Below are 122,937 nucleotides of genomic sequence, written 5' to 3'. Positions count from 1 at the left end.
CTGGTCCAGGCCCTCTCGATGCTCAGAATACAGATCCTTCCTCTATCTGCTTCCATCTACAATCATATTAAGACCTCAGTTTGTGTGGAGGGGCAAGAGACTCCCAAGAATTCAGCTAGGGGCCCTCAGTTCACAGGCAGAAACAAGACCAGCTCAGAAGGAAGAAGAGACATTGCTGTGGGGTCTTTAAAGAGACACAGGAACTAGGAAAGGGGAGAGCTGCCATGGATCAGAGTTTGGGGTATTTTACAGACTAAACATTAGAATCACTGATATGAGGCTCTTTTGCACATTTGCATGCCCAGTAACTAAGGCAGGTCTCACTTTCATGTCCCAGGCTTAGTGCTCAGCACTGTTGGATGTCAGCCTGACAGTCACAGCCCAGAGTTATTGGCTGTCAGGTGTCAAGGCTGAGGTTCAGCAGTAGACAGACCTCAGCTTCGATGACGGTGGAGACGATAATGCAAAGATGGAGTGCCCACTCCAGAAAAGCTCCAGATCCACGCCCCCATAGTTCAGAACGTGTTAACTTGTTGCCTCACTTGCTCAGGCAGTAGACTTCCCACAGGTTCCAAAAGGTGGGTGCTCAGATTAGGGTGTGTCCTCTAGAGGGTATGAGTTGTTAAAGTGAAGGGGACAGAAAGGCCATCCTGGCAATCCACCGGCTATGCACACTTCTGTCGCCATACGGTGCATGTCAGCAGAAAGAGTGGAGTGTAGTCCCTGCCTGATATTTTCCGAATGGCCAGTTGACAAACCATACCACGTTAAGGAGAGTAATCCAGTTTCCACAGATGTATGGTGCCACTTCTGTGACATGCTAGTCCCCACATAAATGGTCACCTATCTCTGGAGTTTTAGCTCTTTCCTGATCTACTTTCACATCAGCCCAGTACTCACCATGTACCTGAAGTTCTGGTCAATGTGGGCCCCTATGTGAACCCAGCAAATAAAAGGTTATAAATAAGCAATGCCATAACTGAATTATAAGAATGTGGAAAACTATGTGACGTCAGAAGGAAAAACTCAGACCCATATTCATTGTTATTGTCATTAAATAGAAAAGTAATATCAGATGCAGATGTCTGCAAAAAAAAAGCATCTGAGTAGACATGTAGTCTGGCCTTACTATACACTGGAAACTGAGACTTAGGATACATTGTATTTATATAATTTTTGTTTGGTATCTTTTTTGTTAGTATTTATATTTTTAACTTTTGCTTTTTATCTAAAGCTTCCTTTTTTCTTTTTACAATGAATACAGATAACATGAGAGCAAAGAAAAAAGTTACCTTTTAAAGTAGGTTATTTTGAAAGGTTATTTTTTACAACTATTTTAATTGAGGTCCCTTCTAAGTAAGGAGTAGATTGGACCAGGATTACACTCCCAGTGGTCTGAACCAAATAAAGACTCAGAAATAAGACATGAAGCAAAAGATTTCAAGACACTGGACATCAGGCATTGTGTAGACATGGGAAGCAGATTCTAACTGTATGATAAATAGCATTATAGTATGTGTAGGAAAGTGTGTAACAGAAACAGCACAAAGGCCAGAAGGGAAGAAATAGAAAACAGTTATAAGATCCTCAGTGTTGTCACGTGAAGGTAAACCATGATTAATAAAAGATATGCATCATAGATTATAATAAACAAAAATAAAACTAAACCCCAAAGTAAGTAAAATGCAATCACAGGAAAAAAGAAAACAAAATATAAGATAACAAAGAGTGGATGGAACAAATAGTAAACAAAAAAATACTTCTTTAAACTCTACTTTTCTTAATCACATTAAATATAAGTGGTTTAAACACTACAAAAAAAAGAGTGCCAGATTGGAGGTGGAGACATCTAAGACCCAATTATCTGCTTCTTAGAAAAAAGAGAAAATAAACAAACAAAAAACACATGTTAAACTAAAATTAAAGTCAAGGAGGAAAACCACATTGTGTTGGTCCTAGTCAAAGAAAGAGAGAGTGGCTAAAGTAATGTCAAAGTTGGGAAGAATTCAAGAGAGCACAGCAAGGCTGAAGGGTTGTGGTACACCTATACAATGGAATACTACTGACCTGTGAACAGGACTAAGGCTGTAGGACAAAAAGTTAAAAGTAACCATGTATAATCACATATCTATAAGAGTTCTAGAAGATAAAAACTGGTTACCACTGCCGGAGTGAACCAGTTTTGCTGTGCTGAGCTGGGTCATGAACAGGGAGGGAACTCCAAGGGGACACAAGGACCTATGGGTGATGAAAACATCTCTTATCTTGTTTATGGTGGTGTTTTCTCCAGTGGAGACACATGTCAGAACACCGAATTGATGCTTTATATGGTTGATTGTATGTCAATTGCCCCTCAGTAAAGCTGTTAAATAAGAATAGGTGAGAGAGGAACTTTATACTAGTTCTTACACTAAAAATATGACCTCCACAGTCCAATGCTATGCAACTCCCAGTGGCCCTTGCCAGAATGAATGTCTTCTCATTCCTGTCCTCGTGCAAGGTCTGAGTCTTTACATCTTTCCTCCTGAGCTATGTGTGCAGGACGAAAAGAATCCATTAGGAAAGAGAAGAGTGGGCTCTGGTAGAAAAAAAAAGCATAACGTCAGCAAAGCTGCAGATGGTCGTTAGTAAAATCTCATCTGGGAGGTAGATGCTGCTCGCTGCTCTCTGAGAACCTTTCCCCCAGAACTCCTATTTTCATCACATGGCTGAGCTGAAAAGTCTGGTCAGACTCAGTGAAAGAACTGGAAATCAGGCAACAGGGGTATCCAGACTTGTTCTACGCTCCCTAAAAACTTTCTTCCCATTTTGAGTTTTGTATGCAAATCAGCAAGTGCTGATCCACCTCCTGGGGCATCTCCCAGATTGCCAACTCCTGCTTCACTCGGATTGGAGAGCATTTTACAGCAGGGGAAATAAACAAATATTACCTTCCACCAAATCACAAGGCACCTTTTTATTTAGGGTGTACACCCCTACCTACTTCCTAGAGAAATTTCAAGCAAGTTATAAAATCATTCTCAACATAGAACAAGATAACTAAAAATAGAAAAGAAACTTAGCACCCAGTCTCTTCTGGGATGCCTGGGAGGTTACAGAAGACAAATACTGCAGTGGGCTCTGAGATGACGTGTGGCCACCTCACTGGGTGACCTTGCACTTCTGTGAGGCTCTGCTTCCGCGTGCACAGCCTGGGACAGTGCTGCCTCCACACATTGCTATCTCCTGAATAATCAGCACAGCAATTCCAGTCAGCGCAGGGCAGGTATGGCAACTGAGCAATCTGCCTTCAGGATCGTAACTTGCAGCAGCTGGGGAAGCTGGTGACTTAACCCTAGAGAATGAGATCCTTAACGAATTGCCTCTTCCCTTAAGAAGAGCAAACTGCACATGTGGGAGCCTAGCCAGTTTGGATGTTCACCTTCCTAGATATGGACGGAGGGGGGAGGACCTAGGACTTAACACAGGGCAGGGAACCCGGACTGCTCTGTGGACTGGAGAGGGAGGGGGAGAGGAGTGGGGGGAGGGGGAGAAGGGTGGGAGGAGGGAGAGAAGGGTGGGAGGAGGGGGAGAAGGGTGGGAGGAGGGGAAGGGAAATGGGAGGCTGGGAGGAGGTGGAAACTTGTTTTTTGTTTATGCTTTTTTTTCTTCTTTTTGCAATAAAAAAAAGAAAAATCTATTTTCAATAAAAGATAAAATAGAAAAAAAAAAAAAAAAGAAGAGCAAACTGCCTCTGGAAAAACCTGCATCCACTGGCTGTTTGGGGAACAGGAGCAAGATCTTCTGCTGGGATGCCCAGCCATGCTGAAAGGAGCTGACACCAGGGATCCTCTCTGACTCTAAGGTGTGAATCCCTAAAGCTCCCACCAAACCTCTGCTCACTTCCAATGATAAGGTCTCTTTTTACAGGCAGAACGTGACCAGTGGCAACTGTGTTGCTAATATAAGACAATTATGTGTGAAAGGCCAAGTTCAACTTGCATGATCTCTAGATGTGTCCGTGCAGGACCCATGGGGGAAAAAGAGCATAAAATCTGGCTTGTGACTGCAATTGTTCCTGTCTCAAAGAAATGGTATGGTCAGTAAGGTAGCATATTCCTATAATTCCAGTACCTAGGAGTCTGGAAGGAGAATTTCCACAAGTTTGAGGTTAACCTGGTATATGCAGTGAGTCTGAGGCCAACTAGGGCTACATAGCAAGATTGTGTCTGAAAAAGAGCCAAAGTCCAGGAGCTGGGAGATAGCTTATTCAGTAAATACCTTGCCTTGGAAGGCATGAGAACTTCAGCACAGATCCTCAGCACCCACATGAAAACTGGCTGTACTGGCATGAGTCTGTAATCCCTGTACTCAGGAGTTCAGGTATAGACAGGCTTGGAGCTCACCGACCAACCATTCTAACCAATCAGTGATTTCCAGGTTCGATGAGAGCCCTTGTCTCAAAAACAAAAATACAGAGCCCTACATGGAGATACCCAATATAACCACATAACTTCTGGTTTCCAAACATATTCACACACACACACACACACACGCACACACGCATGCACACACGCATGCACACATACATGCACACACACACACACACATACACGCCATGCATGCACACAAATAAATAACCAAAAATCAAGAACAAAAACTCAAAATAACAACAAAATTCCTCATAATGTAGTGGTGAAAACAGCTTCAGGAACTCTAGTAAGAAAGTCTCAGGCCAAAGGAAGCCAGTCACCTGCTGGACTCTGCTGGGTCTGGGCCACTGGGGAAATACTGTGATGGGCAGTCTTCTCTCTGCAGGGTTTCTGAGCCACCAGAAAATGAGGGTCCCAACCTCTTGAACTCCTTCAGGCCTGGCTGATAGGACTAGTGTGGGAATGAGCACAAGACTGAACTTCACACCAGTGTGAGCATAGTTTTTGGCCCTGGCACATTCTGCAGTGGAACCATGGGCAAATCTGAGTGTGCTGACCTACCCCTGGGCTGAGGCTTGAACCACAGGAGGACGGGAACCACAAAGGAGCCACGGGTTGTGACTTTGCCTGAGTACTAAGTCTAGAAACTTGCCAGTGCTAGAAAAATCTCCAACATTAGAGTAATGTTGAAAAGTGGTACAAGTCCTTAAATAGTAACAGAAGAGGAGCAGGTAAGCCTCCACCTCGGCAAGGCACCTAGAAGTACATCTTCTCTGAGCCCTGACAGAGAAGTCAGGCAGAATCTTGGATGCAGGAGATGGCACAGCCCAGGAAGCTACCATGGCGCCTGCCACTACATCCATGGGGGTGAGTGGGGCCACAGAGACTGAAGTTCTGAGAAGGCCTGGTCCCTTGTATTCTGCTGTTTCTTCAGGCCCTTAGCAAAGGGGAGGTGGGTCTGAGGAGGCAGCAGACTCTCATCCCTAACCTGCTTCATCCTTCCCAAGGGTGATTTTTTTTCAGTTGTGGTTTCTGACTTCTAATCATTATTTCTAATAAAAATTAAACAGGGGGGGGGAACAAAATGAGCACTATGATCCCAAGACAAATAAAATGATTAGTAGGGCAGATGCCCTGAGCTCACAGCTGGTGGCCCTGAAGAGGTGACTGCCTGCCCCCTGCTGGCTGTGATATAGAGAGGCCTTTGGAAGGAGAGCCTTGGTTACCCACTGATTAAGCTTTGTTGTCTTTAATGAGGCAAATCTCTACCCCAGAGCCAGCACTTCCAGACTCCACCATACACAATAGACCCAACCTTGCCCAAACTCCAGGCCTGAACAGACACCACCCCTATCTATGCAAGTATCAATCAGGCAAATACTTGACAAAGATTTTCTCCCATGATTTTTGTTTTGTTTTGTTTTGTTTTTTTTTTTTACTATACAGAGACTTTTTAGTGTAGATAAAATTCCATTTTCAATTCTTGTTTAATTCCATGGCTCTATATAAATATCTTAAAACATTTCCTTATGTTTTCCTCTAGTAGTTTCTTTCTTTTCTTTTTTACTTTCTTTTGCTTCCTTCTCCTTCATCTTCTCCTTCTTCTCCTCCTTCTTCCTTCTTCCCTTCTCCTTCTCCTCCTTCTCCTTTTTCTCCTCCTCTTTCTCCTCCTCCTTCTCCTTCTCCTCCTTCTCCTTCTTCTCCTCCTCTTCCTTCTTCTCCTTCTTCTTCTCCTTCTTCCAGACATATCCTCTGTCCTGAGTTTCAGATCTTACACTTAGGTAATTTAATTTTTCTATTCATGTATTTATTTGTTATTGGACAAGATAAGAGATAGTGTTCAGATTCCAATCTTCTACAGGTGGGTTCCCAGCTCCCCAGCATCGCTTGCTGACAATCCTGTTTTACCAGTGTATATTTTGGTTGCCCTTGTTGAGATTCAGTTGGCTATACCTTTGTGGGTTTATTCCTCTGTTCTGTTCCATTCATCTACATGTCTATTTTCATGCTATTCCATACTGTTTTGTTACTCTTTCTTTGTTATGTAGCTTGAGATCAGGTACTGTGATGTCTCCAGCACTGCTATTCCTACTCGGGATTGATTGTTTTGGCTATTCTGAATCTGAGTATCTTTAAAAATTTTTAAATCACTTTTCTAGTTTTATGAAGAATTTCATCGGTGCTTTGACGGAGGAGTATGTTGAACATGCAGATTTCTTTGTAGTGTGTACATTTTAGCAATAACATTGCTTCTAATACACTAAACACAGAAGGCATTCCCACTCTTTTGTTTCTTTGTTTTCCATTGCAGAGATCCTTCGCATTCTTGGTTAAATTTATTCTTGGTTTTAGTTTACTTATTTTTATGTATAGTAAATGTTATTGATGTTATGATTTCTTTCTCAGGAAGTTTGTTATTGGCATATAAAAACGATACTGCTGAGGGTGTGGAGAATGAACTCACACACAATGCTGCCTGGAATGTAAACAGCACAGTCACCAGAGGACATTGAAACTAGAGCTTTCTATGATTCTACTGCCTGACTATATATTCAAGGGAAATTAAATCATCATGCTAGAGAGAGACCTGCATATCCAAGGGAAATTAAATCACCATGCTAGAGAGAGACCTGCATATCCAAGGGAAATTAAATCACCATGCTAGAGAGAGACCTGCATACCTGCGTTTGTTGTTGTGCTATTCTCCAGAGCCAAGATACAGCGTTAGCCTAGGTAGGTGTCCATCAGTAGAAAAATGGATAAATTAAATGTGATATATATATATATATATATATATATATATATATACACACACACACACACACACACACACACACACAATGTAATATTATTAAGCCATAAAGAAAGACAAAATATTGACATTTTCAGCAAAATACATGAAGCTGCAAGACATGTTAACAGGAGAGAGCCAGACACTTGTGTACCTATTCTTGCTTAGGTGGAGCCTAAAATGTTAATCTGGATGTAGGAGTGTTTATTAGAGATTGGAGCGAAGGAGGGAGGATGAAGGGAGGCTGGGTTTGATCAATGCACACTGTGCACATGTGTGGAAATATCACACAGAATGCCACTAATGTGTATACTTTTCTTCCTGTTTGTTTGTTTGTCTGTTTGTTTGTTTTTCAAGACAGGATTTCTCTGCGTAACAATCCTGGCTCTCCTGGAACTCACTTGGTAAACCAGGTTGGCCTCAAACTCACTGAGATCTGCCTCTGCCTTCCAAGTGCTGGAATTAAAGGCATGTGCCACCACCACCTGGCATATATATTTAGTACATGTGCATGAAAACCAAATAACTTAAGGGGACTGTGTAAGCAGGAGGAGTTGATTCATATTCTCAGGCTTCTGGGGACCTCAAATAAAGGTAGGTGAGCAAGAGCCCTCAGAGGAGTCCCCATTTTGAAACCCAGTTCTTCCTGCCTAGCTGGGGGTTGGGGAGCAGACCTGAGACCACCAGTGAAATGTTGGCTTCTGCAGTATCTCTGATATTCCAGGTTATCCCCAAATGTTGATGTTCAGTTGGCTTAAAGGGAGTGATGAGAAAGAGAAAATTAGTTTGGTCCCATATAAAATTAGTATGGTTCCTCCTGCTTAAGGGCAGAGTTCGCTCCCTGAGGAACCAGAGCCCAGGAGAACAAATGCTAAAAGGTAGGAAGGGTGGAAGCCCGGAGTGCACACATCCCTGGTGGTGTGTGTGCCCTTCCCTCACTTCCCTTGGGGAGGCTATTGCACAGCCTATGCAAGGCATCCCACAGCACGCTTGTAGTCTGGGCTGATAGGGAGTCAGCACTTCCTGAATCCTCCATCACTGTCACCTCCTGTATTGCATGGTTCTGTGCCGAGCGGAGTTCTTTATACGCACATGAGCCCCCTGAGCACACTTGAGTCTTCTGTTAGCAATATTATAGGCCAGGAGACCCAGCTCTGTGATCCTCTGTGGCCTTGCACTTCCTCCAAAATAGTACAAAGTGCTAGGATGTCCTGGGTTCCTGAAACAGCTAGGGAGAAGCAAGGCCCTCCGAGGGCATCATTCCACATACTTTAAAATGACCCACTAGCTTATCATTAATGGAACGGACATATGCATACTTGTTAAAACAACAGCTTAGTAAGAACCATGTGGGCTTCAGGGGAGGCAAGTTAGTGGAAAAGACCCACTGAACCGTGCAAAGACGCAGAGGAAAATTTTCATACAGATTAATTTCACGTGTTAATACATTTCTCAAGGAAAAAACTAAAACAAAGGCTACTGACCAGGAGAAGTTGAGCACAGCTCAGAAAGCTGACCAAAGATTCATATGTAGTGAGAAATTCTTTAAAGACTTTCTATGATCTCCTGCTACTCTTGAGCCAGTGCTGTATGGCTCTTCTCAAACTTCACCCTTCTGTGTAAATTTCAACCTATATGGCTAATTTATATTCATAAGCACCAACGGGGTTAAGATTGGAACTGCATTCAATTAATACATATTTTTAAATTATCTCCAAAGAAGCTACAAGGAATTTACAGGTCACTTTCAAGGAAATTGTGTAATCTGGTTACTTTTTTTGTGAATTTGACCCAAGTAGAGTTATTTGGGAAGAGGGACTCTTGATTGAGAAAATGCCCCCCCCCCATAAGTTTGACAGAATCAACTGAAGTGGAAGAACCCAGCCTCCATGGGTGATGCTGCCTAGGAAGATGGTCCTTGACGGTAAAGAAATCAAACAGAAAACCATGAGAAGAAAGTCAGTGCACCGCATTGCTCCACAGTTTCTACTTCAGTTTCTGCTTTCAGCTTCCTTGCAGTGATTTTCCTGGATGACTCTTCTCTTTCTGAGTTACTTTGATCATAGTAAACAGGGACTGCAAAAGGGCTGTGAGCTCCCAAAGTCCAGTCGAAGTGTGGAAGGAGTGAGAAGACAATCAAAGCGGTCAAGATCATGATGGGGACACCCACTGAAACAGTTTACCTGAGCTAATGGGAGTCTACCAACTCTGGTCTAACAGCAAGGGAATCAGCAAAGAACCAAAATAAGCCCTCTGACTGTGGGGGACAGTTTTATGGCCGGGGAAGACCGTGGATCCACTGGCAGTGACACCCGGATTTATCCCTACTGCTTGTTCTGACCTTTTGGAACCCATTCTCTTTGGAAGGATTCTCTACTCAGCCTAGTTATAGTGGGGAGGGCCTTGGTCCTGCCTCAAAGCAATGTGCTAGACTTTGTTGACTCCCCATGGAAATCCTTACCCTCTCTGAGGAGTGGATGGGGGTAGGATGGGGGAAAAGTGGAGGGAGCAGGAGGAGAGGGAGTGGAACTAGATTTGGCATGTAAAATGAGAAAAAAATAAGTTTTTTTTAAAAAATTAAAAAATGGTTGTGAGCATTTGACATACAGAGACCCTGGGAAAGGCATAAGACCTGACACAGGAAGCCTGAGAAGATCATGAGACATTGGTACACGGAAACCATAGGAGGGTTGTGAGAACTTGGCACAGGGGAGGAGTGTGAGGTGGTGCCTGTGGCCCTGGGAAGTGGAGAGAGCCTGCTCCAGTCATGGGAATGACTTTTCTGTTGAGCTATGGCCTCAGTCAGGCTTCAGAGGTCAGGCTTCCACTCCACACGCCATTTCTTCACGTACTCTTTACTCTGTGCTGATGGACCCTCATGGCCAAGTGGGGCTGTACTGGCCCTTTAATCCGCTGCCAACAAGATGTGACCAGCACTGACTGGCAAGAAGAGTTCCAGCTCAGTGAATGCTCCTCAAAAAGGCCAGATTCTTACCCCAATACCCTGTTTTCTTCATCTTAATGTGATCATTTCCAAGTAGTGGTCAGCTCTCATTTAATTGGATTTAACAGCGCAGATTAGATTCTACCTTCGAGATGAGTTATCAGTTCTGTGTAGTTTTACCCAGTCAATGTACCGATTAAACCTCAATCTTACTTCATAGACAGCATCAGATCTAAGGAAGATACTGAGCACTCAGATGGGACAGCTGACCACGTAAAAGGGACATGTCACTCTCTGTGCAGCTTGTACACAGATCAGCAGCCAGGCACAGGGCCCCTCCCGTTGCTGTACAACATCTGTATGTACTCAGGGGCTACTCGACCCAATGTATTCAGAACACATTTCACTTCACTGTCCCCTCAAAATCCCACAGGCTTCAAAGTGCAGCCTCCTTTATTCCTGACCAGCTGAGAGACTGGGTAGACTGAGAGCCCAGAGGGTCTCTGGGTTTCTTGAGATGATCACTGAGTGACTAGGGCCAATAGATGTATACCAGGGCTTTGGAGACCCATTCTTGTATGGAAAGAGTAAAGTTACTAGATTATTGATAAAGCCTGGTAAGTAGAACATGAAATAGAAAAATCTCTGTTAATGAACATAGAACAAAAACCTTAAGCTGATGCAGCTGCTTACCTAGGACAGAGGAAAGAGCCACCAAGGTCCATGCAGTGGTGAGGAAGGGAGCCCGCACAGGGAGCCACTGTAGACTGATCACTGAGTACCCACTGCTGTTCCAAGGATGGAGATGCTCTGGACCCAGGCCTGGGCCAGAGAGAGGCTGGGAGTAAGCACTACCCACCAACCAGGCCAGCAGAACAAGGGTACACGTCCACATGTCGGGGGGGATGCTCCTAAGGCTGAGTTTTTAGCTGAGCTTCTCAACAGGCAATCCTGATCTGGAAGGGCACATAACCAGCTTCTCTATAGCTATCACAGGCACAGCTGGCTTCCCCTCCTCTGCCCAGACCCTCCCCTTTACTGACCACAGGCCCAGCCTTGTTCTAGGCAGCCCATGTCTCCTGCCATCTCAAGACATCTCCCTACAAAGCAGCAGGCCACTTCCTCCAGGCAGGAGTTCAAAGCCTTTGCCCACTTCCCTGTCCTGGGAGACAAAAGGCCACCTGTCTACAGAGATTAGTTACTGCTGTCACATAAAATAACAGCGGATAAAGAAGCAGGGTTTAATTGGCTCTTTATCGAGGGTTTTGGCCCCTGATAGGAGCACCACATGAGACAAGAGAAACTTCAGATAACACCCAATTCAGGCTAACACCACTGTCCAGCCTACGGGCGTTATAGCAAGAGCACTCCTTAGGTTTCTGAGAAATTCCCAGGGCATTTGCTCTTTCCAGGCTCCTTCACTCCTCATCCTGTTTGGGACCCTCAAGTCAACTGGTTCTTGGTGCCACTGACTCTTCAAGATGAGGTAACCTTACAGCAGTGTAAGATCTCTGCCCACGTGGTTCCTAGACGTGTGCTCTGCATAGGCAAGTCAAAGGATGCCAGGAGAGGGGGCAGAAAGAGCACATGACCTGTCGTGTGACCCATGAGAAATAGAAGTGTGGTCATCCCCAGAGCCTGATGGAGTGGGACCTGTGCTGAGGACAGCGGTATCTTATTGGCAGAGAAGTCCAATTTGCAAGAGAAACAGTGATGTTAAAGTGACTCATACTGGAGTTGGAGAAACTCATGTTACAACCAAAATGAGTCAGGGTAGGTGGAAACAAATTCTAGATGTAAATAACCATGTGTTGCCTGAGTATGCACATGAATGTGTTCCCCGCTTCTGACCTGGGATGGGCAGATACAGCAAGCCACATCCGGTACTCATATTGTATTTTCTAAGATCCCTCTCTACTAGGAGCATACTGGGCTGGACTTGGTTGCACATGCCTTTAATTCCAGCTCTTGGGAGGCAGAGGCAGGCAGATCTCTGAGATCCCTGAAATGGGGGAGGGCATTTCAGGGTGAGGTAGAAACCTAATGCAATGGAAACCCCCGGGAATCCATGAGGGTGACCCTACTGAAAACTAGTAATGGTAGCTATGAAACCTGAAGTAGTCATCTCATAGAACCAGATCAATCTCCAGCATACCTGTCATCAGAGAGACTTCATCTAGCAACTGATGAATAGGTGCAGGGGTCCATAGCAAATCCTGCAGAAGAGGGAAACACAAGAAAACAGCCCACGGAATCAACTAACCAGGGCCTATAAGGGCTCACAGAAACTGAACCGACAATCAGATTATATCCTGTATGGGTCTGACCTATATTCTCTGTATATGTTATGGTAATGTATCTTAGAGTTCCTGTAGTACTACTCACAGTGGGAGCAGGAACTGTCTATAATTCTTTTGCCTGCTTTTGGGACCCTTTTCCTTCTACTGAGTCCAGCCTTCATATGAGGGGATGTGTCTAGTTTTATCATAACTTGACCTGTCATGTTTGGTGATATCCCTGGGAGGCCTGCCCTTTTCTGAAGAGAAAGGAGGAGGAGTGGATCTTGGGGAAAAGGGATGAGGGATGGGGGTACTGAGAGGAGAAGAGGGAGGGAAAACTGCAGTTGGGATGTAATATATGAGAGAAAAATAAAAAGAAAGAAAATAGTAAAAAGTCTATCTAAATACACATGCCAGCATAATGCCCCTTGGTTTATTGCTCACTGTCATTCTTGGGAGTGCCTCCTTTTGTTCTATAACAAGTTGCCTTTCTTTGGCCAGGCCGTGGTGGTGCACACCTTTAATCCCAACATTCAGGAGGCAGAGGCAGGTAGATCTCTGTGAGTTTGAAGCCAACCTGGTCTACAAGATAGTTCTAGGACAGGCTCCAAAACTACAAAGAAATCCTGTCTGGAAAAAACAAAGATAGATAGATGATAGGTAAATAGGTAGATGATAGATAGATAGATAGATAGATAGATAGATAGATAGATAAATCGCCTTTCTTCTACACCACACTCTGAGTCTTGTCTGAATTCATTCAGCAGAGAACTCAAGGACCAGAGAGTCAATAGGAAGCCAGAGCGAGATCCTATCCCCAAGTCCATCAAATGTCATAGGTAGCTTTCTAGAGTATCATGGGATCAAGAAGGGATAGCCAGCTCCCCTCAGTGCTGTGGTGAAGCACAGGCATGTCTTTATTCTTGACACCCAGCTCTCGCACAGTAGTATGTCACAGCTTCTTCTTGTGTCCTACAGTTCAGGTCTCCACCACCTGGTGAGAAGGTAAATTCTGTATTATCTGGGAGGTCATTTCAGAAACCCCAGGCTTAGCAGGTTTTTGCTATCTAGACTCCCAGGTGAGTGAGTGATCCTCAGCTTCACTTAAGATCTTGATCAACTTCCTTGCTTCACTGGATTGAACTTTAAGTAGCACAATTAGATGCTGTTAACCCTGGAGACCTAAAACTCCTGAACTATAACTCACATGAAAGGGAATATGTCAATCATCCACAGAACTCAAACTACCAACTCCTCTCACCTCAGTCATCCAATATTGCAAAGAAACAAATCTGTGGGAGCTTGGCAGCTTAAAACAGGCACAAGCCTTTAAAAAGTTTTATAAAGAATCTGAGAGGGACAAGAAGGGCTGGTTCTGTGATAGTTTTTATGTGGTTGTGTCAGCTCTGGGTAGGGTGGTGGACCACTGAAAGTTGTATCTTTTCCAGGTCATGGTCATAAGGCTCACAGAGACAATGAAAACTCTCCTAAGGTCACCAGTGCTGGCAATCCGAGAAAGCATTCGGGATAGCACCACAGCCTTCCGCGGCTGTATCTCAGATGACACCCCACCAGATCTGATATCGTAAATGGTTCCAAAGTCTAGCCCTGATGTGATGACAGATGACCACATACCTATGTGGTTCCTGTAAACAGAACAGTGTTAGGTGGATTTGCTTTGCTCTGAGTAAATACCGATTAGATGTCTAATGTGTTTCTAGACCTTGAAAATGGCAGTCATTCCTCATTCATGACTTCATCTTCCACAGCCTAACCCAAAGTCAAGTGTGGCATAAAAATAGTAAAAGAAATTTTTCAGAAATAATTTTTAAATTGCACTCTTCTCTAAGGGTTACTTGAATACATAGCTATGCCATGACAGTTAATCATCTGCCAACTGAGACAACGACTCTTTAATTAATAGGCATCAGTGTTTGCAGCAAGAACAAGCTGTACAAAGGCTTGATTCTTTTCCAAGGATGGAAGCACAGAGTTGGACAGCCTACAACTCATGTGGTTACTCAGGGCAGCTTCCAGTGATCAATGAGGATTATCTCAGCAGCTTGCTTCACTGTCTCATCACATGGGTTTCGCAACCTGCTGCAGTACCCCAGGAGTAAGCATAGGTCAGTACCACACAGGGAGGTCCTCAGGTCACTCATGTAAGGTATGTTACAATATATGGTCACAATTACTCATCTATTGCTGTTAATCTTTCCCTGTGTCTGATATATACATTAAGCCTCGACACAAACACAGAGGAAAGAACCTTGTATGAAACATGATATGTTAGTACTAGCTGAAGCCCTAGGCACCCACTAAGACTCTTGGACATATCCCCAGGGAACACATGGCATGTCCCCCTCTGCTTGTCCATTGCTTTGAAGTCAGTTTTGTCTAACATTCACACATCTGTCTGGAGTTTCTATTTTATTGGAGTTTGTCTAGTGTGTCTTTCCCATTATCTTTAACAGCCCAAATCATTATATTTAAAATGATCTACTTGTAGGCACCATGTAGGTGAGTCTTTAGAATATACATGTTTGGAAGCAATGTTTCAATATTGAACCTACATTACATGTAAATTTTAGGGACATTAAAACTAACAAAAATTTAATAAATTCTACATCAATCAAATACATGCCATAAACACTGGAGTAACAAAAGAGATGTTAGAGCAGCCAAAGGGCCCAGGTCATGAGAGGCACCACAGACCAGTTTACCAGGATGACACCATAGAATGTGGTTATGGATAACAAGAAGGCTATAAAGTGTCATCTGGACCGAAGGGAAACAGTTATGTTAGTATTAGAGGCCTTAGGTTCTTCCAGGATCATTTCAGCCCTACATCCAGAAATACCCATAAGCAGTGCCTTCAAACAGGCTAAATTAACTTCTCACAGTTCTAGAGCCCAGAAGCTTAAAGTCAAGACAATGCAGAGCTGGAGACCATGAGGCCTCCTTTACATTCTAGATGCTATCCATACCTCGTGGCCTCTGCTTTGTTCTCATGGCTTAGTGCCCACTGGTCCTCCTGTGAAGATCCTTGTCTGAGCAGGTCAGGGTCCACCCTCTAACACTCCTGTAACACCCACTGCCTCTTCAGAGTCCACCTCTAAATATAGCAGCACTGGCACTCAGACTTAGGTGTGGCGTTGCTGGTCCTTCCCATTTGCCTCGATAATCTCACACAGATCAGAAGGATATATCAAGTGTGAGCAGTATTGAGTACAACAAGACATACTTGGTTTTATGGATCTCTCCACTGGAGACCAATTCATGTTTACCAGGGCCTTTTTGCCTTGATAGAATCTGCCTTTAGTCACACTGCATACCCTGACATAGAAGGAAACTGGAAATTAGTAACTCCTTGGATAAACCCCCAAATATGCAGAAATTGAATATTATTCTAAATAGTCAGGTTCAAAGAAGAATAAAGTCATTTTCTGGGATGAACATAAAAATATAACATATCCAAATTAAACAGTGCTTAAAGGGAAATTCACAAGACTAATTGGTTCTATTAGCAATATTTAACTAGTGAATAAATTTAGAGTTAAAATGTTTATATTGGAAACAGAAGAAAGCTGGAAAGAACAGTCTAAGTTTCCATCTTAAATTACTTTTAGGAAAAAAATGAAGCTCACAACAAGTAAAAGGAAAGAAATAATAAACATAAGTGAAATCAATGGAATTGAAACCAAAGACAATAAAGAAAATCAAGGAAATGAAAAGCTGTTTTGTTTATGTAGTCCTGGCTGTCTGGAACTCACTTTGTAGACCAAGCCAGACTCAAACTCAGAGATCCACCTGCATCTGCCTCCTGAGCGTTGGAATCAAAGGCATGCTCCACCATTGCCTAGATGAAAATATTTTGTTTTGGGTAGATAAATAAAATTGAATAAGCCTTTAACCTATTGACCAGAGAAAGGAAGTTGGGGCAGAGAAAGAATGAGGAGTGGGGATAGAGGAAGAATGGAAAGAGAAAGAAAAGATTCCATTTTCAACCCTACCTAACACTCAACAAACTGAGAAATGGAAGGATTTTCTTTAACCTGGTGAAGCAAATCAATTGGAAAACTTACAGCCAATGCTGCCCTTCACTGTGGTAGAAACTAAGCTCTTTCCCCTGGAGCCAAGGTCACAAGGAGGTCTACTGTTATCACACATTGCAAACACCAGAAATAATCCCAGTTAGTGTCACAAAACAAGAGGTGCCAAGGCTCACGGGCTGCAAAGGAGGAAATGAAACCATTTGTCTGCTGAAGGCATCGCTGTTTACGTGTATAATTCCAAAGAATTAGCAATAAGACAAGCCCTGCTAAAACTAGTTAGGCAAGGTCCCAAAGCCCAGTATTGACACACAGAAACCCATCTCTATTTTATTCAAAGGCAGGGAGCACATAGGGATCACAACCCAGCGTTCATGGAAGAATTAAAATATGTTCACCAAAGAACATGAAAAGATACTCAGCATTGTTAGCCACAAAGGAAAAACCTCTGAAGCAACAATGCAATGCCACTGTGTGCCCAGAAGAGCGCTCAAAAGAAAGGAAAGAAAGGGAACGGTGTACAGGAGACAGTGATGGCTCACCCCAAAGAGAAACCAGCTCATGACTCTATGGTTCACGTGAAGAACTAGAAAATGAGGTTCTTACTCAAGTGCAGTTAATATATGGCCTTTGAAAAACACTTGATCACAAGTTTTGATTAGTAGTCTGTTCTACTTCCTTGAAGTTCCACTTTGAATCTTTAATTTTTCTTCAAATCCCTAGGAGTTTCTATTCAATGGTATTAAACTAGTCATTTAAGGCATTAAATGATGAATAATGTGATATTCGTCTTGAAAAACAAAATAAAACTAAGTAAGTGACATAGCTGTCATTTGATTTAATAAGTGCAGGTTGGCACAGAAGTAGAGAAAGACCAAATACAGTGAGTGATTAGATAAAGAAATGGGTCTAATAGAGACCAGCCGAAAAATAGTCCCAAGAAGAAACACGAGATAAAAAGAGTGGAGTCTGAATCCTCACTTGGCAATGGTCAGTGACGGTAGCATCTACTACAAGTAAGATAGGTACATATCCCCATCCCCAGTCTGTGTGGCAAGGGCCACCACGTTGCCTGAGTTCTTCTTTGCTGGGTGGCTTTCCCAAGTCCGGGGCACCCTCCTGGTCAGCCTATATAACCCTACCTCATTCAGCTTCATTCTGACCTGAGCTTTTTGAGGTCTGTGATCCCTTCCTGCCATTTGCTCTTCTTCAAGGGCTTTGCACACTTCACATCCTAGAATACAACCTAGAGCCTGGAGGCTTGCAACAAGACAATTGAGAGCAAAGGGATGAAGCCCTTCTTTAGGAGTAAGCCAGCAAAGTTATTGGGCTTTGACCCAGTACATCCGCCTTCCCAGAGCACAGGAAGCCAAGAAAGATAGCAGTCAGGGAACAAGGCCAAGGGTCAGAGGTTGAGGCTGCATCAGGACCCTGAAACTGGGTGGAGAAATTGGCAAGGGTGAGCCCTCCCATGATGGAGCTCCCCAGCACTCACCTCCGCCACTCACACAATGGTCCCCTGCTAGGTGGATCTTCCAGCCCATCCTGCATTGCATGCCTTTCCTTTTTCCTTGTGGCTTCATGTCACACTGTGCATCCCACCTTGGGATTCTAAGACATCAGTCATGTCGGCAGATCAAGAGCCAGTTGCTAAACACACCCTTGAAGTTGCTGGGAATTCAGGTGTGTACCTGCTGGTGGACCAGGTGTGGGTGACTTAGGACTTCAAAGGTCTTGGGCAGGAAAGAGGTTGTGAGTTCAAATAGGTGAGTCAGGCCCATTGTTTCATATATCTGAAAAATCAATTGAGTCCAAAGTAAAACATGTATTTAACCAGCAAAAGTGTATGGCTAATTGGTTTTTAAAGGATGTGCTTCCTGATCCTTGATACGAAAAGGGACCTGAGATTAAAAAATAAAACAAAATAAAACAAGACAAAAAAATCTGTGAGGACTGAGTTCTGGAAATCTGAGGCCAAATGAATACAGTGAAATAGCAGAGTCCACAGAAGACAGCTCAGTCTTTCCTTTAGGAGATAGTACTACAGGAGTGAGAAATAGCACAAGAAAACCTGCAAGCGTGGACCAACAGAAACAGCAGGCTGATAAGGGTCTAGGCCCTTCCAGAGATCCCTGTGTCTAAGAGATGAAAGCTTGGCCTTCTCTGCACGAGTGTGGGATCAGAGCCAGGAAGGTCCCTGGTTCTTTTGTAAGATGGGCTCTTAACTTAGATAGCACTTACAACGCTCCTGTCCCAAACAGCTGAAGTTTCAGGCTGTTGTGCCTCAGATGATCTCAGGGAAAAGGTTCTCAACCTGAAGAATATCTGGTAGGTTTGGTGCCTCTTATGAATTGTCTGGATCCTTATCAACCTTAGATGCTCCTGTGGGGAGGGGCAGAGGCAGGTGCCACTGTGTGCTACTGCAGAAGCCAGCTGGGCACGAAGTATGATATGAGCCCTGCTTGGGTATACCTTCTGAACGTGAGAGAGGACTAGGACTTTGGAACCATCTTTTGTCTCTCCACATGCAGGATCAGGGATGATATGTCCTGGAAATGTGGGTGAGAACTCTGCACAGCGGCAATGAGACCCAACCAGGCCTCTTTGGCGTTTCTAAAAAGACAGTGAACAACTTTATCTATTAGGGCCTCACCAAGATGTCTTCTATATTCTATTGTCTTGGTACATTTTTGGATTTGGTATGTATATAAGTGGTCATAATCAAATGGAGTTGTTTGTATCAAAATTAACCAAAGTACACTGAAAGCCTCCAGAGGTTGTGAAGAAGGGGAATCTCATGCTCTTGTGCCTTAATAGCAAGAGCTATGAATTAAGACTCTGCCAGAGCCAGAGCCAGGCAGAAACTACCTCAGCCTCACATGGGAACTTCTGCCAGTACTGCCTGCCCACTTTGGGGTTATTGACATCCTGGTTTCTGGTCATGAGAGCCAAACAGGGTCAGAACAATTTATGCAGGCTTTTTACTTTACCTTTGAAAGTCTTCTTTTGTCTCATGCCCTGAATATGCCTCAGATACATGGCTCACATGGTCTCACTGTGGTGCTCAATCCCAAACACAGGAGTCTTTAGACACTCTGTGACTGAGGTTGACAAATGTGTGAAGGGTTGTTTCTGTGGCTGCTTTACTAGAGACTTGCTCCTTTGAAACAACACAGACTTCTTTTCTCACAATCTTAGGGGCCACAAGTCCCACACAGAGGTCTGTAAAAAACTGGGCTCCCCCTGCAGCACCAGGGAGGGTCTTTCCTGTTTTGTCAAACTCCTATGACCCCACTAGGGCTACCCCACCTCAGTCTCTGCTTCAGCCTCCACTGGCTCATCTTGGTAGTGGCTTTTGACTTCTACAAGGACTACACCTGGGCCAGCCTAATAATAACCCAGAGCAAATCCCAAGATTCCTGGGCAGCTTTTCTTCTGTCTTACAAGGTGACATTTGCCATGTGAGCAATTTCATGGCCTCTCAGGCAGTTCATGCTGTTGTGAGATGCTATGGGCTTCAACAACATATGCTCCTTCCTCAGGCTTGGAATGCAGGATCAGGCCTAGTCAGGTCTGCTATTGGGGACCTGTCTCCCTGCCTCCTTTCTGTACAAAGAATATGGAAAGAGCTTGCTGATGCCTGGAAGTCAACTAGATGAACAAAGTTCTACTCAGTAGACCCCGGGTTTGACGAAGAGACTTTCAGTGTGTTCTAGGCAGGGGAACACTGTGAAACTTCTGCACCCAGCCTATCATTCCAACTACAGGGTGAGAGCCTATGGAAGCCTCTCTGTGAAGGGTCCTAGTGAGAGGCAGGAGGAGCATCCCAGGGTCCAGGCAGGGAAACCTCAGAAGCGAAGGCTCCAGGAGTGGTAGAGAGAAGGTGAACGGAAGTGGGAGTGGACGCGAATGGCCGGGTCACTAGCAGCTGCTACCACAGGCCATACTGCGCCCAATGGGGCTGTCTGGGGGAGGGCCCAGAGCAGAGCTAGGTTGCACAGAGCCGGTGGGGTGGGTTAGCGTGGGTGAAACCGCTCAGACACAGCTTTAGACACAGCTCATGCTCCGCCCCCTTTCTGGCTGGGCCCGCCCCTTGCAGCGTTGGGCCTGGCCGGCCACTTCACCGTACTGCGCAGGCGCAGCGCGCGAGCGTCGGGTTTGAAGCTATGGCGCCAGGACAGCGGTTGGTCTTGTGCGAGGAGACCGTCCGGGAGCGCAGCGGCCTGGGTCCCCACCGGGACCTGGGTGCGTGTGGGGACGACTCCTGGGGCTCAGGGTGTCCCCCAGGAGGGCTGCCTGGTCTGCTAAGTCGGCCTCAGTGCGCATGCCGCTTCGCCGAGAACGGTCTCGGCCGGGTGGTGGGGGGCGGGTTGTGGGAGAGGGCGAGGCTGTCCCTGAGAGCCTGGGGACCGGGCCTGTGTGTATATGTGTGATTGATAGTGTGTATATCTGTGATAGTGTGTACATGTGTGAGTGATAGTGTGTATGTGTGTGATGGTGTGTATATGTATATGTGTGATTGTGTATATGTGTGATGGTGTGTATATGTGTGGTGTGTACATGTGTGATTGATAGTGTGTATATGTGTGATGGTGTGTATATATGTGATAATGTGTATATGTGTAATGATGTGTATATGTGTGATGGTGTGTATATGTGTGATTGATAGTGTGTATATGTATATGTGTGATGGTGTGTACATGTGTGATTGATAGTGTGTATATGTGTGATAGTGTGTATATTGTGATAGTGTGTATATGTGTGATGGTGTGTACGTGTGTGATTGATAGTGTGTAGAATTACAGGCAGTTGCTACCGCGACTGGCTCTAATTCTCATTGATTTCAATATGGTTTTAAAATATCCCTTTGGATATCTTCTTAGACCTTTGAATTACTTAAGAATTACTCTCTTTTTTATACGTACTTTAGGAATTTGTTTTAAGAATATCTCGTGTTTGCAGGTTTTCTCGTTTTCAATTGTTGATTGTAGTGTGATTCTAATATGGTCAGAAAACCTACTGCATATGATTTTAGTTTTCTTAAATCTGCAGAGTGTGTAATGACCCAGCGTTGTTTCTGTGTGAGAGTGTTCCCAGTTCCCTTGGAAAGTGTGTTGTTGACTGGAATGCTAGTGAATGTCAGGTTGATCTTCTTGGCTGATAGTATTCCGTTCAGTTGGGGGATTTTCTGTCTAGTGATCTTGTTACTTACTGAGAGGGTATAGTAGTTGGTTTTCTCATTTCCTGTATGAAATACCTGACAAGAAGCAACTTTAGAGAGAAAAGGTTTATTTTGACTCTCAGTTGGAGGAGAGAAAAGTCCAGGCAAGAAAGGCATAGTGACTAAGGTGTAAGGTGGCTGTTCACATTGCATTTGCAGTTAGGAAGCAGACAGTGATTACGGTCAGCCTACTTTCTCCATTTTTTATTATTTATTTATTCGTTCCTTGGTTCTTTTGGAGACAAAGTCTCTCTATGTAGCCCTAAGAAGTGGTGGTGCACACCTGTGATCCTTGGGAGTCTAAGGCAAGAAGACCTAGCATTCAGGGCCATGCTTGGCTGCCTAGATTTGTCTCCAAAACAAACAAAAAATCAAGAATATTAATGAAGACTCTATTCAAGGCTGGTGAGATGGGCACAGGCCCTGTTGTAGTGAGGGAAGAAGATTCTGTTCCTGGTATGATACGGGCATGTGAATGTTTTAGCTGACAGATAGGAGTCCATAGATAAAACATTGCTAAGAGGAAAGGAGGGAGGAGAACCTTGCTGGCACTGGGGGATAATGAAGGATAAGTGGTAGTATGAGGGGTCAAGGTGAGGGCAGGGAGGAAGTGCACTGGTGTGCCTAGGGTAGACTGTAAGCCTAATTACACTTTGGTCAAGCTGAGTGTCAGTGTCTGCTGTTTCTAAAAGCTTCTAAAATAATCCCCCCAATTGAATTTCTATTATACTATTTTCAATTTTAAAAAGAATTAAAATCTTACAATTTTCTATTCTTAGCTGAGCTTCGATCTTTATCTATTCCTGGAACATACCAAGAGAAGATTACTCACCTGGGGAACTCTCTGATGCGTTTGACATCTCTAAAATCCTTGGATCTCTCACGTAACTCCTTAGTTAGTCTTGAGGTGCGTTTTAGGCTTGTTAAAATTTATCACTATCAGTATCAGAGGAGCATATTTTAATGGTTAAAAAATGCAACATGTTTTGAAGCTGCACAAAGAATGCTTATAAACTGCACATTTAGAATATAACATTAAGTGTTATATTGTCACTGCTGTTCATCTAAAGCTGTATCTCACCCATCCCATCATATCTTTAACCTACTTCAAATACCAAAGTAATGAACTTTGTAAAGAAGGTGAATTATCTTTAAATTGAATGAAACAAGATCCTAAGGACTAAAGTGTGCATGCCCATCCTTCTTCATCCTTTCATCTGCTGTGTTTCCTCTTCCTGTACTTCATCTACTCATGGCCTGGCAGTGTGTATCTTGACCCAGTCATGATGACAAAATAATGAGTTCCCCAAAGTTTGTATAAATACTACTTAGGTCTCAATTCAGGGAGGAGGGCCTTGCCTTGAAAGGAACATACGATATCACTGCCTGGGAAAATATTACTTAGTAGGGACCATTCTTTTTTTTTTTTTTTAATTTTAAATTTATTTATTTATTAAGGATTTCTGCCTCGTCCCCACAACTGCTTCCCATTTCCCTCCCCCTCCCCCGATCAATTCCCCCTCCCTCATCTGCTCGAAGAGCAATCAGGGTTCCCTGACCTGTGGGAAGCCCAAGGACTGCCCACCTCTATCCAGGTCTCGTAAGGTGAGCATCCAAACTGCCTAGGCTCCCACAAAGCCAGTACGTGCAGTAGGATCAAAAACCCACTGCAATTGTTCTTGAATTCTCAGTATTCCTCATTGTCCGCTATGTTCAGCTAGTCCGGATTTATCCCATGCTTTTTCAGACCTAGGCCAGCTGGCCTTGGTGAGATCCCAATAGAACATCCCCATTGTCTTAGTGTGTGGGTGCACCCCTCGTGGTCCTGAGTTCCTTGCTCGTGCTCCGTCTCCTTCTGCTCCTGATTTGGACCTTGAGATTTCTGTCCGGTGCTCCCGTGTGGGTCTCTGTCTCTGTCTCCTTTCATCGCCTGATGAAGGTTAATATTCCTGAGGATGCCTATGTGTTTGTCTTTGGATTCACCTTCTTATTTAGCTTCTCTAGGAACATGAATTATAAGCTCAATGTCCTTTATTTATGGCTAGAAACCAAATATGAGTGAGTACATCCCATGTTCCTCTTTTTGAGTAGGGACCATTCTTGACTTAGGTACAGGCTCCAGCTTTGGCTAAAACCAAGGGTTGACTCCTCTCTCAAATCCCAAACTTTAGCCTCCTGATCTGAGTGTGTGCAGAGTAAATGAAATTGTGTAAGTTATATAGCTTGATTCATACTGGCCCTCGAGAGAGTTGCTGTGCTTATTACTGTTGAGACTCACAAACCTGTATTTAGACACCCGTGTAGTTGCTGCCCTATATGGAACATAGAACTTCACAAATGAGAACATGTTGCATTGTTAGTTTTTTTCTGGTAATGTATATGTTCACTATAAGTATGTTTAAATTGATTGGCTCCTACCAATATCTTATTTTTCATGATGCACTACTTGAGGTATTTTCTCATTAACAGGGCATTCAGCATCTGGTCTTCTTGGAGAGTCTCAATCTCTACTACAACTGTATTTCTTCATTAGCAGAAGTATTTAGGCTCCACTCCCTAACAGAGCTCCAGGATGTGGACTTCCGGCTTAACCCTGTTGTGAAAAATGAGTCTGACTATCGCCTGTTTGTTGTGCACATGCTCCCTAAGCTCCGACAGCTGGGTAGGTGGAGGAGCCACTGTGCTCACACCCTCATATAGTGGAGTCATTTTTGTGCTCCTGTTGGAAGATGAAGCTGTTTTTTTGCATTGGTTGTCTAAATCCCTTTCGGCTCTGAAGTATCCTTCATCTTCACTGGGTTGGTCTTTCTAGCCAGCCAGCCCAGGCTAATCACCAAGTTCCAGGCCTACTAAGAGACCTTACCTCAAACACAAGATGGCTAGCATTTGAGAAAAGACACCCACAGCAGGTTACATATGACCCCCACATGCACACATACATGCACATGCACTAACAAACACACATACTTATACAGCACATATACACACACATAACACTACCAACAACAACAACAGCAAAATGCCAAGTTTACGGTCATTCTTTAGTTAATACCTTTAAGTTCCCAGGGTAGTTTCTTGTAGGACAAGGAGCTTGTAAACATTTCCTGACCTTTCTATTGTTATTGGGATCAGACCTCTTGTCATAGTGATCATTGGAAACCTTCCCCTTCTGAGCCCAGAGGTCATTAAAGTAATAGAACCCCTGAAGGTCTATTAGAAATATTAGAAAAATAGAGCACTTTTCCTTCATAGCAAATGCCTGCAAGCAAAGATGCCATTCAAAGTCTTTTGGAAAAAGTGCAGATGCCAATTTTTGGGTCGGTGGGTAAAATGAGTGAAGATACTTGCTGCCAAGTTGATGGCCTGATTTAATTCTGTTCTTTGCAATGGTATATGTACACCCACACTCATACACATAAATATATTCATAAATTAGACATAATTTTAAAAAAATGGATGCTGTTTTTCAGTTAACAAGAGCAAAAAGAGACTGATGTGACTTGAGTGTCTACCTGACCCTTGTATGTAGACAGGCAGGCGTTGGCCAGATCTGAATCAGCCTCGCTTTTATACCCAGTACATAAATGTAGGAGAGACATGGTCTGTCAGTCAGTCTTCCCATAGAGAGTCTTCATGCCAGCCTTGCACAATCATTCCTCAGCCCTGGGAGATGGACACTGTCTAAGACCTGTTCTGTGGGATTATTAGTAAGTCAAGAGCTTTCATGAGTGAGCATCAGATTGAACTCATCCATACAGTCTGAGCTGTCGTGTCTTAGCACCAAGGACTAGAACGTTTTGATTATGAACGGATCTTTCATGTGTAAATGGAATTCTGATACCTTAAACTCCCTTTCTCTGCATCTTGAAGATTTTTCTAGAGATAGCAGAAGAATTTAGCAGCATGAAAGAACATGTTCCTTTTGTTTCATCCTTCTGTAACAGTAAATTAGTGGGGATGAATTAGTCCTTGCAAAACAGTTCTTTCTCTGGTCAGCTGTAGTTTGGTTATTGCCAGAAGTCACCTTTTTAGTAACTCAGTTGGAACTATTTTCTTCAATCCTCTAAAGGTAATTTGAGGACCTGACATAATAGTCCTGAGTAAACAAGCTAGCCTCTAGCCCAACAGGTTTCATTTCCCAAGAGCTCAGCTCCTAGGGCAGAATGGGCCAGTAGCAGTGGTGGGCAGAACTGTCTCGTTTGTGGCTGGTAGTCTGTTGCCCCTGAAGTGGTGACCATGTGTCTCTAGCCTCAGTACAGCTGTTGGTCAAAGGCTAGAGGGTGCTGAGTGCCTGCATCTTCTGTGTCTTGTCCCACAGAGCCCAGCTGCAGCACATTGTGAGCGCTGACAGAACTGTTTCAACCCCATGAAAGCACAGGTGTGTACTCCTGGGGGCATGAACACTGTTAGACCACAAGTGCCGAGCAGTTGGACTAGGTGCCCAGAGCACATTGTTTAGTTAAAACATACTTGGGATATCTATGTTTAATTTGACTATAGTTGGGAGGATAAGTGCTTATGTTCTATTCTTTATTTGACTGTTTAAGTAACTTATAAACAGTTGAGGTTGCCTTTGTTTTTAAAAGCAGTACAGCTATGAGTAATCTTGAGATTCTTCAGTTTTTAATCACTGCCTTCCCCTTGCCAAAAAAGTTTAGATTCAGAATCATAAAGAGTTTGTACGGAGAAGGAATGTAAGAGGTTCATACACAGCAAAGGGATGTTAGTGATATTAGAATCACTGGGAAAACCCTGTCCAAAGGCCCTGAATCAACGGGTGCTAGAGGGGGAACTTTGATTCTATACAGGGCCTGGAGAGGGGCTTGGTCCTTGGTACCTATTGTAGGTAGGAATTTGGAAGGCTCTGGAAGTTTTGCATTTGCGTTCTGGTAGAGGAGTCCAGAATTTACTGTCTCTGACTGGAAAATAGCTCAGTGTAGACATGTTCCGCTAGAGAAGACACGTGTAACTTTACAACATTGTGGATTTTCCTCACTCTTTACTATTTTCTATAATTTTGTGCCAAAGTAAATACCATTTAGGAGCTGGCATGGGAACTTATCCACATGTGCAACTAGAATGCTACTATAAAATGGGAGAGTTCCAGGAGTAACTGAGGTCCTCCTCATCCTCAGGTACTCTTGGTCAAAGCCTTCTGAGGCCTCAGATCTCTAGTGGGAACATTTGGGATTCTCAGTCCTCGTCAGTGTGTTGTAGACTCATCTGTGCAGACCTTTTCGCTTATGTGATAAGAAACATCCAGTGTCTGGCATGTACATATTTAATAAACATTTAAAAAGCATCTTAAATGTATGTGCACTTCATATGTGTCCTACATTTGCAGCAGGCATTAGCCTGTTCCAGTAGCAGCTCATGGACAGTGAGCTTTGAGGGCATAGGCTAGCCTCTTGGCATTGTACTTGGCATTGTTGGGAAGCCTAGTATAGCCACCAGAGCTCATAATTCAAGGTTGATACATGCCATTTGCTGATGAGAGCTTATGGTTGAGTCAGCCCTGGCACCAAAGTCTTCCTGTATTGTGAGCTCCAGGGTAGGGGAACTGGGCATAACAACTCTCATGAAAAACATGGCAATCACCTGCCCTTGCTGTTTTCTATAGTTCTTATAAATTTTGTCTTTAGATGACCGTCCTGTGAGAGAGAGTGAGCGAAAGGCTTCTCAGCTTCATTTTGCTTCAGAGAATTCACTGGACTCAAAGCAGAGCTTCTCGGCTGCTGTAACAGCTGGAAGGTATGCACTGATGTAGTTCTGCTCAGAGATGGACTTCAAACTTGCCTGTTGACAGAACATTCAGCCATCAGGCATGTGTGTCTGTGCGCCAACTGCCCTGGGGATGGAGTAGATGGTGGTGCAGGGTCTGTCTCTCTGTTCAGATGTTTTTTCAATACTACCAACCCATTTGAAACAGGAGAGCTGCTGTGCAGACGGCCATACCACAGAGCCTTGCATTTCTGATCTCTTGGTGTCTCTGGTGTCAGCTTTTTCCTTTATTTTGCTGTTCACATTATGGCACTAATGGAGAACATTAGCATATCTTGACCCCGTTCTGTATTTTTCTTTTTGTTTTTGAATTTTGTTTTTTTTTCATATATGTATATTGTCTTAGTTAAGGTTCTGTTGTTGATGAAAGGGTTTATTTCAGTTTGCACTTAGAGTTCATTTACCAAAAGAAATCAAGACAAGAACTTAAACAGGGCAGGAACCTAGAGGCAGGAGCTGATGCAGAGGCTATAGAGGAGTGCTGCTTACTGGCTCGCTCCTTAGCCTGTTTTCTTATAGAACCAGGACCATCAGCCCAGGCATGGTACCACCACAATGGGCTGGACCCTCCCCCACCAATCTCTAATAAAGAAAATGCTCTACAAGCATCAAATGTTATGATTTGCATTTCCGTGATGGCTAAGGATGATAAACAATTCTGTTTCTCAGCCATTTGAAATTCTTCTGTTATGAATTCTCTGTTTAGATCTGTACTCCATTTCTTAATTGGATTATTTTGGGGGGGGTGTCTAGTTTCTTGAGTTCTTTATATATTTTGGAGATCTGTCAGATGTGGGGTTGGTGACGATCTTTCCTTTTCTGTAGGCTGCTATTTTGTCTTATTGGCTGTGTCCTTTGCCTTACAGAAGCTTTTCAGTTTTATGAGGTCCCATTTATTGTCGATCTCAGTGTCTATGCTACTGGTGTTCTATTCAGGAAGTTTTTTCCTGTGCCAATGTGTTCAAGGCTACTTCCCACTTTGCCTTCTGTCAGGTTCAGCATAACTGGATTTACAATGGGGTCTTTGATCCACTTGGACTTGAGTTTTGTGCAGGGTGATAGATATGGGTCTATTTGCATTCTTCTACATGCCAACATCCAGTTATGCCAGCACCAGTTGTTGAAGATGCTTTCTTTTTTCCCTTGTATGATTTTGGCTTTGTCAAAAATCAGATGTCCATAGATGTATGCATTTATGTCGGGGTCTTCAGTTTAATTTCATTGATGCACCTGTCTGTTTTTATGCCATTACCATGCTGTTTTTATGATTTTACCTCCTTAGTAGATCTGGAAATTGGGGATAGTGATACCTCCAGAAGTTCCTTTATTGTACAGGATTGTTTAGCTAACCTGGGATTTTGATTTTCCATATGAAGTTGAGTGTTCTTTCAAGGTCTGTAAAGAATTGTGTTGGAAATTTAATGGGAATTGCATTGAATCTATAGATTGCTTTCGATAAAATGATCATTTTTACTATGTTAATCCTACTGATCCATGAGCATGGAGATCTTTTGATATCTTCTCAAATTTCTTTCTTCAAAGACTTAAAGTTATTTTTTTGTTCTCCTTTTTTTTTTTATAGTTTTTTATTGAGCTCTACATTTTTTTTTTTTTTTGCTTTTTTCGAGACAGGGTTTCTCTGTGGTTTTGGAGCCTGTCCTGGAACTAGCTCTTGTAGACCAGGCTGGTCTCGAACTCACAGAGATCCGCCTGCCTCTGCCTCCCCAGTGCTGGGATTAAAGGCGTGCGCCACCACCGCTCTACATTTTTCTCTGCTTTCCTCCCTGCTTCTCCCCTCCCCTTCTACCATCTCCCATGGTTCCCATGCTCCCAATTTACTCAGGAGATCTTGTTCTTTTCTAACATGTGGATTAGATCCATGTATGTCTCTCTTAGGGTCCTCATTGTTGTCTAGTTCTCTGGGATTGTGAATTGTAGGCTGATTTTGCTTTATGTCTAACAGCTACTTACTGCTTTCTGAGTTTTCTGTCCTGCCCAGTTCCCGCAATCGTTAAGTCCCAAAGAAATCACACAGCGGTCTACATTAATCATAAACTGATTGGCCCATTAGCTCAGGCTTCTTATTAACTCTTATAACTTACATTAGCCCATCATTCTTATCTGTGTTAGCCACATGGCTTAGTACCCGTTTCAGTGGCGTAGTCAGACCTTGCTTCTTCTGTGTCTAGACAAGACTGCAGAGGGAGCTTCTCTCTTCCCAGAATTCTCCTGTTCTCATTGACCCGCCTCTACTTCCTGTCTGCTTATTCTGCCTATACTTCCTGCCTACTACTGGCCAATCAGTGCTTATTTAAAAAATAATTGACAGAATATAGACAATTGTCCCACACCAACTTATGAATAAGTACATATGATATTTGTCTTTCTGGGTCTGGGTTACCTCACTCAATATGATGTTTTCTAGATCCATTCATTTGCCTGCAAATTTCAAGGTGTCATTTTTTTTCTGTTTTTTTTTTTTTTTTGTGCCTAGAATTCCTTTCCAAGATCTCTCAGGTTTTATGTGGATTAAGCTGGCCCACATTAGCATGCCATTCTGTAGTCTGAGGCTGCTCATTCATTTCCCTGCCACCCATACCCAAAATAATCACACATAAACTGTATTATTACAACACTGCTTGATTTACTAGCTCACGCTTCTTATTGACTAGCTTTTATATGTTAAATTAACCCATTTCTACTAATCTGTGTATTGCCACGTGATTGTGGCCTACTGGTAAGGTTCCTTTTCGTGTCTGTCTCCTGCTGTGGTTACATGGCTTCTCCCTGATTCCGCCTACCCTCTCCTCTTCTATCTGCTTGGAATTCCCGCCTTGCCCTATTCTGTGCTGCAGTATGCCCAAAGTAGCTTCGTTATTAAATAATTGTATTCACAGCATGCAGAAGGGAATCCCATATCACCTGCAACTCATGACTTTGTCACGCATGGTCAGTTGTGCTAGGTAATGATGGAGGAAGGTCATTGGCTAATAAAGGAACTGCCTTGGCCCATTTTATTGGTTGGAAGATAGGTGGGAGGAGTAGGCAGAACAGGACGCTGGGAGGAAGAGGAAGTGAGCTCACTCTCGACAGCTCTGCTCTCTGGAGCAGATGCCTGAGAGAGACGCCATACTCCCAGCTCCCAGGCAGACACACGCCATGAAGCTCTGACCCAGGATGGACTAGGCTAGAATCTTCCCGGTAAGACCAGTTCTCACAGATTATTAGAGATGGGTTGATCGGGATGTGAGAATTAGCCTGTAAGTGCTAGAGCTAAAGGGCCAAGCAGTGTTTAAAAGAATACAGTGTCCGTGTAATTATTTTGGGTAAAGCTAGCCGTGGGGGCGGCCGAGTGCCGGGGATGCAGCCCCGCAGCTCTTACTACTACAAGGTAAGACCTTCTTCCAGGTCACTTTGTAACGAGAGCCATCCTAGCACTGAACTCTTCACAAGAGAGGTGTGAGGGTCCCCTGTGGACTGTAGTATACATGGGCCTGCTGGCACTGAAGACTTTTCTTTTCCTTTGCAGACCACACCACTCCAGAACCAGATGTGCTGATACTTCAGCTAAGAAATGCTTAGTTATGGATGCTGATGATGAGGCTGTCCTGAACCTCATTGCTGAGTGCGAGTGGGACCTGAGCAATCCTCCTGGGAGCACGAGCTCCAGCCAGAAGGAACACGAGGCTGACCTCCATTATGCCCAAGGTGCGCTGCACAGCACAGTGAATCTCCATGGTTTAGGGAGGCTTTGGCTTCAGCGTGGACTTTTGATGCTTATAGTATTGACTTTGAATACTAGTATTTGGTTTATGGAATTAGAAAATGGAAAGTTAATGGATCTAATTTGAATCTAGTCATAATTACGGTTGTTTGAGTATCAATCTCTCTCCGAGCATAGAAAAAATACCTGATATAAACAAGAAAGCTAGATGTCCACAGCACCTGAGGAGGAGCAGTCAATCACTTGGCTCTTACGATATGCCAGTGCTCAGGAACCTGATAGGCCAGTGTACCTACCAGAATCTCAGAACTTCTCACACTGTGAGCTTAATGCACACCAGAGACTTGCTTATAAGCTTTAATGTCTTCTACTCCATGATAGGTTTCCTAGAGCCATTCATGCTGGGGCCAGCAGCTCCTGAGCCATATCTTCCCAATACTGCTGTCCTCAGTCCTCTTAATCCTAGTTCTCCTCATAGGCGTGTGTTTGTTTATAATTTTACCTTGCCTTTTCCCGAAGGGTTTTGATGCAGTGTTGGCCATTTGTGTGCTTTCTCTTTAGTACTTTATAGCCTTCCTGCCCTGTTGTTTAATGGGCTTATTTCTCTTTTCGGTGTTGAATCATACAAATTATGTGTGGATTTTAGTTCTGAGACCTTTCTCTCAATCCATTTATTGATTGCCTTTTCACTTTCATAACAGTGATTCAAAGAACCAATAAGTCCAAGCAGCCCCTTTTTCTATACTAGAATGTGCTGTGTCTTTATGATGCTTTTCCACCTCGTGCTATAGAAAGACAGTCCATATTGAAACAGTACTGAGTGCTGTAAAAGTGCTGCATTACTGGCCACGACCTCGCCCTGTAGTTGTTTTTTTTTTCTTTGTCTTGTTTTGTTTTTAACTCTTTTTCTTTGCTCTTTTGGGGCCCTCTACCCAGCTCCCAAGTAATCACAAGGAGACTTATTCTTTCTTATTATGCCCAGTCTTAGCTTGGCTTGTTGCTAGTCAGTTTTTCTTAACTTAAATTATCCCAGCTACCTTTTGCCTCGGGGCTTTTTACCTTTTTCTATTTCTATCTATCTTTTCTTTTCCTCCATAGCTCTACATGTAGTGGGGTGGCTGGCCCCTGGTGCCCTCTCTTCTCTCTCACATGTTCTCCTTGTATTTATTCTTTCTGCCTGCTAGCCCTGCCTATTCTTTCTCCTGCCTAGCTATTGGCTGTTCACCAAAAATCTGGTGTTTTAGGCAGGCAAAGTAACACAGCTTCATAGAATTAAACAAATGCAACATTAAGAAATGCAACACATATTTTCATCATTAAACAAATATTCCACAGCATAAATGAATGTAACACATCATCAACTAATACTTCACATCTCTCACTTCTAGTTACTCTGAGCATCTATTGAAAGAGTCATCATGTAATAACTCTGGACATTTGTTGAGGCAATTGACTTGCATCTACTTCTGTAGCACAAGTAATAAAAACCAGGAAACAAAAACTGGGGTTCAACCTGAAGATCAGAAAAGCAAAACAGCCTAGTTCTTACCTCTGCCTCAGTCTGAAATGGCAATCCTTCCTTCAGGAATCTCAGAATGAGACTGTGTGTGGGAGCTGTCTCCTCCTATCTTATATTCCTCTCTAGTGCTGGGATTAAAGGCGTGCACCACTACCACCTGGTTTCTATGGCAATCAGTGTGACTACTGGGATTAAAAGTGTGTGTTATCACTGTCTGGTTTGTAAGGCTGACCAGTGGAGCTGTTTTACTGATTTTCAGGCGGGCTTTATTTACTAAAATTCAAATGAAATATCACTACATATTTTCTGATCTGTAAAACTGTCTTCCATACACTGCCACCCCATCTTGGTTACTTGGGATTGAGGCTTGTCACCCTTGACCACTACTGTTTTCCTGTCTGTAGAACTACCTGGAATTCACTGCAGTGCTGACTGCTCTATTAGCATATACTGTCTTCTTTGTCTTATTTAATTGATTTAAGAAAAGTATATTTTATAAATTTCATATTTTCTCACAAACTTAAAATATAATTTTTAATGAAGTAAAACTTAAAATGTTTTTAATAAAATAGAGCCTGGACATCTGTTGAGTCCTTTGTCCATCCAGCACCAGTGTGGGGACTCAGTGAGGAGAGGCCACGAGAAGAAGAAAGGCAACCCCAGAGGGTGCTGTTCGGGCCATTTATCTCAGGACCATCTCTGTGGGGAGCTCGCCCCACAGCACGGAGTGCCAGAGGCCTGCCATGTGAACATGCAGCAAGCCCGCTTCACTGCGCACCCAGGTGATCAGTTACACAGTGTTTGATACAACTCTGACATTTTTTCTGATATCTTTATACATATACTTCATATTCTATATGAAGTTCTGAAATATCATTGAAAAGGATTTGGCACATTGGAATTTATTTTAGACTGCAAGTTTGTAAATTTCTTGGTATTTTCCTACTGTGCCTCTCACATTTCTTCCTATTCCTATCTAGCCCCATAGGCGTACATTTTTTTTCTAAATACACAGGCCAAGCTCATTACAGTAGCTACATTTTTAATACGAAAGATGAGGAAAATTAAATAAGTTAATTGAGAGTACCATGAGCATCTATAGTTTAAGTGTGAAAACTTCCCACATAAGTGAACTTGTTATCTTGAGGCCTCTCTTGTTTTCATCACGTTTGAAGTACAATAGTCAGGGATGTGGCTGTCTAGAATTCTGGGCTGTGGCTAAGCCAGGGTCATACCCCTGTTCAATAACTTCCCTACTTTCATTGTTCTTCCTGAGAGAAGAGCATGTCTACCCCTCCACGAGGATATTAGTGAGCAAGTACAGAGGATGTCCCATTTCAATTGGCCATTTCAGCCCATTTAATTTCTTGGAAATGCACATACGTGATATTGTATCGAGAACTTTGTTGACACATCTGTGCTGTTGAGCTGATGCTGAGCAAATGCTCACAGAAGTCTGGTACTTAACAAGGAGGGATTCTGTCTACTTCATCCAGGCACTCCTCAAAATCCATGTTTTATCACAGTTGCTCCCTGTGTGTCTTCCTCCTTCACCTCGTACTCCTTCCTCTTGTGTGTCTTTTTGTGTATGTGTGTGCATAGATACTCATGTGTTTGTTGCATATGCCTGTGTTTGATTGACACACATTCACATTTATAAGTATGTATTTTTTAATTATAATATCAGCCTTTACATCCCAAAGAATTCAGTTTAATGAGGATTCTGCTCACTCTCTCTGTATTATAGACTCTGTGGATGTTGAGGACTGTGGTTCATCTTCTCAGAAGTCAAGTTTGTCATCACAAAATATATTAAATCCTTTGCCTGTTCCTGAGAAGTACAGAAAGCGAAGGATGCCTGGTGGGAGATTCCAGGTGCCTTCAGACCGGGAGTGTCTGAGCTGCTTAGAGAGGCCTGATGGGCCCTCCGGCCTCGAGGACAGTCTGAGCATACAGGATGGCTTGGAGAGCCACAGTCAGGTGACCATGTCTCATCCTGAGGCTTTGGAGGCTGAAGAGCAGATGTCTCATGGCACAAGTGACCCCAGAGTGGTGAGCAGCTGGAGTAGAGGGGTCAGCAGCTAGAGACGTGCCTCATTCCCGCCAAGTGTGTTCCAGCGCTTGGTACTTGATCCTCATGCTGCGTTGTTGTAGTGCTCTGGTTCTGAGGGGCAAGCACAGCCACAGCCTGATTTCCCCATATTTAATTTGTCTCAGAACCTGGAGTCAGGCTTTATGGCAGGCTGAATCATCAGTGACTGTCATGAAGGGAGAATCCTGGAAATACATGTTATGGTTTCTCAAAGATTCATTCCTGCTGAGGGGATTAAGACCTCCCATACCCTCAAGGACCTACAGGCTTCAGGAACTGCTTCATTTGGCTTAGAGGCTACAGGGGATTCAGGGTGGTTGATTCTCTGATTGGTCCTAAGCTGCACCTGAGGTAAAGCAAGGGCAGCTTGTACCAGACCTTTTCTACTGGGTCACCACCCAGTTCCCAGATCATGACATAGAAACTTCTCATTAGTCATAAGGCTCAGCTCGTTTCTGGCTAGCTCTTTTTAACCTAAAGTAACTTGTTTCTCCTTATCCACCTTTGGCCTTGGGACTTTTTACTTTTCTCTCCTTCTCTCTGTCTTGCGTTCACTACTTGTATCTGACTGGCCGCTGCCTGGCTTCTTCCCTGGTTGTGTCCCTCGCTCTGCTCTGCTCTTCTCTTCTCTTCTCTTCTCTTCTCTTCTCTTCTCTTCTCTTCTCTTCTCTCCTTTTCAAGCATAGATTTCTCCTCCTATTTATTCTCTGCCTGCCAGCCTCACCTGTTCTTTCTCTGCCTCGCTATTTTTTGTTTAGTTCTTTATTAGACCAATAAGGTCCTTTAGGCAGGCAAGGTAAAATAGATACAACACATCTTTACATAATTAAACACACTTCCTTACATCGTTAAACAAAGAAGATAAAGGCTGGGTGGTGCACACCTTTAATCCCAGCACTCGTTAGGCAGAGACAGGTGGATCTCTCTGAGTTTGAGCCTGGTCTACAGAGTGAATTCCAGGACAGCCAGGACTGTTACACAGAGAAACTCTTTGAAAAACCAAACAAAAAACTTAAATAAATGCAGCATAAACAAATGTAACACACCTTTGCACAGTTAAAGTAATAATCCAAGTATAAACAAATACAGCACATCTTTGCCCAGTTAAAATGATATTCCGCAACAGAAGCTGGCTATTTGGAGCCACAGTTAAGGTCACTCCTGGGATTTCTGAACCATGTTAGAGACAATGGCTAGTTGACTACAAAGTGTTAGTTCTGGGGGATGCTTTCGTATGTGATGTGACCATGATGATTTGGAAAGAAGGAAACAGGAGAGGGGAGTGCTGTGCTGTTACAGCCTCGTGAGGGGCCAGCGTCACAAACGGGTGTCTCTTCTCAGCTCAAGGTTCTGCCCCTGGACACACTTCTTCCACAAAGGAGACAAGCGTTTTATAATCAGTCATGTTGCACTAGAGACCTAGTTTTCACAGTGAGCTGCCAGCTTAAAGCCGGTCTTGTGATTGTCTTCATCATAGCTGTCTCCTAAACTCTGCTCGGCTGTGGTGCCTGAGCAGAGGCCTGCTCTGGAAGTGGCACTCCTGGAGGCGCTCCTCGATCTAATAGACAGGTGTGCAAGCGGCAGTGGATCCCTGCATGGCAATGAGGCGTTCCTTGGTGAGTCCTGGCAGCATCTACTAAGCTGTCTGCTGTCTTCTGATTTTCTATGTGCATCTGGTTGAGGACAGGGCCCTGGATTCACAAAACTTCAGGTATGTGATAGGAACCCAACAAGACTGTCTTCCCTAGTGGAGATTAGGTAGGTCTGTTTCCTTCTGCAGACTGGAGATTCAGCATGAGAGTGTGCTGGGGTTCCTCATGCAGTGTTGTGCTCCAGGCCTAGGCGATGATTGCCTCCTCCAGAAGCCTGGGCTACAAGGAGTGTCCTTTTGGATTCAGGCTCATCAGCACTGAGATGCCTAAGCTACTGCCTGCCATGGCTCCTGTCTTAGTCAGGGTTACTATTCTGTGATAGAACACATAACCATAACCAAAGCAACTTGAGGAGGAAAAGGTTTATTTGGCTGACTCTTCCACATCACAGTTTATCCTTAAAGGAAGTCAGGACAGGAACTCAGAGTAGGAACCTGGAGGCAGGAGCTGATGTAGAGGCCATGAAGGGTGCTGCTTACTGCCCTGCCCCTCTTGGCTTGTTTCTTCCAGAACCAGCACCACCCTCCCAGGGGTGCCCCTACATGGGCTGGACCCTCCACCATTAATCACTCATTAAGGAAATGACCTACAGGCTTGCCTACAGCCCCATCTTATCAAGCATTTTCTTAATTGAGGCTCCCACAGATGACTTTAGCTTGTGTCGTGTTGACTTAAGGTAGCCAACAGTTCCTGACCTCCCCTTGAGGTTGTGACCTTTTTACTTATTCCTGGATCAGAAACCCTGGGAACAACTGTACATTTATCCTTTAACCAGGGCCAGTGTCTTGCTGCAGCAGAAGTGATCCATGGTAGCTGTGATGCTCACAATGCCCTTGCCTCCTTGGAGCTTTCAGGCCAAGCTACATCTTCCTGATGTGGCCTCCTAGTATATGTGTCCTTCTCTCAAAGGTTGCCTTTTTTGTAATTAAAAGCCATGTTCATTCTTAGCTGGGCAGTGGTGGCAAACACCTTTAATCCCAGCACTCAGGAGGCAGAAACAGGCGGATCTCTGAGTTCGAGGCCAGCCCAGTCTACAAGAGCTAGTTCCAGGACAGGTTCAAAACTACAGAGAAACCCTGTCTCGAAAAAAAAAAAAAATGAAAAAATGTTCATTTCTCATAGAGAGGCAATCAAGGTACCAGTGTCTGGGTTTTTTGTTGTTGTTATTTTTTTTTTCCTGTCCTCTGCTTTCAGATCACATAGCTATGTAGTGAGGATTTTTTTTTATATTCCATTTTTTAGCTATGATATGGTAACTCTACTTCCTTTGACTTCTAGCTCAGGCCAGGCATGTTTTGGCATCTCTTCAAGAGTTCACAGTGGCTCGGGACAGTTCAGCACTTGAAAAGGAAGGAATTAGTTACCTGTCTCTTGAAAATAAGTCCCTGCAAAGCCGCCTTGCTGAGCAGCAGCAACAGTATACTGCCGTAGTGAACAAGGTGACGGCAGAGCTCAACAATTCGAAGAGGGAGCTGGTGAGCTGTGTTCCCTACTGTTTTCATTTGTTCACGGGTCGGACCTCAGGACAAGGACCTCAGGACAAGGGCAGCGCTGACTCTTGTGCTCACAGCTACTGTTGGGCTCTCTTGTTGGAAATACTATGTTAAGAAATGTTACTTTGTTTAACTCTATGAAGCTGTGATACTTTGCCTGTCTAGAACACCTGGTGGTCTAATAAAGATCTGAATAGCAAGGCAGGAGAAAGGATAGGCAGGACTGGCAGGCAGAGAGAAGATATAGAAGGAGAAGTAGCCAGAGAAGGAGGAGAACATCAGGGGGTCAGACATCCAGCTACACAGCAGTCCGTGAAGAGTAAGATTTACAGAAGAGAACAGGAAAAGCCCAGAGGCAAAAGGTAGAATAATGTAAGTTAAGAAAAGCTGGCATGAAACAAACCAAGCTAAGGCCAGGCATTCATAACTAAGAATAAGTCTCCATGTGATTTATTTGGGAGCTGGGTAGTGGCCCCGCAAAAAGAGCCAAAAGATAAAAAGCATCATAATACTACATACACTCCCCCTTGCTGCTCCAGGACCAAGCAGTTTCCCCTATTAGCAGTTCTTTTCTCCAGGGCTTCCCCTGACTGTTTCACACCCAGATTCCAGAAAACAGTGAACTTATGATGATATTGTTGCTGATTGTCAAACTTCTGCCTGGCACTGTCTTCTCAGAGAGTCTGCATGGAAGAGATGGGAGAAGAAGAAACGAACCAGACTCATTTTGTCACTGGCATAGGCTACATAAGGTTCCGATTAGCTAGGTCATCTGTGGTCTTTGCTCTGTTCTGCACCAACCAGACAACATTTGAAGGTTGTGTCTGAGTCTAGGGGACTCTCTAACAGCAGGTGGTACCCAGAAAGAACTATACAAACTTGGATGTCACCTCTAATTTGATTCTTATGGGATTGTATCATTTGTACAGTATTGGGGTGCCCTCATTTCTTTTAAGTTTATGCTGATAGTTACATCAAAGGCAGAAGGGTCAGACCACAGAGCCACCTGTGAGTGCACCCACCAGAGCAAGTATTAATTGTCTGCTTAGCTTTGTGGCTTTGTAGTTTATAATAACCTCAAAATGAGCCTTGAACCAACATGCTGTGGCCAGCCTCTGCAATAGAATGAGATTAAGTAAGCACAAATCAGTTGCCAAGGCTCAAAACTCTCATCTGAAAGCCTGGCCCGCCAGGATGTTCTTCCAGGCTCCCTCACAGAAACTCTTGATGCCATGTGGGCCTCTGTATGGGCTGCAGGAGTTTTTATGATACCAAGAAGGGGTTGCCAGTCTGTCCCCACTGCCAGTGTGTTTTGGTCCATCCCTGGCAAGGTGAGCACCTAGGAACTGTGTGCACTCTAAGCCAGTGGGTTCCTGTAGCAACTGCCTGGCTTGCCTCCTGTACTGGTCACTTTATCTGTAAAATAGATGGATGTACCGCAGTATTTCTGGGGGAAAGTTTAAAGTTGCCTTTAAATATCTTCATTTTGGGAAGATCTGCATAAGAGATGACACTTGAAACCTCAATTTAGAGAAAATGAAAGAACAATGAACTGACACAGATGGTCTCTGGTATTGGAAACACTGTGGATCTCCTGCATGTGCACACAACTCTGGCGTCTGGAGAGAGCCCTAGCCCAGTGAGCCTTGACTGCTGTGCTGTGCTGAGTATTGTCTCTGTGGGATTGTTGGCCCCATGGGACACAGCATAGTCTTACAAGAAAACCATAAAGTAGTACCTGCTGGATCTGGAACAGCGGCACCCAGAAGTCAGTATTGCCCTGCTGCAGTATGGAAGTAATGCACAGAAGTACCTGTGCTAAAGGGCAACCTGAAGTGTCAGGACAGGAACAGGTCTGAGTTAGTGAGCTGAGGCACTGGGAAAGAGCATGTGAGGGACCAACAAGAGAGGTAGGAGCTGGCACAACCCACTGCTGAGAGCTAGTGCCAGAAAGAAGAGCCTGTGTGGGTCCTCATTGTGAGGTGCTTTGAAAGAAGATTTAAAGCTGCAGCTGAGAGAAATGGTTTTGGGTCTGGCAATCAGCCTTTATTAGGGGGCATCATGCCTAGTGGGTATAGACGTGCAGAGAGGGTAGGGTTGAAACACACAGAATAAGCTCACCCATTTCCTGTGAACTGTACTTGGTTCTTGATGTATTGCTAGTTTTCACTCCTCTTCTCCAACCCCTAAGCTGCAGGCAGGTGAGTACAGATGTGTGGGAGCCCTGACTTCACAGGCAGCTAGCATGACTCCTGTCAAGAAGCCTGGTAACTTGTACCACCTTTGCAACAGCTGCAATTATGACGCTGATGGTAGTCTTGGTCTCTGTCTTATGTTCCATTCTTAACAGCCCAGTTTGTGTTCAGCATTTTCCCTGCCTACGAAGATAGTAAGGAGCCCAGGCCTCAGTTCCTACTTGTGATAGGGGATTACTGATAGAATTCCACACATTTGTAGACTGAGAAGCCATATCATAATGGAGTTCCCATAGGAAGGATGCTAATAATATTGACTAGTATAGAGGCCCTGGGGATCCCTGTGACAATGGGATCCTCATGGAAAGAGAGGGCCCAGTCATTGCTCTTCTGAATTCCTCTGGTGTATGCCCCATTCCCTTCTCTCCTTTCCTTGTGTCCTTTTGCTTCCAGTGGGTAATTAGGGTACTCTACTGGTGGGATAATATGCTGGAGAGTATGATTCTTGCTTTGTATTGTGATTCAGAATTATACTATAGCATATTCTCCCACCAGTAGGATATCCTACTGATTGTCCCGAATTTTATTCCATTCATTAAATATACTGACTAAACTTGACTTGTCTGCATTTGTTTTCTGTACCTCTAGGACACATTGAGACAACATTTAGACAAATCTTTGGAAGAGAATAGTAACTTAAAATCTCTTCTGTTCAACGTGAAAAAAGAAGTAAAAAACTCTGACACTTCAACTGCATTAACTTTGCAGATCACTGGTAAGTACACAGTTTATTTGGTAATACTGCTTGGTAAAATTTGAGTGTTCATGCATGCATAGGGTAGACATTGTTCTAAGTCACTTTATGCCAGGAATTGGAATCAGTAAATACTGACAGAGTAGGTCTGGAGACCCAGCCCAATTGTTAATGGCTGCCTCTAGCAGCTCATCTGGGGCAGAATGTGGAAGTAACTTTTTGGCTGTTTCCACCACCATCTGAATCTTGACTCTTCTTGAAACTTTAAAGAGCCAGGAGGTAACTGCCTCATGCCTGATCCTTTGCACCATAGCCTTTGCCACACGAAGCTCCATGGGTGGGGAGTGCCACCCAGGTCTGACTCTTGAGTCAAGGTCTCCTCAGATCTCTTGCTGCTCATTATCAATGGGGTGTTTGTTGAATAATAATAGTTCTTTATTTTCCTTTTTTTTAAGTTAGAGGGGATTTTTGTTTTGTTTGGGGAAGATATCTTTCCTCAGGTGCCATCTCATTTATTTTTCTCTTTTGAGATTATAATATGTCATTTTTCCATTCCCTTTCCTCCCTCAAGACTCTCCCATATACCACTTTCTTTCAAATTCATGCCCTCCTTTTTCATTCATTGTTGTTACATGCATATATATGTATGTATATATACTCCCAAATATAACCTGTTCAGTCTATAGAATGTTACTTGTATGTATGTTTTTAGGGCTGACCATTTGGTATTAGGTAATTTCTCTGGGAAAGACTATTCTCCTACTCCCAGAATTCCCTAGTTGGCTATAGTTCTTTGTGTAGGGTTTAAAGTTTTGTGGTCTTTCCCCATCCATGTAGGCATGTCTGTTGTTCATCTCATGTTTAAGCAGTCATGTTGACAAGACTTTATGGGTGTAGCTTCTGACATTACCAGGAGACACAGTATCATAGCAAGCCCCTTGATCCTCTGGCTCTTACAGCCTTCCCCAACCCCCTCCCTTCCACAATGTTTCCTGAAACTTAATTGTGGTGAGTTGTTTGTAGATGTATCTATTGGGATTGGGATCTACAATTTTGCATTCTGACTGGCTGTTGTTTTCTATAATGGTCTCCATCTGTTGGAAAGAGATGTTTCCTTGATAAGGAGTGAGGGCTACACTGTGGCTATAAGGACAAATAAGATATAAAGTGTAGTTAGGGATTATGCTGGTTTGGTAAAGTGATGGTTGTTAGTTTTCCTCCAGGATTCATGACTTCACTAGCCCTCAGTAGTTGACTAGGTTTCCAGTACCAGACATGATTTCCGTCTTGTTGAGTGGGTCTTAGATCCATAATGAGAGCTATTGGTTGCTGCCATGGTGTGTATGCCATACTCTGCATACTTAGGGCTAATTGTGCTAGTCGGTTCTGTGAGACAGACCTGTGTTGTTCTAGCCTTGCCCTCAGTTCTAGTGTGATGCTCTTTATTGCTGACCTAACATGAGTTTTCTGACGTTCTGTAATTCTAGCTCAGGCTGCTCTTTATTTCTGGTCTCATTTTCTGTTTGTCTTTACTCATTTTAAATGCTGGGTGGAGGGTGTACCTGTTTTGTGGACCTGACTTTCGAGAACTGTGGTTCCTCACACTCCTGCTGTGGCTGCAGGCTTTTCTGTCACTCATTTTACATGACACTTGTCCTCTGTGATTTCAAGGAGATAGCACCTTTTTTGTCTGTATGGATCAGAAATACTACTACCTTCTTTTTTTTTGGCTAGTCAGCTTGTTTATTAAACCAATCACCGTGACATATATTCACACAGTGTAAAGATATATTCCACAGCATTTATCATTTTTTTCAAAATATAGGAAGGCTTTAACTTTAATATATAGTAAAATTATATACAACAAAATAGTTATCAAGTAAGAATTACAATTACAACATCTAGTCCATTTGTATTTTGCAAAATTAGTTGTTATTGTAGCATGCATTGTTTATAGCTGGGTATGACTGTTGACACATTCTCTCCTCTAACATCTTGCATAGCTCCTTCTGGCAGTGAGGGCACTAAGCAATGCTTTTATTGAGCACAGACTTTGTCCCAACAGAGCCAGATACTTCTGACTGTAGTGGACTCAGTACAACCCCACATAGTGCCAGGCCTGTAGGGCAGCCCTCAGGCTGCCTCCTGAGGCACCCACAGAGCTCTTCTGGTTTTTTATTCATTTTATTGAGCTCTACATTCTTCTCTGCTCCCCTCCCTGTCTATCCTCTCCCTTTCCATCCTCTCCCATGGTCCCCATGCTCCCAATTTACTCAGGAGATCTTGCCTTTTTCTACTTCCTACGTAGATTAGATCTACGTATGTCTCTCTTAGGGTCCTCATTGTTGTCTAGGTTCTGTGGGATTGTGATTTGTGGGCTGGCTTTCTTTGCTTTATGTTTAAAAACCACTTATGGGTGAGTACATGTGATAACTGTCTTCCTGGGTCTAGGTTACCTTACTCAATATGATGTGTTCTAGCTCCATCCATTTGCCTGCAAATTTCAAAATGTGTTGTACTCCATTGTGTAAATGTACCACATTTTCCTTATCCATTCTTTGGTCGAGTGGCATTTAGGTTGTTTCCAGGTTCATAGCAGCATTGTTTGTCATAGCTCTCCTCTGATGAACTGGGTTAACAGGGGTTCATGATTGCTTGAACTGCTTTCTTGAAAGCATGAGTAGGCTGGCATCCCAAGTGTGCAGCAGTTGTGCTTCCTAGTTTGAACTTACAGATAGGGCTTAAGATCACCCATTTTTTTGTATTGTAAAACAAGAAGCCCGAAGGTTCAGGCAGAAAGACTGTAAGTGTTAGAGAAAGTAGATCTCTGTAGTAAATGAGTATTTGCTATACATGACAGAGCAATTGTGCTCATGAACTCACAGAATCCACATTTACGTGCATGAGATTTGCAGAAGATCAAACCAGCTAAAAACCAGCATGGATGAGAAAGGGGCTCATGGATTCACACCCTTATCTAAGGAGTAAGAATTACATTTATAATATCCAGTCCATTTGCATTGGAAAATTCAGTGAAAATACTCCAAATACTTCATTATCTCCTCTATCATGGTGTGTTCAAAGTTGGGTACCTAATTTACTTTCTATCATAACTTATATTATCAGCCAAACATTATCTTTTTAGACCTCAAAACATTTTCTTAAGTAAATAATTTAAACTTTTATGTTTCTCAACCTTATAAACTTTACATCCCTTATGTAAATTTCTTTTCTGAATTTGGTAACAAAGAAAACTATAACTATTTTCACCTTCAATTCCATCAGAGACTTGAGAAGGATATAATATTACCTGAGTAAACAAGAAGTACAGAGCAAGTAACTTCCAAAACTATAGAAATGACAGAAGCAGCTGACTGCCTGGATAGTCACCCAAAATTTCTCCACAATGTTGGGACATCTCTCTTTTTTCTCCAGGCCTAGAACATGTGACAGACATTTCTGTAAAGCAGGAATTTTTAAGGATTGATACACCTTGTCTGGGCGAAGTTCAGCAGTCTTTTTTTTTTTCTTTGTGTCCTGCTTATCCAGTTTGTTGAGGCAAGGGCAGCTTCTTGTCTAAATGGCTGACTTTGCCACAATAAAAAATGAACTCCCATGGATGTTCTTTGATGCTCATCATCTTTTGATGAAGTAGATTTGTGCTCAGAAGCAGATGTGTCTCACTCTATCCAGGTCTCGTAAGGTGAGCATCCAAACTGCCTAGGCTCCCACAAAGCCAGTGCGTGCAGTAGGATCAAAAACCCACTGCCATTGTTCTTGAATTCTCAGTATTCCTCATTGTCCGCTATGTTCAGCTAGTCCGGATTTATCCCATGCTTTTTCAGACCTAGGCCAGCTGGCCTTGGTGAGATCGCAATAGAACATCCCCATTGTCTTAGTGTGTGGGTGCACCCCTCGTGGTCCTGAGTTCCTTGCTCGTGCTCCCTCTCCTTCTGCTCCTGATTTGGACCTTGAGATTTCTGTCCGGTGCTCCCATGTGGGTCTCTGTCTCTGTCTCCTTTCATCGCCTGATGAAGGTTAATATTCATGAGGATGCCTATGTGTTGGTCTTTGGATTCACCTTCTTATTTAGCTTCTCTAGGAACATGAATTATAAGCTCAATGTCCTTTATTTATGGCTAGAAACCAAATATGAGTGAGTACATCCCATGTTCCTCTTTTTGGGTCTGGCTTACCTCACTCAGGATAGTGTTTTCTATTTCCATCCATTTGTATGCAAAATTCAAGAAGTCCTTGTTTTTTACTGCTGAGTAATACTCTAATATGTATATATTCCATACTTTCTTCATCCATTCTTCCGTTGAAGGGCATCTAGGTTGTTTCCAGGTTCTGGCTATTACAAACAATGCTGCCATGAACATAGTTGAGCATATACTTTTGTTGTATGATAGGGCCTCTCTTGGGTATATTCCCAAGAGTGGTATTGCTGGATCCAGGGGTAGGTTGATCCCGAATTTCCTGAGAAACCGAAACACTGCTTTCCAGAGTGGTTACACAAGTTTGCATTCCCACCAGCAATGGGTGAGTGTACCCCTTTCTCCACAACCTCTCCAGCAAAGGCTATCATTGGTGTTTTTGATTTTAGCCATTCTGACAGGTGTAAGATGGTATCTTAAAGTTGTCTTGATTTGCATTTCCCTGATCGCTAAGGAAGTTGAGCATGACCTTAAGTGTCTTTTGGCCATTTGAAGTTCTTCTGTTGAGAATTCTCTGTTCAACTCAGTGCCCCATTTTATAATTGGGTTGATTAGCCTTTTGCGATCTAGTTTCTTGAGTTCTTTATATATTTTGGAGATCAAACCTTTGTCAGTTGCAGGGTTGGTGAAGATCTTCTCCCAGTCAGTGGGTTGCCTTTTTGTCTTAGTGACAGTGTCCTTTGCTTTACAGAAGCTTCTCAGCCTCAGGAAGTCCCATTAATTCAATGATGCCCTTAGTGTCTGTGCTGCTGGGGTTATACGTAGGAAGTGGTCTCCTGTGCCCATGTGTTGTAGAGTACTTCCCACTTTCTCTTCTATCAGGTTCAGTGTGTTCGGACTGATATTGAGGTCTTTAATCCATTTGGACTTGAGTTTTGTGCATGGTGATAGATATGGATCTATTTTCATTCTTCTACAGATTGACATCCAGTTTTGCCAGCACAATTTGTTGAAGATGCTCTCTTTTTTCCATTGTATACTTTTAGCTCCTTTATCGAAAATGAGGTGTTCATAGGTTTGTGGGTTAATGTCAGGGTCTTCTATTCAATTCCATTGGTCGACTTCTCTGTTTTTATGCCAATACCAAGCTGTTTTCAATACTGTAGCTCTGTAATAGAGTTTGAAGTCAGGGATGGTAATGCCTCCAGACAATCCTTTATTGTATAAGATTGTTTTGGCTATCCTGGGTTTTTTGTTTTTCCATATAAAGTTGATTATTGTCTTCTCCAGATCTGTGAAGAATTTTGATGGGATTTTGATGGGGATTGCATTGAATCTATAGATTGCTTTTGGTAGAATTGCCATTTTTACTATGTTGATCCTCCCAATCCAAGAGCAAGGGAGGTCTTTCCATTTTCTGGTGTCTTCTTCAATTTCTTTCTTCAAAGACTTATAGTTCTTGTCAAATAGATCTTTCACTTCCTTGGTCAGGGTTACCCCAAGATATTTTATGCTATTTGTGGCTATCGTGAAAGGTGATGCTTCTCTGATTTCCCTCTCTGCTTCCTTATCCTTAGTGTATAGGAAGGCAACTGATTTTTTGGAGTTGATCTTGTATCCTGCCACATTACTAAAGGTGTTTATCAGCTGTAGGAGTTCTTTGGTAGAATTTTTGGGGTCGCTTATGTACACTATCATATCATCTGCAAATAACGAAAGCTTAACTTCTTCCTTTCCAATACGAATCCCCTTGATCTCCTTATGTTGTCTTATTGCTATTGCTAGAATTTCAAGCACTATATTGAAGAGGTATGGAGAGAGTGGATATCCTTGTCGTGTTCCTGATTTTAGTGGGATGGCTTTGAGTTTTTCTCCGTTTAATTTAATGTTAGCTGTTGGCTTGCTGTAAATAGCTTTTATTATATTTAGGTAGGACCCTTGTATCCCTATTCTCTCCAAGACCTTTATCATAAAGGGGTGTTGAATTTTGTCGAATGCTTTTTCAGCATCTAATGAAATGATCATATGGTTTTTTTCTTTCAGTTTATTTATATGGTGGATTACATTGATAGATTTTCGTATGTTGAACCAGCCCTGCATCTCTGGGATGAAGCCTACTTGATCATAATGGATAATTTTTCTTATGTGTTCTTGGATTCGGTTTGCCAGTATTTTATTGAAAATTTTTGCGTCGATGTTCATGAGTGAGATAGACCTGTAATTCTCTTTCTTGGTTGGGTCTTTTTGTGGTTTTGGTATCAGGGTAACTGTAGCTTCATAAAAGGAATTTGGCAATGACTCTTCTGTTTCTATATTGTGAAATACATTAAGGAGTATAGGTATTAGTTCTTCTTGGAAGTTCTGGTAGAATTCTGCATTGAAACCATCTGGTCCTGGGCTTTTTTTCGAAGGGAGATTTTTGATAACCATTTCTAATTCTTCGCGAGTAACCGGTCTATTTAGATCATTCACCTGGTCTTGGTTTAGCTTTGGTATAGGGTACTTATTTAAAAAAATGTCCATTTCTTTTGTATTTTCCAGTTTTGTGGCATACAGGCTTTTGTAGTAAGATCTAATGATTCTCTGAATTTCCTCTGTGTCTGTGGTTATGTCCCCCTTTTCATTTCTGATCTTATTTATTTGCGTGTTCTCTCTCTGTCGTTTAATTAGTTTGGATAGGGGTTTGTCGATCTTGTTGATTTTCTCCAAGAACCAGCTTTTTGTTTCATTGAATCTTTGGACTGTTTTCTGTTTTTCTATTTTGTTGATTTCAGCCCTCAGTTTTATTATTTCCAGTCTTCTACTTCTCCTGGGCACGTCTGCTTCTTTTTTTTCTAGAGCTTTCAGGTGTGTTTTTAAGTCCCCAATGTATGCATTCTCCGTTTTCTTTAAGTGGGCACTTAGTGCTATGAACTTTCCTCTTAGCACTGCTTTCATTGTGTCCCATAGGTTTGAGTACGTTGTCCCTTTATTTTCATTAAATTCAAGGAAGACTTTAATTTCTTTCTTGATTTCTTCCTTGACCCAGGTGTGGTTCAGTAGTTGACTGTTCAGTTTCCATGAGTTTGTCGGTTTTTTGAGGGCAGCGTGGTTGTTGCCTTCTAACTTTAATCCGTGATGATCTGATAAGACACAGGTGGACACTGATATTTTTTTGTATCTGTGGAGGTTTCCTTTGTTTCCGAGTATGTGGTCAATTTTTGAGAAGGTTCCATGAGCTGCAGAGAAGAAGGTATATTCTTTCCTATTTGGGTGGAATGTTCTATAAATGTCTGTTAAGTCCATTTGCTTCATTACCTCCAATAATTCTCTTAATTCTCTATTAGGTTTCTGTCTGATTGACCTGTCCCTTGGAGAGAGAGGTGTGTTGAAGTCTCCTACTACTAGTGTGTGTGGTTTGATGTCTGCCTTGAGTTCTAGTAATATTTCTTTTACATAAGTAGGTGCTTTTATATTTGGGGCGTATATATTCAGGATTGAGATGTCCTCCTGATGAATTGTTCCTGTTATGAGTATAAAGTGACCATCTCGGTCTCTTCTGATTGATTTTAGTTTGAAGTCAGTTTTGTTAGAAATTAGTATGGCCACACCTGCTTTTTTCTTAGGACCATTTGCTTGAAACACCTTTTCCCAACCCTTTACTCTGAGTAGGTGCCTGTCTTTGTGGTTGAGATGTGTTTCTTGCAAACAGCAGAATGTTGGATCCTGTTTTCGTATCCAATCTTTTAGCCTGTGCCTTTTTATAGGTGAATTGAGCTCATTAATATTAAGTGATATTAATGACCAGTGGTTGTTTACTCCGGTTATTCTTATTGCTTTTGGTAGTAGAGATTGTGTGTCTCCCTTCTTTGAGATGTGCTGGTGAAGGGTCATTAGATGCCTGGGTTATTGTAGGCAGTGTTGGCAGTGTTGGATTCCTTGGGTTGCGATTTTCCTTCTATTACTTTCTGTAGGTCTGGATTTGTGGCTACGTATTGTTTAAATTTGTTCTTATCCTGGAATGTCTTGTTTTCTCCATTGATAATGAACGATAGCTTGGCTGGGTATAGTAGTTTGGGTTTGCATCCATGGTCTCTTAGCTTCTGCAGAACCTCTATCCAGGACCTTCTGGCTTTCATAGTTTCCATAGAGAAGTCAGGTGTAAGTCTGATGGGTTTACCTTTATAAGTTACTTGCCCTTTTTCTTTTGCAGCTCTTAATATTCTTTCTTTAACCTGTATATTTTGTGTTTTGATTATTATATGGCGAGGAGATGTTTTTCTTTGATCCAGTCTGTTTGGTGTTCTGTATGCTTCTTGAATATTTAAATGAATATCTTTCTTTAAGTTGGGAAAGTTTTCTTCCATAATTTTGTTGAAAATATTTTCTGGGCCTTTGAGCTGTGACTCTTCTCCTTCTTCTATTCCTATTATTCTTAGGTTTGGTTTTTTTATTGTGTCCCATAGTTCCTGAATGTTTTGTGTTGAGAATTTGTTGGCTTTGCTGTTTTCTTTGATCTGTTCGTTTATTTTCTCTATGGTGTCCTCAGCATCTGAGATTCTTTCTTCTAGCTCTTGTATTGTATTGATTATGCTTGTTTCTGTAGACTCTGCTCGTTGGCCTAGATTTTCCATATCCAGCTGGTCCTCAGTTTGTATTTTCTTCTTTGCCTTCATTTCAGTTTTCAATTCTTGAACTGTTTCCAATACCTGTTTGATCGTTTTTTCTTGGTTTCCCAGGGTATCATGTACGTATTTACTCATTTCTTCAAACTTTTTGTTATACTTCTCATCCATTTCTATAAGGGCGTTTTTTACATGTTGTTTAAGGGACTCTATTGTCTTCATAAAGTCGATTTTTTCCACTCCTTCTGTGTTAGGTTGTTCAAATACTTCTGTTGTAAGATCATTGGGTTCTGGTGTTTTCATGTTGTTTTTCAGATTATTGGGTGAATTCTTGCCTTGGCGCCTGCCCATCTCCTCCTATTGATCCTATCCAATGGGTCCTTTAAAAACCGGATCAGGTTTCCCTGCTGGCCAAGGGCTCCGCTTACAAAATGCCCTCACTCTCTTTCGTGGTTCCTGCTGCAGGCCAAGAACCCTCTCACCCCTCCGAAGGATCTTCAGGACAGGACCAGGCTCCCCTTGTGCCAGTGACCTGGCCAACCAAAGGCCTACCTCTTTGATTCAATTGTAGTAGGGCGATCTGCTCTCCTTATTGCACACCTGTCCCCGCCGCTTGGGTCTGCCGCTGCGCCGGTCCCCGAAAGCCTCTTCCCGTATGCGTTGTTGCTCCGTGGCGTCTGGCCGCCGCCGCTCCGCCACGTCTCTACTACTACCTTCTTTTGGGAACTTTTTGGTGTCCCCCCCCCTTCCTTCTCTCTGCTGTCATGGTTTGCTCAGCCTTTTCCAATAGCAGTTAATGGCAATTACCCCCACAGACATAGACATCATACACTACCATACCTCTGGGACTTGGCCTGGTCCTTTGGATTACAGACTTGAGACTCCTGTGGGGTTTGTGTTTTCATCTAGTGTCTCTTAAAGTTTGGTTAATGTGGGACTCCTGGCAGGTCCTAAAACTAGGCTGCCCCCTGCTGTCTTCCCTTTCACCCATGTTCTTGGGGAGGCTGTTATCTTGTCACAAATCATCACAGATGTTTAGACACTGCTGGTTCCTGAGAACTGTATGCCAGTGCCATTGTCGTCATTTGCCATACTTTTCTTTCTGGCTTTCTTGATGTTACTGATACTGTATAGTTTCATAGCCTTGTATCTTCATATCGATTTATCTATATCCTTTGTTCAGATGTAGGGAGTCAATAAATGAGGTATCTCTTTTCCCCTTGGCTTGGAAACTCAGAAATAATAAGAGTCACGTATATTGAAAGAGAACACCTGCTCTGGCACTGGTAGGAAGGAATCAGTGGATACATCAGATGTGTGGCTACCACAGACTTCATAATGCTTCTCCCTAAGCCATAGGTTCCCTTATGGGTGCAGGTTGCTTCCTGAAAAAGGAGACTCTGCAGGCAGATCGAGTGGAGGAGTCTATATCTGTCATCACCATCTGCTTCCACATAGGGATGTGGCTCCTCAGGGTACCAGCTTTAGGGTATCAGGAGTAGGTAGCAGGGGTATTAGTTCCCATTGACAGAGACATATTGTAGAATGCTGTCATCATCCAGAAGCATAGGAAACACGGTGAAAATGCCTTGCTGAGAAAAGGTACTAAGTCATATGGCTAAACATAGATAAGAATTATGGACTAGTTTGAGTTGTAAGAGGTAGTTAGTAATAAGCCTGAACAATAGCTCAAACAGTTTATAATTAATGTGAGTCTCTGTGTATGTCTTTGGGACTGAACTGCGCGTGACCACGTGGGTCAGTAACTTCTGTCTACAACAGATGTTGCCATGATACTCTTCACCCCCATCTTTAAGCCTCTGATATTCTTTTTCCGGCTTTAATTTAAACCAGAATGGTCAAAATGTGTGAATGAACATCACTGCTCAATACCACTTCCTCTCTTCCTCCCTCAGGACTTCAGGCAAGTATGAAGCAGCTCTCAGGGGAAGTTGTGGAGCTGAAGCAGCACTTGGAGCACTATGATAAGATCCAGGAGCTCACACAGATGCTACAAGAGAGCCACAGGTCCATCTCTGAGTGGGGCACAGGGGGAGGCTGAAGCGCGGGTGGTCAGCACTGAGAAATAGCTGGTAGTGTCTCTCAGGAGTTGGTGTTCAGGGCCCACACGCATTGCCATGTTAACTTTGAATATCATTGAGTATCAATGGTCCCTTCTTGGTAAAAATGGAGATGATGTTGACTGCAAGGCGTGTACTCTGAGATACAGACTGCAGTATACAGCCTGAGGTATGGATCCTGAGGTGTGAACACCCTGAGGTTGTATGAACCAGGAAGTATGTAAATGCATGTGAGAGATGGTGCGGTGTAATACAGTGTTCTCCCCTGAATCGTGGATCCTCTGGCACGTCTTTCCCTTTCACTGCAATCCATGGAAATTGTATTTCTACTTCTTGCTGTGTGGGTAGTCAAAGGGGACTACGAATGTTGGGTTGGGCAAAGCGGACCCCCGCTTTATTGAGGAAGTTTCTTCTGGGAAGGAGGCAAGAGCCTAAGTGAGAACAGGTCATGAGAGCAGCCCTATTCCCGGGACCTCCAACTGGGAGGGCTGGCCTGTAGTCACCGTTACCACTCTTTCCTCCTTTGTCCCTTCTAACCCTTCTCATTGTTCCCTTACTAGGTGACCACATTCCTTTATGTGGGTCAAACTAAGTAAGCTCTCCCTTTCAGTCATCACAGGTCTGGGTTACAGTAGTAAGAGGGAAAGGCTCTTGGCAGAAGAGACTGAGCCAAGACTTAGTAGGGAGGAATGGAAGGAAGGAATCTGAGTTACTAATTTAGAGGCAAAAACAATAACAGGCAAAACAATATACTCTTGGAATCCAATGGGCCATCTGTGGTACATCCAGTGACATTGGTGGTTGAACTCTCAACATCCTGGCCCAGATATGGACTGAAGAAGGTGCAGAACTCTGAAGAGAGTGGGGTCAGGCTTTCGTCCACTCGTGCACATGCCGATGTTATTCAGCCGTCATTTCTGTGGTTTAAACAAACAGGACCAGCACCTGCTTTATAGATTATTCAGTGGGGTGACTGTCTTCAAAAGTGGCGGAGATTAGCGTTGCCTTGCTTTATCTAAACTTGTGATGCTATTCTCTGTGGCCACCTGGGGGAACGGAGCAGTACTGAGAAATTGTGAAAAGTGCACTGGCACTTCTGAATCCAGCTCTGCTCTGTGCTGTCGCTGTGTCACGGTTGACCTGTATGACTGGGAACTAGAAATGTGGACGTATTGGGTCTTTCTAGAGTCAGAATATGGCTTTATTAGCTATAAAGTTACTATTGCCTTGTCATAGAAATGTGGTATGTTATTTCAGTTATTCCTAAATTCAGCTCACAGTGACCAGCAGTGCCTTTAGGAAACTTGCTCAAGCCAAGGGGTCGGTTGCACCCCATGTATGGTATGGAAAAGTCATATACAAGGACAGTAGCCAGTAAGAAGTGGAAAATAATGGAGCCATGAACCGTGTTGGCCTTGGCACTGCTGCAGTTAGACAAACCTGCCCAGAACAAGGGTCTGGGATCCTTCCTGCTGTGGATTTCAGTTAGGCTGTGGGAGTTGGGACACGGCAGCAGGCTGAGTACTGGGAGGGACTCAGCAGTTAATCTCCTTTTCTCCTCCAGTTCCCTGGTCAGTACGAATGAACATCTCCTGCAGGAGTTGGGCCGTACCCGGGCACAACACAGAGCTGAGGTAGAGCAGATGCACTGGAGCTTCCAGGAGTTTAAGAAGACCACTGCCCTGTTCCCGCACCATAGTTCCCGCCTCGGTGGCCGCCAGTCTTGCTAGCTGTTCTCTCCTTCATCAGCTACAGCTCCAGAGTTGCACCTGGGCATGCATCTATCTGAATTCCTGGAGAGACTGTAATGACCTTAGGGTCCTCCAGATGTTTTCACGGTCTGAAGTTCAGTTTGCTTAACGTGTCCTAACGTGGTAAAGTCAACCCTGGGGCTTTGCCATATTTGAAACACATCCTGTTGTAAAGTAGTATTTTTTCTTCCTAATTCATGAAAGTATTATATAATTAAAATAAGTTTTCATGTGACAAGCAGTCCTTATTTAAAGAACTAATAATATTGTTACGTTTAAGAAGTAAACATTTTATGTGGCTCTTTATAAATTATAACTGATTTTCTCATTGAATTCGTCAAAACAAGTTACATACAATAAGTAACAGTAAGAAATAAGTTCCAAGTTGTAATAAAAATAGCACTTATAAATATGAAAAACACTTTAAGAATTTGTATAATGTTAACATGTCATAGTTAAAAAAAATCTCCCCACTCCCTACCTCACCCTTTGCTTGCAATAACTCCTGCAAATAAGCAGACTATTCAGCCAAAAGCGAGGGGAATAATTAAATGCACACTGTACAAAATGAAGCCCAGATGACTGGATATGTGAAGAGTGCTCATTAGAAAAGGCAAAGTTGATCCCCCAGGAAGATGCTCCTTCTGGTGTGAAGCCCGTGCAGACAGTGCCGGTGCTGCCGAGTACGGTCACTCTGGGGACTGCTGGGTTGTTTGAAAAGCTATTGTGAATGTGCTGAAGGAAACATGAACATAGTGGAAATAAAGCCTCACTAAGAAAGGATTCTGAATATCTGAAAATTTTTGAGCATCGTTTTGGTGTCCAAATATTAACACTTGGACTAGGAGTGCGTCTCCATGTAGAGTGCCTGCCGGACACACAGGAGGCGCGCACTGAAGGGGGCAAATAAAAACATGAAACACAGGAAGATCTACACTTTTCTCATTAGGAATACTCCTTTTTATTTTCTAATAGTGTTTCCGAGAGAACTTTCTAACTTTATTCTGGTTCTGTGGGTCAGTCTTTTAATTATTAACAAATTTGCGGTACTATTTTTTTCTAATTTTCCCTTTGTGGTCTTCGTAATACTGTAAAATAAATATCTGGTTTGTGTTGGTTTTCAAACACACAGCACCTAGAACCTTTAGACTTTCTCAAGGGTGGTATCATTGTGTGCTAATGAGTTGTCTTCTGGCCAACTCCAAGTGGCTTCAAGATGTGGCTGGCCACTGGAAAGATAGAGGCAATGTGACCCCCAACCCTAAGCTCCCAGAAGTGAAGGGGATGCTGGTTAAATTGATCACCAGTGACCAGAGTTAGTAATGCCTACATAACACAGTTTCCTCAGAAAGTCAAGAGGACTGCGTTCAGAGAACATCTGAGCAGCTGAGCAGCTGGAGGTTCCTGGAGGGTGGTACCCAGAGAGGGAGCTCTACACCTTCCCACACCTCATCCCACCTCTCTCGTCTCTATCCATTGTAGGGACTTTATAATTGTTAATGTGCTTTCTAAGTTCTGAACTCTGCCTAAGCAAATTAGTTGACTCTAAAAAGGGAGTTAAAAGAACCATAGTTTTTAGCCAGTCAGAAACAGGAAATGTGGACTTGTATAGCATGACTAATAAAAACCCAGAGACTGATATTGGGGTTCAAGCCAAAGATCAGAAAAGCAAAGCATCCAAGCCAGTAGAGAGCTCTTGCCTCTATGAAATCTTCAGACTGAAAAGAGAGCAAATTCCTGTCTCATCCTGGCTTATATGCTTCTTTAGTGCTGGGATTAAAGGTGTGCACCACCGCCCGGCCTTTGTGGCTTAGTAGTGTGGTTACTGGGGTTAAAGGTGTGTGCCACCACCGCCTGGCTTGTGGGGCTGACTAGTGTGGCTAGCTTTGCACTCTGATCTTCAGGCAAGCTTTATTTACTAAAACACAAGAAAACTATCACTATAGACTTGTTATGTTCTATTATGTTCTGAAGTTCCAAGGCAGTCATGGCCCTCAACCTGTGAGCTCTGATCCTTCTTCCAGGTGAATGATACCTGACTGGATTTGAATTAGAGGATGACTAGCTAATGTCTGCCTCGGAGTTGTTTGCTTGTTAGAGGGCAGAATTATCTTAAGGTCGCAAAAGTCTTGTTTGTTGACTGCTGGGGGGGGGGGGCATCTTGAGTAATAAATTTTGTTCTTTCTTTTAGGAGTCTGTCTTCCAGAATATTTGATAGTTTGTCTATTTAGAGTTTGTAGGTGTGTATTCCACCTAGAATGAATTTCTGTGGTTGTTATGGAGGTTAGAGTCTACTGCCGTTGCTCTCCAGGGATCTGCACAGTTGCCCTAGCCCCAGGATTCCCTGAAAACACCTGCATTTCCACCTCAGCCTTGCCTGGACTGGTACTTTCTTTAGGACACATCCTTTCATCTAATATTCAATATGTCTGCCTGGTTTTGATCCTTTGCATTTCACAGTTTGCTGAGTACTGACTTCTGAATGAGTGAGCATAAGTAAATTCTGTAACAGTATCTGACACTTAGTCAGCACTGTGCATTTTTTGCTGCAATACAGCGACAGGTAACAGTGACTTACAATCCTTGTCCTTGCTTCATCTGTGCTGTCACTCGTTTTTCTTTAAGGAGAATACACTTATAATCTTTTCATCCCTGACATTTGGTAGGGCTTGCTGGTGAAGTCACTTATGCCTGGACCCTCCTTTGTGTTTATTTTATACCAGTTCGGTATGACTGTTACAAGGTGTGGCAGAGCCTGTTCTCAGCCCAGCCTCTCCTGAGTTGATGTGGGACCATGTTACTAATAGAGGCAACAAAGTGTGAGGAACTGGGGTGTGTCCTGGCAGGATCACACACCGGAAGCGCCAGCTGCTGAGCCACTTCAGTGGTTGTCCTCACAGACCTTAGTCTCTGCCTCACAAGGTCAGAAAGCGTCTCTGCCCAACCCTGCTCTGGCCCAGGTGGATTTTGTGTTCAGAGCAGTGAGTGAGTTTCAAGCCTCGACTTTGAGGCTTTAGGGGGCTTTCAGCTATGTTCTGTAGCTCCTAACCCTAAGTCAGGAGTTATATAGTCAGCTGTCTATTCCTGTTTGAATTTTTGTAAGTCCTGTATATCTTTGAATTAATTTATATTGCCTTGGTTTTCAGCTTATTTTTCGTGTAAAACTGGTAATCTTTTATTTGCGTTTTAATAGCTCCAGTATTAGAAGTTGTGCCAATGTGTAGACATGTTGTGACACCTGAGCTTCTAAATAAGACCTCAGTATCTGGGTAAGAGGATAGCTTCTGGCCTTTGGCTCTGCCTTGCTTTCACACTACAGACATGCTCTTCAAGCCAGCAAACAAGTAGGCCTGGTATTCCCGTCTTCAGTGCGTCACTGATGGTAAACTCTGGAGCTTTCCTTCTGCTGGCTGTCCTTTACGTGTATCTATGTATCTGCTGAACCAGCTTCCCGATGTCACTCATGGCATTATATGTGTTTGGGTTTATTGTTTCATCGGTTTTCCTGTTTCGTATTTCTTTTGTTTTGTTCTATCTGCCATTACATTTTGTGTATTTTTTCTAGTGTGATTTTTTTTTTCTGGCTCCAGGATTGTCATTTGTTTTTTTTGTTTGTTTTGTGGGTTGTTGTTTTTTCTGGGTTTGTTTTTTTGGTTTTTTTTTTTTTTTTTTGATTTGTTGTTTTGAGATATGCTCCTTACTATTTAGGCTTGGCCGGCCTAGTGTTCTGACCTTGAACTCACAGAGATCCTCTTGCCTCCACTTTCTGAGAGCTGGGATTAAAGGTGTGCACCACCACTCCTGGCCACTTTTAGATTGTTATTTTTTCAGCTAATCAAGGAGCTGGTTAGCACTCTGGACACCTCCATAGTACACAAGAGCTTGTTCACCTTTGGGTTTGGGTTTGATTGTTCCCAAATTTCCTAATGAGATATTTTTAGTTTCACAAACTATGTGCATAGCTACTGTTAATCTGAAGCCATCTGCCTGCTTATTCTTTGCTCTACTTTATGTCAGACATTTCCTTGGGAATTTATTTATTTGTCTACTGGTAGCAAATTATCACATTTCTCAAAAACCATTTTTCCCCCTCTTGAGCAGCAACCTCCTTGGAATAGCATTTGAGGTTGACCTGAATTCTACTCATGAGCTTGATGATGTGCCTGCGTTTGGAGTGCTGTATTTTGTGATGCAGTTTATGAATAATCACCTTAAGTCTGGGCCTCACATAAGGGCTGCACCAAAGCCAGACCTGGCCTTGAATCTGGCGGATGGCTGGTCTGTGCCCTTGCAGTCCTACCTAAGCTAGGAAGCAGAAAACCCCTCGAGAGAGAGTAATATGAGGCTCTTTGCTGAGCTTTGACGCAGGAAAGACTCTAGGCACCTCTGTGTTAGTACCCAAGTATGAAGGTCCTGCTGACCAGAGGATGTGGCAGCTAGTATACACAGCATACACTCCGAAGAAACTAGAAATCCACATTTTAACACCTTTATTCATCACTTTACCAACTTGACACAATGTTAATAACAGCAAACACAATGAACAAAATGTTGATAGACACAAGCTGTTTCACTAAAGCAGTATGAGCCAGGCCATGATGATATGTCCAACAGGTGACTAGATGCTTGCACTCTATAGCAGGGACAGGAGGGCCATCCTGACCTGACAGACATTCTGAGCAAGTGTGGTTTAGATGTCAGCATAAGTGTCTTTCTGAGTCAGAACACCCATGACATCAACATTACCCATCACACTGATAAAGTGATACACTCCATATTCCTTAACATTAATAAAATAGTGTAAAAATATATATCACATATATATATATATAAACTTAACTCCCTTTCTTGAAAAAAAAACTTAGTACAAACTAGTAGTAGTAGCATATTATTCCTTTCAAGTTTAAGTTGTACAGGCTTCCTTTGTTGTTTGGCTTGGTTTAGTTTAAGAGGTCTAAAGGAAGAGATAATTTAAGCGTCCCAAGATGGCCACACCCCTGAACCGTGAAGTTCAGAATGGTCAGTAGTATATTGGTGAAGAAGAGCAGTTTGGCTCAGTGTTGGGAGGATATTCTGTCTATTGATGTCTTCACAGTACAGCTAAATTGTCACCCTTGCCATACTTAAAAGGTGTTGGCAGGACTTTCCCATGTGCCCATGCTGTAGCCAGGTAGTATACAAGTCTGCAGAGAGAGAGCGCGAGCCAAGCAGGGAGACAGGCAGTTTTTCCTGAAAGGGGACAGGTGGCAGATACCATAGGTGTCTGTGCTGTGGCATTTGTCTCCATCCTCCCAGCCAGATCTAATGCCAAAGCAGCTACAGAACAGTATGTAGATGCATGGGTACAGTTGCGTGCCAGTAAGACTGTTCATTAAAACAGGCACTGGGGCAGCCCAGGGCAGGCACCGTCCTCTCTGGAAGAGACTGCAGAAAAGTGCAGCCCATTTCATAGCTATCTCCATCCGTCGTAATGTCCCTATGCCCCTGTGTAAGATAGGATACTGAAAGGTGTAAAAATACTCCAGTATAAATATAGATCTCTCGACAATATTTAAACATGTAATTTGAATTTTGATCTTGGTAAAACATTCCCACTAAATAGTTGCTTATCTTATAGTATTAAATAGAAATAAATAGGTATTCTACTAGAGTCAGTGCTCGCAAGCACCCTCCTGCCTGCCTACTTTCCTTCCCTGACACTTAGATACCGTTTGCATTGTTCTTCCTGCAACCTGTATCTTTCTCCTGAGTGTCACCTGCAACAGAACATCTCTGTCACTCCAACCCATGTCCCTGAGTGTTGCTCCTGACAGAACCTCTCCTTATTTTCTTGCTGTCACAGCTTAAGAGAACCTGTCTTTGTCTCCTGGGTGTCAGCTCACAGCAGAGTATGTCTCTGTCTCCTAGGTCATCTCCTGCTTGTCCTCCTCTGAAAGAACCTGTCCCTGTCTCTTGTGTGTCTGTCACCTAATAGCACATGGCTCTGGATCTCAGTTTACATGCTATGCAGTTGTTGGGTTTTTTTTTTTATTCACAGATAGATACTGAATTCTATTTATCCATGATTAGTAAAAGCTAATTGGTATCGCATAAAACATGCAACAGAGACAAACACCCTACCTGTGTGTTCAAATCAGAAACTGAGGAGAATGCACATCTGTTTTGTGCAGAAGAGTTGAAGTCCGATCAGTTTCTATGTCGAGAGGGTACAGAGATGCCACACAGACTCCATAGACACTTTAAACTGACGATATGAAAACACTAAGTCTTCGTGATCTAATTGTTACTGCCCTTTCCTGGCTAGATGACCTCATCTAGAGGGAGGGTGTATTTTCAGAGTTAAACTTAACACTGACTAAAGAAAGGTGCTGTGAGGGAACGGGGTAAGAAGGGACACAATGAAGACCACTTGTCGGGCGTAATTCTACATGGGAGGGCCTAGGACTGTCCTTGGGTTCTGTGTGAGGACAGTGAGAGCCAGCAAGGCAGTGACCCAGTTTTCATTTACAGAGCCCAAGTTGTATTAGAGCAACAGCTCCCATCTCACACTGGTGGAACAACTACCCAGACCCAAATGCATTCTGAAGCCTTTATCTTCTGCTGAGGATTTTACTGGGGTGAGGGGTGGGAGCTGAGATGGTAGTTCTGGCCTTCCGCCCAGAACCTTTACGGGCTTGCCACTCTGCGCTGTTCTGTTCAGTGCTGTGCCCAGCACTTGGGCGACGTGTCCTCCATGAGGCTGGACATTTGCACTGTTTCCTTGGTGCTCCTAGGCAGGCAACCGTGGTCAGTCTGGCATCTCGGCCCTTTGAATAGGAGACTGTGTCCAGGATACACTATGGGGTCAGGAAAACATCTGACCCACTGCATGGTACAGGGACCCTCAAATCTACCCTAGCCTATCCCTCTACCCTGACCCATATGCAGTCACCTCCTGGTGTGTTTGCATGTGTTCTATTTCACTCAGCTATGCTGGTGGGAATTAGGCTGTTCATAGGCAGTAGAAAAGAACAGCCTCGGATCAAGAGACTACCAGCCACGTGGGGACTAGGGGTTCTGGAGAAGGGTATGAGAGGTGCCAGTGTCCTTTTATTTCACCAGACCAGCAAGGCCGGATTACAGAATGGAGGTGCCACTACTTGGTTTTTAATGCCAAGTACTGCAGACTCCCAGAATCTTGGGATGGCATTGACTGCTAGACCATCTCCACCCTCCAGTTGTGGCTGTGTTGAGGGCCTTGTGTTTCTTGCTCAGGCAAGTAGGCAGTCTTCCCTCGTGCTGCAGTGAAGGCTTGCTCTCTAGGCCCCAGAGGAGTGAATGATGTAACTGTGTGCTGTGACCATGAGGAAGGCATCTTTGCTGTCTACTTGTGCTGTGTCAAGCCGTGTAAGACGTCCCATCCTCAACAACCACCTGCGCTGGTAGCCATGTCCTGAGACCACTGCAGGTTCTTTCTAAGAACAAGACCACGTAGTTCAGCAAGTTTCATGCAAGGGTGGGGTTGTGTTAATGCAAAGGAACAGTTGTTGTGGAACTGTAATGATGGTAGCACATGCCATTGGGCCTGCATAAGTGGTGCCCTCACACATGGATGAGCTGAGTCATGTGTTCTCTCCTGTGGCAGAAAAAGAACCCCTGGTAGATGCTGCATGTCTTTCGGGGGAGCTACTTCTGGTGTCCAGTGTCCTGCCTGCATTTGCACTCAAGAGAAAGGTTAGGAAAACTGAACCGAGAGGTGGCTTCATAGAGCTGAAGATACATACTTTTGAACAAGGCACAGCATAACTTGCCTTGGCAAAAGCTTCCATCTCAGCCCAGTAGAACAACTACGCAGGCCTGGTCCTGACCAAATGTCTCAGCATCCTGTGTGTCCCAAGCTGGTAATGGGACAGGACAAGGAGAAAGTCATGGCAGCTTCATGTTCTGGATCTCTCTGGATCACTCTTGAGACCAAGCACATAGTCTTATCCTTTCTCAGAACGGCACTGAAAAAACTTCCAGCTTCATGCTCCAAGTCACTCCCCTGGTCACCAGGTGCTTCCTTGTCTCTTGACCACTCTCAGCACAGACTTGGTTGATGAGCACTTATGTGTGTGTGCGTGTCTGTGTGCACATGTGTACTAATGTGAGCTGTTCCACATACACAATGACACACTTCCCGTGGTCAAGAAATTGGCCTGTTTAGGATTACTCTGTGCACTTGGTTAGTTGCTTAGCTCCTACTGCCCTAGAAGTATCTGGATAAGTCAGTGTGAGTTCTGATGTCTGCTCTGTTCATCCTTATACCTACCAACGCCTCAAACACCCCCTGTTACCTGCAGGTCAAGTGGCCAGTGTGGTATGATCCTGGGAGACAGTTTGGAAATAGCAGTCCACTTCCCAGCTGTGGACAGAGCAGGTATGTTAGGAAAGGACAATGAATCGCTGCCCACACCTGGGGTCTGAGAGAGAAGTGTCAAAGCACCCAACAGGAGGAGGCCTGGGCACTGCCCCCACCATTGCCTAGTGGAGGTGCATTTTGAGTTCTGCCCAGTTGAACATAGGAATGTAATGAAGTGCAATGGGTTTCAGTCCTGTGCCTGGCACCTGCAGTGTCCAGAACTTCGGCCTGCAAGGCTACTTGCTCCCCTGCACCTTCTGGTCATAGGTGCCTGCATGCTTGTAGCCAGGCACATAACCTGACTCATCCACCAGGTCCACGCGGCCAGCTTTGCCCTTGCCCTTTCCCGATTGGTCAAAGCGCTCTTTGTGGGAGCCTGTGAACTTGGTTGTGTCTGTGAGCCGTGACACGGTAGGTGAGGACACAGCTTTCTGAAAGAGAACAGAAGAGGGTGTTAGTACACACCAAGTGAGGGAGCTGGGTGAAAATTGCCACATTTCAGTGGGAGGTGGCATGGGCTGTAGAAGGAGCTGGCAAGGGTGTGACTCTACTGGGCCACATGTCCAGACAAGGGATCACCTCTCCTGCCTCCAGGTTAGCCCCAAACTTATAGGGCTAACAGGTATATGGGGTCATGGTTTCCCCAAAGGCAGATGCAATCATGAGTGCTCGGCCCCACCCGTGCCTTGCTCCCTCACCGTGACACCAGAGATGACTGGCGCTCGTCCCTCAATGAGCCGGTGCACCTCACGCACAGCCTCCTCGCTGCTCTTATCCTTGAACCGCTTCTTGGCCAGCTCCTCCAACGCCTCCTGGAATTGCTCGAAGGTGATGGTCCTGCAGGACTTCCCTCTGTGGGTAACAGACCTTATAAGTCCTCAGGCAGCAGCCCTCTGGGACCAATCCCGCATGTATACCACCCCTGATCCCTACTGGTCACAACCAAAAGTCACCAGCAACTGCCAACAGCCTGGAAAAAATAAGGAAGCATATTCTTTAAAATTGCCAAGTTTCGGGGCTTTTATGTCTGTTTCACCGTGGTCTCTCCTGGGTGGGAGAGCAGAGGGAAAACCAGGAAAAGTGATCCCCTTATCTCTTCCAGAGACCCTAATCAGTCAAGGAGCAGGAGGGAGCCCAGGCCTAAACCTGGGTCAGAAGTGGCCCGTGGGGCCTAAGGCCAAGGGTATCATAGTAGGGCACGCTTAGGAGGGGCCATAAGACCTGTGCTGAGCAGTGTGAGCAGCCTGGTCAGCAGGATGACTCGCCTGGAGCCCTCACCCACCCTGTACACCCGGCCACCAGGGAGCATCTCAGATAGCCTGTCATTTCACAGACTCCTCCATGCAAAGGCTATTCAGGAAGTATTTTAAAAAGTTATTTGTAGTAACTTTAAAGCATTTTCAACTTGGCATTCACCTGCAACTAATCCAAATAAGTGAAGTTTCAATGTTTTGACATAATGTAATCGAGGCACAGATGTGCAGGTCCTGCACGATGCTGTGGAGTTTTAATCAAATGGCCCGAGATAAGCTACCTCCTATGGCCAGGCAGGCCACTGACACTAACTAGAGCTAAGAGCTGGCAAAACCCCAGTGGGGCTTTTATGGCTGACCATCGTATAGGATCCAGAGCAGCCAAGTGAGGTTAAGAAAACAAAAAGCAGAGGCAGAGAGGCACCGCAATCAGGAAGAGGCTTTGGGGGACCAGCGCAGCGGCAGACGCAAGCGGCAGGGACCTGCGCGGACAGGCACGGAGGCAGACACAAGTGGCGGGGATGGGCGTGCAATAACGAGAGCAGATCGCCCTACTACAATTAAATCAAAGAGGTAGGCCTTTTGTTGGCGAGGTCACTGGCAAATGGGGAGCCTGGTCCTGTCCTAAAGACCCTTCAGAGGGGTGAGAGGGTTCTTGGCCTGCGGCAGGATCCAGGAAACAGAGCAAGGGCATTTTGTAAGCGGAGCCCTTGGCCAGCAGGGAAACCTGATCCGGTTTTTAAAAGACCCATTAGATAGGATCAATAGGAGGAGATGGGCAGGCGCCAAGGCAAGAATTCACCCAATAATCTGAAAAACAACATGAAAACACCAGAACCCAATGATCTTACAACAGAAGTATTTGAACAACCTAACACAGAAGAAGTGGGAAAAAAATGACTTTATGAAAGCAATAGAGTCCCTTAAACAACATGTAAAAAACGCCCTTATAGAAATGGATGAGAAATATAACAAAAAGTTTGAAGAAATGAGTAAATACGTACATGATACCCTGGGAAACCAAGAAAAAACGATCAATCAGGTATTGGAAACAGTTCAAGAATTGAAAACTGAAATGAAGGCAAGGAAGAAAATACAAACTGAGGACCAGCTGGATATGGAAAATCTAGGTCAACGAGCAGAGTCTACAGAAACAAGCATAATCAATAGAATACAAGAGATAGAAGAAGGAATCTCAGATTCTGAGGACACCATAGAGAAAATAAACGAACAGATCAAAGAAAACAGCAAAGCCAACAAATTCTCAACACAAAACATTCAGGAACTATGGGACACAATAAAAAGACCAAACCTAAGAATAATAGGAATAGAAGAAGGAGAAGAGTCACAGCTCAAAGGCCCAGAAAATATTTTTAACAAAATTATGGAAGAAAACTTTCCCAACATAAAGAAAGATATTCATTTAAATATTCAAGAAGCATACAGAACACCAAACAGACTGGATCAAAGAAAAACATCTCCTCGCCATATAATAATCAAAACACAAAATATACAGGTTAAGCCGGGCGGTGGTGGCGCACGCCTTTAATCCCAGCACTCGGGAGGCAGAGGCAGGCGGATCTCTGTGAGTTCGAGACCAGCCTGGTCTACAAGAGCTAGTTCCAGGAGAGGCTCCAAAACCACAGAGAAACCCTGTCTCGAAAAACCAAAAAAAAAAAAAATATACAGGTTAAAGAAAGAATATTAAGAGCTACAAAGGAAAAAGGGCAAGTAACTTATAAAGGTAAACCGATCAGACTTACACCTGACTTCTCTATGGAAACCATGAAAGCCAGAAGGTCCTGGATAGATGTACTGCAGAAGCTAAGAGACCATGGATGCAAACCCAAACTACTATACCCAGCCAAGCTATTGTGCACTATCAATGGAGAAAACAAGACATTCCAGGATAAGAACAAATTTAAACAATACATAGCCACAAATCCAGCCCTACAGAAAGTAATAGAAGGAAAATCGCAACCCAAGGAATCCAACTCTACCAACACTGCCTACAATAACTCAGGCATCTAGCGACCCTTCACCAGCACATCTCAAAGAAGGGAGACACACAATCTCTACTACCAAAAACAATAAGAATAACTGGAGTAAACAACCACTGGTCATTAATATCACTTAATGTTCACCTATAAAAAGGCACAGGCTAAGAGAATGGATACGAAAACAGGATCCAACATTCTGCTGTTTGCAAGAAACACATCTCAACCACAAAGACAGGCACCTACTCAGAGTAAAGGGTTGGGAAAAGGTGTTTCAAGCAAGTGGTTCTAAGAAAAAAGCAGGTGTGGCCATACTAATTTCTAACAAAACTGACTTCAAACTAAAATCAATCAGAAGAGACCGAGATGGTCACTTTATACTCATAACAGGAACAATTCATCAGGAGGACATCTCAATCCTGAATATCTACGCCCCTAATATAAAAGCACCCACTTGTGTAAAAGAAATATTACTAGAACTCAAGGCAGACATCAAACCACACACACTAGTAGTAGGAGACTTCAACACACCTCTCTCTCCAAGGGACAGGTCAATCCGACAGAAACCTAATAGAGAATTAAGAGAATTATTGGAGGTAATGAATCAAATGGACTTAACAGACATCTATAGAACATTCCACCCAAATAGGAAAGAATATACCTTCTTCTCTGCAGCTCATGGAACCTTCTCAAAAATTGACCACATACTTGGAAACAAAGGAAACATCCACAGATACAAAAAAAGTCAGTGTCCACCTGTGTCCTATCTGATCACTACGGATTAAAGTTAGAAGGCAACAACAATGCTACCCACAGAAAGCCGACAAACTCATGGAAACTGAACAGTCAACTACTGAACCACACCTGGGTCAAGGAAGAAATTAAGAAAGAAATTAAAGTCTTCCTTGAATTTAATGAAAATAAAGAGACAACATACTCAAACCTATGGGACACAATGAAAGCAGTGCAAAGAGGAAAGTTCATAGCACTAAGTGCCCACTTAAAGAAAACGGAGAATGCATACATTGGGGACTTAACAACATAGCTGAAAGCTCTAGAAAAAAAAGAAGCAGACGCGCCCAGGAGAAGTAGAAGACTGGAAATAATAAAACTGAGGGCTGAAATCAACAAAATAGAAACACAGAAAACAGTCCAAAGAATCAATGAAACAAAAAGCTGGTTCTTGGAGAAAATCAAAAAGATCGATAAACCCTATCCAAACTAATTAAATGACAGAGAGAGAACACGCAAATAAATAAGATCAGAAATGAAAAGGGGGACATAACCACAGACACAGAGGAAATTCAGAGAGTCATTAGATCTTACTACAAAAGCCTGTATGCCACAAAACTGGAAAATACAAAAGAAATGGACATTTTTTTAAATAAGTACCCTATACCAAAGCTAAACCAAGACCAGGTGAATGATCTAAATAGACCTGTTACTCGCGAAGAATTAGAAACGGTTATCAAAAATCTCCCTTCGAAAAAAAGCCCAGGACCAGATGGTTTCAATGCAGAATTCTACCAGAACTTCCAAGAAGAACTAATACCTATACTCCTTAATGTATTTCACAATATAGAAACAGAAGAGTCATTGCCAAATTCCTTTTATGAAGCTACAGTTACCCTGATACCAAAACCACACAAAGACCCAACCAAGAAAGAGAATTACAGGTCTATCTCACTCATGAACATCGACGCAACAATTCTCAATAAAATACTGGCAAACCGAATCCAAGAACACATTAGAAAAATTATCCATTATGATCAAGTAGGCTTCATCCCAGAGATGCAGAGCTGGTTCAACATACACAAATCTATCAATGTAATCCACCATATAAATAAACTGAAAGAAAAAAACCATATGATCATTTCATTAGATGCCGAAAAAGCATTCGACAAAATACAACACCCCTTTATGATAAAGGTCTTGGAGAGAATAGGGATACAAGGGTTCTACCTAAATATAATAAAAGCTATTTACAGCAAGCCAACAGTTAACATTAAATTAAACGGAGAAAAACTCAAAGCCATCCCACTAAAATCAGGAACACGACAAGGATGTCCACTCTCTCCACACCTCTTCAATATAGTGCTTGAAGTTCTAGCAATAGCAATAAGACAACATAAGGAGATCAAGGGGATTCGTATTGGAAAGGAAGAAGTTAAGCTTTCGTTATTTGCAGATGATATGATAGTATACATAAGCGACCCCAAAAATACTACCAAAGAACTCCTACAGCTGATAAACATCTTTAGTAATGTTGCAGGATACAAGATCAACTCCAAAAAATCAGTTGCCTTCCTACACACTAAGGATAAGGAAGCAGAGAGGGAAATCAGAGAAGCATCACCTTTCACGATAGCCACAAATAGCATAAAATATCTTGGGGTAACTCTGACCAAGGAAGTGAAAGATCTATTTGACAAGAACTATAAAGAAACTTCAAAATTTCTTTTGAAGAAAGAAATTGAAGAGGACACCAGAAAATGGAAGGACCTCCCTTGCTCTTGGATTGGGAGGATCAACATAGTAAAAATGGCAATTCTACCAAAAGCAATCTATAGATTCAATGCAATCCCCATCAAAATCCCATCAAAATTCTTCACAGATCTGGAGAAGACAATAATCAACTTTATATGGAAAAACAAAAAACCCAGTATAGCCAAAACAATCTTATACAATAAAGGATTGTCTGGAGGCATTACCATCCCTGACTTCAAACTCTATTACAGAGCTACAGTATTGAAAACAGCTTGGTATTGGCATAAAAACAGAGAAGTCGACCAATGGAATCGAATAGAAGACCCTGACTTTAACCCACAAACCTAGGAACACCTCATTTTCGATAAAGGAGCTAAAAGTATACAATGGAAAAAAGAGAGCATCTTCAACAAATTGTGCTGGCAAAACTGGATGTCAATCTGTAGAAGAATGAAAATAGATCCATATCTATCACCATGCACAAAACTCAAGTCCAAATGGATTAAAGACCTCAATATCAGTCCGAACACACTGAACCTGATAGAAGAGAAAGTGGGAAGTACTCTACAGCACAAGGGCACAGGAGACCACTTCCAACGTATAACCCCAGCAGCACAGACACTAAGGGCATCATTGAATAAATGGGACCCCCTGAAACTGAGAAGCTTCTGTAAAGCAAAGGACACTGTCACTAAGACAAAAAGGCAACCCACTTACTGGGAGAAGATCTTCACCAACCCCGCAACTGACAAAGGTCTGATCTCCAAAATATATAAAGAACTCAGGAAACTAGACTGTAAAAGGCTAATCAACCCAATTATAAATTGGGGCACTTCCCAGCACTCGAGAGGCAGAGGCAGGAGGATCTCTGTGAGTTCGAGACCAGCCTGGTCTACAAGAGCTAGTTCCAGGAAAGGCTCCAAAACCACAGAGAAACCCTGTCTCCAAAAACAAAAAAACAAACAAAAAAAAATAAATTGGGGCACTGAGCTGAACAGAGAATTCTCAACAGAAGAACTTCAAATGGCCAAAAGACACTTAAGGTCATGCTCAACTTCCTTAGCGATCAGGGAAATGCAAATCAAGACAACTTTAAGATACCATCTTACACCTGTCAGAATGGCTAAAATCAAAAACACCAATGATAGCCTTTGCTGGAGAGGTTGTGGAGAAAGGGGTACACTCACCCATTGCTGGTGGGAATGCAAACTGTGCAACCACTCTGGAAAGCAGTGTTGTGGTTTCTCAAGAAATTCGGGATCAACCTACCCCTGGATCCAGCAATACCACTCTTGGGAATATACCCAAGAGAGGCCCTATCATACAACAAAAGTATATGCTCAACTATGTTCATAGCAGCATTGTTTGTAATAGCCAGAACCTGGAAACAACCTAGATGCCCTTCAACGGAAGAATGGATGAAGAAAGAATGGAATATATACATATTAGAGTATTACTCAGCAGTAAAAAAACAAGGACTTCTTGAATTTTGCATACAAATGGATGGAAATAGAAAACACTATCCTGAGTGAGGTAAGCCAGACCCAAAAAGAGGAACATGGGATGTACTCAATCATATTTGGTTTCTAGCCATAAATAAAGGACATTGAGCTTATAATTCAATGAGAATTCCTAGAGAAGCTAAATAAGAAGGTGAATCCAAAGACAAACACATAGGTGTCCTCCTGAATATTAACCTTCATCAGGCGATGAAAGGAGACAAAGACAGAGACCCACATGGGAGCACCGGACAGAAATCTCAAGATCCAAATCAGGAGCAGAAGGAGAGGGAGCACGAGCAAGGAACTCAGGACCGCGAGGGGTGCACCCACACACTGAGACAATGGGGATGTTCTATCGGGAACTCACCAAGGCCAGATGGCCTGGGTCTGAAAAAGCATGGGATAAATCCGGACTAGCTGAACATAGCGGCCAATGCGGAATACTGAGAACTCAAGAACAATGGCAGTGGGTTTTTGATCCTACTGCACGTACTGGCTTTGGGGGAGCCTAGGCAGTTTGGATGCTCACCTTACTAGACCTGGATAGAGGTGGCCGGTCCTTGGGCTTCCCACAGGTCAGGGAACCCTGATTGCTCTTCGAGCAGATGAGGGAGGGGGACTTGATCAGGGGAGGGGGAGGGAAATGGGAGGCAGTGGCGGGGAGGAGGCAGAAATCCTTAATAAATAAATAAATTAAAAAAAATAAGAAGTCTGAGCTAATAGGCCAAATAGTATTGCAATGAAAAAAAAAAAAAGAAAACAAAAAGCAGGAGGCCTGAGACTACACTATTCCAAGGCACCTGCCAAAGCCGCATGGAGACAGTATGAGAGATACTAAGGTCTGAGACGTACAGATCAGTGCACCTCCAGTCCAGAAACGCCCACACCGCCTAACTGGAACAAGGTTAAGGAGAAAAGGACTATTAAAAAAAAAACAAATATGTCTGCAAAATAAACCAACTAGGACACCACATGCAGAGTGTACTCGGAGCATGACCCCAGAGCCAACTTCCTCAAGTATATCTGATATATAACCTGGGTGACCTTAGGGTGGGCAAGGTTTTCTTAGAAATGATGCTAAGCCATCATGTTCAATAATAGAAAACGGCTGACTGGATTTCAGAGTATTGAGAGCCATGTTCTTTGAAATAACATTAAGATAAATACCAGAGCTGCAAACACACAAAAAAAAACTTGGGAAATACAGATTTTAAAGGGAGTTTGTATCTGAAATATGCGAAGAGCTTAACAGTAAGAAAAGAAAATTCCAAGCAGGCCAAGTATTTGAACCAGACACCTCACCAAAGAAAACCCATTGATGGGCAACCATCACACAGGAAGTCACCATGGGAATAGCAGAAGTAATGAGAGAAACTGAATGCTGCATGCCAAGGAGGAATGACCATGAGCCAGTCTTTGTGTGTTTGGGGGGTGGGGAGGGAGAGCTGCTTCAAGAGAAACAAAGATTTAAGCTCATGTTAAACCCATTTGTGAACATTATACAGATTTTCTTCAGTCATTCAAACTGGAAAACCACCCAAATGTCCTTTAGCAGTGGCCTGATAAAGCATTCTGTGGACAGCATTGGGAGGACACACCAGTGACAACACAAAGTGGACCCCTAGTGGCTGGGCTAAGGAACAGACATGAAAATACTACGCTTGCCACACAGCCTGAATTTTTACTGGTCATAGAAGAGTCTCACACTTTGCTCTGGTCCTGAACACACTGGGCATTCTAACCAAACGACGAGGAGAGCTGAGCCAGCGTCCTTAGAGAAATGCACAGAATCCCATGCTGTCGGCCACCCATACTCAGGAGACTGGGGAAGCCACTGAGGCATTGCACTTGGATCCAAGATACAACACAATGGGGCCTCAATAGATGCCTTTGCCTTCGAGGGTGGGTTCCAGTCCTTCAGTGCTCTAAGTCCCAACACTAACCAGCTACCTTTGCAATACTCGGTGATTCAGGGCACTTGACCAGTTGGCCTCACAGTCCAGTGGTGCCTGGAGCTGACAGCTTTTCCCTCTCTACTAGGACTTTAGGGGTGTGTGTTGATCTAAGGCCCCTCAGGGCTGCTCTGTTTGTCCTGAGAAGTCAAAGGCACTCTTGTCTCCTATTCCCAACCCTTCCTGGGCTGACATGAGGATGTCAGGCCTAAAGGCCAGCCTGGCAACCTGCTGCTGGGACACACAGCCCTTTCTGGGCAGCCTCAGCACCAGGCACTACCAGCATGAGTCACTGGGGGATGGGGCAACTGGAGGGACTCTTCCATCACAGGCCACATTCAGATAGAGCTGGATGCTTGTTCCACTGGTACCAAGAATGCCTTTCTGGCCTGTGTCCCCACAAGTCTAACTGTGTTGTTGGGGAGAGTGGGTCCTGTCTTGGTGCCCAGTTCACAGAGAACTCTTCCCAGGAGACCCAGGCGCTTCTTGAAGAAGAATCCCCAACTAGCTCTGGGAAGACAATGTTCATTTATTCCTCACGATGTGAAAATCTGCAGGTTTCTCTTAAACAGTGGGCCTGTATCTAGAGCTTTCAGGACTGAGGGCTCTTCCTAGGGTTTGGCCTTTCCTGCTTTGACTCCCAGCCTGTCTGAAGCTGGCCTACAAGAGGGTGTCTGCTCAAATGTTGCCCCCATATATATAGGTAACTTTCTCAGTCCCTTGGTAATCCTGGAACCTGAATAAGGGGTCAAGACCCAGCATCAGACAGCAGAGCCCTCTGAAAAAGGTCCTATTCCTCTGTGGCAAATATCATAAACACGACCACTCCCCACCTCAGCTTGGGACTTTCACAGAGCCCCTTGTCCAGTCTGTTCATCACCTTTGTGAAGGAGGCTTGAGTAATAACTCTTATAACTCCAGTTACACTCAAGTAACAAAACTTGTAATTGGCGAAACAGTGGGGCACACAGGACAAGACAGGGATGCCTGAGTTCTTAGTTCCTGCAGTTTATAGATAGATACCATGCAGGCAGAAAAGGTGCTTCTGGGGAGTGGAAATAGAGACCCTCTTATACATGTGGTCTGAGTGCAGTTGAAGTATCTGGAAGGGACCCTGGGTGATGGAGACCATCGAGGCCAGGGACCCTGGGTGATGGAGACCATCGAGGCCAGGGACCCTGGGTGATGAAGACCATCGAGGCCAGGGACCCTGGGTGATGAAGACCATCGAGGCCGGGGCCAGGATCCTGCCTTGCAAGGATGTTTCCTCATAGGAACCCATTCTGGGGGCTTTCTGCAGGAACAACACAGGAGCTGACCTGAGCCTGCTGCACCACAGAGCAGCCCCGGCTGCCATGAGCCTTGAGTTGCCTGTTGCTACCAGTGTCTCTGACTCTTTAGATCTAATGTTCAAGGGAGGTGCAGAAATCTGGTCATTCTCCTCAGGCACCTTTATCAGGTCTCTCCCTTGCCCACTGACGACCCATCTACCTCAAGACAGTCCTGGGCTCTATGCCAAAGACAATGCTGATGTTGAAAGTTTGGGCCCGTCAGTTCTCTGTACCCTCAGCAGGTCACTGGACTCAAGAAATCCCATGGGAGCAGGCGATGTGCTCTCTGCCTAGAGGGGCCTAGATGCCAGTCAGCCACAGGGACTCTGCCTGGTTCAGGAAATCAGAGGCCAAGCAGCAACACCTCTGTGGCAATGCTCTGGGCATATTCCATGTCTGCACTTGCCCAGAGGGGCATCTGTGACCTGCAGCATTGCCACTTCCTTCTCTTGGGAACAAATCATCTTTAAAGTCCCCTCTCACTTGTCTCTTTGTGTTTTCCGAGGGGCTGGAGGTTATGGGATAAACATTCTGCAGGTGACCCCAAATGAGCACCACATCTGCCCACCCCCACCCCTCACGGCTCTGACCTAGTTTGTGTAGGGATAAGTCATGAGGATAGGTGTTCCTGCAGTTGTTCAGACAGCTTCTGGGTATTCATTCTCTTACATGTCCTTCATGCACTGGCCAGCCGACTTCCAAGGCAAGGTGGAGGAGCTCAGGTGCAGGAAGCTGCCTCTCATCACAACAGATGCATCTGATCTTGCCTGGTTACTTCAGACTCACCAGAGCAGATGAAGCCTTGACCACAAAGCCACAGGGACCACTAACTCAATGACTTTCAGGCAAAAAAAAACTCTCTACATGTCCTGTCTATCCCCCAACCAGAAGTCAGAACCCTGAGTTCCCCACAAGCATCTAAGGGGTCACTCTGCACTGCCATGTGTAGCCACTAGAGGGCCATGCAGAAGTAAGAATAGTCTCCAGACACTGGGACACCTGAAGACTAGGATGCCTGCAGGATCTTGCTCCATTCAAGGCCTGCAGGGTCAGGCCACTTTCCCCTAGATCACGTGACTGTTAATCTTACCCAAGACCCAGAAAGTAGAGCCTGAAGGAGGAGCTCCAGGAACATGTGTGCCACAGGTGAATGGAACTGGGTGGGTCCCACAGTCAGAAACTGAGCCTGCCTCCAGGGGTTCTCACTTGTTTAGGGTCCTTGACACCTGGATTTCTGTGATGTTTGAGTGGGTACAGACAGAGTCCTGTCCTTCCCGTGGGTTTCCGAAACTCTCGTTAGGACTCTCTTCAGGGTCCTAGGGCTTGTTAGGAGTAATGGGATACACTAGCCTAGGTGGGTGCTATGCTGAACCTCTTCAGCAGCATACAGATGTCAGAAGAATCCCAGCAGGCCTTGCTGACTAGCTGTGGCATGTAAGGAAGACCAAGTCGTTCATATACTTAGCAGTGGCTGACAAATCCTCAAGCTAGACAAATCCAGACCCTGCTTTCTACATGTAGGGACTGGCTTTGCTGCCTTCTGACCTATATCTAGACATAATGGACACCCAGCCCTGACACCCCAGCCAAGTTACTTTCTGACTCTGCATAGTATTGGCAGGAATCCGTGCATTTACTCTGGAAGGTGCCCAGCACCCAATCCAGGCCCTGGAATGCCAAAGATTTCTGGGCTTCCTCATCTGGTAGTACATTGGTCAAAGTAAGGAGGCAGTAGGTAAGCCCAGCCCAACCCTAAGGTTCCTGCACGTTTTCTTCCACCAGCATATACAGGCACACACTGGAACACAGACCCATTGTAGACAGCCACACAGAGATACGATCCCTAGGCCCCCAGGCGTCCCCCAAGCTTCACCCACAGGCTTTGCTTTGGTGTCAGACTCTGTATGGAGTCTGGCCGTGCTGAGCCTTTTGCAGGATGGAGAGTCTAGGTTTAACAGTAGTCCACAATAAAAGTTGGTATAGAGCTTCGAGAAATTTGTTTAAAATTTAACACATAGTAACATCAAAACAAACAAGCGCTGCCATGGTGACAAGGACCTAAACAAAGACTGCAGATACCCCAGCTGGCGCCACGCCTGCAGAGCCATGGCAACCTGCCCCAAAACAGAAATAGTTGAACTTTTTTCTCTCAAGTCCTGTCAGAGTCAGCAACTTCCTGGAGGTACCTAAGCAATTTCCTCCCAGGGCCCAAACTCCCATAGGAGGCAAAGGCCTCTGCAGCTGCCATTGCTGTCCCTCAAGGGACCACAAACACCCAGCTTTCATAATACCAACAGTGCCACCACAGCCACAATTTTCTTGGAAATCTCAATCCCAGAGTTCCCCAGTCCTTCTTGTGGATCCTTCTCAGTATTCTCCCACCACCCTGGTATTCGGGATACTGTACCCCTATACTTGAGGACAACATGAGTCTGAATCTTCTGTTCCTTAAGAATAGAGATACCCCAAGTGGGACATAGGTCATAGAGAACCTCAACAGAGTCAGGTTCTGAGAGGGAAGGAGAATTCAAAGATGGTTTAGGTGAAGGAATGGCAGCCTCTAGGGTCTCAAGGACCCAGGTGTGAAGGCAAAAGGAACATCAGAGTTTCTGGGCCTCTAGTGCAGGATCCTTACCTAGGCTTCCCCAGCCACCCAGCTGGACCTGCCCCAGTATGTGCCCATAGTGTTAGCAAGCACACCTAGTGTTAGAATATACAGCATGTATAGCTTGTCTGCCTAGACTAGCATAGTCTTGGGATTTCTCGGGGCTTCTGCATGGACTTGCTCTCCAGGACCTTGACTTGTAAGGCAGGAACCTGCCAAGGTTCCCAGGCATCCCAGAGTCTACAGAATGGCTGTCCTAGAGTTTGAGCATCTGAAGGTCTGCAGTCTGGGAACAAGCATTCCCTTCACATGGCTCACTCCTATGAGTCTAGTGCCCTCCCCACCCACATAGCAGGAAGGGCATGTGGAGCTGGAGTTCTCAGTCCTCTGACCCACATCATTCAAAGGACTCATAACCACATATTACCACCCACTGGGAGGCTGTAGAAATCCAAGTTCTACATGGGGTGGGGAAACATATAAAGACACACAACAGCTGGAAGGTAGCCTCCTTCAGAAGAAACTGGAGAAGCTGACTAACCTCTGGGCAGGTTACTTCTTCCTGTCTTCCAACAACACCTTCTAGAAGCACTCTCACAGACACAAGTCTCTGGGTCTCCCTGTTCTTGGGTTAGTTCTTGATTATTCTGTACCCTGGGTTTACTGAGGACATGGTGCCATAAGGGGCCTGTCTAAGGAGAAGAGCAGGAATAGTTCACTGGCCTTACTGGCACACCCTGCATGCTCCCAGTATAGGAACAGCTTCCAGGGGTTCTGGAAAGCTCAGGGTTGGGCCACCTGCTGGTGGAGAAGGAACACAAGGAGAGATAAGGTGAGGAGCTGTCCAAGTTCATTTGCCAGCTTAGACAAGGTGGTGAGGTCATAAAACAATCAGCTTTAACTGTATGCACATGCTAGACACAGCTAACCTAGGTTTTCTAGGTCTCAGTGTTGCGGGACCCGTCTACTGGCCTAGCATGAGCTCTTAGCACCAGGATGAGAGAACTGGCTGTATCAGAGGCTCTAGGGCTAATCATTTTTGCAGCCTGGGTCAGTGCCCCTCACTCACGGCTGGCCAGCCTACCAAAGCACCTCTGTTTACTAGGACCCACCTGCCTGTCCCTGCCTGGAACTGTCCAGTTGAACCCATAAGGCCAGTTTCTCTGAGGAGGCTGCACATCCCCAGGGGACAGGTAGGACAGGTCATGTGACCAGCACAGTGAGCTCTACCAAGCCTGGGAAAGTCCCTCACAGACAAGGCCCATGATGGGTGTCAGTACCCAAACTCAGGGGCAGTCACTTTGGTGAAGTTTAGAGGGTCTCAGGGACTATAAACATCAAGATCTCTGGGTCATCTATGCAGCAACAGCAGTATGGAGGTCCTTCAAGCTGACAGACATCTTGCTGCATGCATGTGCTTGTCTACACTCTGTAAACTCCTCATGGCTCCCATCTCCAATGACTATGTTGTTCTATTTAGGGACTCAGGGAAAAGAGCCATCTCCTGACGCTTTATCTTGGGCCCTTCCCATAAAAGCAATGGAATGAATACAATAAGTTCAGTAGACCCTCTTCTGTAAGGGTCACACAACATTGCACACAGATGAAGCTGAGGAGAAAGAAGTGTTAAGAAACCCAAGGACCATAGTCTAGAAGTGCATAGGCACTCCTGGCCAAGTGCCTCCCAGATAGAGGAGCTGGTGCCAGTATTATTGCAATGGAACCCAGCCAGAAAAAAAAAAAGTGCTTTTGCAGTGAGCATCAGGGTAAAGTGATCACATCTGAGCCACTAGCCGTAATTTTTTTCTCAAAGCCTAACCCACAATAATTGAACTTCAGGCCAAAGTAGGTCTAAGACATCACAGGAACAGGACCTGAGATGGTTGGGAAAAGGGTATAGGGGTAACTAGGGTACACACAGCATCTGCTTTCAGAGGTCAAAGCTCCATGGAAAGTCTTTTCTCCAGCTTTTCACTGGGTTTGGAAGCCACGGGGAGACAGAGCAAGAATGGACCAGCTCTGATTTCTCTTCAGAGCCCCCTAGGGTCAGTGGGGGTCTGGAAGAGGGTCAGGATGCAGAGCCCCTGGGGATACATTTCTCAGGCTTTCTCAGCCTTTGAATGGTTCTACAACCATTCACACCTAAGATTCTCCACACACTCTCTCTCGTGTACTTTGTACAATAGGAAGTTCTCTAGGGATCATGGGGTTGAGATTTTCTTGCTTTGCAGAATCTCAAACTCCTAGTTGATATCAGCATTGGGATGGGTGGAGACAACCAGGCTCTGGCTCAGTAATCTCCACAGAGTCCCTTCCTAGGTGCTGCCAGGACTTTGAAATTCCTGGCTCGGTATTCCTTCATCTCTCTCAACCAGCATCTGGAGGAAGGCTTCATCTGGAACAGGAAGATGTCAATATCCCCAACCCCTGGTTATGGTACCCTGTATCTGGTAATCTGGCTTACTTCACCTCTTCCCATTGGGACACATGCTCAATCCCTCCACAATTCCTGGCATGAGATACTTGCTGGAGTTCTCAGGAAGAGTTCATCTGCCAGGGCACCTCTTCCTTTCTCCTCTAGGCTGAGTACACAAAGTACAACCCAGGGCGCAGGGAAGACTTTCTATACCTAGAGAACACCAACAATGACCAGAAACCACAGTGATGAAGACCACATCACCCACCCAAAGCCAGGGGAGGAAGTAATGCCCAGCTGGTACCACCCACAGAGATCAACCACAGGACTTGACAGCACACTGATGTTTGACAACACAGAGGCGAATGGCCACTCTCTGATCCCTATCACTGTGTCTGCATGTGTCAGCATTTCTTAAGAGCAAAATGAACAGAGATGGACAAAGAGCTGAAAGAGCGTGTCACGAGCCACGACCATATCCTGGAAACTAGGCTAAACAGGCCTGGCCCCCACACTTACTAACTTCATAGACTCAGCCAACGGCGGCTGGGTCTCTGTTCACCTGAGCAGATCCTGAGCAATAGCTCACTAACCTGGGTATTGGTTAGAGTTAATTAAGTTTTCTCAAGGCTAGAAGCCCCTACTCTGGCTACATCCAAGGCCAACAGACTGAGGCTAGGACCATAGCTCAGGACATGGCCAGGGAGTTCCAAGGCACTTAGGGCCAGTGTACTCCTCAGACTGTCCCAAACACTACAGGCTCTGTACCCACTTCTTAGCTTCAAGCCTCCAGAATCTGCAAACAAGATCCTTCACAGACTCTCACCGCTACTGATAGGAGCTCTGCCACCTAAGCCCGCACGACACTTACTTGATCTTGCTGAAGACAATGTCCACATCCGTGACAGTCACATTCTTCCCATCGATCACGTGGCAGTCCTTGCACAGTTTGGACCAGTTCTTGCCATGCATCTCCTTCCCCGTCGCTCTGGTGTCCCCGTGTACCGCAAACCGCCGGAAGGCCTCCTCCAGGGCACTGAGCTCAGGGGCTGCAGCTGCCCCTTCGTTGGCACCCTCTGACTCCAGTGACAACCTCTTGGCAGTCTTGTCCCTGGCTGGGTCTCCTGGGGACTTGGGTGGTGTCTTGTTGGCAGCTTTGGCAGGCTTGGCCTTGCTGTCAGCCATGTTGCTAGGGAAGAAGAAGAAAAGGGTCATTCTGCTTCTCACAGCCCATCTGTGTTCCTGGTCCTAGCTGCAGTATGTGGTACCAGGCAACAAGATATGGCAAGAGCTGAAAAGCACCCTCTCTGGGGGTTGGGACCCCTCTGAGCTGGATGCCCAGCAGTGTTGACCCAGCTGTAGGACCTGGCACTGACCCTGCCACCCTGACACATGCACACTCTAGGCAAAGGAGACAGGGTCTGACTCAGCAAAAATGGGTTCTGCTTAGGGTCTATAAAATGATGCCACCCTTAGGATCCGGGACAGTGCTCATGCCATGCTCACTGTCCCTCAAATCTGAGTCTTCTGAGCAGAACTGAGCCATGCTTTGGGGTGGCAAATGACCCTGGACCTGCTCTGGGATCCTAGAACATGTGGTTGACCTTTGGGCTCAGAGGAGGGAACCCATAAAGAAGCCTGAAGTATAGTCATAGTCTTTAGGTGTTGTGGGCTGTTGACTCCCAAGACAGGCAGACATCCCTGAGGACTAAGAAGACTGAGAAGGTCATGCCACCTCCCAGCAAGACTCGGGAGCACAAGGATATGCAGTGATCCCAACGTGGCCGCTATTGTTCCAGCAAGGGCAGGCACATGCCTTTTCCAGCTTGGGGAGCAGGGGTGTTGAGCTCCCAGTTAGCATCTCTGGGAACTGAATGCTTAACGGCTCAATGCAACGAGAACTCCTGGTACCGGCACATACTCCATAGAGGGTCAGTGACGAAGCTGAAACGTGCAGGCCCTGTCCAGACTGGAGATTTCAATGCCAATGTGGCCAAGGCATATCTTCACCACTAAGGGATGTGAAATGTGGCCCCTGCTGAACTCTCGATGGTATGAGTTGCATAAACATCCAGAATAACACAGATGACAGTCAGCCACAAAGCCAGATCCCCTTCTTGCTCACCCCCGTTGAAAATGGTAATAAAAGTATAACGGAAAAATTCAGCCTTTTTAATGAGAGCCTCTTCTTAAGGCACTCCAATTCACCCCAAAATGGAGCTTCATGGTGGTGGTGGGGGTGCAGAACAGGGCAGATGAGGACAGCAGGATTAAATCAGAAGCTGTAGCCGAGTTGAAGCTCAGGAGTTCCTTCATCCCCACTAGACATGACTCATCGTGAATCAACTCCATGCACCTGATAGGTTATCTGAGCTTCTGTCCCAGGCTTCACAGGATACTGAAACACGAGAGGGGCTCTGCCCTTCTGAGGACTGCAGGACACTAAAGCAAGCAGCGGATTCAAATCAAGCAAAGGAACTGCGAGCAAACCAGCAGCAGGGTAAAGGCACATTAGGACAGCGAGGGCATGTGTCTCACACTGATGCGGCCAGTCCTCATCAGCCTGGTGCCAACTGTGTTCTGTCTAGGTTCCTACAGCACACTGGCCCCGCAAGATAGTGAATAGGACCCAGGGCAGGGATGGCCCTCACTTTGCAGCCCCACCACTGTTTATCTGCTGTAGTATAAAGGCTTCTGGGTAGGACTCATCCCTAGGGATTTCAGAGGGAGCTCAGAGAGCTTTTTAGTTGTTGTGACACTCTAGGAAGATTGGTGATCATCACTCAGGAGTCAGGGCAGCAGCTCAGGCAGAAAGATACCTGCACAAATCAATAGGAGACTGAAGTAACAACATCCAAGTTGCTTCTCGTCTGGAAAGCAAAACTTGCCTAAACTCAGCCCTGGGATAAGTCAGCCTGGAGTGTTTTTGGACCATGTGGCAGAGCAGCTGGCATCTATGGCTTCACCGAGTAGCTGACAGCATGGCCACACTATTTTAAAGCCCCGGTGCCAAGATTTTTCAGCAGTATCAGCCCAGCATGAGTTACCACCACTACGTAGCAACCACAAGGCACCAGCAATACATTTGCACAAAGGATAGGCTGAAACAGGAGTTGAGACCCTTCCCTGGGTGGTGCTCAGAATGCACCTTGGGGGCTGCAATTAGGCCTTCAAACTCTGCTTCCATCTTTGCTTTGCTTTACCCTGAACATGTATTACCTGCATAGCATAGCACAAAAAAAAAAAAAAAAAAAAAAGGTTTTTAAAAGTAAAAGTAACAGTGGGTTAGGTCCTAACTGTGGCTATCCAAAGACAAATAGACTATTATTAGGGCTGCTGCGCTCTCAGAGTGGACTGTAAGGACACAGGGCTCTTATCCACGGGCTGTCTTTCTAGTGTGACCTGCTCCATTAGCTCTCAAAGGCAGCAGTGAGAAAAAACTGAATCTGAAGAGAACTGAGGCCTCACCCAAGGCATCCTGGAATATGGAGACCTACGGGATTAATTCTCCCATAGTGTTGTAGGATGGCTGGCTGCAGTGTTTCCCCACCTCCATTCGAAGACTGGCTTTCTGGTTTTCCTGCCCCACAGCATCTGAGAAAAACTTAAAATTTAAAGAGACCTTAGTGTGTCCCAGCATGTCCCTATGATTTCCACCGGGGAAGTTAGGCCATTTAGAAGAGGTTCCAGAAAGGCACCAACTCTCAGGTATACTCTGCACTTCCAAGGTATGAGTCCTATACCTCGAGTATGTATCCAGAGGCTATACCTTATAACCCTTTCCTGATAGCCTATGATTCATTGTCTCTCAGCCAGGAGGGATATACCCCAAACTTCATCCTAACCCTTTCCTGATAGCCTACGATTCATCGTCTCTCAGCCAGGAGGGATATACCCCAAACTTCATCCTACCAGTATGAGCCCCTTCCTGGACCAGTCTCCTTCACCAGTGATTTCCTGGGGAGCCAAGAGAGTAGGTGTGGTGGAGGAGAACAGGGGCACCAGCTGGTGACCCAGCAATGACGGCTTATGTTCCCTGAGGGGTCAGGAGGACAGAAGATGGTAACTTATCCACCTCAGCACTGAGTTCAGGGACAGACTATGTTACCAGATTTACATCTTCAGACCAGGCCTGAGGAGGGTAGGGGAGGCCAGCTAGAGGTAGAATTACAGTTCTTCAGTGGGAGGGCACATGGACAGATGCCAGAGACAGGATTTTCTGCAAACTCTGAGGACCCTTTAACTCAGGCAGGGTTTCTTGCATCCCATATACCCCAAGTCTTCCTTGCCAAGGAAGCCCACAGGAAATCAACTGGACCTCATTTTTCAGAATGAAAAACTTGTACACATGACCTCCACCATCAAAAAAGAAAGAAAAACCTAAAGGTGACAAAGGAGAGACTTTGTCGCCAAGAATCAACTGCTACATACCTCAGGGCACAGCCCCATTACAGGAGAAATGGGATGAGGGGATCAGAAAATTGACTATAAGCAGGAAAAAGAATCTATTACTACAACTAGATTCCTACAACCAGGACAAGGTGCCCATGAGCAGAGACGGTATCCGTGAATGTGATGAGTGTCGATGAATAAGACCCACACCACTCAATCCCTGACCACCAGATGAGCCATTCTCAGTCCCACAGGCCTCATCGGCAAAAGTGAGGCCAGGGACAGCCCATTAGAAAGACAAGAGAAGTCTGTCTAAGATGAGAAGAAATGGACAGTCCCCTTGGAACTCACTTCCTCCCCTTCACTACATCCCACCAAGGCCGGAGTCCTGTGGGACCCCATGTTAGAACAGGGTGAGGGTGACCGTGTGGGATCTGGACACATCCAACCAGCCCTATGTGTCTGAGGACGGGGCACAGGCAGCCTTCCCTGTACAAGCTCTGTACTTCAGAGTGTACTTATACACAACACATCCTTTGATAGTTGTTTGTTTTATTAATAACACAGCCATACACCCTGCTCCTCGTTGGGATTCTCCATGTGAGTGGCCTCTTACAGTGGAGACTGCCATCCCGTGCAAAGTGAGCTCCCACAAAGTGGGCATTTTCTGAATGTGAATCTCCTACAGAAGCAATACCAGAAGCCCAATCTATCAGGAGACCCAGCCAGGCCCCCTTGTCACCCGTGCCTTATCTACACAGTTCATCCAGAAGCCTACAGCCCAGGGTATGACTAGGGCTGACCAGGATGATACGGTCTCAGAACAGTCGCTAGGACTGGAGTCCCAAGGCCAGGCTGCTGCCTACAGAACCAAATTCTCACTGTTTCTAGGTCAAACAGAACACAATTCTCCTGGGTGTTGTAGGGAAAGGGGAGCCCAGTATCCATGTCCACTCATTTCCTATATTCCCGGCCTGAGCTGGACTACAGGTAGAGAAGGACTACATGTCCCAGAAAACCCCATACTTAAGTTAGGGGAATCCTGGGCAAGGAGACTAGGAACCCAAGGAAGGTAGGAAACTGAGGAAAGTCCTAGACCCCTCTACACACCCATGTCCTTCTTTGTATTCACCATCGAATGCAACAGAAATAAACCCAGAACTCCCCAAAGCCACTGGCTGCTCTGCCCAGCTGCCCAGCGTCCCTACCTTCCTGCAATTCACAGGCCTTCCTTACAATGTAGTCCTGACTGCCCCTCGGTAGGGAATACAAGGATACAGCCCACTTTCAGGAGTGACCATTTGAACTTCTGGTTTACAGTTCTAGAATAAGAGAATGAGGACAGCCACCAGTAAAGGTTGGGGGGGGGGGTCACAGAAATACCTTCTAAAATGATGAATGCAACAAGCCCCGTCACTAAACGGAAGCCTAAGACTGGGCATGTAGAAGAACCATGAGACATTCGGGAGTGTCAGTGACTCCTTCAGGTTGTCCCCACTGTCTAGCCAGGGCCCTCTCGATGGCTTTAGAGATGTGAGTGGAGAGTAAGAGGGTGGTCTAACATTTAGTATGAGCTCCAGGCTCTAGACAGTTGTCTAAGGCCAGCAGAGAGTACTGAAATCAAATCCCATCATGCATCGTCTGATCAAACACCATTTCTAAACCAGCCTCCAAAATATTTCCAATACAGCATTCTACATGAATCCATATGGATAAAAAAATCAAGATCCATGTTCTGGGATTGAGCTACATGATCACTCCTTCGAGTACCCATCTCTCACAGTGACACGCCAGGGTCTGCCACCATGCTCCCTTTAGACGCTCCATGGGCGGGTCCTGAGGATGCTAACGACCCTGTAAACGACTGGTTCCTAACTCAGCATCAACACAGCTTCATGAACACCAATGTACATGAGCACTATCAAGTTGTACACCACACATCTGAGCATTGTCCTTGGATAGTGAGGGAGGCTGTGTAGACTGGCCAGTGGGTGCAGCTGGCCTGGAGCCAGGCAGCTACCTAACAGGGGATGACCAGTAGTCCCTCAAAACCTTCACCTTAACACCAGGACTTATGTATGGGACCGGGTTTGAAAATAGGATTTTGACAGGAAGTCAACCTAGATTATCCACACTTGGGAGGTAAATTGTACACCAATTCCCTCTGTAAGTCAGAAACCAGATAGTGCCGTGTCTGCATGTATCCCTCCAAAAGTATGAGAGCTTTGGAGAATGGATTAAATCAGGTTCCTGGTCTCTCATGAGTGGAGTAAGACCTCTCAAGAGGGCTGTAAGGAATTGGCTGAGGCTTTTCTACCATGTGATGACATAGGGCTTGACCTCTCCTCTGGAGTATGCTCCAAGAAGGCACTATCTTAGAAGAAGCCACCCTTATCAAACCATGACCCTGCAGCGCCTTGATTCTAGAGTTCAGCCCCCAGAACTATGAGAAATACATTTGCGTTCTGTATAAATTCTCCATCCTTGGTATTTTGTTAGAGTAGCATAAGTAGACGAGAGAGAGAGAGAGAGAGAGAGAGAGAGAGAGAGAGAGAGAAAGAGAGAGAGAGAGATAGATACAGGAAGATCTCCAGACTGTCAGAGTGTCAAGGCATAAGGCCAGAAATGGCTGAGTTGAGGGCAAGAAGGGCTTGCCAGAACCAGGGCAGGAACACAGTTTATCTGGAGTATTGAACTTCCGGCATGCAGAACTGCAGAAGAATGGGTTTATGTCATGTTACATCACTCAGCGTCGCTGTCGTCACATAGCTTCTAAGCTCTGACCAAAAGGGAAAGCAGGACTCTAAGACATGCAGAGGCCCCATGAGTACAAAGCCACAGGACGGAGGCAGAGGGTCAGACGGGGCTACAAGAGGGGGTACACAGACAGGTAAACAAAGATGTAGACTAGGCACATGTCACATCCACAGGGAGCTTGAGGAAGCTAAGCTCCTGTGTCTATCTACTACTGTCCAGAGCCAGATACTCTTGGGTAGGGAAGACTTGACACAGAACATACAGAACAGACTCCCAAAAGGGAAAAAAAAAAGATTCTAAATAGCACCAGACTGGAGTTAACTTCTGCTTATCAACGAGTATTAAGAGACTAAAAGGGCAAAGCTCAAATAAGGAAAGATTCTTCTTCTATACAACAAACACTGAGTTGTCCAATATATAAAAAAGCCTCTATAGTCAATTAGAATAAAAGGAGATTACTCAACAGAACAAGACAGTCCAGGGGAGAGCCAGAGAACACAAGAAATGCCAAGCTTCATTAGTATAATCAGGAACGTGCAGGCACGACCCCAAACCAGAAACCGGGCACACCTTGCAAGGTGGGAACATTTAAGACTGACCTAGGCAGTTGGTGGTGGGATATGAAACACAGAGCACCGCATGTGGAGGGTAGCTGGTGGGACACCCTATAAAGCAGCACCCTCAGCTCACTACATCTGAAGGGGCTCATAATCTGAAGCCCAACAACTTCAGTTCTTCCGGAGCCTTTCAGTTTGTAGAAGAGTCCAAGGCATCTATATCCTTGATCTCCCAACAGGGAAGCAACCAAAGACAGCTGACAGAAGAGGCTCAGAGGGCAGGAAACTAGAGCCATGGGTGAATCTGCTTAGGTGAACACTAGTTAAAAGAAGGCAGCTCAATAGAACCGTAGCTATATGATTTCATATGTGTAAAGGTCAAAAAACACAGGCAGGAGCTAAGATAGCGCACAGGGATATATGTTCATGAGGTGAAACTAATAAGACCCTTCCACTCCCACACCTTCTACCACGGGGCAAAGGGCAATGGGAATGACTGCCAGGAGGAAACTGAAATTACAGCACTGAAGCAGGGTCCCTGTGGGAGGGACCTTGAGGGGGCAGCCATCTGGCAGAGCTCACTAAGCCTGGCAGGTGGGAGAGGAGCTTGGGATACAATTCATGAACTTAAAGACTAAAGAAAGCCTTACATTTGGGCATCTAGACAGGACACCACAGCTCACAGCTGTGAATTACATCACTGTACAGTTAAGAGAGATGATGGACCCAAATGGTTTCGTTCATCATCAGGAAGTTGCATTCTGTCCATGCACTTTACCCTGATAACAGTAAGCCATCTGTGGGTCACAGAAACCATATCCTCTGGGACCCAAGCAGGGCTGTTTCTGGAATTGGCACAGGACATCAGGAGGAGGCTTCCCCAGTGCTGCAGAGGGAAAACGGGGCATAGAGCTGAAGGTGCTGTGGGATGGTACTGTAGGTCCTCCGTGGGGCTGCCCTAGATAGGGAATGCCCTAAGTAAATGATGACATTGATAAAGGATGTCATAAGGAGATTCCCGTGGGTCATGGATGTGGCCATGGGTGGTGGCTGACGTGGGTGAGGTTGCTTTGATTGGGGGGTGTTGTAGGTAGTGGGATGCTTTGGACAAGGGAAGTCCTGGCCATAAATAGAGGATGCTAAGGTTGAAACACTGACTCTTCTATATGAGGAAGCCGATCCTACCAGCAGTAGGAGACCCCACCAGGGTGGTAGGGGCTGGCCACCATGTCTGAACCCAGCCTGTGGCTGAGCAGCTCCAACCCTTCCTAAACGCCAAACGCCATCATAAACCCAGGACACGCACAGGACCGATTACCAGGACAGCAGAGCCTGTCCAACGCAGTAAGAAGTGGGAAGCTCCATTCTCCTGCATGGGTGGGCACAGCCTTTCTGTGTGAGTGGGGAGGGCTGGACAAGGCTGCAAGGTCCCTTTCCCTGGCAGAACTGAAATCACACCTCCTACAGGCTCCTCCTTCAGTTGCGGGCTATAAATAGGCCAGCAGGCACTGCTGAAGAAGCCAGTTTTCATTCTCTGTGGAACCCAGCAGAGTTGTTTTCAGGGCCCAGAAATTTCCAGAAAAATTCGGAGATTTCTCACAAGCCTCCACCCCCTTATGGGTGATTTCAATTTTCTCACATGAAAATTTCTAATGTTTATAAAAACTTCCAAAACCTTAGGTGATAGTTAAAATAGCTATATTCCACAACCTCAAGGAATGGAAACGGTGGACCCAAGGATCAAGCTGCGCACGTTACCTTCACTTTGCCATCGGTAAAGACAAAGATTTTCAATGCGTCACTTGAATTAGGGCACCTTTCCTAAGGGTGGGTCCCTGTTGCAATCATGAGCTTTTCTGAATAGAGGAGTCCTTTAGAGACACTAGGCTCAGATTGTGCCCCTCCCCCTCGCCAGTCCTCAGGGGTCACGTGATGGGAGAGGGGCTGGCACGCGAGCACAAACAGCAGCCCGCCGCCAGAGAACCCAGCCGAAAGCTAATCAAGCTGCCCCTCCAACCCCCCATCCATTGCTCCAGTCCTGGAGAGCTCACACCGCCTATTCAGGCCACCTACGCGGCCAAGAGAGCCCAGATAGACAAATGGGCGCTGGGCCAAACGCCATCATAAACCCAGGACACGCACAGGACCGATTACCAGGACAGCAGAGCCTGTCCAACGCTGTGCCACAAAGGGCCACTCGTCTTCCTCACCTCGTTTCAGGCCTCGTTTACATAACCGAAACCGCCGAGGAAGGCTCGGATCCTCCCTCTCCCGCACTCAAACATGGGTGTTCAAAATGCGACCCTGACAGAACCCTCGCCATCTCGATTGCGACATTACAGGTTCGCAAGAAGGGTGGAGGAGCGAATGGGCTCTGTCACCTACAGGACATAATGCGGGCTCAGGATTTGAGACCCGTGAACGCCCAGGCAGCTCCTGCTCCCAGATGCACGGATCAGGGCAGTGGCTTCTCTTTACACCGTTTCCCACCAGGTTCCACGGGCAGCGACCCGAGGCCCGGCGAGGCCTAGCACCTGGGTCTGGTGGGGAACAGTGGGGTGCTTTCAGTCCACCGTATTAAGTGGCGACGCAATGCGCTTGGCTCAGTGTAAACGCATACCCATTCTTGACACCACTGCTCGAGGTCTCCAGGAACCACCGCTCCAGCAGTGGGAGCTGATCGCGCTGCTGCAGAGAGTGGCAGGTGACCAGCCTCACAGACCGGAGGCGCCCTGAGCCTAGGGCCCCGGACCCGTGCCTCGGACCACGGACAGCGCCCAGCGCTAGCTTACCTCTAAGACGAGTCCACTGGTGCGCCTCCGCGACGAGACTTGCGCCCGGGGCGCTGAGCTCTCTGAGCCGCCAGCCCAGGCCCCGCCCTCCAGCCCTGCCCACGCGCCCCTCCTCCTGCTGCCCCGCCTAGGCGCGCGCTGAGGCTCCTCCCGACCGGAGCGCGGCGCACCGAGACCGGAGGCCGCTACTGCCTTACAAGGCTGCCGCAGGCACTGCCGGCCTCTGGACGCAGCTCTACCCAGGGCGCGGTCGTCGGTGGAGCTGTGGAGCGTGGGAACCGGGCAATGGTTGGGGAAGAGCTAGTGGGGCACACCTGGCCTTGGGGCGCCGGGCGTGCGGCCATTCCCAAGAGGGGAAGCTGAGGCTGGTGGCGCAGTGAGCTTAGCCGGTTGCTGATTTCTACATAAGAGCTTGGTGCGTATGAGCAGATGCTGGCCGCTACCTGTCTGAGAAACATCCTGAGAGTCTGCTGATTTTCCTTCCTTCTAGGGATACTTGCCACGGAATCTCTACCCTGCTGACTCTGTGGTGAGGTCATGGCCTCCCTGCCTCTGTAGAAGGTGACTCTGTAGAAGATTATGGGGTTGGTAAGGTGATGCAGCGGGGCTGGAGGCAGAGGCTTTGGTACAATAGACTTCTCCGTCCTCCAGGTTGTCTTTGACTCTAGCCAAGTCAGCCCAAAGGGGAGTTGGGGGGGGGGGTGATGAGTGTCTGGCACATTAACTCATGCTTGAGGGTACCTCGTTCTGAAACTTAAGAACTAGGCCCACCTGGGCACTTGGAGCAATTTAACCCTCCCTCTGGTGGTCTCTGACTCTCAAATCTCCAGAATCCTGCTTTCTTCAGCTACTCACAAATGACTAAAAGTCACTTCTAATTCTTGCTCACCTGCGAGTTCCCACAATGGAAGTCTTATGAGTACAGAACTGTGGGAACCAGACCCGGGCCCTCTTCTGTCATTTAGCTCTTCTTTATGGGGTCCTGGCTTGGCCACTTGTTTTAAGTTCCGCAAAGCCCCAATCCCCATCGTCCCCTGGAAATCAAAATGTAGGTGATGTATTGAAAAACTGGCATTCGTGTTTATCTTTCTACCAGCCTATTTTCAAAAGGCGACTATTTTTATTTTTATTTATGGTATGTGTATATGCCTGTTCGTCAGTATGTCACCACTTGCCTGCCAGGTGCCCTTGGAGGTCAGATGGGTATTCTAGATACCTTAGAACTGGAATTACAGGTAATTGTGAGAAGGCCAATGTAGGTGCTGGGAACCAAACCCAGGTCCTCTGCAGACATGTATCAATATTATAAAGTTCTGGAGGACCAGCTGTTAACAACCATGGTCCAAGATGTCAGCTTGATGAACCTTAAGGTTCGAAGAGCATCTTCTGACCTGACCCTCTGATAGCATGGTAGCTGCTGAAACCTCAAGGATCTCACCTGCAGACAGCCTGTACAGGGACCCTGCACCAAATCTGAGAGAGCAACTAGTGCTTCAGGGTCTTCAAGCAAGCAGCTCCACAGATTTGTTACAGCCTGGCAGGAGCCTGTGTTGTCGGCCTTTGTGTCTCTCTGAAGTCCTGAGGTAGGCAAGTGAAGTCACCTACTGCTGCTGGCAGCCCCAGCCTGGACCTAGCCTGCATCCTAGGGTATCTTCTGATTAATTCTGTAGGGTGTATATGTCCCAAGCCAAATCGCATCTCTTTGTAGGTGTGAGCAGAGTAGGCAGCCAGGTGACGTGAGTAGAAAGGGGCCCAGGCTCATCATAAAAGGACAGTACAGGTAAAGACAAAGACTGACGACTCTGGGTGGGTTAGAGCCCTGCTTGAAGTTGGTCCTGCTTTACAAGAACATAACAGGGATGTACACAGGCCTCGAGTCAAGACAGTACCAGGGTAGTGATAAGGGTAGCTGGGCTGTGGAGTGTGGGTACATTTCTGAGAATGAGGGACTGTGGTTATGCTCTTACTGTTGGGAAAAGCTTGGCATGTTTTAAACCATCATGGACAGATATGGCCAGTTTCTTTTCATGCCACTGCTGAAGATGCCAGGGAGGCCCCGCCTATGGCTCTTACTGACAATGGGCCATGAGCAAATTCAGTCCCTAAGTGGCTGTCAAACATAAACAAAGCCTGGCAGCCAGACTGAGCCAGGGGTCTCATAGTTCTGGGGCCTGGATCGGAGCTTAAACTCCAAGGGAAGAGAGGAGTGCCTAGCCTTGGGACCCTACCACTGCTCTGCTCCATATGATCCTGTTAGGGAACAAGCAGGCCTGAAGATGGCCACGTTCTCCTTGCATACCACCTTACAGCTTTATACCCACTTAGGGCCAAATTTAGAGAGCCTTAAACAAGGACCTGCTTTGAGCCTCAGCTTACTTTCTGTCTAGCTCAGCTCCATTCCAAGAGTTTGTCTTCTAGAGTCACAGGCAGGGTCAGGTTGTCACTGAGTTACAGTGTAGCATAGCTAAAGGATCACAGAAAATTCTATTAATAGATGAGCTTCTCCAAGCCTGGGGTTCTGCTGACTCCCCCTACCAGCCACAGTAACACTCTGGTTGACTTTGACCCCCAGAAATCCCATCTGAGACAGAGAAGGAGCACACTGGAGACATCTTGGCCCACACTGAGCCCAGAGATGAGGAAGTGACCCTTTCCACTGGGAGGCATCTGAGCGAGCAGCCCAGCAACTTCTCACCTGGCCAGTGGTTCTCACTGAACGTCTCCATGACAAAGCTTTGTTAAGCTTCTGTATTTATCATATACAATAAATATTTATACATTCTTTTAACTCAATTATCACATCTTATGCTTCAACTATAATCCTACAATTTAGTATTAAAATGTTTCAAGTTATAAAAACCTAAAATTTTGCTGCTTCTGGCTAAAAACATTCTTGACCATACAGCCGCAAGGCTGGGCATAGTGTTCCCCTCCACAGGAGATAATTCAACTTGTGTGGATTGCATTGTGACCATGAATGAAACCTATGGAGGCAAAATGTGGCTCAGACTGACTGTAGACTTCCATCCTGCTACAAAAGAGAGGTTTTAAGAGCTTCCTTCTTCTCAGTAGCACACACTGAAATTTGCCTATGCAGCCTTGTCCTGGGACTCCAGTCACACTGGTCAACAATGAAACTCAGCCCTAATGGAAGATGGAATTGAAATGGAGCTACAGTAACCTGCTGTGGCCAGGAAGTCTCCATCCCTGTAGAAGAAGGGGCACTGTCAGCCAGCTCCACCTTTCCTTGTAAGCCCATAGCAGTGATGCAGAGAATGACATCTACTATATATCCTGACTATATATCTACTATATCCTACTATATAACAGATCATCCACCTTCCTGTGTACAGAGGGGGAGTACAGGCCTGAAGGTCCCTGATGTTGTATGGAGTGTGTGGTTAAAAGCCCACTCAATAACAGAAGGAGCCTGAATATGTTTGAGCAATGCCTTGCTCATGAGCAATATTTTATAAAGACACATCGTCTTTATTAAGACATGGAAATAACTGTCACAGAGGGCTCCCAGCAGGACGGAGTTCCCTCTCCCTATGAAGTGAAACAAAATGGATGTCTGAAAGCAAGACAGCAAAGGACTATGGTCTCTGAAAGATGAGACCATAATAGTTTCCCCACTGTGGAGTAGAGTGGAGAACCCAGGCAGTCACCTCCAAGTTGGAAAAGCCATGAGACCTGGGAGAGAACTTCATAAGATCCTCCAAGTGTTCAGCTGAGAACAGATCACTCAGACAAAGGGGAGAGCCATCTAATCCTGGAAGAGAAGGTCAGGTTTGCTCACATGTTCAGATTATGTAGCTGGGGAGAGATACTGATCTACCAGAGGAGTCTGTAGCACCAAACCCAAGGAGAGAAGGTTCTCACTGTCTTCCCTGCCTGTCTGATATGGCATGTTTCTGAAAGGTTGTAAGAGTGTCCTGAGCTGGCATGGCAGGATCAGGAACTAGTTCTGTCTTAGAAAGACACCATAACAGAATAGGAAGGGGCTGAAACCTCACTTTTTGGTCCAATCACACCTCGTACTTCTCACCTGGGACCATTTCAGGTCTAGTGATTGCTATAGTGAGTTCCATACTATTTGTTTTTAGACCTACATACTAACAGAAGTATTTTGTCCCTGATCCCGGTGCTTCTATTGTCTAGCCAGCTGATAAGCCTGTGCCCCATATATACTAAGAAGAAGATGGATAGGTAACTACTATGTAAAACTTTTCTTTGTAATTTTTTTACTTGCAAATAGTAAAGTCATTATAAGATACTTTTAAGTCAAAGTAGCATATTTATCATTTGTTTCAATGATATGATATCCCTTCAGTGATCTAATTCTGAAAAATATAGTCAGAGTGTCAATGAGCTCATAAATGAGCACATTATACCCAGAGGAAATCCCACAGGGAAACGAAACGAACACTAGTGGACCAAACACAGCATTCAAAAGGAGAGAAGTCAAAGGCACCAGAGTATCGAAGGCCTGGTCAAAAGATAGAATATCCAGTCCTCTAGCAGGGGGTGCTGATGTAGGGGGAGAGCAGAGGATCACAAGATGAGCAGCCCTACAACTGCTCTACCACAAAATTTACTGAATCTTGAGGGAGCAATGGGAGGCCCACCTCAAGTGAAAACAGGAATGTTAGTGCAAACAAGGAAGTGCAAGAAAAACAGAGAAGGAACGGAAAGGACCCAAAGAACAAAGATAAAACAACATATTACCATAGAAATATAAAAATAATTTTAAAAATCAGAATAAGGAAGAAATGTACTATTAATTTAAAATGAAAGTTGCGCACAGCAAAGTGGGTGAGATGGTGGAAGACTTGGGTGGGGATTTATGAGAAAAGACTATTGATGTCTCTACTAGGATTGCATGTTTGAGTGCCTGAATCTAACCCAGAAGTCATGTGACCAAGGGTAGCATCATGATTCCTAAAGCCCTAGAGAGAGACTGTTGCTATGTAGTGTAGCTATTTCCTTTGAATTGAAACATTCCCTCCTGAAAGGAAGTTTCAAGAAGCTAACTGAACTTAGAAAGTTTAGGAAGCCAACAAAATTCATGACTATCTCATGTTTTCTGTGGCAGGGGTGACTATCCTTGCTAAGGATCCACTCCTACTTGTAACTGTGTAACAGTGTCTCCACTGGAGATTAGGGACCTTCCTGGAGGAGGTTCTTGTTTATCAGAAGGTAGGAGGCACGAAATAAGGAGGACGAGAGCAGAGAGAGAAGGGCAGAAGCAGAACTGCACATATAGTACATACGTGGGCTTTGGTAGAACAGGCATTGTGAGGACTATCCACTGAAATGAACAGAACCAGATGGAAACCTGGTGCAGGGGGAGTCAGACCTCTTCTTCACAGCCTTTACCCAAATGGACCATAGGGAAAGGATTTATATCACAATTATAAAATTGTTAAGTAATAGAAGAAAAGATATTGCTGTTGTTCTTTCAGGTATTTGAGCAGAAAGACATTAATCAAGACTGAAAAAGGTATCTTTAAGGGAAGTTTAAGTGTGGCTATGTTGGCACTTATGGCTCATTGGATGGTGTTAAATGAACAACAGTCAAGTTCCACACCTGAAAACTCTACCTATAGTTTACCCAGCTGACAAAGGGTGTGTCTCAAGTTCCCCAGAATCATTAAAGAAAACCAGGTGTGGTGGTGCACTCCTATGACCTCAGCATTTAGGAGGCAGAGGCAGGAGAATGGGAGTTCAAGGGTTATCTTCTATCATCATGAGTTTGAGGGTAGCCTGAGCAACATAAGAAACTGTCTCAAACAAAAGAGAATAAAAAGCCTGGGGAAAGAGAGGGGAGAGCTGGGGAAGGGGGGAAGCCCCAAGAATACATGAAAAACCCAAAACAAAACCAACTGCTTCACAGAAGAGAAAACTCAGCTGACAAATGTGTTCGGCCTCAGTAACGAAGGGGATGCTGGAGATACCCTCTCCACAACACTGACAGGACTGCAATGTCCTAAATCATCACGGCTTTCTGCACATTGCCGTCAGAGTGTGAATGGTAGGGCCACTTTAGAAAACAGTTTGGCCTCAACTGCAGAGCTGAGCATTCAGAAGCCCAGCAATTTGACTGCCAACAACACACATAAGGAGAGGCCACCATACATGTGGCATGGCAGGACCACAGGACGCCAAGTGTCAAGTACGGGAAGATTTGACAATTTAGTGTTAAGTAAAAAGTACAGATTTTTAAAGATTCATAACATTACGTATCAGTGAATCACATTTATGTCCTTTTCGAAGAATATTTGTAAAGGTCTAAGAAATGAAAGGCAGAAAAACACAAGAGAAAAACAGAGTGGACAAGTCTCAGGCCACAGAAGCTGACACCACACTGGATCCTGCTCCAGGTACTTCTTCCATTATCAGAGAAAAGAACTGTATTCATCAGGGTTCTCTAGAGGAACAGACCTTATAGAATTAATATATATGCATTAATAACTACCATGTATAGGCTTATAGGCTGTGGTCCAGTTAGTCCAACATGGCTGTTGACTGACAGAAGATCCAAGAATCCAGTAGTTGTTTATTCCATGAGGCTGGTCTGAAGAAGTAGGCTCTAATGCTAGTGAAGGAATGGACTTGCCAGTAAGAAAGAGCAACCTGCCTTCCTCCATGCCAGCAGAAGGTGTGGTTCAGATTGAAGGTGTATCTTCCCACCTCAAAAGATCTGGATTCAAGGTGGGTCTTTCCACTTCAAATAACTTCATTAAGAAAAATCCTTCACAAGTGTACCCAGCCAGTTGTGTTTTAGTTAGCTCCAGATATAGTCAAGTTGACAAGAATATCCATCACAAGTAGCTAAAACATGGAGGCCATTTAAAAGCAAGTTGCTCACAGTCTATCTCCAACCAAGAACTTGGGAGGAATGAGTGAGAGGATGTTTGTAAAGGGTGACCTGGGAGTGATGGTGTCACTGTGTCTACAATACCCTAACAAAGCTCAGGTGTATGACATCGACCACAGTATAGGGAGGCTGAGGAGTGTAGGAAAAGGGGTGCAGCATGAAACACTTAGCCCCTCTCTCCATGACACGACTCTCATGTTCACTCAGGGCAAAGCTTCCATGCTCATCACACGCGCACAGGTTCTCCTCTGTGCGGGTTCACTGGAACCTGCTGAGGTGCGACTTTTGGAGAAAGGGTTTCTACCTTCACTACAGAGTCTTTATATCAGATGGAAACAGAACGAGTTGGCATACTTTTCTCCCTTTTCCACTTTTGTTTTATTTAATTCACAAATCATTAAGTCAGAATTTTCATTGGATGAAAAAAATCAAGTCAGCAATTTGGTTTTCTATTACAGACAACAAAAGTTCCTGTGTCTTATTGAACCTGCAATAAGAATTTGTGTTCATTGCCTGAGAAAAGCCACTTGTGCCAGTTAGAAAGCATACAGTTAACTTGGAAAGATTTAGAACTAGACAGACTCATGAGGCTGGAGCCTTTAACATCACTGTACCCACCTAAGCATGTTGCTGTCCCTCAGCAGGTGGAGTGAAAACCATGAGGTCTTTTTCCTAGTGGACAGGTCTCACCATTTAGCCCTAGTCACCACAGTGGCAGCAATGAGAGCTTCTTTCAGATAATGTATCAGAATTGTACCTGATAACAGATAAGCAGACAGTAACCACACTGGCAGTGTGCATCCCAGATGAGGCTGGGGTTCAATCTGTTCCTCTTCCATCCTGGATAAGCTATCTGCTCAGGATATGCAGAGGAATATCTGGGCTAGCTTATCTGGTTGTAAGTGCCAACTAAGTGAGCTACAGTCAACCTTATACTTTCTGCCCCTTGCTTCCTCAAAATTCTCTGTGAGACTCTAGGGAAGCTGCTGAGGATAGGCTCTGATAGGCACTTCAAAGACAGGATCTTCAGCAAATGGGCTCATTGCTGCCTCAGGTACACCTGTGCCTGGGGAAGAACACTACACCAATCTTCCCTGGGTCTGATTCTGGCTGAGACTTCATTAATGGAAGGTGCAGAGTCCCCACAGTGGATGATCCCAAGAGCAGCTGGTGACTGGGAGTGATCATGTATTAGAATTTGGTTAGTCACATCCAATCCCGCTTTGACCAGCTTTGCTCTGGGTTCAAGAAGAACTGCTTCAGAGTAACTCTAGCAGGCCAGGCATGTCCTTCCTAGGTGGACTTCATCTCTCCCAATGGCCTGAGAGACTCCAAGGAAGCAATAAGTTTATTGATGCAGACGTACTTGTACTGGTGTAGCTCAACAGTTGATTGCCACAGCCAGCAGCACTGGTTGGAACTGTGGCCTTAAGTGACAGTTTCAGCGGGGTCCCAACCAGAAGAAAAGGGGGATACTTGTAGACAATAGCTCTGCAGGTTTTGCTCAGGCATAGTTCAGAGTTAGGAAGACTCATCACACACTGTTGTAACCTTCTGTTGCCCTTCCCAGTGAGCCCCAGGAGACCCCATGAAGGCTCTCTATGCTGTACCTTGCACTGTGTACCATGAAGCTGTTCCATCGTCTGTGAAAACTCATACGTAACTCAGATCCACGATGGGGCAAGCCTGAAGCCCAGTTTTGAGGGTGGAATTCCCCATTAACGGCACTGATGACCAAACTGCAGTGTCCTTTCTAGGGTGTCTGGAGCCGATGAGGACTTGTGGATTTAGATGTGAGCTGCTGGCCTGCTGGTTTTTTACATCATACCAGGCATCATTGTAGGTTAAAGTTAGGGTCTCTGAGTAACTCATCAATAAAACCAGACACTCCTGAAATGGAGTGCTTGAGATAACTCCAGGACAGGTATCAACCAGGAACATGGGGGGCTCACAATCAAGAAAGCAGTAAGGAAGCCCCAAAGCTACCTGATTTGATGTGGCACAACCCAAAGTCACTTTTAGTGGCTGAGCCTGGGGTAGATCACCCATGTCACAACAGAAGTCCAGAGAAGAATCACTGAGGACTTAGCTACAGCCTTAGGGCCATTCCAGGCAGCTGAGGAGCCCCTGTAAATTAGGAAGCTTTCTTTCAGAAGCCATCAGTGACTGAAGCAAAGTGAATTTCTTCCCATAAAATGAAGCTTCAAATCTTTCAAAATTCATACCTCTTCAGTCACCACCACCAGGAACCCACTAGTGGTGACCCTCAGGGATGGATGCAAATACAAATGGGCCTGACCAAGTCAACTCTCTTGACCTGTTCCACAAGGAAGGGACAGAGATTTTGTAAACACACACACACATGCTACACACCACATAGACACACAGACGCTACCACATACCATACACATCACACAGCACACAGACATACCACACACAACAAACACCACAGACACATCATACGGCACACAGATAGATTTACCATATATATCACACATCATACAGAAACACCACAAATACCACAAATATTATACATCATTCACCACAAGACATATCATACAGATCATCATAGATCTCATGATACATCACACAACACATAGAAACAAACAGCATACATATCACATAACATCACATACAGCACTCCACAAGACACATCATAGACATATCACACACCACATGGATGCATCACATCCCACCTAGACATACACAGAACATATATTGCACAGCAGACATCACTTATAAAACTCTAGACATGCCACACAGACACATCTCAGGCATCTCAGATATCACACAGATACACAACTCTCCATATACCATACAGATACAGCAATACTGTAGGTACCACACACCACATGTCACACAAAATAACCACACCTACATGACACACTATAGACCACATTATACACAACATAACACATGAACTTTTGCCATGTTTATTTTTTACCAAGTCATATCTCAACATTTTATTGTGATAATTTTCAAACATTTAGAAAATTTGAAAGTGAAAATACACATGTACTTAACACCTAGATTCTATTATTGCTAATATTCTTCTATATAGATGATTCTTGAATGACAATGGGGTTTGCATTCTGAGGAACTCATCATCATAAATGGAAGATATCTTCAGTCCAAAATACACATAATACACATACTCTACTGAAGGTCATGGCTCAGCGGCATTATGTACCACAAAGCAGAGGCGTCTCCTCACGATCTTGGGCTGACGGCTTGGCACTGCCATCCTGAGAGAAACTCATTCTTATCGCTAGCCCAGGAAAAGGCCAAAATTCCAAATTAGAAGCATAGTTTTTAGTATTAATTTTATGCCATATCAAAACCAAAAATGTCTAAATTGTACCATTATTACCAGGGAACCCTATTGGCCCCTTAACCATCTGTTCTTGTCACTTAACTCTAAATCTTTTGTTGTTGTTGTTTTTTGAGAGAGACTTTCTCTGTAGCTGTGGAGCCTGTCTTGGAACTAGCTCTTGTAGACCAGGTTGTATGTTACACCTGTAGCCTTCAGTGTGCCTCACTAACATGTGCAATGTTGCTTCAGTTTCAGAAGATTCATTTCTTTACTGCATTTTCTACCCTCACTTCCTCTTGTCCTCCAGACATCTATGGCTGAGAATTTCTGTCCCTCCGAGTACCATTCCACAACTATAAAACAGTATCAGTCAAACGGGAGCTCAATGCATTGCTCTCCGCAAGTTGGGGAAACTGTGGACCTGCAGGTGACACAGGCCTGTGTCCTAAGGCCCAATCAGCACGCTATATTCACCTTTACTGTGGAGGAGTCTTTGGAGCTGGAGCTATGAAACCCGTATTTGACTTCGGTGGAAGAGCAGACAACAGGAACTTCCGGGACTCCATCCTGAAGAGGAAAGGCAGGCACATCAGCGTGAGGGAGACCCCGTAATTGAGGCTGAAGAATTGCATACCAGTGTTTTAGGGCCATGTGTACTACCCAATGGGAAACTATAACTGGATTCTAGTGTGATGGACCCTCACTTTGATACAGAAAGTGCATCCTCATATGACTTGGGCCCTGGGTCAGACCTCTATTTTCCCAAGTAATCATCAGTCTTTGCAAATGGATAAAAGTTCACACGTGCATACACCCCCAACATCTCCAATTCATGGAAGTTTCTTGTAGCAGATCCAGAAAGCTTATTAAGAGGTGATCTGGAGTATCCAGGGAGCTCTGATGTAATCACCTTAAAGCATAGGAAGGTAGAAGAACACAGAGACTCAACATAAGAGAAGGGAAGGGCTAGCCATGCTACCGACAGTGTTGAGGGTGAAAGCATTCCAGAAGCTTCCTGAATGCTCTTAGCCAGACTCTTCCTCAACCCCTCTGGGTAGTGCTGACCGATAAGAGGCAATGCTGCCAGTGAGACACTGGAGAGCCCAGCTGTGTGTGGAGACAATGAGTCTGTGCTAATGTCTTCTGCAGCACGGGAAAACCAATTCAAACCACCTGGAAGGAGGCAGCTGACCAGAACGCCTTCAAAATCAAAACAAGAACATTCTTCCTATGTGAACTCTCAGTCTCTGTTTCTGTTTGCTTCCTAACTCTATTATTCCATCTATTTCATGGAATATTTCACAACCAATGCCAGAGGAAATAGTCCCAATAAATGAATGGTCTACCAACCATTGGGTAAAGTTCTCTGTGAAATTGGGGCCAGAGTACTCCACTAACCAATAGCTATAATTGATACCTGTATCCCATGGGCACTTGTGCTTGTGACTGGTGCAGTGCCACACAGGGCTAAGACAATAGCCATGCTCTCTGGTCTGTGATGGGCCAAAGCAGACCAGTGTGCTTGTTATCTACATCCATGGCTAGGTTGTCATAGAAACAGTTCCTGTAACTGAAAGTATAGGAACTCGAGCAAGCCCTGACTGTGTCATGTCCTGGTGAATATGTGTTTGACACAAGCCAACCATGTCAACCCCAGAGCCTCAGACCCATAGAGGAACAGTAAAGTCTTCTCCCTGGGGTGAGGTTCAGAGGCCAGGTGCAAATATGCCCACTATAACTTTTTCCCTCCTGGATGTTTATGGCCTGAAGACTGTCCCTTATAGAGACTGTGCCTACTGAGATAAGCTAAACCTGTCCCCTTGATCCAACTGTATATCATAAACTCTGCTCCTTTATTATCTGTATGTAATAACTATGTCTCCTTAACTAGTTGTATGCAATAACTCCAGCTTTTTGTTTAGCTCTGTGTAATAAACATGCCGAGCTTCTGGGGTGCTGTGGTTTCTCCAGAAGAGAGCCCAGACCATCTGATGCCAGTTTTCTGTCTGTACACCTGCCTGTGCTTGTCTTTTCTTCATTACTTCACCACCCCAGTTAGGTGCAAGTCCCTGGAGCCATGCTGGATGTGGCACTAAAGAAGGACAGGTAGGATTATACTGACCATTACACTTTGAGAGTTGTGACTATGCCCTGTGTTCTGTCACATGCACATACACTGACCTTTCCAATACAAGGCTAATTCATCATCATGCTGGAAAAAAATACTATAAAGTAAAAATAGTATTTCAGATACGATGCATGTGTATATCCCAAAGATGAAGTTTTTTGTATTCCTAAAATCATGGTTCTTCTTTGAACAATGTTGAAAATATGTGTAGACTTTAAAAAGTGGGCTCCAAGAGTGAGATGTATGATTTCAGTCTAATTTAACAGAGAAATTAGACTGAGAAATCTGATGAAGAAGAACTCAAAGAAGGACCTTGGAAATGCCAGCCGTGGCTCCTGGTAGGCAGGAGACTTGAGCGAGGAAATTAGTTTTATTTATAAAATTCTGCAATTTCCAAAATTTTTCTATAATATACATCTATTTGGTAATCAGAAACAAAATGAAGTGGTTTGGGGTTTGGAGTGGAGCTATAGTCATGGCCACAGTTAGGTTTTGCTAGCCTTTCAGGAAGAGGAGAGAGAGAGAGAGAGAGAGAGAGAGAGAGAGAGAGAACAGTCTGGAAGTCTGCTTAAAAGATTAGACAGCATTTCAAACCAACATTCACAATTATTTGGTTACACAACAATACTGCCAATCAAGTTTCAAAGAAAGCCAATTTAGACCAAAATATTAGTTCTTTAAGAGAAAATGATTTTGTGGGTTTTTTTTTCAAAATAAGCTGTCCTCACTGACCAATAGATGAAAAAAAAACTAAAGCAACTCTCAGTATTTGCATGAATGAAGTGTGAACCTTCCACTATGTTTTTAGGCCCTTCAGTGCCTCTGACCCTGAACTGCAGAGAGGAAAGGGGTGCATGGAAAGCTTCTGTAAGGTATAAGCTTCCTGGGCACAGAGGGCGGAGAGGGGCCACAGGGCCAGCCTATTCCTCACCCTGCAGAGACGGGCCACTGGGGTCTTCACTATTCCTCTTCGGACAAGCACCAGCTTTTCATTAAGGAAATGAGAGTATCTACTGATGATCCTCAGAGAATCATGGAGAATGTATCCTCTCTCCACCAGACATGAGTAGAGATTCTCTCTTTCATCTCCTGCCTCTGCCCTGCCATCTCTTGGTACCTTTCATGGAGAGGTCATGGCTTTCTGCTCAGAAGACTAGCCTCCTGTGCTCATGACAGAGTCCCCTGAGGTTTGGGCTGCAGGGAAGCAGCTAAAGAAGCCACAATGCAGATCTAAGGCTGCCCTGTGCAGGCCACTAACCTGTGAGGACCCAGAGTAGCTGATTGTAGCCTGCTCAGTAGACATGGTAACCTGCAGTATCCTGGCTGGGGGACCATGACTGAGGGCTGGATAGGGGTATGCATATGTGTGTCTATCTGAGGAGGCTTCAGTGAATGTCTATTTTTTCCTTTAATTTGTACTAATAGACCCTAGAAATGAGGTAACAGAAATGAGATAGTAAAAATGCACCATTCATAAAGCTGAAAAGGACTTTGTATGATAACTCCTCAAAGTACACATGCATTTGTGCTTAGGGTGTGATAAGGAACGCACAACAGAAAACCGAGGTGGAACAGTCAGTTAGTGTGTGTAACCATGCCTCTGTTACAGTTTTTCTTGGCTATACAAAAAATTCATGGGAACAGAGAACACTATGAAATGTGCGTCTACCCTCTGTGTTAGGGTCGACTTCTGACTTGCCATTCTGTGGCATGGGCCTTGCTTTCAGGCAGAACTATCTGTCACTAGGGAGCATACTTATTCAATATATCCTTGACTCAAGATTGAATTGAATGACAAGCTCTGACTCTCAAGATCTTAAAATCTAAACCAAACACTGTTAGAGACTGATAGGTACACATCTGCCCACATGGCTATACATGGATGTAGAAAATAAACAAACAGAGCTGGGGAAACAGCTCAGCAGGCAAAGCTATTGCCCTGCAAACAAAAGGGTATGAATTTCATTCCTAGCACCCATGTAAAAAGCTGGATGTGGCAACACATGACTGTCATCCAAGCACTGGGGGAGCAGAGGTGAAAGATTCCTGGAGTTCACCAGCCTGCCAATCTAGCTAAGTCAGAAAGCATCTGGTGGGGTGGGGCTGGGGGAAGTAGAGAGACAAAGATAGAAACAGAGATTCTGGGTCTCAAAAAATAAAACAGAAAGCAGCCAAGGAAGACGTCAACCTTTGGCCTCCACACACGTGCACACGCACACAAAGAGAAGCGGCAGCCTTATTTTATGCATTCGTACAACTGCTAAGGAGATTTCTCAGTGTGTACAGCTACATAAACAGCTAGGAATGTCAGTAAGCTAAGGGGAACAACTGCACTTTATACTGTGCCATTCCATCATTTCAAACTTCACATCACAAATAAACTATTTTCTAAAGCCCTTTGAGCTAAGAGGTTATAGCCGTTTAACCTTAACGCAGAAGCGGGGGGGGGGGGGGGTCGCGTTTGGTCATGCCCCAACTTAATGTGTCAGACTTTGTTGACTTCCCATGGGAACCCTTACCCACTGGGAGGAGTAGATGGGGTTTGGGCTGGGGAGAAGGTGTGGGAAACAGGAGGAGGGGTGGGAGAATGGTGGATGTAATGTAAAATGAAATTAAAATAATAATAATAATAAAGCTAACACTCACCTCGGTGAGCATTGAGACCAGTTCAAGTTACTACTCTTTTCCTACAGAGAAAATGAAAACGTACAAGTGAGACAAGAAGCTACTTATGGTGGGCTTCCTGCCTGCAGCTCACAACTAGACCCTATCTATCTTCAGTTTCGAGCGACAGCACCTGAGAAGGTCCCTTCCTTAGACAGCACTCTTCCTTAGAACCATTTTTATGTTTTCTTTTCCCCATGGCTGGGTGGGAGAGGTCCTGGCAGCTGGCCAGGTGGTAGTATTTATGCAGTTTTCTGGGGACCGTTTACTGTTTTCACCACTGGTGAGTCTATATTCCCATTTCACCTTCTTTTCCATGGGAAGAGCTTTCTGGTCCCTCTGCCTTGTCACTAACACTGGTACTGTCAGACATTGTGGTGGAGGTTAGCTGGTGGGTGGGCGTGTATTTTATCATGGTCTTATCAAACGATGTCTACCATTTTCCACGGGCTTCCTTGCCATAATAAGGATTTGATCAGATTTAGGGCCATTTCATTAGAAAGCTGTTAGTACATTTGGTATGTGTGTTGTTTAGAAACATCTTGACAATGGCTTGCATTTCATCTTCTTAATGACAATTCTCAAAAATAAAATTTTATATTTCATAAATTACCACTGTATCATTTATCTAGACATTGATGCCACTGTTGTGTTAGCAGTAATTGCTGAGTTCAGCATCACAAAGACCTTGCTTTCTTTAGAAATTTATAATTTGATTTTCAAACTTAGACCTATAGTTGGCTTTGAATTTTCTGCAGAGATAAAGAAAAATTCATAAAGCTTTTCAGTCTTGGGTATATTCAGCTCAGGGCCATCGAGGGAAGCCACGCTTCTCCCGAGTTAACCTTGCTATCTTTGTTCAACACAAGCTGATCAGAAACGAAAGGTATAATTCTGTGCCTTTATTCCATTCATCTGGTATAAGGCTGTTGAAAAGCAGTTAAGGTGCTAGTTTACACATTTTTAAGGATTATGTTGTCTATAAACAGTTTCCTGCTGGCCACTGTGTGCCTTAAGCCAGCATTGCACTGTTGTCCAAGGTGGTGAGAATGGACACCCTTGTCTGTTCCCAGCTGGGGGGAGGAGGAGGTCACTTTTTCACCATCAAAGCCACAGACTAACGAGCTCTTCATGGTTTTTATTTTATTCTCAGGCTGTAGGTATTTTTTTAAACCGGAAATAGTGTTTTAACAGAGTCCATATGTATCTTCTGTATGGGCTGATATAATTAAAATGTTCTTGACCCTTATTCTAACAGTATTTTTATTACAATAATTGATTTACAGGTGTTAAACAGATGCATCACTAGAATATGCATCACTTACTCTTGGCATACAGCCAATCCTATGTGTTCCTTTACCATATGTTTTGGTCTGATAATGTTTTAAGAATTTCGCTTGTATTTACAGAATATCTTTGGCTCACTATAAGCTTCTCTTGTGCTGATATTTCTGGATTTAATATCAAGTTAATCCTGGTGTCGCCCAATAGGTTACTCCCTCCTCTGTGAGCTGAGTTTATGCGCAACTACTTTCTTCTTCCTCCTCCTCTTCTCTTTTTAATTGAGAATTTCATACAATATATTTTGATCAAAATTTTCCTCTTTCCCAGCTCCTCTCAGATTCCCTTCAACTTCATGTTCTTTCTCTCTCTTAAAAACTAAATAAAATCAGAAGACACACACACGCAAATTAAGTCTGATTTGTGTTGGGTAACTACTGCTGAGAATGAAGCCTGACCTGGAGTGTGACTGAGTCAGAGATACTGCACCACACACCATACAGACATACCACACAAACACATAATACACTTCACAGTCACACTACACACCAGGCACTAGACACATCACACAAACATACCAATACCTCACACACTATACACCATATAGACATACCATACAAATTTACCAACACCTCACATACCATACACCCCACACATCACACAGGCATACCACATACTATACACATCACATGTCACACAAACACAACTCATAGACACAGACATACCACATACGACACAGATGCCTCACATACAACATATAGACATACCACATAATGTACTATATGCCACATAACACACTACACAAAAACATCACACACCATACACATACATCACATATTACACACATAACATATATACATTATATACCATGCATAGACATGCACGTCATAATTGACACAACCAAACTACACTTAGACCATGCGCTACGTATATTACATACCACATAGAAACAGATACCATACACGAGCACACATGTACATATACATTATACACTAAGCACCATATGTACACAGACACTCTACACACCACACACCTCCAGTGAGTCAGGACAGTATCAACAGTGAAACTCAGGACAATGCTGGGATCCTTGTATAGGGTACACCCACACATTGGTCTCGGCCCTTCCATGAGCATGACACAGAAGAACAAGCACACCTGGGAAAGGTTCCCCTTTTTCCGTAGAGGTAGCTCTTTCTTTTCTGAGTGTGAATTCCTCTGGAATCGGGGCTGCATCATGTAGTCAAATGTGCTCAGGTTCTTGGCAACTGCAAAGGGAAGGGGCAGGAAAGGGCAGGGTCATCCAGCAGCCATGCACAATGTCACACAGCACCCCATATGCAGTGTGCAATCAACCTTGCCAGGGAGTGACTGCCTCGCTTTGCATGTCCCAAGACCAGGAGGAGGACCAGGTATGTCAGACCAGACAAGCTATGATCTGTACATTTTATGACTGACAGGACCTGACTATTTCCTGTTGCCCAAGGCAAACCTCTAATTAAGCTCAGAGGTAGGGTGGCCCGGAGGAGCTGAGCTGTGGCACCTCTCAGGGGTCCCCTGCTTTGCCTCATGATAGACAACTCCAGACCTTCCTAGGATGGCTTCCGGAGGCCAGGCTCAGGAAAGACTAGTCTGTCCAAGGGTCCTGGAAGCCCTTCATATTCAGGGCGATTGAAATTCTACTGGAAGGAATACTGGATCCCTGAACTGACCTTGTCAGCTGCCTACCCACCCTTTGCCTGCTTCCCCCCACCCAGTGCAATCACCTCACCCTAGATGCTCTGCCTCAGAGAACACAGGGCTACCTGAGACTTTGACAACCATATCTAGCAGAAGCAATCTGAGTTACTGCAAGAAGACCAGATTTTTTTTTTTTTTTTTTTTTTTGAGGAAAGAGCTGTAAATGCCTATTCCGGGCCTGTGCTTCTTAGGGAGGGGTGTGAATTTTCAAAACCAACACACATGAGCAGATGGTTTACAAGCATTTCTGAGGAGCTGCAGGACCACCCGATGACCCTATCTGTAGCTCAAGTAGCAGACGGGGTAGCCTGCCCCAACCTCAGAGGTCCTCCAGAACTTGACTTTGCATTGAGTGATGAATTTCCCTAGGCCCAGCCAGTTGTAAGCCAGCTTCTAGCACCTATGTAGAGTAAGCCTGTGGGCCAGCACTTGCTAATTCCTTCTAATTAAAACAGTCCTTCTTTCCAAGGGTTATGTAAATGACACTCAGACCACCTTATGAGCACATCCAAGCTGAGCAATGTCGATGTAGATCCTTTAGGGTGACCAGGCTCCCCAAGACGTTGGCTCCCTCAAGATGAGGGAACTCTGGAGTGGGTACTTACTCAGGTAGAAGTGGAAAATGAGCAGGTGCCCGAGCAGCACAAAGCTGGCAGTGGCTAGCAGGAACACCACCACTAGGATGAACAGGACTACAGGGGTCTTCACAGGCACAGGCCACAGTGGGAGGAACAGCAGCCATATGTTCTCAGCGCTGATTTCTATGAAGACAGAGAGACATGTCCATCTCACACCTGCCCAAACTGCAGCACCTGTGCTCAGGTAAGCAGAGGGACAGAGGGCAAGTGAGGACAGCCAGCCAAGGGATGTGCTTTCACCTTGTATATCCCCTGCTCTACTGCGGGTCCCAGGATCCCACCCACTGTGGCTGGCTCTATGATCTCCACTTTATGAATTCAAGACGATGATTAGAGAGAAGTTCCTCAATACTGGAGGGTAGAGCCAGTCCCTCTTATTTCAGAGATTTGTGCCATGGGCTTGTGCTTCTGGACCTATTTAATCACAGACTCTCTGAACTTCCCCTCAGAGTCTGTTGCTCAACTTAACAGCCCCACTGTCTGCTGTTCTTCTCTACAAGTAGTTGTGTCCTACAAGACAGGCTCCTGCCTTCTCCGCCCAACCCTGCTAAAGCATCCACTGTCTAGTGTCAAGACTGACTGAAGGGACAGAGGAGTCCAAGTATACCTTACTCTAATCTTTGGATGTTAGGTCTCAGAGGAGCTCACTAAAGAGTGAAGGAACATGGAGGGTGAGGCTGGGAAGTCTAACACTTGGCACGTGAGAACCAGGTGGAAACAGTTCCTGAGCATCAGAAGGGTACCTTTATACAGAGGGTCTGTGCGAAGCTCGTCGGGGTTGACAAAGTACTGGATGAAGACGTACAGCAAGATAACCATCACGATAAGCACGCCAACTGCCGCTGAGGCCACAGAGCAGAAGAAGAACCTGCGTGAGAGGAGTGGGATCCTGCCCTGAGATGAGCAAGTGGGAAGTCTGGAAAGACTAACCCCCAGCCAAACACATGAGGTCAACACACAGGTCTCGTGCGGGTGACCTCAAGGAAGCACAGAGCCCAAACTCTACTCGTGTCTTCTATATTTTTATGTTCCTTCTGCCACGTCTTTCACATACCCTAGGCAGATGCTCACTTCTGACTTTACTGATTGTGTCTCACATTCCCTACAGCCTTCTGCCTGAGTCCTCATGTCCTTCCATCCTGCAATCTGGATAAGAATATCATTGCTGTACGATGGGGAAAGTTAATCCCTAAGATGGGAGACTATCACCTAAGCAGACAGAACCTCTTCCAGCAGCCACCGTGCTCTAACCATGGCCATTCACGAATCACAGCCTTTCTTCTCCTCCTCCTCCTCCTCCTTTTCCTACTCCTCTTTCTTCACTGCCTTCCCATGCACTGGACTGACCTCCTCCAGCCTTTATTGCACCCCATTCTGAAAGACCGATTTGGCTTCCTGTTTATTAAGGCTGTGACACATGGGACTTTCTTTCAGGGCTTCTGTTCAACTCTGAGGCCAAATTATAACAAAATGCTATTGCAGAGCTAGATATATGGTTCAGTCGTATCAGTTAAGAGTACTGACTGCGCACCAGGGTTCAGTTGTTAGCACCTATATGGTTACTGTTTGTAACTCCAGTTCCAAGGGGATATGATGCCCTCTTTTGGCCTCTGAGGCCAAGAGGAGCCCAGACATAACATGCAGGCAAAACATCCGCCGCATACATGGAATAAAAATAAAAAATTCAATTTTTTTAAGTGTCATTGCCCCCCATGCTTTCTTAGGCCCTGGAGAATAAGAAGACAAAAGTGAAGATGTAAGGATCAGGGGTACCTAGTGAAGATGGTACCCATCACCCTCTGCTCTTCCCCGACCCCAATTTCACTACACAGAGGCTATGTCTCAATGCCCAATCAGGTGTGCCTTCTTCTGCCCTCTCCCAACTCATGGCCAGGCCACACCCTTACCTATTCCAAGTTGTCTTCCCAGAAGCATCTGGTTAGTTGAAGAACCTCATGATTCTCCATAAGTCAGTGTGAGTCACTCAAAGGGACTGTGGTCAAGGGTCTCCTGGCTTATCTAGTCACTGCCAGAACCATGGTAACACATCACCAACAGGCCACACTGCAATGCCTAGTAACCGTGGCTGCATTTTTCCAGCTCAATCAGGAAGGAGCAAAACTTACATCTGTGGCCCCAGGCACCTCCCTGGATGGATGGCAGAGCCCTCACAGCCCAATGTATTGTCAAAGCACAGCAAGGCATGGGGTTTGGGGGTAAGGAGCTACTATATCCTGCTCATCTTCAGGACTCCCAGACCAGTGGTTCTCAACCTGGGGTAGAGACCCCTTTGGCAAACCTCTCTCCAAAACTATTCACATTATGATTTATAACAGTAACAAAATCATAGTTATAAAGTAGCAACAAAAATAATTTTATGGTTGGGGCCACCACTACATGAGAAACTGTATTAAGGAATCACTCACAGCATTGGGAGGTTTGACCAGTACTGTCCTGACCTGGTGCCCAATAGCTCTCTGGATTCTGCACTCATGACCAAGGCAATGCCTTAGGGTGGCCTAGATGCTCACTCCTGTGCTCAAGAGACTAGCCATTGCTCTTGGGCTAGTGGCCATGGCATTGAGAAGGTAGATAGGCCTGAATCGGGACGCTTAGAAGGCTCAGCCAGGCTGTGACTCACTGTTCGTGGTGAGCTTTGTGAGTGTGATCTTGTTCCACACATTCAGGAACAGCCCCACCAACACATATCAGAACCAGCAGCAAATGGGCACTAATTAACTTCTGCCATAGCTGGAAACAGAGTCATGACCTAAAGGTCACCCGTTCCCCCTCTGCTGTTCCCGTCCTGATGGCCCCCTCCGCTTGTTCGCCTGTCACTGATTTCTATGAATCCCAGACCACAGATCCCCTCCCCAGGTGGCACCTTTGACCCCGAGAGTGCCTCACCCGTAGTTTCTGCTGCCCACGCAGTTGTTCAGCCATTTGCAGTGGTGGTCGAAGCCAGAGACACATTTGTTGCAGGAGCTGCAATGCTTGGCTTTCTTGCTCCTGGGAGAGAAATCGGGAGAAACAGCCTGCTGGTCCCAAATGAACCACGGGAACTGAATGCCTACCATAAAATGGAGGGTGGGTCCTCTAGTTGAAGTCAGAAGGGGGTTGGAAGTCTGTAGGAAAGACAAGGTCATCTTGGGAGTGAGGTGAGCCTGTGCCCACAGGCACTGCTCTTGGAAGGTGGACCCTGGACATGCCTATAAGTAGGTTTGTTTGCTAGATGGGAGCCTGAAAGGCTGTTGGTACCTCCCCCAGTATCTACAGTGCCTTCCTGTAGCCAACTCAGTGTGTTGCCCTCCTCGGGTCCTGGAGACCTTGGATCCCACCAGGATCAGCTGAAACTGCCCTCCCTTCTTCCCAGTTGGGAATGTGAGGTTTATCAGAAAACCATAAGAAAGTGGCACATTTGCCCCCCAACCACGACCACCACAAATAAGGGTCTCTGTGTACAAGAGAATCTGAGAATAACATAGCTGGACCTTAGATTGCAGCTCTTCATTCCAAGGGAAAGAAGCACTGGGAACTGGAAGGCAGGATTCCAGGTCTATAGGGTAGGGCGGTATAGTGTGGCTTCCTGGAGGGGTGTGGGCTGTGAACACATGGGGTGCCACAAAGGGCCAGTGCCCAACAGCAGCAGGATCAGCTGGTCAACTATGGGGTCACAGGCAGCAGTCCTCTCCACCCAGACTTCTAAAAGTGACCCTGCCCCACTGCTCAGCAGAGACTCCACTCACACAGTAACCTCACACAGGTTGCAGTACTGGTTCTGGATCACGTGTGCGTGTTTGGACCGGTCGAAGGTCGGCACAGGCTCCGAGTAGTCCTTTTTGTGTCGGACATTGGTGTCAGCTGGATCAATGGTAGTTGCGACCAAGTGCACGATGAGGTGGAACAAGGACAACCCACCCATCAGCTGGGGCTGTCAAGGAACACACAGCCCTGGGCTTGGCTGACATGATGTAAGGTGTCTCCCAGGGACTGAGGAAAGACCCTGGAACTCCTAGTCATTGCTATCTGCAGCACCTGAGATCAGATCCTATAGAGACACTCTCTTCAGAGACCCAGCCAAGCCAGTCAACTACTGGCCACAGTGTGCACAAGCCCTGAAATGCCTTATGTGAGCAGGTACAAGGAAGAGCTTGGAATGATAGCTTCAGAGGCTCAAAGTGGTTTACCTGGTGGTGAGTGTTTCATAGGTGGGAGATGCCTAGGGTATAACTGGGACCAGGTCATACCAGCCCATGTAGGAAAGGCGATCACATTGGTAGTAGAGTTACTGTGGGCCACAGCATAGTAGAAAATTATGTTAACCAGAAACATGAAGGCTAGGCAGCAGTCAGAGGGTACTCCCCAACCTCAGCCTGAGTTAGAACTTTCTGGGCCACCAGACTCTCAAGTACCTTTGGGCTTTGTTCATCTGAGCCTACGTGACCAGGAGGAGAAGGTCTTTGTCTCCTCCATCCCTCCTCCTGTCTCTAGGATAATATACAAAAGGGCTCTACTCTGTTGTTCTGCCTTCCTGGTGAGCCAGCATTTACAGTATCTCCAGTGGAAGCCAACAGGGTTCCCTATACTACAGCCTAAGCTTGTGCCAGTAGTCAGGCTACCTTGTGTCCAGACAAGACAAAGGCCATAAGCATAGACAACATAGACATAAAACCATAGACCTAAAAGAACTCCAATGAAGGTTTCAAAAAAAATCAATGAGGTAAGATAGGCCTGTGAGAGGCCCAGAGAGTAACCCAAACCCTGGACAGATCCTGTCTTGCTCACCCATCTTCCAGCATGAGCTGTCCAGTGCCCAGATTTCTGGGTATGGGCACAGGACTGGAAAGCAGGTTCAGTGCACAGAGAAGTGACTGTGAGAAAGACAGAAAGCTGTATTCCAGGAGGACAGAGCAGAAGCTGGTGCAGGGCTGGGTGAGTGTGTGGCAAAAGTGGCTGGGCGGTACATGCGGCAACAGAAAAGTTCCATCTGAGCCCCAGTGAACTCACATATGGCCTGCCAGGGAGGCGAGACAGATACCCAAAGCCCTTCCTATGGCCACCCTGCCCCCATAGCGTTGGGGCATTGGTCTATTGCAGAACAGATTGTAGCTATAGTATAGGACAGTGAGACTAGGCACAGGGTCACTCAGTTGTTGATACTACCATGATCAAGAGCATGGGCCAGCGGTTGATCCCACCCTTGGAAGCCGAATTGAGGAGGGCTGATGTGCTGCCCTCGTGGTGATGAGGAGTGGGGAGCATGTTCAGAGCCAGGGACGTTGATGGGTGAGGGCCAACAATACAGGAAGTCTCACACTGCTTGGGTATTGGCTCTTTCCCTGTAACACTACAGTAGACCTGTACTAAAGGAAACCAGTGGGCAGGTAGGAAGCCCAAGAGGACTTTTGAAGAACAAACGAGAAGCCCTCCATGACTATGCCCTGTGATACCCTCATGTAGTCTCTAAATCACAGTATCCATACTCTGATCACATATGTAAGTCCCACTGTTGAAGGTTCCTGGGGCACAGGCTGATCATAGGGAGGCTATAGTTGCAAAGTAGTTCTCAGGGTACAGCCAGGTTCCCTTGAACCTGGACCTGCCACGCAGTCAGTACTCAGCCTTCGTGTGGAGTACCAGGAGGACACCCTAAAAGCACCAATATGGCATAAAAAGTCTCCAGTCCCTTGGGAACTCGGATCTCAGACACAACCGTCCCCTGTCCCTCTAGGACATGGAGCTCTCCTAGGAAAGAAGTTGCAACACATCTTTTTATCACATTTTCCTGCACACAGCTTGTCCATGAACACTGTGCCAGCAAATTCTGTACCATTCAGGGATATTTCTGTCACCCACAAGAATCGTGCTCCAAATGACCTGGCTGGCCACTCCCTACCACACACCAAGGTGACATTCCCAAGGGAGCCCAGAAGAAAAATCTTCAGGATCTGCCCCTGATTTCACGTAAGTCTTGTCTCAGTGGATGGCTAAACGTGAAAGCAGGGTGAGGCATACTCCATGGAGGCCTCCCTCCAACTCCCTCTGGAACTTTCCATGTGGGAGCCTATGAGAACCACAGCTGGCTGGAACATTCCCTAGCAACAATCTGTGTTTAGTAAACAAACAAAGGAAGGGCGCCAGCTCAGGACACCACCCTCCTCAGTCTCCTCGAACTAGTGACCTCTCCCTTGTCCTGTTTCCGCAGGAAGAGGGGAGGCCTAGGAGAAGCCAACATTCTGGTACTGTCTTGGCTCATGATTCCTCTAGGGCAAATTCTGTGGTTGAGCTACACAGCAGCCTAAGACACCCTGCTCGACGCCCCCACGCCTAGTGCACATTTATAACAAACCCAGGACTCTGAAACAGATATCTATGGTTAGATTTTGATGCTGCACAGCAAACCCTACTGTCTAAGCTGTTTATCTGTTCCCTTGTCAACAAGGTAGGAGTCCCACTAGCTACAGGACCCTCATGGGTCCCCAGAATGGCCATCCCTTTCTCTTCTGCACCACAAGAAGGATATTCAGGCTTTTTCTTTTCTGCCTCTAGTTTCCTCAGGTCCCCTCCACAGAAAACCCTTGTTCTTCCCCTAACCCAGCCCCTCATTTCCCAGCCCCTCATGGTGCCTAGAAGGTGCCAAATGATGTTGGCGCCCTCTAGTGGCTATAAACTAGCACTAAGTACTGCTGGTTTGAGCGTGACCCCGGTGCAGCCAGGCTGGGGACAGGTTAGTAAAAGGGTTCCAGAGATAATAGCCTGATATAAAAATCAAGAAAGCTCCTGGGGCTGCAACTTCTCTGGACACTGGCTGGGGGCTGAGCTACCGAGTGGGTAGCTCAGGGAAGGAATGGAAGCCAGGCATTTGGGTATGCAGGAGGAATGGGACACATAATAGCAAAGCAGTTCAGCCCACTGCAGTAAACACAGATGCAGGATCAAACAGGGATACAAATAAGAAGGCAGGCAGTGATTGAGGCAGAGCATACCTCCTAATATACCCATGTCCTGACACCAAAACTGGCAAGTCTCACTTGCAAAATAGGTATCACCAACCAGGTAAATGGGAACAGTGGGGACAATCTGATCCACTGTGATCACAGACCTTATAAAAATGGGGACTGTAGGCTGACACCGTGGCTCAGTAGCTGAAAGAGATTTCTATGTGAGCCTGACAGCCTGGATCCTATGGTAGAAGGAGAGGACTGATTCCTGAAATTTGTCCTCTGAACTCCACACACATGCTACGGGGCAAGCATCACACACACACACACACACACACACACACACACACACACACACACACAAACATTTCATGGGAAACACAACAGACTGGATTGCCAGGACAGAAGACGGGTGAACACAGGGAGAAGACAGCACCACAGGCCAAGGACCAGGTGACATGGTACCCTCCAGGTCTTTCAGGACACCGTCACCCTGTGTCACTTTCATTTCAGACTGCTACCCCCAAAACTAAGAGGAAAACATCATCTCTTGCCTAAGACACCCTGAGGAGCTCTGTTAAGACAGTCTTGGTCTCACACATTACCCCACAGAACCGATGGATACAAAATACAAGATACAAGACAGAGGAAACAAGATGGAAGGTAAGGTGGCGGGTAGGAAGGGAAACCCTCCTTTCTAGGGCATAGGCAGGCAAGTTCAGTGGCCGATCAGGAGATTCAACACTGTCTGTTGCTGTGCCCCCACGGGTACTCCACCCTAATGACAGAGTGTTGTGCCAACACCTGTCAACCTGACAGGCCACAGGTCACCTGATATCTCAGACATGCTTAGCCAAGTTCAGACTGGCAGCTGCCAAGCTCCACTAAAGAGACAAAGAGGCTGCATCCTCATGTTCAAGACTCAGAGCTGTCTAGATTCTGGGTTTTAAACTCTCTTATAAAGGACATTTAGAAAATTAGAAATTGCTGAATTGTTGCCTGTTTTCCACCCATGATAACGACATCTAGTAAGGATGCCCTGCCTTGTGTTGCATGGACAGAAGCAGGGGGTTGAGTTATGCGTCTGATGACTTCAGTATCATCTCTTATCCCTCATTATGGTCAGGGGCCCAGGAGGCTCACAGGCTACACTGAAGGGCACACAGGAACAACTAGCATTGCTTTTCAACTCTTCAGACCTGGGGACTACCCAAGACAGATGCTATTGGAAGACAGAGGGTCTGGGTTTCAGGACAAAATAGAGGCTCATAGGCCAACAACAAGGTCTGGAGATTCTGGGGGACCAAGGAGGGTAGAGCAGAATTTATGGGATACATGCTAGGTATAGCGAGGTGGGCCACCACTGAGAGTTGGCACCTGTCACACTGATAAGAAGAAGGGAACATGGCTGGTGGAGTGCTATGTGTTTGAAGGGCATGACTCGAGCACCTACACCTTTCTGTCCCCTCCCTCAAAGGCACTTCTTCATGATTTAGTCCTGCTTGGCTCAAATGCCCATTCTATCTTGGTGCCTGAATAGAGCCTGGGCTTTAGCAAAGGCTCCTCTTGGAGCAGACAGGGATCTGAAGCTATTTACTCTACCATAGTTGATACCTACAGGCCATTCTCATCATATCTCCCCAAGATGGACTGAGTAAGAGTGTGTCCAGAATTCACACGTCTGGGAGGGATGTGCCTGGGATGTGTGCATATTCAGGGTGCATTGCTGGGGGGTGGGGTTCTGCTGAGGATACAAGTGTGTTCGGGATGTACATATGCCCAGGGTATGTGTATCTGGGATGTGTGTGTATGTGCCTGGCATATGTGTACTCAGGATGCATGTACAGAGTGGAGAAAGTCTTCCCAGGAAGCATGTGTGCCTGAGATATATGTATGCAAGATGTTTACACCTGAGGTGTGTGTGTGTGCGCGCGCGCGTGTGTGTGTGTGTGAGTGTGTGTGTGAGTGTGTGCACACATACACAAACACATGAGCCCAGGATGCATGTGTGCCTGAGATATATGTATGCAGGATGTTTACACCTGAGGTGTGTGTGTGAGTGTGTGCACACATACACAAACACATGAGCCCAGGATACACGTATGCCTGTGATGTGTGTTCTCTAAGTATCCAAGTATGTATGCCCATGATGTGTGTTCCAGGATATGTGTTCCCAGGGGTGCATGCTGCCAGGAAGTGTGTATACTTACAGGGTACCTGCCAATATCATCATTAGTTTCTCCCTAAAAATAAGTCTCCAACCACTAAAAGACTGCATGGTCAGCTAACCTTCTACTCCAGGAGAACAGGAAATGGGGCCTGTCTTAGTTATGATTTCTATTACTGTGATAAAAACATCATGACCAAAAGCAACTTGGGGAAGAAATGGTTTATTTCATTGTACACTTCCAGGTAATAGTCCGTCACTGAAGGAAGTCAGGGCAGGAACTCGAGCAGGACAGAAACCTGGAAGAAGGAACTGAAGCAGAAACCACGAAAGCACACTGCTTACTGTCTTACTACAGCTTGCTCAGCTTGCTGTTTTATACCATTCATGACTACCTGGTCCAGGGAAGGCATTGCCCACAGTAAGCTGGGCTCTCCCACATCAATTGTCAATCAAGAAAATGACCCACAGGCTTGCCTAGGGGCCAGTACTAGAGAGGCATTCTCTCAATCAAGCTTCCCTCTCCCGAAATGACTCTGTCAAATTGACATAAAAATTAGACAGCACAGGGTCCAACCTTTCAGGGAAAGCATAGTAGCATAAGGCTTTTACATGACCCAGAGATTGAACTCTAAGACTCTGGTGAGGCAGCCAGTGACCTACAATTCCACTTAAAGATGATAGAAAAAGATCATCACAGTAATCTTGAAGTTAGTTAAAAGAAGAAATAATAAAAATAAAGCTGAAAAATTAAAGAGAAAAAGAGGCCAAGAGTAGGGAAAAGTAATAAATTGTAAAGGTGATTCTCTACTAGAAAGTCAGGTACTGGTGCACACCTGCAAGCCCAGCATTTGAGAGGCTGGGGCAGGGAGTGTGGGAGCGCACAGTGAGCCTACACTGCACGAGAAACCAATTTCAGGTGAAAAGAAATAGTGGGAGGGGAAGAAAGGAATGAAGTAAAGGGAGGGAGGGAGGGAGGGAGGGAGGGAGGACAGGAAGGAAGGAAGGAGGGAGGCCCGGAGAGAGGGAGGGAGGAAGGAATGAAAGGAAAGGAAATCAAAGGAGACATGCTACTATATGTCCTGAAGCCAGATGTAGTAGTGGGGTACACATCTAATTCTAACACTTGGGGTTGAGTCTGGAGGATCACAAGTTCATGACCAGACTTGGCTACACAGAAAATCCTATGCAAAATAATTTGTATCCTTCAGAGATGAAATGAAAAATGTAGGAAATATTGTGAATAACTTTATTCAAGAAATTTGCCATTTTAGAAGGAATGCTCAAATTTCATGAATATAACTTACTAAAACGAACATGAGATGAAAGAGAAAACCTGAATAACTCTTTACCTGTTACATTGGACTCATTATCAAGAGCCTTCCCACAAATACCCCCGAGAAGAAAAGAAGCAGCCACAGCTACACTGGGAGATATTCTGCCCCAGATTCTTCAACCAAAGGCCAAGAGGTGCCGTACTGTGGGAAGTTTCAGGGTGCTGCAACCACGCACTGTGGTACAGTGAGTGCTTTGGGCTCAATCCCCAGCACTCACTAAAGTAATAAAGAAAATAGGGTCACTCAGTCTTGTGCACTGCACTGCCTACTTCTAACCACTACTCAGACATGCCTGGCCCTCCCGACTCCAGGACCTGCAGAACGTCAGCCAAAGCAATGTGCCCCATAGAACCTATAGCCAGATTATGTTCACCCTAAGATGGTATCCAGGGATCATCTGTGGTTTGTGGATGTAATTTTCTGGGCACAGGTCCACTTTGCAGCAGCTTGGCACTGGCTCTAATGTGGACCCATGCCTCAGGACCTGATTTCTCTGATCAGAGGCTAAGTGTGATGCTAGATTCCAGGTGCCCACCCTGATATACACCATAAAGAAAACATTGACATAAGTTTCCCTACTGCCCCGTGGAACCATCTCTAAAGGCCTTTCTATGCCTTAGGGCTAGTCTTTGTAGGGATATACAAGCACATTGGCAGGATGAGGGTTGGAGGCAGTCAAGCAAATGCTTCTGAAGTCTTTTCTTATGGATCTAGCTACTCTGTGAGTCATCAGAGAGGGTCTTCTCTGTGCGCTGTAAGAAAGATAATATGACCGGAGTCACCACTGCCAGGACCTCCACTGTTACCTTGTACCTAGCATATTCCACGTTCACAGTAACAAGAGCCCCTTCCCTGGGCAAAGTGGAGTCACAGGACTGACTTCAGAGCCAAAGAAACAAGTGGTCTAGGCAGAGACAGAGCCCATTGCATAGGTGTGATGGGGTTCAGGGCCAGTTCTCTTGAGGACATTCAGAAGTCCCTCCACCTCCAAGAGATAGGCAGCCCAGGGCCCCGCCCCACTAGCACAAAGGATACAACATAGGCAGCGTATTTCCAGCTCCTTGGCAGAAAGGGGATGAAGATCCCAAAGGCAGCAACGAAAATGACCAGAGAGGTGGTCCAGGATATTGCCTGGAAGGAGTGGAGGGGCGGTGACCAGCCATTCACCCTGGATAAAGGGCGTGGTACGATCTTCTTCACATTGTTGGCCTGGGCTTCTGGGAGGACTCGGTTCCGGCTCACACCACAGATGTTTATCTGAGAGATAGAAAGGGCACAGCGCGGTCTGTCCCTGGGCATAGAATGAGTGGCCTGCAATACCACTTGTCACTGTCGGGGAGGTCATCAGGACCTGGGCCAAAGGCTGATATCTATGTGGCAGGTTGGTATAGCTGACTAGGCTTGGCAGGAGATCCTTGTCCTGACAGGTAGGTTTGTAGAACCCAAAATAGTGGGCACACAAAATAGTGTGATATGTCTATCCCACCTCTGTGGGCACAGCTGTCCATGAATAGACCCCTGGTTGGGCCAGACCTGATAGAGCATCACCTCTCTCCTTGACACAATTCTGTCCTGAATGTTCAAGTGGCAAATACCAGAAAATACATAGAGAACAACACTGAGCCTATCCTATTGAAGAACCCAAGTCCATCCATTCATTCCCCTAGAACCTTACCTGTCAGTGTGTTCCCTCCTAGAAGGGGGCTGCTATGAAGGACATCACTTAGGGAGGGGCCTGGGACAAGGGGAAAAACACAGTAGACTGATTTCACAGGAAAGGGCCCTGGCGGTGAGCCAACAAGATGAGGCATCATCTTCCTAACAGCCCCAAAGTTCAACTTTATTGTTGCAGTGTGAGAACATTCTTGCACCATACGCACCACACAAAGCTGCACACCACCTGTAGAACATATGCACCACTCAGTTCTTAGGACCCTGCACTCCTCTTCCTACCTGGCATGCCCATGCTGTCTCCTCTGCGGGTATCGGTCCGTATTCTGCCTGTGGCTCTTGCCAACACTCCTGCTTACCTACCTCAGAGCCACGCTCCACCCTCTGAGCTGGAGTCCCTTCATTCACCGCTTTCATAAGAGTGTAATTGATCCTCTCGAAATCTGAAGGCTAAGGGTGTCTGCAGCCTTAGTGAGCTGTGAGCTGTAGGCACTGGTGAGCTGTGGTTTCAGATCCAAGAATCAGTGGTACTGGGAGTTTCTAGCATCTGTGACTATTTTAACTCAGGTCTCTTGCTTCTATACCCCCCACCTTCACTGTAGATTTCAGTGTGGACTATGCCGTAGCTACTGACGCCGCTCTTGCCAACATTTCCAGAGCTTTCTGCATGGGTTACTCACAGTCATGAATTATCTCCTTTTCTTTGGCCTTAGGTTCCTCCCATATTTCTCTTTGATCTGTCCAACACCGCTGTTATCCACCCATCCTGCTCATGATTTCCTATCAGTACCCTCATTTCTTGGGAGGAGCCTTCCCAGTCTTGTCTATCTCATTGTATGTCTCCATGGAGAGGTTCATCAGACAGAAACCCTACCAGCTCCAAGAAACCAAAAAGGTCACATGATAGCTGGGGTCTCCCTGGCCCGGGGAGTTATGAGGTGAAACCCACTGCCTGTGGCCAATGTCTTACTCTGCCTCCTCACCTCTCTCATCGTCAGGTTGAGCAGCTAAGGTCAAACACTTATGCTCAGTGCTGAATTAAACAGCGGGAGGAACTTCCCATGTACAAAGCAGATATAGAACATCTCACAAAGGAAGGTTCCAAAGCTCATAAAGCCACAGCCCCTGCAACCAAGGAGACTACCTGCTGTTGACTGGAAGACAGAACCGAGGTGGGAGACAAACAGGTAGCATAGTTAGGTGGGAGTGGGGCTAGCTGATTCACATGGGTGGGACTCTGAAGGCAGAGCCCAGCCTCACCACCCACATCTGAATTGGTTTTACATGGTCCTGAGTTTTGGCAACTATTGTAATCTCTTAATGAAGGCCATCAGCTTGTGTGTGGGCCTCTCTGACATGTCCCTCCAATTCCAACTTCTTTACACTTGATCCCCACCATTTTTGCTGTAGAAGCTAAGGGGCACATACCTCATGGAGAAACACAAAACTCTGAGCCTGACTATTCCTGACAGGCTACTCTCTGGTGGCCATGGGTCTGGACAGCCCAGTGGTGTTTCTTAGACTATGGACTCTGAGTGGTGAGTTGAAGCCCCAGGCTCTTCTGAGAATTTCCAAATACAATGCTACTTAAGTCTTTTCCCTCAGTGTCTCATATTTTAGATTAAGAAATGTTTAGCTCCTATTCGTGGACTCCTAAAATGATATGGATGCTCCCAGCATGGACCGGCTGCTGATGCAGCCCCGGAACTGAGTCAGGATGGACAGAATAAACCCTTTCCATCCACAGCAGCCCCTATGGTGGTATGCAGCACCCCCAGAAAGCCACTTGCAGGCAGGATGTTGGTGGTGGTTGAAGGCTGCTGCGCCTGGCTCTGCTGCCAATGTCCACATGGACCAGGGTTCTTGCCTGAGGCCACCGTCCAGTGTATGGAAAGCATGCTATTAAGGGACTAGAAAGTACTGAAGACTCTGGGTAGAGTGGGCTGAGAACATGATGGGGGGGACGACTGGAGGGAAGGCCAGTCTGCTATGGTGGGATTCATAATCTCTGCCTTGGACAGTCTGGGGCTAGGTTACTGGGGAGCTCCTTGCTCCTACATGTGGTACTAAACTCGCAAGGGTGACAGTAAGCCTCCCAAAATGCATCTCTCCTCACATCATCTCTGTGTGGCTCTCAGGATCTATTCCTGTATTCAGGACCTCTCTGCAGGGCTGGAAATGAGAAGTTTTGGTAAAATCTTCCTCATTCTCAATGAAAACTGCTGCCTACTGCTGAGCCCAAAGTCTGGCCAGTATTCACTATGGCCTGCAGTGCCTGGCCCTCATGTTAGAGCAAAAGGTGGTGCCAATGTTGTTTAACTCTTCTTTCCTTCTGAAGATTTGGAGAAAATTGCTGTGTACATACACCTGACTGCGTATCTTCACCGCTACAACCCACATCTACACAGCCCATTTGCACACTGCTCACCTGCACACTCCCACATCTGTACATACACTTCACATTCACACCCTCATCTGCATGTACAGTGGTACATACCTTCGTTGGTGTAATCTTCACCAGAAACATGCCAGTTCTTATCTCTACCTGCATATACACATAAATATACATAATGTTGGGGAATGGTATTTTCAGGTGTGTTACTTTTGTTTATGTTGCATTTGATTAACTGGGAAGCTGTGATTCTTTATCTGTCTAAAACGCCTGATGGTCCTAATAGATGAATGGTCCATAGAGAGGCAAAGCAAGGGCAGGTGGGGCTGGTGGGCAGAGAGGATAAAAGAATGAGGCACAGCAACAGAACAAGGAGAGGAGGGCGTCAGGGGCCAACCACATAGCTACCCAGCCAGTCGTGGAGTCAGAGTGAAGATGAGATACACAGAAGTAAAAAAGGAAAAAGCCCAGAGGGTAAGATGGTCGGGATAACTTAAGAAAAGCAGGTAAGAAACAAGCCAAGGCCAGACATTCATAAGAATAAGTCTCTGTGTGATTTATTTGGGAACTGGTGGTGGGCCCCTCAAAAGGCCAAGGGTGAGACATCACACAACACATACCTTTACTTGCACACACTATCTATACACACACCTCCCATTTGATCTGTGCTATACATACACATTCCAATCTAAAAGAGATGCAAAGGGAGTTTCAGCTATCTTACATCTTGATCTGACCTTTTCCTTTCCTGAGATGGTGGTGGTTCCCAGGAGTGAGACGCAAGCCTATGGGTGACATCCAGCCAGTGAGGTTGAAGATTCGCCCCATATCCTACTTAGTCAGCTGTTATGATGAGTTTTGAGTTTGGCCAGGAATGTCTGGCTTCCAGGGCCTCTCCAGTACCCAGGACTGAGCAGTGGCCAAGCTGCAGTATCAGGTAAGGAGAGGTCACCTAAGGTTGGACTCCAAGATACACAGTGAAGGCAAATACGAGACCCCACTATTGTGGAATACCCAGAACTGGCGAATCCAGAGAATGAGCTGATGACCTCAATGAGCACGGAGTTCATTTGTAGGGTGCTGGAAATGCTCTGAAACTTAATGTCAGTAGTGGCTGCATAAAAAATAAATCTACCAAATGAGTTATATGATTTAAATGGTAAGTGGTTTAGATTTATGCTGTTAACTTCACCAAATTAAAGATAAAATGTCTTTCAACAGTGAAGACACTGAATTGTTTTTCTTCCTTTCCTCTGAAAGGGTGGTTGAATGCCTACCCTGTACCTCAGCATCTCCCAAGGCTCCTGTATAGTAATACTGCCACGGTGAGGACCATAGGACATGGACCTCCAGCGTGCAGTACAGATGCCCTTTGCTAGCCCAGGTTCCCATTCTAGCTCACTACGTGGAGGCCACCTTGGACATGTGTAGTGTACCAGTGAGAAAGAGGCCCTGAAGAGAAGCTCTGTTCCTCTAAGGTTGCCTAGGCCTGGGAGCCTAAAGACTGGAGTGGCACAGCCCGTCACATGATGCTACAGACCAGAACCAACCTTTCCAGTCTCCCTCCCAGTGGGGGCACTGGCCCAGAGTAAGTTAGCCTGAACAGAGAGGTGGCAGTCTCAAGACAAGACATATTGGTCCTAGGAAGCAGGCAGACTTTAACAAGTCCTGCTCCTGGCGCAGACTAGACTCAGCTACCACTTAACTAATGCTTTATCCAGATGTGAGATGATCTGTCCTTCGCTAATGACTGGCAAATCTCAAGGACTCCCATAGACCACTGTTGCTTCCAGCTGCTTGCTCATGCCAGGAATGCCACCTGCTATACCCTTCCAGTCACAGCCCGTCTCCCCTAGAAACTCAAC

General features: G+C 45.3%; 3 protein-coding genes and 1 long non-coding RNA gene across 6 annotated transcripts; 2 read left to right on the top strand and 2 right to left on the bottom strand.

Annotated features, from left to right (window-relative positions):
* The first annotated feature begins 3,106 nt into the window (after positions 1 to 3,106).
* On the top strand, positions 3,107 to 7,619 carry LOC121433702. The gene is made up of 4 exons (XR_005972348.1): positions 3,107 to 3,265; positions 3,671 to 3,844; positions 6,819 to 7,145; positions 7,561 to 7,619. It is a non-coding gene; the product is annotated as an uncharacterized LOC121433702 (long non-coding RNA).
* A 13,004-nt stretch (positions 7,620 to 20,623) lies between these two features.
* Cep72 (centrosomal protein 72) lies at positions 20,624 to 54,269 on the top strand. Of its 3 annotated transcripts, none has more exons than XM_041632213.1 (12): positions 20,624 to 20,723; positions 22,479 to 22,606; positions 24,169 to 24,361; positions 27,342 to 27,450; positions 31,010 to 31,188; positions 33,296 to 33,505; positions 34,471 to 34,703; positions 36,293 to 36,431; positions 37,746 to 37,942; positions 40,804 to 40,930; positions 51,587 to 51,698; positions 53,316 to 54,269. In XM_041632213.1, the coding sequence occupies exons 1-12, from the start codon at positions 20,645 to 20,647 to the stop codon at positions 53,479 to 53,481; spliced, it is 1,872 nt and encodes a 623-aa protein (XP_041488147.1). In that variant the 5' UTR covers positions 20,624 to 20,644; the 3' UTR covers positions 53,482 to 54,269. The 3 variants fall into 3 exon arrangements, with proteins under 3 accessions (XP_041488147.1, XP_041488146.1, XP_041488148.1); XM_041632212.1 differs by having other exon boundaries at positions 34,471 to 34,775; XM_041632214.1 differs by lacking the exon at positions 20,624 to 20,723 and having other exon boundaries at positions 22,560 to 22,606; positions 24,236 to 24,361; positions 34,471 to 34,775.
* A 3,711-nt stretch (positions 54,270 to 57,980) lies between these two features.
* On the bottom strand, positions 57,981 to 88,024 carry LOC121433639 (tubulin polymerization promoting protein). The gene is made up of 4 exons (XM_041632116.1): positions 87,924 to 88,024; positions 78,297 to 78,614; positions 62,581 to 62,734; positions 57,981 to 62,313 (listed from the first exon to the last, which is right to left on the bottom strand). The coding sequence occupies exons 2-4, from the start codon at positions 78,608 to 78,610 to the stop codon at positions 62,119 to 62,121; spliced, it is 663 nt and encodes a 220-aa protein (XP_041488050.1). The 5' UTR covers positions 78,611 to 78,614; positions 87,924 to 88,024; the 3' UTR covers positions 57,981 to 62,118.
* A 10,568-nt stretch (positions 88,025 to 98,592) lies between these two features.
* LOC121433630 (palmitoyltransferase ZDHHC11-like) lies at positions 98,593 to 118,308 on the bottom strand. The gene is made up of 8 exons (XM_041632100.1): positions 118,030 to 118,308; positions 110,311 to 110,489; positions 109,472 to 109,573; positions 107,308 to 107,432; positions 106,532 to 106,687; positions 105,345 to 105,454; positions 102,891 to 102,931; positions 98,593 to 98,683 (listed from the first exon to the last, which is right to left on the bottom strand). Exons 1-8 carry the CDS (start codon positions 118,306 to 118,308, stop codon positions 98,593 to 98,595), a joined length of 1,083 nt encoding a protein of 360 aa, XP_041488034.1.
* Positions 118,309 to 122,937: the final 4,629 nt, after the last annotated feature.

This window comes from Microtus oregoni, unplaced genomic scaffold (genome assembly GCF_018167655.1).
Source record: "Microtus oregoni isolate MIOR12 unplaced genomic scaffold, Mior012 000040F_ref0000088, whole genome shotgun sequence".
Lineage (NCBI taxonomy): Eukaryota > Metazoa > Chordata > Mammalia > Rodentia > Cricetidae > Microtus > Microtus oregoni.
The sequence above is the reverse complement of the archived record's forward strand: the minus strand, read 5'-3'. Positions and strand labels throughout refer to the sequence as shown.

Bases quoted from the DNA above. Each gene is read 5' to 3' on its own strand.
- Cep72 (XM_041632212.1), top strand. From the start codon at position 20,645: ATGGCGCCAGGACAGCGGTTGGTCTTGTGCGAGGAGACCGTCCGGGAG. The intron at 27,451-31,009 runs GTATGCACTGAT...TTTCCTTTGCAG, and splicing joins GCTGCTGTAACAGCTGGAAG to ACCACACCACTCCAGAACCA. The intron at 31,189-33,295 runs GTGCGCTGCACA...TTAATAAAATAG, and splicing joins TGACCTCCATTATGCCCAAG to AGCCTGGACATCTGTTGAGT.
- LOC121433639 (XM_041632116.1), bottom strand. From the start codon at position 78,610: ATGGCTGACAGCAAGGCCAAGCCTGCCAAAGCTGCCAACAAGACACCA. The intron at 62,735-78,296 runs GTAAGTGTCGTG...TGTTACCCACAG, and splicing joins ATTGTCTTCAGCAAGATCAA to AGGGAAGTCCTGCAGGACCA. The intron at 62,314-62,580 runs GTGAGGGAGCAA...GTTCTCTTTCAG, and splicing joins CAGTCATCTCTGGTGTCACG to AAAGCTGTGTCCTCACCTAC.
- LOC121433630 (XM_041632100.1), bottom strand. From the start codon at position 118,308: ATGCCCAGGGACAGACCGCGCTGTGCCCTTTCTATCTCTCAGATAAAC. The intron at 109,574-110,310 runs GTGAGTGGAGTC...TTTCTCTCCCAG, and splicing joins AACCTGTGTGAGGTTACTGT to GAGCAAGAAAGCCAAGCATT. The intron at 106,688-107,307 runs GTACCCTTCTGA...CTGTCTTCATAG, and splicing joins CACAGACCCTCTGTATAAAG to AAATCAGCGCTGAGAACATA.